The following is a 121896-nucleotide window of genomic DNA, read 5'->3' as shown; positions in this document are numbered from 1 at the left end:
CGGAATGAACCCAGAATTTATAGATGACCATTCTGCCGTTCTTTGGAGGGGCCGGGCGCGGCCTTTTCAGAAGTGTTTCTACACTTAGCTTTTTCATGCACTACGGCTTAACATAAACAAGCATGCTAAGATTTTTTGAAAATAAGCATAATTCCGACTCAGTTTCGCATAACCTAAAAATATGAATACGGCCAGTCACCCCCCCCCCCTCAATGCATCCGCCTTCACGCACACCCCCCCCCCCCTTCCCTTGTCTTTCCCTTATTCGTCGTTACTGTCACTAATTTTTAGTACCATTTCGTTGTCTTTCTTTCTCCCCGGCTCCTCTCTTCTTTTTTTTTCCTCTTTTTTTTTAAACTCTCTCTCTTTTCTTCTCTTTTCTTTTATCTTCTCCTTTTTCCCTTTTTTTTCTTCTTCTTTTCTTCCGGCTCTTTTTTCCTTCTCAATTTTTTTTTGCGCCGCCAATAGGGGGGGCCGCGGCCGTTTCGGCCCACCCCTGGATCCGCCACTGCAGTGTAAGCATAAATGAACTCTGTGACAAATTCGTGATGAGATCGGAGACAAGGAGCAAGATTTTCGGACATTAGTATGACTTATAACATAGTTCACTAGTTGTTATGTTGTTTCCGTTCACCCTTTTTAAAATTCACGTCATTGTATCTTTATTTTTATTTTTTTCACTCATTTTATTTCCCGATATTTCCTTTAAAAATTCATTTTTGGAGAAAGATTAGTATGTCACAACTTATTTTTGTTTCATTGAAAAGCTGATTTAGGCCTTTGTCACTGGCGTATTTCATACAAGTGATTTATAAATGTTCGTGATATCACATGATTTTCAACAAAATTCGCGTTTCTCCATTTCTGTTGCAAACTGACACATTACCGAATAGCCAGGAAGAGCATATATTTTGTATAGTCACTAATGGACCTAAATAGTGACCGTTAACATGGTAGTATACAATTCCTTTCCAGAAGCTATTGCGAAATAAGCTGCTACCATCCACTCGGGCTGTACGTGCAAAGATTTGCGAACGAACGTTCCATACGTACATCATGTGGGGAAACTGAATTCAGACAAGGATTAATATACAGAACAGTACAACGAATCGTCTTCTTTCTCTAATAATTTTAGTGAAACGGCAAAGCTTCCGCGCTTCACGCGGGAGGGGGCAGCTGAATTCAGACTAGGATTAAGAGTTATAATCAAATGAAACGTCAAAGTACACGATACAACGAATCATCTTCTTTTTCTAATAATTTAATGAAACGTGAAAGCTTCCGCGCTACGTGCGGGATAGGCGAAAATGATTTCAGACGTGGATTTAGAGTAATAATCAAATAAAACGTCAAAGCTTCCGCGCGGGAGGGCGGGAGCGAATTGCACTCAGACATAGGACACGATACAACGAATCGTCTTCTTTCTCTAATAATTTAATGAAACGTCAAAGCTTCCGCGCTTAGCGCTGGATGGGCGAAAATGAATACAGACAAGGATTAAGAGTAATAATTTATTGAAACGTCAAAGCTTCCGCGCGGTAGGGCGGGAGCGAATTGCACTCAGACATAGGACACGATACAACGAATCGTCTTCTTTCTCTTATAATTTAATGAAACGTCAAAGCTTCCGCGCTTCGCACGGGAGTGGGGAAACTGAATTCACACAAGGATTAAGAGTCGAGAATGGTACATCGAATCGTCTTGTTTCTTGAATAATCTAATGAAACGTCAGAGCTTCCGCGCTACGCGCGGAGGAAGGGGAACTTGATTCAAACATTAAGGATTAAAAGTCGAGAATGGTACATGAAATCGTCTTCTTTTTTCAATAATCTGATAAAACGTCGGAGCTTCCGCGCTATACGTGGAGAAAGGGGAACTTGATTAAAACATTAAGGATTAAGGATGGTACATATCGAATCGCCTTCTTTCTTTAATAATCTAATGAACCGTCAGAGCTTCCGCGCTACGCGCGGAGGAAGGGGAACTTGATTCAAACAAGGATTACGAGTCGAGAATGGTCCAACGTATCGTCTTCTTTCTCTAATAAGCAAATGATAGGTCAAAGCTTGCGCGCTTCGCGGGGGAGGGCCCTCCCTGCATCCAACCCCATAGAGAGCGCGCTTCGCGCGCTCTGTAACTCTCCTGGCCTCGCCCTTGGGGAGGGGTGCAACCCGGCCACACGCTTCTACCTCTTGATTGCTTTGATCCATTGCCGAAAATATTTTGGCACCTATCATCCCCCCCCCCCCAACCACGGATACAAATCGACACCCTTGCCCCTATACATTTTTCTGTGTACAGTGCTTGTTACTTTTACCAAGATCGAGGGCCAAATTTCTTATTATTTTGATGATTCCAGAACCTTGCAGTGCACACCAATACTTGATGCTACATGATCAACTTTTCCTTGACCAAACTTGACCAAAACTCTACTTTATCTTTAAGGTTCATGTCAACATAGGATATATACTATTAAACTTTCAAATAGCATTAAAAATTAATTGCTGTCGGGTAACCCGACACATGCTCCGGTGACGATCACTCCAGTGACAAATGCTCCGCAAAAAGCGACAATTGCTCCGCGACATTTGCTCCGCCGACATGTTGCTCCGACTACATTTGCTCCGCCGACAATTGCTCCGCCGACATTTGGTGCAGGGCTTCATTTGAACCTACTGAACGATGTTAGGGTAGGAGCCCCTGGCAAGAATTTCAAATACGGGTGAGGTGGGCGGGGGCGTCGTCCCGGAGCCCCCAAATGGACAAGGTGAAATGACATCGATTTGTTGTTGTACAAATGCAATTTTTGGTACAAGGCTTCCTTAGGACTTACTGAAAAAATATTAGGATAGGAGGTTCCAGGGTGTTGTGGACGGGGGCATCGTTCCAGAGCCCCCAAATACGAAATAAGGTAAAATAACATTGATGTGTTGCTGTACAAATGCAATTTTTGGTAAAGGGCTTCCTTTGGACCTTCTTAACATTGTGAGGGTTGGGGCCCCCAACCAAATATTTATAAAGGTGCGATTTGGGGACGGGGACGTCGTCCCACAGCCCCCAAATAAGAAATAAAGTAAAATAACATTGGTTTGTTGTTGTAAAAATGCAATTTTCGGTATAGAGCTTCTTTAAGACCTTCTGAACGATGTGGGGGTAGGAGCCCCCGGCATAATATTCATATATGTGTGAATGGGGGTGGGGCGGCGTGCCAGAGCCCCCATGTTATATATATATATAATGTAAGATCACATTGGTTTGTGGTTATACAACCGACTGTTTTTTGTACAGGGCTCTCTTAGAATAGTTAGGAGCCCCTGAAAGGACATTCACATACGTGTGCAGGGAGCAAGGACATTGTACCGGAGCCCTCATCACGTTGATTTGTTTTACCTGAATACTTTGCATACTAAGGGGGTAGAATTTTGTGAATTGCCAGTAAATAGCCAAAATAACAACAGAACATGCTCATACAGTAAATTAAGGTAAGTGGGGTGTAGCCTTACAAACTGATCTACATGACAGTGCCACTGTATTTTTACATTTTAAACATTGTAATGTGATACTAAATCGTGAACTTTTCTATTTGACATGGATTCAAGAAAGAAGAAATGATGCATGCGGAAGGATTTGTTTATAAAATTATAAAAGCACTCCTCCTATTAAACACACTCTTTGCACCATTGAGTGTCCAACCAATCGAAGGCATGAACCCTCCCCCCCCCCCCCCCCACTCAGTGTTATTTAGGGTACGCATATGCGTGTTCCAACCGACCCCCCCCCCCTTTTCAGCAAAAGTCCGGTGTGTAAAGTCAATACGGTTCGACCTTTTTCTTTTGTATACAAGCCTTTTTCAGCACCCCCCCCCCCCTTTTTAAGCAAAAGTCCGGTGTGTTAAGTCAATACGGTTCGACCTTTTTCTTTTGTTACAAAAAGGACATTTTGGCAACACGCATGGGGTCCGTCCGTTCTCGGAGTGGGGGGGGGGGGGGGCCGGGACCCCTCCCCTGTAATTCAACAATTTGCAGCAGGAGGTTTTCATGTTCTCGGACCAGATCATGAAATATGAAGCCCTCATACTCATCTTCATCATAGCTCACAGAGAGAAAAACTTCCCACTATATGTGAAGGTCCTTTGCCTTGGACCATGTGAACTATTCCAGGTGGACGCCTGTCCACATTCGAGGTATGAAGTCTTTACCAGCCACTGTCAAGATGGAGTTTTATCAACGCTCACACTGGTTTTTTGTCCAAAACATCAAACCAACTTTCTTCAATCCCTTTTGACCAGACCTATGAGCAAGAGAACAAGATTGTGAAAGGTGCAGGTGGCACTTTTGGACTCCTGGAAAACCCTGCTGCTCTTAGACGATGGATGCTCTCTGGACCAGAAATGGCTAGAATGCTGAAAGAGTTTAAGGAAGAATACTTCACGGAAGATGATAAGGAGAATCCTAAGAACTTCCAGCACCATGAGCAAGCTAGGTCTCTAATTACAGAAGTCGTTCCAGAAACAAGTCAATGCCCTTTCTACAAGCATCAGGCAAACGGGTAATCCATTTTTGGATGAGGTTTAATGATCTGGTAACACTTGACAGTTGCAAGTGCACAGACAGAGCTGTTGCTACCACAGTCCACACTCTGGAGGAGACTAAAAGGAAACAGAACCAAGAGTTTTTCAAGACCGTGCTTGATAAGCGCACCCACCCAATCCACGATTCAATCAAGAGAAATTCACTGGCTCTCTTCAGAAATTCCCACTGCATGATAGTTCAGAAGAAAGAAAAGAAGATCAAAGTGCTTCATAACAGTGTAGCACTATTTGGCCAACTCTACATCGCTCTGCAGAGCCGTGAGAGTGACTTCGATGCATTCTTTGCACACAAGATATAGTCCTTCCCTCCTTCTCTCTCAGACTTCGGTACTGATCTTCAACTGCCAGGTACAAAGTCTAACCTGCTGCATTGCCTTGAGCAGCCTGACCAACCAGAGACACCATAGCTTACAGCACATTGCTGTAAAGTCTTCGATGGAGCTGTCATCGTCCACTGTCTGCCTGTTATCGGCATCAGCATCTTAATGGTTACGCCAACGAAGTCTCATTCTATAACTCGAGAAGCAACTGCAGACTACCAAGAGATAAGACCTTGTGTGGAACACTTACATTCCAGACAGTTAGAAAGAGTCTACCCGTGAAAAGAGAGGAACTGGCATCCATAGGAAAGTGTCTGGCTAGACCAAGCTTCCAGGGCTTTGGATGGATTTTCTCCGTGACCTAATCAATAAGAAAGAACTGTTTGCCTTTCTTACATCCAAAGTGAGAGAGTTTCGCTGGCCACATGGCAAAGAGGTGTTTGTCACATCAGGAGAAACTGTGTCATCTGTCGGATATCATCGGCATGGGAAACTGCAATCCCGAAGAAGCCGACACGAGGATTGTGGTTCATATTCTGCATCAGGCGCGGATCCAGGATTTCTTAGGGGAGGGGGCCCAACTTTTTTTTTTTTGCTCCCGAAAATTTGAAAATCGCGCCGGCCGAAAAGTCGCTCAGTGGGGGGGGGGGGGGGGGGGTAGTGAGCACATTTTTAAAAAATTTCAATTTGCACCCCCCCCCCCCCCTTGAGCGCCAGGGGGGGGGCCCAACCCCAAAAAAGGTAAAAATCACGTGATTTTACATGATTTTTTTCTCAAGGGGGGGGGGGCCCGGGCCCCCCGGGCCCCCCCCCCCCCCCCCTGGATCCGCCACTGTTCTGCATGCACTATTGAGTAGGGAGCAAAGACTGTCCTTGTGTGAACAGTAAACACTGATGTTGTAGTCTTCCGTGTCGGCAAATTCTATGATCTCCTCAAGACTCAACCATTAACTGACATAAGGGTGGCATAAGGTATGGGGAAGAAAAAAAAAGATACTTCTACATCAATACTATCTGTGGAAGTTTGGGAGAGCCAAAGTCACAAGCCCTTCCTGTGTTACACTCATATTCGGGTTGCGACACGATATCAGCATTTCATGGCAAGGGAAAGAAGTCAGTCTGGCAAGCTTGGAAAGTATACGATGATGCAAGTACAGAGACATTTGCTTATCTAGCCAAGCATCCCTTTTAGAAGATGACCGTGACTCTGAGCCTTCCAGGTTCTTGGAAGGTTGACCATTGTCTTATAAGACAAGTCGAGTCCATCAAACTCTATCAATGAGACAAGAAGAAGCCTCCAGTACGTCGCCCAGCCCCAAATCACACATATATGAATGCATTGTTGGGGGCTCCAACCCTAATGTAGTTCAGTAAGTCCTTAAAAGCCCTATACCAAATATGGCATGTGTACAACACCAAATCAATGTTATTTTACTATATATATCAGTTTGGGGCTCCGGGGTGACGCCCCCGCCCCCACACCCGTATATGAATTTCTTTTCAGTATCATTCAGTATTCAGGTAAAAATCAACGTGATTGTGCACTGCATATGATGAGGGGGCTCCAGAACAATGCCCCTGCCACTTCACACTTAAGTGAATGTTTTTTTTTTTCAGGGGCTCCTTCCTTCATATCGTTCAGTAGGTCCTATCCTAAGAGAGCCCTCAACCAAAAACAGACGGTCGTATAACCACAAACCAATGTGACCTTACATTATATATAACATGGGGACTCTGGCACGACGCCCTACCCCCTTGACACATATATGAATATTATGCCGGGGGCTTCTACCGTCACATCGTTCAGAAAGTCATAAGGAAGCCCCGTACCAAAAGTTACATTTTTACAACAACAAATCAATGTTATTGTACCTTAATTCTTATTTGAGGGCTCTAGGACGACGCCCCTGACCCCCAAACCGCACATTTATAATTATTTTGTAAGGGGCTCCTACCATAACATCGTTCAAAAGGTCCCAAGGCAGCCCTGTACCAACAGTATTGCGTTTGTAGAACAACAAATCAATGTTATTTTACCTTATTTCTTATTTGGGGACTCTGGGATGACGCCCCCGTCCACCACACCCTTACATGAAATGTGTGCAGGGGGCTTCTATCCAAATATTGTTCAGTAAGTCCTAAGGAAGCCCTGTACCAAAAATAGCACTTGTACAACAACAAATCAATGCTATTTCACCTTATCTATTATTTGGGGGCTCCAGGACCACGAAAGACATTGATAACAAGTTTGAATCACAAATAGAGCAAATATTGAAGAAAAATGAGATTAACAGAAGAGAAACAGAGACACGAATGTTTAATATCAAATCTAAATCTAAAAACGATCAAAATAAAAAGAGAAATGCCGAAAGATTTCTTTGTACAAGCATGCATAAATAATTCCCCCTTCACATACACGGATGGCATGCAATCGAAATCATCCGTAAACTAACTCGCTGATGATCCGTAAATAGTCACATCTCGCAACAACTCGCAGACACTTGTAAGGATCCGTGAAAGAAAAAGCAAATTTTTAGACGTGTCAAAAATCTTCTTACGACTGTCCACGGATATATTTTTCCGTAAATAACTCGTAATTAGCTCGTTACAATCAGTAAGTATCGTAAACAGCTCGCAACAACACGTAACCATCCGTTAACTGCTCGCAAAAATCCGGAAATGACTCGTAACCATTTTTTAACGATTGTTTACGGTTAGTTTACGATTTGTTTACGGATTATTTATGGATTATTATGAATGCTTACGTGTTGTTTACGATTTCATTCGAGGTCGTGTTACGACGGCTGTAAGGTTTGTTAGAAGCTATTACGAGCACTTCACGTGTAGTTACGAGTTTTGTTACGAATAGATACGTATACTTTACAAATTCTTACCCGTAAGAAAAAAAAGCTGTGTTTGTGAAGGGGGTATAAGGCGTCAACTTGCTGACATACTGTAGTATTGACAGAGCTGAATTTCAAAATGCCTCTAACTTATAAGAGAAGTAAACGAAATTCAAATAGAATAGCAAGCCAAGTAGGAGAAAATCTTGAATAAATCTACTGCTTTATTTTCAGTTGTTCATTTAATATTTCAGTCATAATTGCAAGAAAATCTAAGAACATCAACAACATAATAATAATAATAATAATTGATTCTTATTGTGCGCTTTAACATAATACTGATCAGAGCGCTGATACAAAAAAAAAGCAACAAAAAATGCATTTGGAACAATAACATAATAAGGCCTGTTGGTAAAAGGAATGTATTATCCTTTTTCTTCTGCCCTGGCATCCTGGGGAAATGAGGTAGAAAATTTGCTCTTAATTCCTATTTCATGTAATTGTGCTTAATACTTTTTACTTTGTACTAGTGATTGATAATTATAATATAATGATACTACTACTACTACTACTACTACTACTACTACTACTACTACTACTAATAACAATAATAATACTACTACTACTAATAATAATAATAATGATAATAATAATAATGATCATCATATAAAGAATCTGGAAATACACTTATTTCAAAAGTACTTTGTCTTAAGATATTGTTCTCTTTACTTGATTACCCTGCATTCATAATTGCATATTTACAAAATGGAAGTATAAAATATATATTATTTTGTGCATGCAGCCTGCCATACATAGAACACTTGATGTTTCCTTATTTCCTATCTCCCGGATTTAGATAATAGGGACTTTTAGATTCGCTCGAAGACAATAGGTCTATGCTACGATCGACGTCCTTTTAATGCACTGCCTTGAATGGACGTCACACGTTTCAGTTCACGCAAATCTAAAAGTCCCTAATGTTTCCGACACATACTCTGCATGCCTTAATTATTCCATTGTTGTGGTCTCTATTGGGTGCATGTGTAAGATGAGGGAATCTAAAGGAGCTCCCCCCCCCCCTGCCTCCCGAGAATTTCAGGATTCTACCCACATCTCATATAGGCCTATTTGCAGTGGGACGGTCTTTATGTATTTTCTTGTTGTATTATATATTTGTGATGAAGTTATTTTGCAAGTATAATATAGTGCCAGTTGTGTTTGCTTGCACGCTTCCACTTTCTCCCAAAATTGTAAAAATTAGAAAGACGATATGGCAGTAGAATTAAGTGGCTTTTGTCCCCATTTTGGAGAGAGAGTGAGAGAGAGAGAGAGAGAGAGAGAGAGGGGGATAGAGAGAGAGAGAGAGAGGGGAGAGAGAGAGAGAGAGAGAGAGAGAGAGAGGGGGGGGGGTAACATAAACGAACCCTAAACGCAAACCAAACCTTCAATAGCTACTTTATATCTGAAGGAAAAGGACTGTTATATTGCGATAACTGTTTTGTTTGTTTATATCATTTTTCTAATAATAAAAATACTTGCAATATCAATCTTCAAAAATGTTATGAAAAGAATATGTTCTTTTCTATTTTTATATTCGTATATTGTCTTAATGACTCTTTGAAAATACATGTATGCAATTTTAGGTTTTGATGTACATACATTTTATTCAACTTCCTTTTTTATTTCTTTAGAGTGCCATAATTGTTTTGTTTTTTATATCATTTTTCTAATAATAAAAATACTTGCAATATCAATCTTCAACAATGTTATGTAAATAATATGTTCTTTTCTATTTTTATATTCGTATATTGTCTTAATGACTCTTTGAAAATACATGTATGCAATTTATATTTTTTGATGTACATGCATTTTCTACAACTTCCTCTTTTACTTCTTTTCTTCATGTTTCTCTTCTCCGTTTTCCTGACTCCATGTTATATTATGTTTTCTTATATATGCTGCCCAAGCAATCTTATCATTTCAATGTTGACAAATCAATTGTAACTGTATTTCATGTTTGAAATATGCAATGAGTGTTTTAATTGTACTATGTTCAATTCATCCATTGGCTGCGACACATGTTTTTTTAATAAACCTTGAATTGAATTGAATTGAAGTGTGAGTGGCCAAACATAGCAGAGGTATAACGGCTGAGGTAAAATGTAGAGCTTGAATTGAAGTGTGAGTGGCCAAACATAGCAGAGGTAGAACGGCTGAGGTAAAATGTAGAGCTTGAATTGAAGTGTGAGTGGCCAAACATAGCAGAGGTATAATGGCTGAGGTAAAATGTAGAGCTTGAATTGAAGTGTGAGTGGCCAAACATAGCAGAGGTATAATGGCTGAGGTAAAATGTAGAGCTTTTTGCACACGAGGCGTTCTTCCACTACCGGCAAATGACGCCAGTTGATTGATCAGTATAGTATTCATTCCACGCTAGGCTTAGCAATGACCATAGTACATTATAATGACGACTGCACCCAGATTTGATTGTCACATCAGTATTCTGTATGCACTCGTTTGTCCCCGTAGAAACAAACCCAGGTCGAAAATCCCATAGAGACCAATAGAGACCATTAGAAAAATTCTATTGGTCTCTAATGGTTTCTGTTGGAGTCTATTGGTTTCTGTTGGACCCATAGAATTGAATCCAATAGAGACCATTCAAACCATCAGAAACCAATAGAAACCAATAGCACCCATAGAAACCAATAGAAATAGAAACCAATAGGACCAATAGAAACCAATAAGACCAATAGAAACCAATAAGACCAATAGAAACCAATAGAACCAATAGGACCAATAGGACCAATAGGGCCGATAGGACCAATAGAAAACCAATGAGACCAATAGAACCCAATGGGACCAATAGAAACAAATTGGTCCAATGGAAACCAATAGAAACCAACAGCTAAATCTATCTCATGCATATTCATGATTACTTTATACGAGTTCACAGAAAATTACATTAATTTTATCATAATTTGTATAAACAACTTATGACAATGTACATCAATTTTGTGATTTTTATTTTCTTTCGGCAACTAATGAACAATAAATTATTTGTTTAATAATGTTACAATTTCATTCACGTTTTAGCAATAGATATATTGATTATAATGATTACTAACCAAAAAACAATTCATGTATGTTTATTATATAGAATAGTACAAGCCTTCAGTTAAATTAAAAGATATTCTTAAACTCACTTCAAGTGATCTATGTGATGGAGTTAATGCAATTGAGATTAGAATATACTTTTTATATCTAATGGACCAACAGAAACCCATAGAAGACATGGGTGGATGCTGGTCCAATAGAAGCTTTCTGTTGGTCCATCAGCATTTCTTTCTGTGGGTTTGTGTTGGTCCTATAGATATTTTCTAATGGTTTCTGTGGGTCCATCATTTCACTTTCCCTATTGAAACCATTAGACACCAATAGCTCTAATGGTTTCTGATGGTCCAATAGGATCGGATCCTAATAGAATTTCGACCTGGGAAGATAAGCTAGTTACGTTATATACGCCCATAGTGGAACTGTAGTGTTTCTGTTTAGTTGTTACGTACGTATTCTGTATGCACTCATTTGTCCACGCAAAGACAGAGACATGTTTAGTTATAAGTCCATGGTATAAATGCCAGTTTTCCGTCGAAAGTCGAGGCGCTAGGCCATTGCACCCTGCTTCAAAACGTATGTGCCAAGAGATTACAACTCGGGTGTGTCACAAAGATCATAATTTGAACTTTTCTCTAAGTTGGACTTAACAGTCATGGAAAGCCATTAGTATCTTTGGAAATATTTTGTAAAAGTTTTAAAGCATAAGATTTTGATTCTAATCATTCATATTTCTATTATCAAGGAGATTTCATGTTCTTGATGTGGAATTTATGAAAAGTATAAAATACTTCAATTTTTGCTTTTGAATATATTTTTTAAAGGTTACAAATGGATCTCCATAATGTTTAAATCCAACTAAGAGTTAAGTTTGACTTAGGATCTATGTGAAACACCCCTGTACATGTTCTATGCACTCATCTGCAGGAATATCCTTCAATGAAATATCAACTGAAACCCCTCGTGCGTACCGCATCTCTAAAATGCCTCCTGTGTTTGCAAAAGTTTAAAGCCCCTCTAAAGTGTGGGAAGCCCAACAAATTTGATAGCAAAATTTCACTTAAATTGTATCATAACGTAAAAGAAGAGGTCATTTAAGACAAATTTCAGCAAGGATTGTCAACAAAATGTGTTTGAAGTTGAATATTGATGAAAGAATATAAAATTTAAGTTTTCTGCGTACAACAGAAAACCCAAATGATGTATTCTTTTATCAATATTTGTCTTCAAGCACATTTTTTTTTTTTTTTTTGGGGGGGGATCTTTGCAGAAGTGTGTCATAAATGACATCCTCTTTCACATCATAATACAATTTAAGTGACATTTTGCCATCATATTTTTGGCGAATGGGGGCTGCCAACACTTTAGAGAGGGTTTAGTTCGAAATCCTTCGAATATTACTTCAATTATTACAAATCTTTACTTCTTCTACAAAATTCATACTAAGAGTTTATCATCTGTTGTTCTTGTCTGAGGTTTTCATAGAGCGCTGTGGGTTTGGCATTATCATCGGCCTTTTTGTTCCCAAGACGTTTAACGTTCTTAAAGAGGATGCAACGATCTTTGCAGAAGGCTCTCTGATACACCGGAACCAGCACGAGGAACAGGGCCGCCGTGAAGAACACTCCGATGATGACGTAAAGGGCGGTGTTGTACGAGCCCGTTTTGTCAACGCTTTCACCTGTATTTTACAACGATCAGATTGAGAGGTAATATGAATAAGTGAAATCATCTATGAGAAAAAGTGAAGATTGACATTCAAAGAGTATGGGGGGGGGGGGGGGGAAGGGGGGGGGGGGGGTAGTGACCACTAATTTTTTTTAAAAAATTTTGGTCCTCGAAAATTTAAAAATTTGCACCCCCCCCCCTTTAGAGCGCCAGGGTAAAAACGGTAAAAATCACGTGTTTTTACATGATTTTTTTTCCCAAGGGGGGGGGGGCAAGGGCCACCCCCTCCCCTGGATCCGTCACTGGTACAAAGTAGGCCTACGTCACATTTAAATGTGTCACTATTCGGGAGTAACTCAAGCTTGCTCTGTACTCATTTCAAAGTTTTATAGCACAGACGGACTAAACTCAATATTCAAAACACTTTCCGCCTTCCCTTCGCTTTTACAGATCTCTTTCCTATCTTAGAGTTTGCAGTATAATGTTAGTCACTTATAGATATGACGCAAGCTGTCTTGAATTGTCATGAACTTCTTTTCTCTTCATCTTAATTCTTAATTAATAGAAGGTTGTATCTTACCACAGACGGCCGCCAAAATCCCCCCAACGCCACAAGCAAACATAACATAAGACCAGAGGAGAGAGCTGAATGATGCAGCGTAGAGCTGGTTTGCCATCGTGTGAGCTAGTGAGTCCAAGGGCGCCATCACAAAACACCCCTCAACTGTGGATGGAGAGAGGAAGGGGGTAAGGGAGGGAAGGGTGAAGCGAGGGAGAGGAGAGAGGGAAGGGAAGGGAAGAGAGGAAAAGAGGGGAAAAGAGGAAGAGAAGGGGCGGGTATGACAGGGGGAGAATGGAGGGGAGAAGGGAGGGAGGAGAGAGGGAGGGCCAGAAGGAGAAGGGGAAGAAGAAGAAGAAGAAGAGAGAGAGAGAGAGGGAGAGAGACAGAGAGAGAGAGGGAGAGAGGGAGAGAGAGAGAGAGAGACAGCGGAAAGGAAACAGAGTTAAAGAGAGACGAGTAGTGAGGTAATTAATATAAGATTATTATTATTATTATTTTTTATTTTTTTTTGCAAGATGACTTTTAATAAATACTCAATCATCATTGTCGGGGGAAAGAGGGAAAGAAGAGGGAAAGGCAGAAAGAGATAGAGAGAAAGGGAGAGAGGGAGAGAGAGAGAGAGAGAGAGAGAGAGAGAGAGAGAGAGAAAGAGAGAGAGAATCAGGAAAAAGACGTACAGTCACATAAAACCAAACAGAGACTTTTAATTGATGTTGCGGGGATAGAGAACACTATACACGTACAGAAGAACCAAACATGAATTTTCAGAAGTAACAATGATGTGATGTAAGTGCAAAGATGAAATAGCAGGACAAATTACAATGAAGAGGACAACAAAACGAAGTCCCCCGGCCTGTGTTATCAACAAAGATCTTCCAACATCGTCATCAAAACATTCTTCCTCCTTCTCCTCCTCATCATCATCATCAATTTCATCCTTATTTACCCGCAGCAATCGCGTACATGGCCGCCTCCGTTTTGCCGAAAAAGCTTGCGTACATTATTCCGGCACCAATACAATTCGCTGCTACCATGTAGAATATCTTGGGCACCGGTATCCTATCGGCAACGACACCGATGATGAGCTTTCCCACGATCTCGGCCAGACCCATGGTCGACATCATCAAACTCGCCGTCCGCTTGGAGAAACCCGCCAACACTATGAAATTGGCCTGTATTACAGTGTTAAGAAGGAGAAATAAACCAGAATTTCATGAAGGGAAAATAATAATGTTATCATTATTCCTCAAAACAGGATGAAGAAGTACTCGAAAGATTATTCATAAATAAATTATAATTTTGTTGTTCATTATTATTGCTATTATCACATATTAGAATCATCAACATCATCATCATTATCATTATCATCATCATCATCGTCACATTTGAATACACCAAACAATGTCTCCTTAGATTTAATATATAAAGTTATAGTTACAGAAAAAAAAAAAAAAGTAATTTGGATCAAATTGTATGTACTGCATAAGTATAAACGTGTCCTTACTGCCCCTCCCCTACCCGACCCCTTCTTTCCCACTTGACGCCCATGATCACGATGAGACCTGTGACTTCACCAAAGATACCGTCACCAGACCGACTACAGACCGACGACAGGTTGAATAAATACACTTCCCCAAAGGACCAATGATCGGCCAGTTTGGAGGCGGTCTGAATCGGTTTTGCGTTGTTCCTGAGATTATTTTCACCGCCAACCCGACTCACATACGATTCCAAACCCACCCATTCTTGGCCATTCAGTGCGACGAATTTGTTGTTGTTCATTGGCTGACTGATTGATTTTCATTTATTGTCCATTTACAGCACCAAAAATAGTCCTGTATGGAATTTTGATATGTGCGGTCACATGAAATCATACAGGGAAAAGAGGGGCCGCCATAAGCACAGCTTGAACTGACGTCATCATCATAATCTTGTATTTAAAAAAAAAGCAATGCAAAATGGAGAGCGGTCGGTCCGATGTCGGTCTCATGGGTGTGACTAGAAAATATATATTAGTCCAACCTCCAAACCGACTTCAAACCGACCGCTTCGATGAAACATAATTTTTCGTTCGGTCTGTTTTCGGTCTCGTTTCGTCTCGTCGAGATGGCGGGGTATGAATGAGCTAGATATTGGACTAACCGTACTGAAGTAGAGGAAAGACAGGCACATACTACCAAGCAAGATTCCAATCCCGAGCAGGAAGACATCCGGGTAACTCAAGAGCCTCAGCCAGTCCCCACACTGCACCCTAGTCCTAGCAACACCACCTTCTTCTCCTGCAGCTCCTTGTTCTAACTCCATCAACGACAAACGCTCTTTCCCATCTCCATCTAGCGGAATGTACTTCACCTCGGATGCATTCCTATCCGTCGCCTTAGCAAAAGGAGGATGCGATTCATCCCTGGTGCCACTGTCCTCCAGGAGACATCGTCGGTTGGCATTATCGTCCTTCGGCGGTGTCTTCTTCTCATCACAGACACCATTAAGTGACTTCCCATCCAAGTTAGATGATCTTGGTTGTACCTTATCGTCGTCATCGTCATCATCGTGTGATATCCACGGTGATGAGGGTGGGATGAATACCATAGTGCATGGAAGAGCTATGGTGAGAAACATGGCGCATACGATACGCAGGGCACTCCTCCATCCCCACCGTGACATCATGGCGTACATTAACGGATTGAAAACGAGTATACCTACACCGGGTACGAACAAAATAAAGAATAATATTTTAACGCCATCATGATCATGGCAATGAAAGAATTATTCACATGATGATTCTGGCAATGAAAGGATTATTCACAAATAGAAAGGTGACATTCGCGCTTAGGTTGTGACTAGTAAACTGTTATGTATGGTCTGTCCGATTGTAGGGAGCAGAAACATGAACAATAAGCAAGGCCATGGAAAACAGAATAACATCGATCTTTTGAAATGTGGATTTACAGAAGAATGATGAAAATATCCTGGAAACGAATGAAAACCAACAAAGATATTGTACATGGCATGGTGTAAACAAATTGCACTAGTAGGATTAGTTAAGGAGAGAAAAGTCAAATACTTTGGTCATGTCAAAAGGCGCTAAAGCCTCTTAGAGGATGAGTTGGAGGGAAGAGTGGAAGGAAGTAGACCGAGAGGGAGACCCAGAATCAACTGGGAAGAGAACGTCAAGAACTGGAGTGGACTAAAACTTGAAGAGTGCTCCAGAATGGCAGAAGAAAGAGTGAAATGGAGGGATGTTGCAATCAACCTCCGAACCGGGAGAAGATGCTCAGATAGATTAGATAGACATGATCATGAATGAAGTGATTCCTCTGATAGCCAAACGTGAATCTTTATAACTAAATCATTCATTTATATTCGATGCACATTCCAAAGATTTTTAACTGTTCCTCGTTTGTTCCCACAACTCTGTTATTACCACAACATATTATATTGCCTCTGGAGCCTGCAAGCAACAAGCCTTAGTCATTATTTTACAAGTATCTACAAGCAACCCAAAGTGACGGAAAATATTTTGAAATGCCTATGTATTATTCTTATCATTGTCATTTCTTGTGACCAAAACTGACAATGTGTAACGTGAAATGTGAAATAGAAAATAGTATGAACTTGGTATATCAACTTAAAGGGACTTGGTAACATTGTTCAGAATGAGAGATAGTGGTGCTAAGGTAGTGACTTCAATGCTAGATATGCAATTAAAGATAATCTGAAAATTTGAGTGAAAACGGACCATAATGATACAAATTGGGAAAAAATGATCCCATCGATTCCTTAATTCTCCCAACTATATTATTACAATTTAATTACATTTTAGGTGAACGTAAATCGTCACAAAGCAATAAATTGACTTTACATACCATTCCAGACATTTAAGTGTTGACAGATTTTTAATAGCCTGTCTTGTGTCTTTTTTTTCATGGAAAAACGGTAGGGAAAATTCAAAAATGGTTGGGAGAATTTACTGTTAATCACAGTTAGAGGGTGTTGCATAGTGACGCCTTCAAAGAAAACCATAGATATTTGTGGTTTGAGATTTTTGTTTAAAGGATTTTTTGCATGTCAGAGGGTTAGTACAGTAAAAGGAATATAATAAGTAACATTTTAGACAAAAATTAAGCAACTTTTTCATCAGCCTTCAACAATGTTACTGAGTCACTTTAACTAGTACAATAAAGACAAATAAACCTCAGAAGTGAATTTGACCTCTGTAGAAAGGCAAGAACAATTCGAGAAAGTTCCGGGAATTTCGAACCTTAAAAAAATTCACGTGTCTTTCGAATTACGTATATTTTCGTCTGTTGAAAGCTAGAAGGGCATTGATGCCCGTTGCACACGAGGTGTCCTTACGACTGCGTTATAAGGGACTTTTAGATTTGCCCTTCGACATAGAGGACTGCTACGTGTGACGTCCTTTTAAGGCACTATGACTTCCTTTTAAGGACGTCACACGTAACAGTACCCTATGTCGACGTGCAAATCTAAACGTCCCTATTATAACTGCGCTAATCGGCCATGTGAAGGCAATTAAAGCGCCTACGTCAGTAATTGAAAGAAGTATTTGCACTGTCCGTTGTGCTTTCACTACCTGTACGACATCACTCATACATGGCGAGCCTAACGCCGCACTGGTCATTGACGCAAACCTCCGTCAGGCAAATAACGCTTCGTGTGCAACATATATGTTTGTAATAAAACAATGTGTTAACGCCTTTTTGGTTCTCAGCAGATCCGCTATTTACCTGTATTGACGCCCGCCGTTGAAATCCCGAAGGCTAATGTGGTATGTTTTATAGGGAAGTACGCCATGATGCCCAGAAAGGTTCCAGAGGATACCAGACTGTTACCCACGGCGAAGAGAAGGCTGTAGGAGCCGAAGAGGGGTAATATACCGGGCATGAAGGAGCTGATGAGGACCGAGGCGGAACAAATGAACACGCCCAAGATGACGGCTGGTCGGAAACCGATGCGACCGACGATGGGCGTGGCAATGATGCAGAATATCCAGGTGCAACCATAGGCCACCGTTCCTACGTATCCTAGAACATGTGAAAATAATGATAACAATAATATTCCATTCTTGTATAGCGCATATTACATTATGAAATACCATCTCTATGAGCTTCCAAGAGACTTTGGAGACTATTACCTTGGATTTAGCTCAGTGCATTCAAGAAATGAATCCTACAAGGTAGTCTAACTACTTATACGGTGGACTTCCGTTTGGTCTACAACACGTTCATCTACTACCCAATTGGTCTATAGTTCATTTAGTATAATAATCAGTTGGTCTAATTCCCAGTTTCCATAAGTTCTGATAACCAAATGGATTGTAGACTTATTGGAGATTAGACCAAATTGAAATTATACCAATACTAATACCAATACCAATACTATTCATTCAGATCATTCAGATTAATTTTATTGGTCCATTTGGAAATTCAGTTGTTGGCAATACATAAAGCACATGAACAAATGATAAGTGGACGACGCGATCATGATCATGAGACCATGTGGATAGTAGACGGCTGGTTGTAGACCATATGGGAATAGAGCACTACTTACTATACCTGAGTCGAGTATGACAAATGGAGATTAATGTATTGACAAAGGACTTTACTGCTGCGACAGGGATCGAACCTGGCATCTTGTGGTTCAAAGTCCGAAGGTTTATCCACTAGACCATAACCCCTCTTGGTGACGCCGGGTGGTTGATCTCCGTGCACTATATACAATGTGCACAATAGACGTAGTATCCACACACGTAAATGTAAATATAAGTGTGCTGCATCGTGTGCATGCATCTCTGTGTGTGTGTATATGACTTTTGTGTGAGTGAGTGAGTAGTCACATCCAATTTTATAGATTCCATAATGTAATTTTTAATACACATTAAGATTTTTTTGTTCTCAAACCGAAATTATGAATTGTATATATTGTTTCATCGAGTGGTTCACGTTTTACAAGCCTTCTTTTTGGTGGATCACTCTTTTCCATTGCATGTTTTACATTATATTTCTTGACATTAATTCTACAAAGCTTGCATTTTTTTATCCTGTAAGATTGGTTGTAAGATTTTATTGACTCTATCGACCCCCTCTCGGGGTATGAGAGTACAAACATATTTACAACATAGTATCAATATAACAATAGTATAACAATTATAAACATGTGATAATTTGAACAATAATAAACATGTGGTAATATGAACAATAATAAACATGTGATAATTTGAACAATAATAAACATGTGGTAATATGAATAATGATAAACATGCGATAATATGAACAAATAAACATATTTACAAATCAAGGCGAACTGGGCAATTCACCCTCCTACCGCTACGAGTGTGCCTAACAACAATTGCTTATTTGTGAGCTATCATTTACAGTATTACCATCTACCCTTGAATCTTTTGAAAAATATGACATAATGATTCTAACAAATTTGGCTAATTTCTTTAGCTGGCAAGCGTGAGCTGTATTAAAAACCTTATCCATGTGCAACGCACTTGGTCTTAAGCTACTACCACACAAGTTATTTGGTATATACATTTTTCTTTCATTTTGAAAGAATGGACATACAAAAATATAATGAAATTCATCACCAATATCTGTTGGTGTACAGAGTGGGCATTGCGAATCATCTACTACATTTGCATCAAATCTACCTTTATTAACTGGTAATCTATGTGTTCTGTATCTAAATTTACTTAAAGTTATTGCTTCCTTCTGACATAATATCTGCAGGTATTTTTCATAAACCAACTCATTCTTAAACATCCTATAGTTCGTGCAAATACGATTTGACCAGGTAGCTGCGCTCCATTCCTGAATAGACATGTCAGAATGCCTGGTTTTCATAGTATTCATAATCCAGGCAGCACTATATCCTTCTCCTTGAGCTCGCCAGACGTTCCCAAGTCCTGCATATAGTCAAAACTGTCTGCAAGAAACTCGACCCATTGTGACTTTATATTAACTAAACTTTGTCCTTCACTTTGCAACTGCAACAGAAACTTAAAAAGAATTAATGAATACTTTGATTGCTTCCCTTTAACTAATCTAACCCAATATCCAATCATCCTACACTTAATTTTATCGAGTATTTTACCACGTCCAGTTTCACCATAAACCATGCAGTCAGGTGTGCACTTATTTACAAACAATATCGTTCTTAAAAATTTTCTTTGTTTTTTTCTTTGTTGTACTGCATTTTCACTATTTTGTATTATTACTATTATCCTTTATAGTGTACTGTGCTGAAAACAAATCTCATTTGCACGTTAAAAAAAATGTAATTTTTCGTATTTTGATTTTGATGGAAATAAATGATACTGAACGAAACTGAACACTAACCCTGAGCCTGCCTACCATAACTATCCACTGGGGTATGAAACACAAGGTACGGGTTCGAATCCCTGTCACAGCGCTAATGATTATTTGGGAAGACATTAATCAACATTTGATACTTTCTACCCAGGTTAATTAAATGGACACCCCCCCCCCGGAAAATTGCCCCCAAGGAAAGCCAAGGACAACCACCCCGAGGATAAATATCCCCCTCCCCATGCAACATTACACCCATGTTCACTATAAAGGGGAAGTCCACCCTGATAATGAGTTGGTCTTAATAAAAGCATAAGTTTTTTCGGGGTAATTGTCCCAGGGTGTGATTTTCAGGGGGGGGGGGGGGGGTAATTTTCCGGGGTGAAATGTTCCTGCTAAAATCATTTGAACTTTCTACAATTCCAAATCTTCACTCCAGACGCTGGTCAAATTTAGGGGAAAAAATCATCCACAAAAAACACATTTTCGGCTCAACGTTTATATTTTACATTCTACATAACTCAATGAAATGTATATATATCAACTTGAAGGCTTTTTAAATATCCTTCATTTGACACTTAACCAATGGTGATTATCTTTAAAACCCGATTTAAACACACCAAACACATCTTCAATACACTAATACACGTACTACATGTATTTGCATATACAGTGAATACACATTTGGGCAAATCTTTCATTTTTGAGGAAATTAAGTAATGAAATTGGGTCGCTGTAACCTTTTCACTGAAAAAAGATATAATCATCTCCTTCGCATAAGATATTGTCCTTTCACATGGGCGAATTCCTGGCATGTTACGAAAGGAGACGCCTTTCCGATTTTGATGTATGGAAAATAATATTTTTTGATAAAATTCAATTAAAAAAAAAAATCAAAGAAGTCATGTTCTTTACTCAAAATTTCGATGTTAAAGATAAACTTGAGTTCTGTTAAAAAAAGAAAATGAATTCTCACAGAATCAAACGAAACTTACACTGAATGTTCAAGGTTACAAATAAATGTCATTTTCCAAACAATTTTGGTAGAAAATGACGTGTATATCGGCTGAGTAATGAGCATAGAAAGAAAAGGAAATCAAGGCAAGTTACCTCGACACCATTTGTGTAGTTCAGGCGCGTACGCAGGATTTTTTCAAGGAAAGGGAGGGGGGGGGGGGTATAAAATTTGAAAATCACGCCTAAAATTTCGCAACGACTCAGCCAGCCGCTGAATAAGCGGGGGGGGGGGGGGTAATGGGACATATTTTGTTTTTGTCCCAAAATTTGAAAATTGGTCCGATCAGTATTTCGTTTCCTTGGGGGGGGGGGGGGGAAGTAGGGTCGGCTTTTTTTGGGTCACCCATACTCGCCTGCCCATATACATATTTCTGTGTACAGTGTTTGCTACTTTACCAAGACCGGGCCAAATTTATTATGATTTTGATGACTCCAGAATCTTGCAGTACACACCAATACTTACATGCTACATGATCAACTTTTTCTGCTCCATTCCATACCTTTTCTTTCACAATGCAATCGCATGACCAGAACTCAACTTTATCATTAACTAATCTCAATTCTGTTGAAAGTGGTATCAAAATGTAGATCATTGTTTTTGTTCATATGACACCAAACTCACGGTTCAAGGTCTCCTTAAAATATTTTTTGCAAAACCCTCTTTTACGTCAAAAGAGCCTCTGTTTTCGACGCCCCCTCTGATTAATTTAAAAACACCTCCGAAATATCGTGTCGTATGATACAAATAAGGTGTGTTTGGTATTTGTGGTAGTGGCAGGCAAACGGTAAACCCCTCTTTTCTGACTCTGGGCCTCCGCTTATATAAATAATTGTTTTGGTTGAGAGAACTACCAATTTAATTAGTTGATTTCGGACGGGGATCGCGCCAGACGAGTTTCATTGTATTCTAATGTGTAGTTACTGGCCTTTAAAAAAAATACATACGTTTGGAACCTGACATTTAAGGGGGTATCTGATTTGGTTGAAGGATTTTATTGAATAGTGTCCATTCTCGCAGTCCAAAGACTGAACTGCAATGGTTACAACAGTTTACATAATAAGTATGATAACAGCACTGAGCGGCGAATGCTTACGAACGTAGCGAATTTGGGGTTTCGCCAGGGTTCATAAAAGATTTGTAAAAGGTTGCAAGAAAGTTTGCAAACAGTTTTCTTGTCGCAAAGGAATTTGAACATTCAAAAGGCGAACCCTGATTTTTGCCAACTTTCGTCAGAAAAGTTGGCGAATCCAAATTCGCAACGTTCGCCGCTAAAAAACCAAGCTTGTGGGCTGATGGTATCCCGGGATGTCGCCGTTGTAAAAGATTCAGTATTCACATGGTTTGTCTGTATCTGTATGATCTGTTTCTCGCTTGTAGTTTTATACTGAAATAGGCCATCTGGTATATATGAGTGAACAAACGCAAACATCACGTTTACGTTGATATTTCTTGAGTTGCCCTAATGTCATTTCAACAGGCACAATCAATATTTATCTTAAAGTGAATATAAAAGAATATTCTGCACCAACTGTACAAGCCATAGAAGATACAATTCAGATGTAGTGCAAATATTTGATCTGATACTCTTATTGTGGCAATTTCTATGCTTTGACATAGCTTCTCAATAGTGTCAATGTTTAATTTTTAGAATGAATGAATACATGATAGTCTCCGCCAACAGGAAACCTCATAGACGATTTTTTAATATTTTTTTTTAGATGTTTCACCACAAATATTCGAGCTAATAGTAATACTCTTAAGCAGATATTGATATAGATAGCTGTATGGATCTACTATGCCACACCCCTTTCAAGAATGTGTTACTTGTAAATTCAATACTGAACGGTTGGAGAAGAGAAATAACGGATTAGAATGGGAAGTGGGAAAAGGTAAACAGGTAGAAGAGAGAAAAGGGGAAGAAAAAAAAGAGAGGAACAATTCGTGTAATAGGTTTGAGAAAATCCCCCCTAGAGCGCCGTAATGGCAGCTCAGCTAAAGCCGGGGTAATAATCTCCAAGTTTGGAAGCGCTTAGTGATTGTAATAAGCGCTACATAAAAACTGAGTATTATTAATATTATTTTTATAAAATTAATATTAAACAGGATAGGCTCCAAGATTGTGGAATTTCACCATTTACACCAGTGTATTGTCTTCTCTATCTCCCTGTCTCTCTCTTTCTCTCTCTCTCTTTCCATCTCTCTCTCTCTCTCTATCTCTCACTCTCTCTCTCCTTCTCGAGCTCTTTCTCTCTCTTTCTCTGCGTCTTTCTCTCTGTCTCTCTACCTCTCTCAGCCAATCTACCTCTTCATGTTTTCCACAGACCAATACTCCTGTTTACCTATTTTGTTTAACTTAAAACAAAATATCTTACTATCCAACCCCATAAGTGCAATACGTGAACGTTAACTTGATTCTGATTATTCTTCCTATTGAGTCCGATTGGTGCAAGTTAACAGGGGCAGTTTGTCTCTTTTCGTTGATATTCTTTGATTTTGTAGCACAACATAATCATCAAATTTATGTTGTTTATTGCTTTAATATTGTCATGTCATCAATGCCCTGTTTTTTTCCCCTTTTGATTTTATATCATTGAAATGGCATCCAAAGATATACTAGATTAATTCTGATAGTGAAGTTGTGCTTGCGTGATCGGAAGCCATCCAACATTAAAAAGAAAGGTGAGTTAAAGGTACTATGTCCCATTAGCAGGCCAAAAAATGAAACGGTTAAATTCCAACGGCATTTGAAAAATAATTGGTTGTATCATTTCCTTTTCTAGATGCTTCCCCCTATTTTGCTCTTATTTTGGGTTTTGTTGTGTGTGTGTTATTTTAATTGGGGGCATGTGCTCCCCCCTCCCCCTCCGTAGCAGCTACACTACCCCCCCCCCCCCCCAATAAAGAATTTGAAAGAAGTTCCTCACAAAGTTCAGATTCTGCATGGGAAGTATAATGTAATACATGGGGTACAATGTACTTCGCCATAATTAAAATGTTGCTTGCAGTACTGATTTGCAGGTATGGTATGTAATCCCGCAGGATTTTTGTGCCAAAGTTGATTTTTGTTGTTGTTGCTGTTTTGGCTTCAAAAGGGTCCCAATTGGCCAAAAATGATGGGGTTCAATTTTTCAGACCCCTCCTTCATTTCATGTGGGTCCCTATTGGGCGCCAAATGGCTTATATAACGCGCAATAGGGAAATTTGATATGTTGAATGGTAGATATGGTCACATTCCTCAAGCTTGACGCGAAATTGCCCTAAATATTGTGGAACACATGCTAATACAAGCATATTTGACACTTTTTACGAAACATATTATCTTTCGTTCATGCTTTTACCGATTGAATTTATGATACAGGTACATATAGTTTGAGTGGTAGTTGTCCCGTACGTCATAAACTATAAAAACATATATCTGCCGATTGTATTTAGTGAATAGCCTTACTAGAGCTTTTATCACACCATACATGAAATGAAAAATCAAACACATTTGTTTTCAATATAATTATGTACAGATCTCTACAATACTTTGTGCCATACAGGACTGCAAATTAAAACTTACAATTTGAACTTGCCCTTTAGTATATCGCAGTGGTCTAACATGACTTGTATTGGCACGACGTCGGTTTTAACTTACCCGTGGTCGTGACATCGCTGTCGAACTCCTCCATGAGCTCCACCATGAGAAGGCCGAATGAATAGAGGAAACCGTGGACGACGATGAAAATGAGCGCGGCTGAGACCGTCACCACCCAACCCCAGTTTCGCTTGATCCTACCCAAGATTCCAGTCATGGTCGTCGATGTCGAGACTGGATGTTGACAAGGAGGTCGGCAGCCTGCCGCGATCTTGTCTGATCTCCAATTCCTATTTCGATAGAGTATAATTATTGAGCTCGTATGATTAAGGAGTACTACAATAATGTAGGATTTAAGTTTCAGTCGTTGATAATCCACATTGAAGTCGCATTCCTCGCTGTCGTGAGGTGATGATGATGAGGACGATGGTAGCCTACCGTGATCCTGTCCGATCGCAGACTCCTATCTATATAGAGTATTTCCTACGGATCAGTGTATCATAATAACAAAGAGCACGTACACAACTCAAAGATACAACTAGGACTACCGAAGCGGGTGACAAAAACAAGTCCAACCATTTTTTTCTCTAGTTGAGAGCGCACTTCAAACACAACTGATACAGCACACAAATAGCGTTATACAATTCCTTTACAAAAAATTATAATAATACAGATATTTATAACGCGCAATATATCCACCCAGAGGGTGCTCATTCAACGAACCTCTCCCCGGGCCTCTCCCACAGCACAAAGGGTCGCCTTCTCTATAAAAATGCAAGCATAAAACCAACCAGCCATCTAACGAATAAGCCAAGAACCAACCAACCTACCTAACAAAAGAATAAAGAAAAGAAAAGAAAAGAAAAGAAAAGGAAAGGAAAGGAAAGAGAAGAGAAGAGAAAAGAAGAGAAGAGAAGAGAAAACATGAAAATACAAAAGCGAAGTCAAGAAAAAAGAAGAAAAGAAAAGAAGAGAAAAAAAAAGAAAAGAAGAAAAATTAAAGAAAATCAAAGAAAATCAAAGTAAAGAATAAAAAACAAAACAAAACAAAACAAATCAAAACAAAACAAAGGAAAAGAAAAAAATTGTCCAGAGTGTCGCGGAAATGCGCCTTGAGCGGGCGCCCTTTAAAACCTAGAAATTTCTGAAATTGAGGTTTGGGAGAGGATTGAGACCGCACCTATAACAGCCAAAGACACTTTCGCCGATATATAATAATTGTATTTCCTGCGGTACAACGTATAGCAGGAAAATGTTGTATATGCGGATCCGTTTAATGATTACGTAATGGGAGTGGCGAGACGCCGCGATCCCGCGAAGCGGGATGGTTTGAATAACTTAGGCAGGTGTAAGTATTGAGAAGGAAAGGAATGTTCAGAAAGGCATAATAAGAGAGGGAAATGGGCGTGGTAGCCATTCTAGCTTTGTCAGACACTAGATACACGACACAAATTTCAAGTGGAAATTTTAATACAGAACAATAGTTTGGTGTTTGTTTTTGTAGGAGGTTTAGAGATTCAAATAGATTATTTTTATTGGGACGATTTGCCATTAGGTTTTTCCAGAGCATTTGCCTTATTTAGTTTATCTCTGGTTTTTTCAACCTAGGGAATTGGTCCGGGCGTGGGGGAAAAAAGGCAAAGCCCCATGCAGGTTAGGGATCAAAATTAATATTTTGCAATGTTCTATACAATGTCAGTATATATTTAGGTGTGAACGTTGACGATTGAGATTGAAATTATGCAATGTTAACAATATTTACACTTGATATTTTCAAAATCAAGAATGAGCTTAAAAAATTGAAATTATTTTGATGTTCAAAATGATATAATAACAAAGATTGTTCATGATTGTTCAAAAAGATACAATTCGAATAAAAGCTGGCTTGGTCGGTCTGGCAGGCTTTTCCATAAAGATTGTTATTGATGTAATCTGTGAGTCATTAACTGAGTAATGAAGGATGAGAATATACTTTGAAATATATAGAAAGTAACCTATTTCCAAAAAATTAAACTTATACAAGTTTAAATCAATTTAAAAATAAATCAAATCAAAATGGAAATCCATTTTCTATATCGTCCAAAATATATCAAAAGGAAAATTTAAGTTGAGCAGGAATTTAACTGAGCAGAAAAATAAAAACCAGAGAAACAATTTTGTAAAAGTTTGAATTCAATCATTAGAAAAGTCATGATAAACTGTTGAATTGATCATAAAGCGAAATTCTCTATAATAATTGTAAATGATCTTTGATTTCATTGATTACTTATTAATGTTCAGTCCTTTTTTTTCTTCTTCTAAATGATAAATTAAACATAGGAATGGTTGATATGGAGAATGAAGGGCTAACATTCTAAAACAAAAATTGACACACTCTTACTGATACTCATATCGATGATACTATATACTGGGGTAAAACATAAATTACAATAAAAACTAAAAAGGTTTTACAAAATTGATTTCTGATATTTATACATCATATTTATACATTTGAAACTTCTTTCTACAGTGCAAAAATTATTGCTGTAAAAAAAGCCTGTAATGTGTATATACGATCGATAAATAAAGGCCAATATTTCTACCAATTATTTTCAATGATGTATGATTAGCTTAATTTTTGTAAAGAATAAAAAGGAATTTAAAGACAGCTGTATGTTTTACTTATATTGGAAAATAAGTAAGTAATCGAATCCATTCATGTTGAAAAGTCCTAGAGTAATATGGTAAAGGCGCTATCAAATTTCTTCATATGAGTTTTGTATAAATTTCTTTTAGTGTGAGCAGGCTCGAAGCATAGGAGTCCTCCTAAATAGTTAATGGCAGCTAATCAAAAATTGTTCATCAACTTGTCGGCATTTTCACTTGGTTTGTTCCTTCCATGATTAATTTGGACAGGTACAAACCATCGCCTCGCACTCTTATGCCACCACCACAACCGCCATAACACCACCACCTACAACAGTAACGACACAATCCAACATCACCACCCTCTAAAATGCCGCCACCACCACCATCATCACCAGATTACCACCGCTGCAACCACGATTACATTCACCACAACCCTCCGTCACCACCCTCCGACACCACCACCACCACCACCACCACCACCACCACCACCACCATCATCTACGACAGGTTATCCTCCACCGACCTCCCACGCTCGCATGCACGAATACCACACTCAGTGGCGGATCCAGGATTTTCTTATAATAATAATAATAATAGCTCACATTTATAATGCGCCTAATACTACGTTTCTAGGCGCGGAACATATTATTACCCCGGTCATCGGATCCAGGCTTACCCGCACACAAGGTATGCACATTCTCCACTCTCTGGGGAGCATTCCAGCCAGTCGCCATTTTACAAGCGCCACTTGCTAATCAAACCACATTAGCTTTCGCATCCTACCGGGTACCCATTTTAACACCTGGGTGGAGAGTGGCAAATGTAGATCAATGTCTTGCCAAAGGACATTAGTGCCGCGGCGGGACTTGAACCGCGGACCTTGTGATCCACAGTCCGGTGACATATCCACTCGACCACGACCCCTCTTATCGGGGGGGGGGGGCACAACATCGCATGGGTGAAATATAATGAAAAACGATGGAGCGAGGCGACAGCGGCGAGGGAGGGGAGCGACCAAGCGGCGGTGGGTCTGGGAGGGGGTCAGAACTCCCTCATTGAGTAGGAAGCATTTGCAATTTTAGAACCACATTAGGAGCATTTTCAGGCACTTCCTGGAGTAAAATGACGTAACATTGCTTTTTCCTATACCCCCTCCATGAGTAGGGATCTTTTGCAATTTGAGAACCACATTTGGCGCATTAATGTCCACCGGCACTTCCTGGAAAAAAACGAGGCCTTCTGATTGGTTAGAAGTTAGAGAAAAGTAAATTGTTACGACGCTTCGTTGCTGCACAATGCACAAATACGGTGGTCTGGTACTTCACCAATAATACTTGCAAAAATTATCTCGAGTGTATAAACTGTGTTGTTATCAGGCGAGTCGCTAGACCTTTTTCAGTGAAAGGGGGGGGGGGGGGTGTAGAGGCCACCGATTAACGACAAAACTAGCCACAACGTACTTCCCGACAAATATATTAATGCCAATGTCCCAATGTCTACAAATTTAACCATATAAACCCGGGGCTAGGAACTAAGTTATTTTTCAGTACCCCCCCCCCCCCTTACGCGCGAAGCGTGGAAGCTTTGACACTTCATTAAATTATTAGAGAAAGAAGACCAGTACCGTTCCCGACTCATAATTCTTGTTACGCCCCTCCCGCGCAAAGCGCAGAAGCTACGACGTTTCATTTAATTATCAGAGAAAGAAGACGATTTGTTGTAATGTTTTCGACTCTTCACCCCTGTCTGATTTCCCCCATTTATATCCTCCGTCTTTCTCCCTTTCTTCCTTTTCCCGCATTTTCTCTCCTCTCTCCTCCCTCTTTTCTTCTTCTTTCTCTATTCTCTTTTCTTTCTTTTCCCCTCCTTTTTTTTTACCGGGGGGCACGTGCCCCCTGAACCCCCCTGGATTCGTTACTGACACTACCAACCTCCTCTACCACCACCACCACCACCACCACCACCACCACCACCACCACCACCACCACCACCACCAAAACCATCATCTCCACCACCACCCTTCACAGCATTTACGAGCTCTTGCAACGCAGTACAATATATCCGCATATAGTTATTGCGCTTTACAAATGAATATTAGTAGTAGTAGTAGTAGTATTTACCCCATAACACACCACCACCACTACCCTCCAAGACCACCACCACCACCATCCACCACCATCACCACCACCATCCAGCAACACCACCAACATCCATCACCACCACCATCACCCGGCCACCCGAGACCATCACAACCGCTCCTCCGTCGAAATGTTTGTTTACGTTATTATTACCCGCGATTCCCCATGTGTACACACACAGCGCAGCGAGTGACTCATACACCCCCGTTGTTTGAATATGGCGGTCTTTTTGTATTTGCAAAGTGACGATTTCTCTAAAACTGACTTATGTCGGCGATTTGTGAGTATATTTCCATCTTATTTTGTATGATGCTTGTATCATATTTGCAAAAATACGGAAAGGAACTTAGCGAGTGTGATAAATTTTGTAAATCATAGCCCCAACTCATATAGATCGATTTTTAGGTTGGGTCATCATTCGCTCCACTGCTTTGCATTATCATTCATGACATACCGTACGTACGTGTGCATGTGGAGCAGCGAGATGTTTCTACGGTATGGCCACACACGGCAATGGGCCAGGTCGGGCGCGGGCTGGGGGAGCGAGTGATACAGTGAAGAAGTAGTGTGTGGAAATTATTCAAATTTGAGGAAGTTTATATGTTAAAAATGATGTAGTACATGTCTTCTCAGTTTAGAACTTTCCAATGCCTTGGCAAATGAAATTGTAGTAGGCCTACCGGTAGGTATAGAACTGGATCTCCGGAATCTAGAATTTACATACATGTAGACTAGTCACGTCGAACTTTAACTTAAATTTAGCGCATGCACAGATCGTTCATCCAATCTCGGCCTCATTTTAGTTGGCTCCTAGCCTAGCCGACATAGGCCCTTCAAATTGGCTATCGCTGGTCTATTCACTCAATGCTATAAGATATTTGTGCGAGGAGCAAGCTTGTGATTTTCCGTGTTTTTTTATACCAAAATTATGCTATTTCAGTCAAATCCTTTTGGGGGTTAAACCCCCCCCCCCCCCCTCAAATTTGTTTGATTAATTGTTAAAAAATAAAAAATAAAATTTTGTGCTAAAGATGGCGAAAAACTAAGGGTTCTTCCTGCCCCACCCACCCCCTGAGACGTTGCAAAAATTTTCCTCAAAAACTGGACCCCCCCCAAAAAAAGGGTGCTCTTACCCCCCTCTTAGCTGTATAAACCACTAGGAACCATATCCTACAACTCATTAAATTCAACTTCAACATTTCGTGAAACAATTAGTCAGTGGTTTTCACCAACAATTCTATTGTCACCGACTATTTTCCAGGCTTCTGATTGGTCAAATTTAGTGAGCGCTGACAGTTGACGGCCAGCAACACATCTACATCTACATTTTGAATATTTTTGTAATTGCAGATTGAGTGAGCTTAGCTCTATTCAACATGGCGACCGGATCATACAATCCATCATCCTCAACTCATCACAACAAAGGAGAAACAAGGCAGAGGGTAGCTGCTACAACATTCTCAGCAACAACAACAACAATGACAACTCATCAACAACAACAGGCAGCCACCCTCCAGCCAAGCTACAGCACCCATGACCAGCAAGACTATATGAACCCTAACAAGAGAGGGAGGCAGCAGCAGGACAGCAAGAAGTATGGTTACTTCAGCCGTAATGAGTCGGTGAGGCGGAGTGGCAAGAGGCTAGCTTCCAAACGAAGAGAGATAGAGGATAGTGAGGCTGCTAAATTGACAGGTGGGTATCTCTCAAACCTGTATATAAAGACCACTTAAAGACCATCAATACTACTGGGCCAGAAGGGATTAGACCACACAGCGAGGTCACTGACGGGTGCATGGCTATCTCATTAACTCAGCTCTCAACTAACATAAGAAAAAGAGGATCATGGGGGACCAACAGGCACCGATTGGGGAAGTTTTCTATATAGAGGGAGCAAGTAGCTACAAGTAGGACAGTGGGGCTTTAATGGAGATAAAAAGTAAAGTATTGAAGTAGGCAGGTGGTCTTTACAGACAGGTTCATGGAATGCAGGATTCATCAGAAATACTGATCGGGGGAAACAAAATTGTGTTATAATAATCATGAAGTCTTGTAGCTGTTCTATACAGGTGATAGCTAAAGCAGGTTGAGCTGTCATTTATGAGATGATGGTTAAAATTATCAGAGTAGAGGAAGCCGCTGTGTGTGTAGAGTAGAACAAATTGAAATGCTGCAATATTTGTAATACCGGTACTGTAATACCAGACAATTTTGTGAGACAGAATATTAGTGATTTTTATATTTGTTATGATGGATATTCTCACAGCAATAAACGTTCATGTATCTAGACCATGTACATAAATATTTTTTAAATAAATTTTACAGCAGGTTACTACATGTAGGTGCATCAACCAGAGATAGGAGAGGTTGAGAGGTTTCTACACAAGACTTAACTTCCATAGTATAGTGATTATTTCCTGATAGTAATCACAAAATAGCAATGAATAAATTTATTTTAATTCCATTGTGGAATATGAAATGATAAAGAATATGGATTTGCTTACCTTGGATTTCATTCTTTTTTATCTGCAGGAATATTGAAGATCTTGATCAAGACGAAAGCGAGCTGTGTCTCAATTCGAGGTAAGATTTGGGCTGTAATGCGAGCCACTCCTGACCGAGTGCTGCAGTGGATTATACATCCTGATCAGAATGATATGATCCTATGTAAAACGATAAGAGAAAGTTCTTGATTCAGGAGTACAGTGAAACCTGTATATAAAGACCGCTCAAGGTAAACAAGAAAAGTGGTCTTTATTAGCTGGTGGCCTTTATGTACAGGTTATTTTAATTCAGGTTTCAATTGGAACTCTGCTTAATTAAGGGAGACAAGAAAGTCTTAATACACAGGCAGACGGTTTTTCTATACAGGTGGTCACTAAAGCAGGTTTGACTGTATAATGAAGTGATACAGTCAAAACTTAAACATAAAGGCCGCTGGTGGGGGGGGGGGGGAGGGCAAAATAGGGCAGTGTGTAGAAATATGATACAGTTCGAACCTGTGTATAAAAGACCTTTCAGGGGGGGGGGGGGGTGGTGGGGGGTCACTGAAACAGGTTAGACTCGATTGTTTACTTATACACCATTAAAGTTGTATAGAATATCACAGATTTTTTGAGAAGATTTCTCATAATCTACGAGAATTATGGTTCGCATCTTCAGAGTGAACCAATCACATCAAATAGGTACTTTTCTATTTTTTATATTCTAAGAAAAATCATCCCAAGATGTTTAAAACGAGTTAGTTATAATTATTTTTCAGTTCTTTTCTTGAAATTCCAATGCTCATATACTGTCGAACCTGCTTTAGCGACCCCCTGTATAGAAAGACCACATTTTTTGTTTCCCCTTGAAAATGGTGCATTATTAGAACATGTCCTAAAGGAACCTGTACATAAAGACCACCTGCCTATAAAGACCACTTTTCTTGTCTCTCTCGAGTGGTCTTTATAGACAGGTTCCACTGTAAGGTATCCTGTATGATCTTGCAATAAATCTAGATTAATGTGATACTATGGACAGAGAATGTGTCATGATATGCCAAAATCTTAAGCCTTGTTCCTTCACTTTTTTTTTTTATTTCAATCATAGTTTGCGCAGCCAAGGAGCTGAAAATGCCATGCAGGACTCAGCAGTGCACATTGTATGCCAGGGTGAGTATGCAATTTTCTTTGCAGAAGAAAAAAATTATTCAGGAAACCGATTTTGACAGCCCTGAAAGTTCAACCAATGACCCATTCCAGATACTCACCCCCTCCCACCCCCTAGACAACAAAGATAAAAGAATGAAAGTGCAAAGTAAGAAAGAAAGAAAGAAAAAAAGGAAAACATAATCCACCCTCTCCATTGCTATTTATGCTCTTCCCTTGTGGCTGTCGGTACAAGAAAATAGAATGAAATAGAATAGAGAAATAGGAAAAAAATTATAACGTTAATGAAGATGAAAGATATTAGCATGGAATGACGTTCCCCATTCCTGCATTTATATGTAAAGTTATTCTTTGATCTATTACTTTAACCAGTGAACTTCAGAAAAACACCAAATCATATGAAAAATTTATACTGATCACAACTTTCAAAAGTTCACATCTTATTACTTGCCTACATTTAAACTTTTCCTTATTTGTATGTATGCTTCCACCAGCTATTTTCTTTAGGAAGGTTCATTTCCCTTGTAACATTTTATCCTGACTTTCGTATTTGAATGTTCTTCAATACCATAATAAGATTCAGGTATACATCCTTTAAGTGAATCAGTAAAGTTCACATTTTTAGACTGGCACATGGCCATGTTTGGACAAAAATGTTCTAATTTTGGCCTCCTTCTCTGCATGGTTCAACTCTAAAAGAGGGTGATGTAGTTCAGGGACATTTCTATAGCCTCTTAAGAGAAGAGAGTACAATGATCGAAATGTCATTTCATTGGATATTAAAGGGATTGGGTATCTTTGTCTCAGATTCTGAAACAAAATCCTGGATTTAGCTCATGCTGCAATGATAATTATAAACCTTTAGGTCAGTCAGGAACCCCATGACTTTTACAAGCCAATCGCCTGTCTGATTATCAAGATATTTATGATTGGAAATCGAAATTTATTATAACACTACAATCTATTGGGAAAAATAAGTACCCCGGTATGGTTAAATCGGTCACTCAAAGATTTGTTCTTTTTTGAGGCACTTCATGATGAACATTTTGAAACGCAACTTTTTTAGGGCTTCAATGTTACAACATATCACAGACACCGATAACAGGTAGGGCCATGCATCTGAGATTTAACATTGTTAAACGATGCCTTTAAAGCATTGTGTTTTTTATCTGCATGTACAGTATGTAACTCAATGATCTTACTGTGTGGTGTTGAGATACCATAACTAAGGGTTGAACATTTCAATTAAAATTCTGCTAGATAAAACAAATACCATAAGGTTTATAGTGTGAGATGACATAGTGTGTTAACATGGGGATGCCTTATCTGCAGATTATTTTTATGAAAAACAGATGGTAATGATTTTATGTATGTTGGGGCTAAGTTAAGGTTAGTTTCAGGGTTTTGTAGTACCAGGTTAGCAGTACTGTAAGTCCCATTTTTACCAACTAGACCATTTAAACTCCTGAGCTTGCTTTCACTTTATGCGCCATGCAGTTTAACCAAATTGGCAATCACAATGTCATTTTGAAACCAAATTCCCAGCTCCCCCCGATTCTATCCAGGGCACTCCTCAAAGTAACCTTGCCAAAGAACGAGAGTGATCTGACCAAGATTTTAATTGCAGACTACGCAATATTAGACCACAATGTTGTAGTAGTATTGTTTTGCTTTATTTGATTGTTCCTGTGAGGATATTATGGGCTTGATGTCAAATGAGAAATCGTTTTCCGTCAAGAGTCGTTACTCATTGCCCAATAGAAAAGTATTGACAGGGGGGATTATTAATGCTGTATTTTGGGGTATACCCTATGTTGCCAAGCTTTGGAACAGGAGCATGAAATTTGTCTGGCAGTCAGTATATATATAGGCTCCCACTCTCTTTAGTCTCCTTAATATGTGATGTAAGAAACCAGCTAAAAGAAAGCAAGAAAGTAAAATAATAATACTGATAAGAAGAATAAGGAGAAGGAGAAGGAAAAGGAGAAAGCCTGAATATGAAAACAGAAACAGTCAATTTTGAAGCTATGGGATGTAGGCAACAGATAGAATCCCCTTTTAAGAAGGATGTGATTTGCACTCTTTAAATATTAATTTCTAAAAAGAAGAAGACTTTATTGGTGATGTGAGTAAAAGGTGTGATTTATGATTTTAGCTAGAGAATGTTTGCTGTAAATTATTATCTTTCATACAAAAAGAGGAATCTAATTAGTCTAGATATGAGACTATCATGAATCCTGCAAGTCATAGAGTGACCAACTCTTGAGAATAAATTCTAAAATGTCACTGATTTTGACGGGTTTATGATGAGTCCAAAGCGGATATTCACGTTCATCAGCAATTTGTTCCCACAATTTTCCCTTTTCCCCACACGACGATGGAGCTATCTTAAGATTTTTATTGGCAGAGCAGAATATTTTGATGAAACTAAGATGCGCCGAGTGCAGAAAAGAACTTCCTGTTAAAAGTAGAATAGGGATTTAGCTAAGATTTTTGATAGTCTCCAAGTCCAAGACAATACATCAATAGGCTTTGTTTAGGTTTCTGTTGTATTGATTCAATTAGCTCATCCCTTGGGTGTTACTTCGTATCAATGCAAAGTTTCAATGGAAAAAAAAGGTTTCATGATACAGTGGCCTAGTGGAACTGCATTTTGAGTGTAACTTTTTGAGTGAAACTGTTTTTCCATCGAGACTCTCCTCAAGTTTCCTCAGTAATTTCCTTTAGTCTATTTCCATTTTAGTGGTTTATCTATGTTCGCAAGAAACTATTGTATTCTTTGCCTTTGTATGTTTTTATGAAAGTGTTGAATAAATTCAATGCAAATAAATTCAAAATCCAAAAGTTTGCTTGAACTTGAAGGCAAAACAAAAAGAGGCTATTTTTTGCCTGCAAAAGGTGAACAAAGTAACAAAAATTTTAAAAAAAGGTTGCAGTCACTTGGATAAAAAAACGATATACAGAGTATGGAACCTCATGTTTTGAAGGGTCGGTCGACACGTTTTTGGGATGACAAGTTAAACTTTCTTATCTATTATTGTCATTGCTCATAACTCGGCTTCTACATATTTTTTTACCACACTCATTGTGCAGATACCCAGTTCTTTAACCTAAAATTTTATGAAAATTTTGTGTGGATGTAATGTGAATTTTTTTTCTTTTTCATTACTAAAGTCAAGACTACCATCTAAGATAAAGTTTATCTTTATCCGTAACCATTTCAGAAGACTTTCTTCACAGATATATTTTGTTGAAAGATTATTCTTGTCCTTCATGTTTCTTGAAGGCCTCAATTGTAAGGAGTGGTGTTTTAGGAGTGAGAATCCTTTGAGGAAATCAAAGTTGTCTTTGGATGCAGAAAAGAGAGGCTCTGTGGTTAAAAGGAGAGGGACTTCAGTAAACCATCTCAAGCCTAAATTTAGCATGCATTGTTCTTCGTCGATCGTCTCTCAACTTTGTGATCCCACGAGTGGAAACATTTTGATCAAGAAGGGATTTGGCAATGAGAATGTTTTGAGAGATAAAGATTCTACCTGATAGCTTGGGGCACCTTGTAAAGAAGGGAAGGAGTCCTGGTTTTTACATGTACATTGTTATATTCAAAATAATGTCACTTTGCTCTTTGTCAAAATTTGTCTTTCATTTCTCTTTTCCCTTTTGCTTGAACACCAAGATTTTAGATGTATTTGACAATTGGGAACTTTTGGAGAAAATAAATAGTGTGGGTGCTAAGTGATAACTTGGGGTACCTTGTACACAAGAAAAGGGGTCCTATTTTCCACATCATCGTATTCAAAATGATATCACTTTGTTCTTCACTAAATATTTGTGTTTCAGTTTTTCTACTTGGAAGTTTTTGGTAGAGAATGGTTTTGCAGAATCAGATTTTTATTCAAAAATAGAAAATAATGGTTTTAGGTGCTAACTGATAACTAGGGGTACATGTGCAAAAAGGGAAGGAGACCATATATTTCACATTTTTTTAATATCCATAATGATGTTACTTTGTTCTTCTTCAAATGTCTGTCTTTCAATGTTCTTTTCCCTTAAGTTGTATAAATACATGGATTTGGCAAATCAGATTGTTTTAAGAAATAGAGATTGTGCTAACTGATAGCTTGGGGCACCTTGTGAAAAGTGAGGGGCCTTTTTTTTACCTGCACATAATTGCATTCAGCATGGTGTTCATCATTTGCATTGTCAATTCTTAGAACTATATTGGGTGGTTTTGGCAATACTGCACCTGTTAATAATCTTTATTTGCACCGTACATGGCTTCTTTGATTTCTTCAATAGTTGATAAATCAAATTTTAAGCTAGCATATAGATTTTTAGATCAAATGAGTGTAGTGGTGGTTATTTTACCTGACTGCTCAGAGAGCATTAATGCTTGTTAGTAAGCAACCAGGGGATTGAGGGCTTTAGGTCCTCTCCGAGGGACCTGGTAATGAGGATTAATGCCTTACCAAAGGGTACTAGCGCATTGACTTGGTTTAGAACCCAGGTCGCCGGATTATGAGACCATTGCTCTACCAACTGAGCTATCGTGCCTCCTGGAATGCCCTGGAAATCTCCTATCGCTATCAATCCCATCAATAGCTGTCTTAATTTATTCTCCCTTTTCTTCCCTCCATATTTTATTTTTATTTCAAGATTTCTCTGGTCACCCAAGGCAAGGAGATCCTGAGGGAGTTCACATCCATCCAACATGACACCAGAGAACCCAAGTTTGACAAAACGTTTTATATGTAAGTATCTTGATGTGAACAGAACTTTTCCCTGCATGTCGATATATATACATTTTAAAGAGATTTCCAGGAGTTCCAAAAAATATTTAAAGCCTATCTGCACTAGTTTGGCCAGGAGGGATTAGACCTCCCTGCGTGGTCACTGACAGGTGGTTATCTCATCAAATCTGCTCTCAATTTAACATAAGAAGAAAAATGGGATCCTGGGGGATCAACAGGTACCGCTTAATATAGAGGGCACACGTAGCTACAAGTAGCGCAGTCCCACTTTAAAGAACCTCTCAACTTGAAGCTAAAAAAGCCCAGTGCCTACATTAAGTTTTTCTCTCATTTGCCTTTGATGTCCCATTGTTGGATGCCCTTGTTAGATGATTATGTGATTAGGGGTACATACAGTTTAAGGTACATATACAATGTACATTAAAGAAAAGGTACATTACATAAGTATATTAAGCTTAAATTTGAAATTAACCAAGAAGCATATATGCACCAGTAGTTAAAATCTGATTACAAGACTGGGTTACACACACTCTGATTTTAGTATTGTCTGAATGGATTGGAAGATAAAATATAACTTCCTGCCAATGCTTGATATAATAGGAATCAAGTATATTTATTCGATAAATTGTTATCTTCATAATTTATGTTTGTAGATTGACTTCTAAAAGTAATTTATATTAAAATGATTGAAGCAATTGAAGAGTATTGATCATTGTTTCTCTCTTTGCTGTCATCGCAGTCCATTAGAACTGGTTCAACTTTCAAGCAGACTCGTCATTCATCTCAATAGACAGACAGGAAAAAGGTAAAAGATCTTCATCTTGTTTTTCTTTCTACACACCCTGTCTCTCTTTCTCCGTATTTGTTTTTCTCTCTCTCTCTTTCTCTCTCTTTTTTCTTTCTCTCTCTCTCTGTCTTTTTTTTTCTCTCTCTCTCTGTCTTTTTTTCTCTCTCTCTGTCTTTTTTTCTTCTCTCTCTCTCTCTTTGACCGTTTTTTTTGTTCTTTGTATCTATCTTTCTGTCTTTTTTCTTTTCTCTCTCTCTCTCTGTCTTTTTTCCCCCTCTCTCTCTTTCTGTCTTGTTTCCTCTCTTCCTCTCTCCCTCCCTCTCTCTCCCTCTCTCTCTCCCTCTTCTCTCTCTCTCTATCTCTCTCTCTCCCTCTCTCTCTCCCCCTCTCTCTCTCTCTCTCTCCCTCCCTTTCTCTTTCCCTCCCTCTCTCCCTCCCTCTCTCCCTCCCTCCCTGTCCTTCCCTCTCTCTCTCGCTCCCTCTCTCCCTTTTTCCCTTTGTCTTTTCTCTCTCTCCCTCTTTCTCTGGTTTCTATTTGATAATCCACACAGTTAACACCCTTCTGGCTCTCAACAGATGAATGTGTTGTATTCTCAGGCAATATAGACACAGGACATATAACACAGACCTGCCAACCAGTACGATTTAGTCGTATTTAGTACGATTTTTAGAAGCAAATATGACAGTACGATTTTCCTTAATAAAATACGATTTTCAAAAAAAAAACAACCTTTTTTAATTAAAAAAAAAAAAAAATTAATGTTTTGTGTGTGCGTCCGCCATTTTCAATGGCAAAATGTCCATTCTGTCCTGTAAAGTATCCTACAAGCATCTCACATCGGCAATTTGGGGATGTTTATTGGTTCATCGAACACACCAGTCGTGATGAAATAATGGATATTCAACCAATGATCAATAAAAGAAATTCTTCCTGTAGGTAGAAACTGTAAGAGGCATTGATCCGCGTAACAATCCCTGTTTATTTTCAAGAATACAACTTTTGTCGGTGAAATACAACTTTTGACACTAAAGAAGACAGTTTTTGAACTCCAGAGGTTGGCAGGTCTGATAACACTGCATTAATCCTACAAAAATAAAATTGGTTTCTGTTCAGGGCCAGAGGGGCATTCACTCCTACTCTAATCCACAGAGTTAATGCTCTCTGGCTCTCAGAACAGATGACACATTTCATTCTCTCACATTATAGACATGTAACACTGCATTTATCCTACCAAAAACCTTGGGTTTCATGTTACCGTACGTCACATCCCATAAGCCCCTTCCCCCGTCCGGCACCCTGGAAGTCAGGGGCAGCCATTCTGCGGGTCATGTGACTTTCAGAACTCCGTCGACGCCAGCACCATGAACCTCAGACGTGACTCATTCTAAGTGCCTCGGCTCGGGAAAGCTCCATATCGAGGCATTTATTTATCAGGACTTTCCCATAAACCTGAACTGAATTCAGTTTGATAATCGTTAGCAAGCCACGGGGCGTGTTACGATGACATTTACGTGTGACAGGAAGAAGGGGTGAATTTTAATCGGTCATTGGGATTCGAAATAAATATTAAAGGAAAACAAGGCAAAAGTGCATCTGAGCAAATTAGCAATTCAAAGTTGTAGGCCTACCTTACTGAAGGAATGTATACTCATAGTTGGCTTAATTAGACTCAAGATTCTTTGGGTTTTTCTGTAAAAACATGATAAGACCCCAATGGTTCTACTTCTTCTTCATATCATTATTTGGCATCACCTGTGCCTGGGAGGCGAAATATGAACTGAACCACCCTAACCATTGGGTCTCTCGTCCCGGTTTGGTTTGATTTGCGGTGTGCAGGTGGACACTGGGGTTTCTCTGTACTCTTATACAAATAATGCAGTGGGCTCTTAACTAGCAAAGGTGGTGACTCTCCTCTACACAGGGCCTCCATTTAACGTCCTATTCAAGGGACAGTGTTTTCCACCGTAACCTAGCCTGCTTATATCAACCAGGGGAGCGGCATGTTAACACACAATGCAGGTCATGCATCCACGATTTTGGTTCGACAGGCAGACGCTTTACCAACTGTGCTATTAAACTCTCCTTTAAAGGCTTTTCCTTGACTCTTGTAAACTTCTGGGTCATTTGTACTTAAATAAGCCAGGTTATTGATCTTTATCTGTAAAGGGGTTGTGAGTCAGGCAATACAAACCAGTACTGCAAGCAAGATTTTAATTATGGCCAAGTACATTGTACCCCATGTATTACATTATACTGAACTTTGCGAGGAACTACTTTTAAATTCTTTATTTGGAGGTATTAGTGTAGCTGTGGGGGGGGGGGGGGCTTCAAGGAGCACATGCCCCCAATTAAAATGAGAGAGACACACACAAAAGTAGGGGAAAGCAACCAGAAAAGGAGATGATACAAGCAATTTTCACATCCCCCTCTACTCAATAGCCATATTTTCATCCATTTCATTAATTTCATCAACCTTGTAAATGTAATTCTAGTGCCCCCTCCCCCATGACATGAGTGCCCCATTCTCGATGGCTGGAACCCTGCTACCCCTCTGGTTGTGGGTGACCATCGTCATCAAATTTTATTATAAATTCAAAGTTCCTGATTCTCTTACATAATTAATTATAAGAGGCCAAAGTTATAAATAAATTAGAGGTATTTTGTAAAAAAAAAAGCGTTACAAATGTTGGTGGTCAGCTCAGCTTTAGTTTCAACCCATTCATGAGTGGGTCACGACATCAAGTTTTGGTTTCAAGAAGGGGCTTGATTTTTGTTCTTCTCTTGTATTATTGCAGGTTCGATGATGTAATTGGCTGCATGTCTTTTGGGATGAAGAACATGATATCTTCTTCAAAGGTAAGAAGATTACATAGTATTACCATAATAATTCACAAAAAAGAAGAAGAAAATAGCATGGTATTGTTAGTTCTTGTTCTCATTACAATGTAGAGACATGGATTCATTTCATTATCATTCATTTAAAAGTACTGTAGAACTAGTAATTTCATTAATGTTCATCACATCTGTATTTCATGGGGACTATTGTATTAATTAATCCATTAATTAATCCATTAATTAATCCATTATTCAATTACAAAGAACTTGCCTTCATGGTTTCAAAGAAGTCCCAATTTGGCTACATTCAGGAATCTGACCACAGCACTGTAATATGAGAATTGATAGAAATATTATCAAATCCCCAATCCTCAAAGGCAGGCTAATCAATTTGTTCTGCCTGTTGAAATGCATGCATAGATCTACAGTGTACATAGTCATTTGCAACCATTAACAACAGAAAATCAAACTCTGTAATATGCCAAATTCGGATTCCAAGTATATAGGTAAGTGTGCATGTCACAGTCTTAGAAATATATGTTTATATGCACAATATAGTATGCCTTTTTGAAAATAATAAAAAGTGTGCTATACTAGCTTGTGAATGCACACATTTATATAATAAATTGTGATTATCTATGCAAAAACACTTTCATATTTTCTAAAATAATGATTGTATAGTTTGTTTTGTATCGCACACATCAATATTGTTTTATTATATTTCTAAATGCACTTTAGAAGTACCCAGTGTATCTGTTATTTGTTTGATGATGATTGTTTTACCTGACTGCTAAGAAAGCATTTATATGCTTGTAAGTAAACAACCAGGGGACTAACGGCTTTAAATCCTCTCAAACAGACTTGGCAAAGAGAATTAATCAGAGTTTCTTATTAACTATTTGTTTATGTGACATAAAACTACCTTTATAATACCCCATTCACAGTGGTTTTGAAATTTGTAGCGGCGTTGTAGCGGAGCGGCGACACCGCCATAACACCGCTACAAATGCATTCACAGTAGAAAAGTTATCCCGCTGCAGCAGCGGGATAAATATCATGTACCCATTCACGCTGCAGCGGGTGATTTTTATTACCTCCGTAACAAACACGTGTATGCATGGCTCATGACCCGCGAGTGACCCCGATATGAGTTGCTTTTTGTATCCTCGATCATATTACTTTTTAAGAAACTAGCATTTTTATTGCTTCCAGTCAGAATATTTTAATTTTTTGAAGTGTGAAATATTTTTATTTGGATAATTATAATATCTACATAATAATAAAATCAATTTGAATCCACTGGTTACTTTATTTCTATTTCACTTTATGTTCCCCATTGCTGGAGAAAAGAGGTCAGTGATAGGTAAGTAAACAAATCACACGTGTTTGTCGCGGTGTTATAGCGGAGAGCCTTCACACTGAGTAAACACCGCGACAGCAGCGGGACTGTCCCGCTGCTGTAGCTAGGCGAACCTAGCGATAGTTTGTCGCGGCGTTATCGCGAGGCGGTGTTATGCCGCGATAGTTTATAACGGGTCCGAGCCTTCACACTGAAGACAACACCGCGACAGCAGCGGGACAGTCCCGCTGCTGTCGCGGTGTTTGAGGCCACTGTGAATGGGGTATAGGATTTATCACTTACTGCATCATCGGGCTGTTATATGAACAGTATGTCAGCGTTGAGAATGTTTTTTAATTTTTAAAAATCAGTGTGATAATTTAATTGGCACCCACCCACTCAGTTTTGATTTACGCCCACCACAGGCGTTAGAATTTTGTTTTGATTTCTCTCTTTGACCGGCCTTGAATGTTTATATATAACATTTTCACACTCCACACAAGATATATTACTTTAAAAGTGTTCTTAAATATCATTTCCCTTGGCTTATCCTGGGACATTAATTAAGCTGTTAATCACCTAGCTCTCGTGATATAATTAGCATCATGCACTCTATGCTATCAAGTTCATTTATTCAACTTCTCACTTCGAATATATGTCAAATGTATAATATATATAAATTCCCCCACTCGATGTGTGACGCATGCAGATTGTGTTGTGATGCCAGAGCATGTCCAATTCCTGGAGTTCCATATTGACATATTTCCTAAAATTAATGATATTCATATTGTAATAAAATAAAATATAAATCGTTCTGTTGCTGCTGCTGCTCTGTTCTGCTGCTCCGTGCTGCTGCTTAGAATTGTGAGTTTTTTTCCATTTTTAGTCAATTAAAATCCAGAAATTCTACAAATTCTTGTTTAATCGATAACAAAATTGTACATTATGTCTACAAGCTCATGTTTGGATCCAGCACAGTATCACTCCTTTTAGGAGTAATATGATCTCATTCAGAATTGAGTGATAGTTCCTTTGATTAGTCTTCTTAATCCTAATCACTCATCACTGCACCGACAGCAGTTAATTTACCTGACTATCCTAGAGTTCCTCTAGTCAATGTCACTTTTGCATCTTCAATGGTAATTTTCTCTTCACGAGAGTTAAGTTTTTAGCCACGCTATAGATTTCTCACAGGGATTTGAGATATTCTGTTGTTTCTATTCCATAGCTTTTTCCAGAGCTATTTTCAGATTTTCATAGCTGTTATTGGTTGTACGACTCATGCTCCTATGATGATTATTCCGCAATAAATTTCCTACACTAACCAAATTCCTAACTTCAGCACTCGACCCAACACTATACCTAACCTTACACCCTAACCCTGACCCTAACCTTGACCCTAAGTCTAAACCTAAACCTAAGAATAACCTACGATAACGTGGGGGATGCGCTGGTTGAGCATACCCCTCGATCACATGGTTTGCAGGCATAAACGAGAATGAATTATTTATCTGATGATGGCCAATTAGGCAGCGCACTAGAGTAGATGGCACTGTCGCACAAGTACAGAAATGTGAATGCCCCTTTTGTGGCGAGTTGGCACTGAAATTAGTGCTGTAGTCAAACGTTTAACCGTCCGGTATCCGACCGCCCGTGTCACTATCCGTTTTCTATTGGACGATTTCGTTTTCACATGTTTTAATTTTAATTTTTAATTTTTTTGATTTATGCCTCTCCACCTGGCACTATGCCTGGCAATGTCTCCCAGCTCAGTAATCCGTGTGTTGACTCACCACTCAGAAACTAGAACAATACTCCAATTTGTCTGTCATCTTGGTTTGAAAGTAATCTTGCTAATAGATCTCAATATGTAGTTTATAATAATAATTCCTCCAATTTTTCTTCTATTACTCACGGCGTACCACAAGGTTCTATCCTAGGTCCTCTACTGCTTTTAATTTACATTAATGATCTTACACATTCTTCTAAAGACGATATTGTTTCTATTATTTGTGACAAGTTTACAAGCACAAATCAGCGCCTTCACCTCGCAGTTAAATGAAAGTCCTTCCCGCGTGGGTTTTTTAACTGCCGACAGTCTGCCGAAAAAAAGAAGAAAAAAAATTAAATCGTTTAACAGAAAACCGTCCTGTTTTGACTGGCGGTTAAACGGAATTGGAGATATCTGTGATGTTACAGCACTAGCTGAAATGCCCACAGCATGGATATGGCAAAGGGGAAGAATATCTTCTTTTTATATGTTACGTGGTCCAGCCCTAACCATCCTATATGAGTCTAAAAACTCTAAAAATACTAAGTGCATTACAGACAATATAAGAACACCTTTGATGCTCTTGACTATAGTTACTTTCATTTTACCAGCTGACGATCTACAATTGTTTTGGCAACAAGCTAGCCGCCCAGATTCCTAACACGCACCTGCCGCTGGCGCAAGTAGCCTCGTTGGCTAACTACAAGCAGGCTAGCTTCCCACTATAGATTGTATGTGTGCTGCTGAGAGAGTGGTGGTCTGTTCGTGTGTGCTATATTACTTCAGGGTTCACAACTGGGGTTCCTATTTGCCGAATTGCCTTGGCTCCAGCCAGAGCATTGCCCCCTGTACCCCCTGCACAGTGTTCCTTTTTCTCATGCCTTCTCTTCCCTTCTCAATACATGACCTATCCATGGTTGCGTTTATGGTCCAATTTTTTTGCCTAGAATCCGCATTTTCAAACGTCTTTCAGGCAAATTTTTAAGGCGATAAACGCAAAGCCTTTTTCAAACGTCTTTAGATATGGGCATATAGTAACGCCGAAAAATGTGCGTTTTGAATGTGCCATACATCCAGAATCACGTTTCTGAGACGTGATAAACGCAAAGCTGTTTTGAACCCCACATACAAATCTGACCTTCCCATGCGAATGCGGGTCAAACGGTGCAAAGCAGCTGCGCAGAGACAAGGCCTTTATTTTGAATCGTGAAGAGACGATAATCGCGACATCCCGAAGATCATGTTTGTATAATGGGGTTCGATAGTGGGGTACGATAGTGGGGTTCGATATGTACATATCTGTGGCAAGACACGATAAACGCACCCCATGTCGATCCAGTTCTCTTTACCACCTCCACTTCCACCATAGTTTCTCCCAGACCCAACCTTTCCATGAGCTCACTTGCGTTCTATCTGTCGGACAGTTTCACGCCACACATCTTACGTTCCATGGCCCCTCCTTTTCTCCTCAAGATACCTTCTTCTACTGTCTTCACATTCATTTGATCAAATATAAATAGTACGAGACGTACAGCTGTATATAAAATTCCTTACCATTGGGCAACAATTCAAACGCTTGGCCTCACTATCATAACCAAGACATTGTTATTCACAAAATTTCCGCTGAAGTTAGCATTTTCAATGCCATTGTCCAGTGTTCACTCAAGTGCCCTGTATTCAGATGGCGTGGATGCGTGTGTGTGTGTGTGTGTTTTTTTGTTGTGTACAGCCACCTGCAATTGTAATATTCATGTTGTTGTTAATGTCAAGCTGCTGCGTATCAATAAATATGACTGGTAGGTCTTTGTGGTGATGGGGGGTGGGGGTTCAGGGAGGTGCTGTCATTTTGCATTACACAGTCCTGTCTGATGGATGCATTGCAGTTTAAAATTCACCTCAAGTGACCTTTGGCCTGGAAGGCCTATAGTCTGTGAACCAGGATACTTGTATGATGGTTAAATGTAATAGCTGCTATATCATTTGACCAATGGAAGTAAAGTTTTATGGCTGGAATGCTCCACAGGGAGTGGAGATTGTGCACACATTGTGTGCGGGCAAGCACTGAATCCAATGACCGGGGTAATAGTATATCTGTTAAGCGCTTAGAGACGTCTGAGATGTATTAAGCGCTATATAAAAGCCGAATATCATTATTATTATAGTTTCAAACCCTTTGTAATACATGAATATTGGAGGGTGTGAGCGCCCTATAATTTTACACTATTATTATTATTATTATTATTATTAATACGTGTTGTAACTGACATATCTATGCTTGGTTGCCTGGAGACCCATGCTTAACAACAACAACACATCACTTGTCACTGGACAAAGTCTCATTAACAAAACATGATAACTTTATGTTTTCTAAGTGTAAAACACCACACCTAGCACAATTTCTCTCGAGTAACAAAATATAGGAAGTTTAATGTTGATTTTTGTGGTACACAATGTATCTGTTATTGCTATTTATCTTCTGATTGAGTTAATTCACACAAGTTATGATTATCTCATTAATTACACTATTTATAAATTCATTTGATATATATTATTATTACTATATATTACTCCCTTTTCCCAGAAGGCCCAAAGCGCTTACAGTGAATGAAAATTGAAATTACATAAATGCATATAATAAGAAAAAATGTCTTACAACTACAAACTGCAAAAAAGATGTGTATATAAAGCTCTGTTTTTTGTTCAATTTATCATTCGTAAAGTTTGGAATTCCAAGGGAAAGATGGAAAAATACCTCATTTTCATCCAGAAAAGGTAAATGAGAGACTCACTTGAGATTTGGTCCATCAAACCAGCTTACGATGATACATGAGGACAGAACATTTCCTTTTGAGAAATGAGTATTGGTTCCTGTGTTAATCGTTCTTCATTAGCAGCTTTAACCATTACCTCATATGTCTAATTTTGGTAAGTCTGAATTAGATAGTGCAGAGACACAAGGAATGATGAAAGGAAGAGTTAGAGAAGGATGTAGAAAGAGAGAGAGGGAGAGAAAGAAAGAAAGGGGAGGGAGGGGGAGGGAGGGAGGGAGGGAGGGAGAGAGAGAGAGAGAGAGAGAAAGAGGGGGTAGGGGGGGGGGGGGTGTGAAGGAAATGAAAAGGGAGAGAGGACAGGATTATATCATGATTATTGTGAGATAGAATGGGGGAGAGAGAGAAGAAAGGAATGTAAGGAAGAGAAAAATGAGAGATATAAAAAGGAGGACGTGGAAGGAGAGAAGGAAGAAAAATAAAATTGTGGAATCAATATGAGGGGATTTGAGAGAAAGATAGATTGAGAGATAGGGAAGAAAGTGAGAAAGAGACGGGGAGAGAAAAGAGAAAAGTCATGAGAGAAAAAGAAAGAGAGAAAGGAGAAGAGAGAAAGGAAGGAAAAGAGGAGAAAAGAGGACGAAGGAGAGGAAGAGTGGAAATTTAAAGGGCAATGCAGCGAGTGTGGAGAAGGAAGAGGGGGTGAAGGAAGAATAAAATACGGACAAAGGAAAGAAGGGATAAACAGAATGAGAGAGAAAAAAGGGGAGAGGGGAAGGAAGGGGGGGGGGAGAGATATATAAAGACAGGAGAGGGGGGGGGGGGATATAAAACAAGAAAAGTTGAAACAAAGAAGATTATTTACAATTCAACTTAATGTGAACTAGATAAACATGAACTTGAAATATATAGGAAGTGGATATATGATCAGGTAAAGGAGAAGGGAAGAAATTGAGTGAGATTTTAATCCACTAAATTCTGAGCCTGATATAACTCTGGAATAAACTAAATGTTAAAGCATGCTAAATGTGAACCATTTTGTCCTCAATGGGTTAATTTGTTCAAGTTTCACTTCATCGAAATGGAATGAACTGATGATATGCCTAATCATGTTAAAGTAAGTGCCCTCCATAATCCAGGGGAATTAGGACTTCCAATTGTTTTAAATTGGTTCTAAAGGCCATTAAAATTAGGTGATTAGTGGTAAGGCACCAATTAAAAGTAGAACGGATTTCCCAACTCTCCCCAGTAAATCTAAGGATGGTTGCCAACAAAATGATTTCCATTAGGTCAAAGAAAATCGGTCAAAGGAAAGGATTGTCCTCTGTGCAGATTCATTTATCTCACCTTGTCCCCCTTTCCTTCTCTTTCTACATTTCTTATCTCTTTTACTTCTTTTTATTCAATACCCCTTTTCCCTGTTCTGTTTTCAATCTGACGACTCTCCCTCTCTTCATTTCGTCATTCTTTCTTCTCCTTGTTCATGTCCTTCTCACCCCCTTCCTGTCCCATCTCTCCCCCTTTTTCTTCTTCTTTCTTCTTCTTTTTAAGGTAGGATCTATTTCTGCTGATGAAAATGGATTGAATAAAACCTGATGATTACACTCTTTATCAATGAAGACAGAGATGTGCAAGATATATATATATATATCCACCCTTTCCCTTTCCAGATTGTGCATAGATTTTAAGGAAGTAAATACTAGTTTGAATCTTGCAATGATCATTTGTTTATATAGCTACAGTGTACAGTTGGCCTATGCACCACACACTTACATGGCCACACATTGCTTCCTGTACTTTGTACAGTATATTAAGATAACCACATCTCAACACAATTTTGTACCAAATAGTTCCTTAATTTTCAAATTTCATTTAGATTTAATTCAAATAGCAGGGTTCCACACTTTATACTCCTTGTGAGGGAAGTCTAGAATGAACTTTTGGAAGTCTGTATGCAAGAGCTCTGTGTACAAAATATGAAAATTTGGGTCCTGAGACTCTTGACTTTTGTTTTGGGGACCTGCGTGCCTGTTGTGTTGAGACCTGGAAATGGGGCCTGTCTTGAGGTCAATGCCCCCCCCCCCCCCAATTTTTTAAAATTTTTTAAACCAGGTACTTGAAAGTGAGTTATAAAATAATGCTCCTCACACAAATATCCTCTTACCAGTACCCAACCTTCTCTTTAAGCTTGGTTTTCTTTCACCTTTTCTCTCCTCTTCGGATATCTAATAAGGCCTAATACGCTTACATGTGATTAAATTTCCTCCGCTCATATTCTACTTGACTTTCTTGGACTGGAGGGATCATTAGAATTGGAAATGAAAGATATGTTCCTTGGTATTTGTCTTGCCAAGATTGCTGAAAATAGAGCTGACTTAATATCCTCCAGGAACCTTGAGGCTTCCAAGTTGGTGTTGGCATGAAAATGAAAAAGATTGAAATACCAAACTTCCCCTTGTACACGTAGACGTTTTAACAAGAATGCCATATGAAATTTCTTGAAGTCAATTCAGCAGCACTAATGTGATGTATAATTTGGGGAAAGGTAATTGAAATTATTTCTATGAAAACAAATAATTGTTCAGGTTTTGATTTTCTGCAAGTGAACAATTTTGTGGAAATTAAAAGAATTTTCATGCAAGCAATTTAAAAAAAATGTTTTATTAAAAAAAAAAAAAAAACTTCTGTGGCTTCACAAGTTAACCCAATTTTTACCTCTGAATACTCCATGCCTTATATTGCAATATTGTTTTCATGATTTGTCTTCAAGCTTGTAGACCTCTCTGCATGGGTTTCTCACCTAGTATGAAGTTCACATTATAATATGTACAGGAGGTGCAGTGCCTAGGTTCCTTGAGTGTGTCCTAACCAAGTTTTATTCTTGTGATATGACATTTGCTCTGTGCTTTGTTTTATCAAAGATTTGGGGGTAGGGGTGCTACTTTGGTTTAGGCTAAGTTGGGTTTTAGTAAGTTATTCTTTTCTTTCATTCATTATTGTTTTAAACCAGGGTAGCCTTGTCAGTAGTTCAAATACAGTTAAATCTGCCTTAACAGCTACCTCTTTAAAAAGGCCACCTGTTTATTATGGTCACATACAGTTACCAGCTAATATATGTCTTTCCTGATCAAAGTATAACCTTGAGTTATCCATCGATTTTTTAATGAAACATGATGTTAAAATCATTAAAACCCAGGATGTGTTGAATCAGGGGGGAAATAACTTTGTATGGACACACTCATAGACAAGTAGAAACCTTATCCCTCTTTATCTTAATGGGAAGGGAAGTATTGTCTCCCCAGTCTCTGCATATATATAGATGTCATAGACCTTACATTTGTCCAATTGATAATCAGTTTCTAAATTTGAGGGATAAAAGTTGGTATGGACACACTCATAGACTCGTAGAAACCTGACCTGCAGGGACTTACTGGAAGGGAAGTATCGTCTCCCCCGTCCCTGCATTCTGCAAATGCCACCGGACTTAGGAATCATCAGGAAGAACGGACCTGGAATCTTCCATGTCAACTGATGAATATTAAAAAAATCATTATATATATATACGTTGGGATCCTTGCTCGCTGTTTAGTTTTTGCCGCATCAAATAGGCAACATCATGATGACATATAAATTAGTTAACTTGCTTTATCTCGTCAGCTTGGAGCCAGAAGGGCATTAACCCATATGTTTTATCACAGAGTTGCTTCCCTCGATGCCCCTCTGAATAGAAGTTACAGAGGTGTGCTGTGAAATCAATTAACCACACGAAAAATGAAGGACTTATTGGAACGCTATGTTTGTAAGGGAAAGCCCCTCTTTTCTTGCAGTGCCATGAAAATACATGATGTAGATCTTGAAGTATTTGTTATATTCATGGTCATATGATAGTTGCTGTGGGCAGGATCACTTGAAGTGTTCAATCCAAGGGGACTTAAAGGTTGTAATGAAATATATAAGCAGGACCCTGTTTTTATACATATTCTCGCTGTGAATTGAAGTGTGGCTGAAGCCAGATCACTTTAGTTTCCAGGACACTTGTGGTTTTTATGCTGCAATAATCTTTGAGGCTGTCAGCTTTGCAGAGGAGTAAAAAAAATGCTCATTCAGACGACCCCAAAATGTCTGAGTACTTCGTTTTTTGTTTTCTAAATGCTCTATACAAGAAACTGTAGGCCTATATGAATGTGTCATTAATTAGTGCTGTAGTCAAACGTTTAACCGTCCGGTATCCGACCGGCCATGGCACTACCGGTATCCGTTTTCAATTGGACGGTTTTGTTTTCCTGTTTTTTTTTAAATTTTTAAATTTTTAAATTTTTTTAAATATTTTTTTTTTTAAAGTTTCGATTTATGCCCCTCCACCTGGCACTATGCCTGGCAATGTCTCCCAGCTCAGTAATCGGTGTGTTGACTCACCACTCGGAAACTAGAACAACACTCCAATTTGTTTGAAAGTAATCTTTGTAATAGATCTCAATATGTAGTTTATAATAATGATTCCTCCAATTTTTCTTCTTTTACACATGGCTTACCACAAGGTTCTATCCTAGGTTCTCTACTGTTTTTAATTTACATTAATGTTAATACACATTCTTCTAAAAACGACATTGTTACTATTATTTGTGACAAGTTCACAAGCACAAATCAGGGCCTTCAACTGCACCTTGCAGTTAAATGAAAGTCCTTCCGCATTGGTTTTTTCATACGGACCTGGCTTGCCGACAGAGTCGGCCTAAAAAAAAAAAAAAAAAAAGAATTGGAGATATCCGTGATGTTACAACACTATCATTAAATAAAACTGAGGTTTGAGCAATATTCCATACTGTGTACATAAACTCAGAGACATTGCCCATGTTAACATCTTGAATGTAATTGGTTTTACCGGGTAGGGCATTGGGGCGTGTTATCAGAGCATGGTGATTTGACTGTTCACTTCGACCAGTCAAATATTACATGCTAAACATATTATCTGACCCCCCCCCCACACTGTTTTTTTACGGTTGATAATTTCACTACGCAGTGATTTTTTTATGTTTAATATTTTTGTTGGTATTGTTAATAAAAGCATTGTATAATGTTCCTCTTGTGTGAAAGGGGGATTTAAGATTAGAGAAACGTTCATTGAAACGAGGGTGACGTGGTTATGTCATTGTGGTCAATATCTTTCTGAGAACATCATGAAAACCACCTTAACATGAAAGTACAAAAGTGCCCTTTAAAATACGCACGTGTAGACTTAATTTTGGACATTATGAATACAAATGTGGAATTGACATTTTGTGAAGGCCTTTTTAAGTGTGATATGCGGTAAGAAAGATATATTAAAAATGCTTTCAGGAAATTCTGGCAAAGATGGATTGTTGAGACATATACTGGTATGTGATATCAAGAAAAGATATTAATACAATGAAAGAAATATATTGTAATCGTTAGTGAGACAAAGTTAGAGAAAAGATAGATAGATAAATAAAGAGCAAGAGAGAGAGAGAGAGAGAGAGAGAGAGAGAGAGGGGGGGGGGAGCAGAGAGAGTATGCCGGATCTCGCGGGAGGGGGAGGGGGTGAGAGAGTAATTAGATATTTCAAAGTCATTGTCTTGTCTTCTAAATAAAGCATTGCTGCATATTTTATAACAAAACTCTTATGTCAGTTGATCCAGAATAGTTTTGACCACGTTTCGATTTAGGATTGATCTAATGTCCACACATACATGTATCACAGGTTCCTTGAAGTCGCAAGCATCATGAAAGTATGCAACCTGTATCCCCCTTTCTTGGTCTTGTATGCCCCTTTAATCGCCTTCTCTGTCTGTCTCTCTCTGTGTCTGTCTGTCTGAGTCTTTCCGTATTATCATCTTCAGAACTTAGTGCTTCCCCCAAAGCTGAGGTATGACTAACCCCTTCCCTGGTAGCGATCACGTGACAGGAACTTGGGCGTTGCCATGGCAGCAACGATGACTGTATGTTCCCGGCTCGAGCTAGAGTTGGTCCCCATTTCAAAGTTTTCTTCTCTCCGCTGTCTAATCTGTCGGTGATCCTCATTTGACGCGAGGAAAAGAGAACGAGCAAGTTGGTTAGCGAGAGAGATAGGAAAAGAGAAAAGGAGAGAGAGAGAGCGAGGGAGCGAGCGAGAGCGGGTTATTGCTCTTTTTCACTTGTCTCATGTTCTGGGGGGATATGGACGCACATGACTTAGCAATGCAACGATGATGTCGAAAGATGGATTTTTGTATTTACGGTGCGAGCTCTCTTCGAGGGGCCCGCCGTTGCGTGGTGGATCGATGTCAAATAGTTTGAAGTGTGTATTTTCTCTGCTTTGGGCTTAGAAAGTGGATGAGATATTTCCCTTCCTGTCTCTGTGCCATTTGTCATACATTGGAAACCTATTACTCAGGATTTTATCAAATTTATCAGGGTAAGTGAAAATTCATTTTCTGTAAAACTGTTAATTAATGAATTTGAAAAATTCATTTGTAGATTCCACTTTTTATTGAAATTGTTTGAGGAGATAGATTAATGAAAATTTATCAGGATTTAAAAAAAAATATTGGTAAAAGGTGATTTATAGAACGAGAAATATTTATCCATGTATCATGGTGTAGGTGTAATGGGCTTGGGGGGGGGGGGGCAGTGGGGGTAGTATCTCCCTCATTGCAAAAAAGATCAGATTGGAAGAGTGTTGTTTTACAGGTTAGCATAAAACCTGTTTCTACCACTGTCCTTGTCAAAAATGTTTCTGAAAATATGAAATCGTCACATCATTCTCATTTTGTAGGATGTCATTTAGGGCAGTTTGCTGGTTTGCCCCCCTCCCCCATCCCCTAATAATAATCCTTTCTATACCACTGATTTTGAACATAGCCTTCTGATGGATGGATCTTCTTAGCTACTCTAGTCACATATCTTTTCTTCATGTGAGCCTCTCATGTTCAGCCTCATCGTCAGAATATATATTAAGTATTCTATTTGTATCATAGTGTGAAGAACCACCAAGACATAAACCACATATAGTTACTGTGGTAGCAACTAAATTATTCATCCCTTGCCAAGTTTTGTAATCTTTTAAGTGTGTGAAAAAATTAGTTGCCCCGATCTATGTTTCTTGAGAATATGACATATTAAAGGTTACATCTAAAAATATTGAATAAAGGCCCTCATTCAACCATTCTACCTTTCATTGTTGAGTTATAAACAATGAAATGTACAAGGAGTATGAATAATTTAGAGGAATAGTTCCAAAAGGGTGCCATAAACTAATAACCCCCATAAAATCTTGTTTTTCATCATATTTCCAATTTTGTAAAGAAAAATGTAGAGCTGGATTTTCAAAAGACTAAAAACTACCTGAATAAAAAAAATAATCTGGATTTATATAGCGCATAATATGAAATACCATCTCTTAGCGCTATACATATATTATTACCCTGGTCATCGCCTCAACAGATTCATTCGTGCACAAAATGCACCATCTTCACTCCCTGGGGAGTATTTCTACCTTACAGTCACCCTGAGGGCATACATGTATGGCAATTACTAACACAAAAGCTTTTGTCTTTGGGTATGGAATGGCAAATGTAGATTAATGCCTTACCAAGGAACATTATAGTGCATTTCAAGTCCAGTGCTTAATCACTCAACTATACCACCTCTACATTTAATGACATAATGGTGTTGTTTGACAGTAATCAGAAACTGAATTTGATCCAAATATACCCAGATTCATGAACATGAGATATTCCTTATGTTCATTAGATATCTGATTCTCTTGTTGCAGTGGGGTTGATTTCTTTTAAAAGAAAGTTACAGTTTTGATCATGATGAAAAAGGAATTCTCACACAACGAAATAAAAAATTCATTGACCGTTGAAGAATACAAATACATGATACCTGCCAGATGCTGTTAGTAAATATGTAAACTTGCTGAATATTGAGCAAAGTAAAATAAGTAAAATCAAGCTAGAAGTCTTGACCTACATGCATAATGGCATATTTTACTCACTAAAAGATGTTGCAATATTGCTCTCATTTTGACATTGTTCTGAACAATATGAAACATGCGCTATATACTTTCTATGCAGAATCCTACTGTAGACATCGTAAGGATTACGCACATATAACATTATCACGGTAGACCCGTTGAAAACGGACGGGCGGTTTCGGGTGGTTTAGTTGCTAGAGGGTTAATAAGAAAAGCCCAGGACTTGACCTGATTAATAGTACATGCAGGGCAGGCAACATAAAAATATACAAACTGTCCTTGTTTTCACGAAGTGACGGTAGTGAGGAAAATCGTAACGCAAAGTGAATGCAATTTTTTTTCACTACCATCACTTCGTGAAAACAGCGACGAAACCATTACAAAATTATTTTTGAAAAAAATCCACATAGTAATTATACAGATTATTGACAGAGCAAATGTCGGAACACTGTCAAATCACCGTCCATAACATATTTTCATTCATGCGGCGTCCGTCCAGTATGACACTAGTCAGCTGTGATTTAAAATGACATTATACCAATTTCCTGGGTCTGATAAGTGATGGAGCCATGGAAATTACAAGGATAAAACAACCAGCTCATGGTGTAGACTCTTTTTTTTATTAAGACTCATTTCAGTTCTGGTAATAGAATTTCATTTCAAGAGCTTCTATTGTTCATCAATAAGAAATGAGCAAATTTAACCCCCTCTAAAAAAATTACATTTGAAATTTGACAAGAAATACAAAACCAGGGAAAACAAAGGAAGTTCTGCTTATGGTCATGCAGGAACTACTTTTCTGTTCACTTTTCATTCGCTTATAATGTAAGGGAAGGAAGAAAAGGTGATGGCACTGTTTATAGTTATGAAAATCTCTGTTGTGGACAGAATCTTTGACAAGCAAGCAAGCATCAACAACAAAAAAGCAAGAAAAGAAATATCCTTTTCCTTTTTTATTTGTGACTTTTTTCAAGAAAGGGTCATCACAGTCTGTCACATTACATACCCTCCCCCAAAAACATAATGTGGGGGTTTACTTAAAACTGTCACCCCTTAACTTTGGACCGATACTTACAAAACCATCAGACACCTGTTGAATCACACTTAGTACAACCAACCACTGGCATTGTACTGCTTAAAGGCATCGTTTAACTGTTGTTAAATCTGAGGAGCGTGGCCCTACGTGTTATCAGTGTCTGTGACATGGTGTAATGTTGAACCCCTTAAAAATTGTGTTTCAAAATGATCATGAAGTGCCTCAAAAAAGTAAAAATCTTTGAGTGACTGGTTTTCCCTTACTCCTTTTCCCCAAAAGACTGTAGTGTTATAAAAAACGTTAGGAAAACGAAAAATGAAATTTTGATTTCCAATCATAAATATCTTGATAATCAGACAGGCGATCGGCTTGTAAAAGACATGGAATTCCTGACTGCATGACCTAAAGGTTTATCATTATGATTGCAGCATGAGTTAAATCCAGGATTTTGTTATAGAATCTGAGGCAATGTTACTGAGTCACTTTAATTAACAGTTAATTACAGTTAATTAAAGTTTAGGAGCCTAGCCAGATCTAGCAATAGCCTTAATTTAGAGTTCCTTTCAAATGTTGATGCTAAATTCTTTGGATGTCATGGAGTGGGCATCCGGCATCATATTGGAACAGTATAAGAGCATATATGTTTCATTCTTATATGCTTTTCACAACCAAGGCCTGTTTCATGAAGCTTGATATCAACATTAAACTAGTGCTAAATTCCAGTACTGATAGATTACCATATCATTCATTCATTTTATTGCAACTTGTTATTGTCGTATTGCTTACAATTTTTACGAAACGGGGCCCCAGAGCTTGTATCTTTAAGCTGTGAAAATGCTCAATAATGTATGCCTGTCTGCTCAAACTCCATTTGAATGCCAAGTCATGTTTTTAACCTTTTATATTTTTTCTTGTCAGCGAAGGAAAGGAAGAAGGGGGTAGATTTAGAGGATTGTGGTATTGCAGCGAGGCTTATAAAATGGTCTTCTAGAGATATTGAAGTGTAGCCAGCTTTCACATCCTTTTCTTAATTTCCAATCATTTTTTTCTATATTACATATCATATGTTTGGAGCCAAAAGAGAGTTAACTGTGTAAAATGATATGAGTTAACAAACAACAAAACAACCTTCTGACTGCAGATGGACCATCTATAGCATTATAGATGTTTTTTTTTATGGGGGGGGGGGGGGGGGGATTATAACTGGTATATCCATCAAAAAAGTTGCACATATTTACCAGTTCAATAAATGGTGAAGCATGGAAAACAAATATATAATAGTATGTTAGATCAGTTCAGATGTCTTATTCAATAATATTTTCTGAACCTAAAATACATGAAAAAAGTTTGTTTCTCGTTTATTTCATTTTGTGTCTTCATGTAACTACTTAAAACACAATGGCAACTACTTGAGAAAAAAAAACTCTTTCAATACCCTGTTGTATGTCCCATAGAAGTTATGCTCGGATTATGTAATACCTCATTGTCATGCTAGCACATTTCAATAGGTGATGCAAAAGGTTTTTGAAATTACTTTGGTTTAAATTTTTGAAAAGTAGATTTTCTAATAAACCTTGAATTGAGTGAAATTGAATTGAAGGAAATTAATCAAGTGGAATATATAGGTCTGCATGCCTCTTGATTCGCTTGATTGCTTTGACACTCTGTCATTCTGGCTCATATTGGAGGAGGTGGCTGTAAAGTTGTCACATTAAAACAACCTCGATCTCACTCAATGAGATTAATGACTAGTGAATGATGTTAGATTGGGCCTGTTTTCATCAAACCGAAGTTGCAAAGTAACCTGATTTTTCCCGAAGCTCAAAATTGCGTCTTCCCCAGACCGATACACTCATAACAAACTAGATGAAGATTGGCCCAAATTAACCTGCTATTTCCTAAATAGCGGGCTATTTTGGAAACAAGACCAATATTTCTTGGGATATTTTCTCTACCAAATAACCTGCTAATTGCAGATGCGAGCTGATGAAGACGCAAATTAGCTGGCTAACTTGAGATTGGGCTAGTCAAAAATAGCAGGGATATCTTGCAACTTCGGTCTGATGAGTACAGGCCTAGTGTGAGTAATATGGTTCAGTCTCAGAGACTTACCGCTATCCTTGATAGTGTTCATAAATGTGCCATATAACTGAAAATCCAACCGGAATTTAGAGATATAGAAGATATATACTCCACATATATGTCAGATGCTCAGTGATGGTAATATCGGTACTTCAATCCAGGGGGGTGTTTCATAAAGATCCTAAGTTGGACTTAACATTTATGGAAAACTGTTAGCATCTATGAAAATATTTTGTAAAAGTTTTTTTTTAAGGCATAAAATGTTGATTCAAATCATTCATATTTTTGATTATCAAGGAGATTTCATGTTCTGGATGGGGATTTATAAAAAGTCTAAAATACTTTTTGAATATATTTCATTATAAGGCTACAAATGGCTCCCCATATTTTTAAGTCCAGCTTAGAGTTAAGTTCAACTTAGGATTTTTGTGAAACACCCCCCCCCCCAGCTCTTTTAAACAAGAAATAGCATTATGAACAGCTATCGAAATGAAGAACTGGGGAATTCTATGTCAACAATATATATACATGAATGCAAAGCTAGCTAGGACATAACTGTATGAAAGAGAAGGTCAAGTTCTGGGAAAGGTGAAAAATAAGTTCAAGTTTGTGAGCTTTTTCATTCTTTTTACATTAGTGTGGAAGATCGAGTATCATAGAAAGATGTCGCCTGAAATGGATGGCTCTTCAAATGCCCTAGTATTCGATGCATGACTAGTAACATCCAAAGGTTGTGGGCCACACTTTGATGCAACATGTTTGTGTAGTCCCATATACACATTTCTGTATACAGTGCATGTGACTGTTGGCGAGACTGGGCCAGTTTCTTTTCATTTTCATGAATCCAAGACCTCACAGTATACACCAATCATGTATGTGCTACATGATCAACCTTTTTCAATCGCCTTACTCGGGCCCCGTCTTATAAAGAGTTGCGATTGATCCAAATCAACCGCAAGTCCTCCAATCAATTGCAAATAAGTTGTGATTTTTATGGATTCTGTATAAGACGAGGCCCAGACCTCAACTTTATGTGCAGTGCAGACCTTGCCAAAAGGGAATCAACCCGTCATATGAAGTTGACCTAAATAAAGGGAAAGTTAATTATTTAGTTAAATATACTGACAAAAAAGAGAGAAAGTTATGAATTTAATGTCCAGATTATAATGGGATCTCCCATTTTAGCAGTGCTGTACAACAAATATCATCAACAGTTGTTTAACTTGCTCGTTCGTATGGACATGACAAACCCATTTCTACAAATTTGGTTAACAGTGTGTATTGTAGGTTATGGATATTAATACAGCAGGATTTTTTCCCCACTCAGCTATCGAATAGACAGGGATGAGGTTGATCTCCCTAATCTCTTGAAAAGCCACCTCAAACTTTTATTTATTGGTCTTAATGCATCAAATCTCTAAACAAAGTACATCAAATTAAAAGTAATTCTTGCGAATGAAATTATGATGAACTGATAATTCCTGTTTCCACTAACGATGTTGCCTTTCTAGTGTAAAACAAGTGCAGTTTTAAAGGAACCAATGGCATAAAAATATAAATTGTGTAAAGCTAATATTCATGAAGTAGACCTGAAAAGGTTTACCTGGCATTCTGTTGGTGGATGATATAGAGTTTAAAGAAAAAAGAGGGTAAATAATAATAATATTGATAATAATAATGGCTTCTTACATAGCGCACATGTTTGCCACGTCATGACGCTCCTGGCGCTGCCCGATTATTACTCAGGCTTTAGCAAAGTGGCCATTACAGCGCTCTAGCATTTCAAGGAATTAATTCCTGCCAGGTACCCATTTACATCACCTGGGTTGAGTGTGGCAAATGTAGATCAATGTCTTGCCAAAGGACATTAGTGCCACGGCGGGACTCGAACCGCGGACTCTGTGATTGACAATCGGGTGACGTTTCCATTCGACAACGACACCTCTACATATAATCCTCATAAAAGATAATTTCTTCTGTGGATAGCTTGTGGTTTTGCCTCAGCAGGATATTTGGCAGGAGTTTAATAAAGCCAATAGTATTTACTTTTCACCCTTTTGGCACCCCTCGCCCCAAATATCACATCCCTCTCCCTATGGAACTGTCAGGGTTGAAATGAATTAACGATAATGGGAGACACTTTCTGGAGACTATCTCAATCATCATCGTAGTTTCAATTTTTGCTGGCTTTCAGCTATATAGCTATTGATTGGAGGCATTTCTGGGGATCTATAGTGCTTTATAAAGGTCACTTGTCTGCTGGAGTCTCTTTGGTTGTATAACACCCTTTCAGAATAGCAGAAGTATAAATGATTTTGTGCAAACCACAAAAGTATACAAAATGTAATTAATGTTGACTTGTTTGCATGGTCTGAATGTTGTAAGATGTCTAAGGCGGAATGGAGCTTTGAGCATCATTTCAAAAGGAAACTTAATTAAGAGTTTGGTCAGTTTTTCAGAGCTTTGTGTATCATTTCAGAAGAAAAGTTGATAAAGAATTCAGTCAGACATGATAACCATATATTTGGACACCGATTATTTTCAGCATGTGCTAAATATGACTGGCTATCTGTAATTTGGAACACTGAAGCAAGGTGTAAACTGATCCCAATATCAGATATACCATAACAAAACTTTTTATGAAAAGTATCTAGAAAAGTTGTGCATGTCAATCCCAGCTTGAGCAAGGAGGGGACACAATCTGCGAAGAAGCCAGCCGGTGAATAAGAGGGGGGGGGGGGGGGGGGGTGTGAGTACTAAGTTAAAAAAAAATAAAAAAATGGGTGGTCCCCCTTCTTTTCTGACAAAACATGGAGGGACATTTGATATGATGTCCCCCCTAGGAACAATCGGGGGGGGGGGGGGAGGGGCGTGTCTCCCCTGCCCCACCTAATTGACGCTCTTGGAGTTAGGATAATATGATGATGCTTCTTATGATATTCTTATATTCCTATTTTAAATCTATGTCATCTCTTCTATATATATATATATATATATATATATTTTCTTTAGACATAGTTTGTTTGAAAGGGCTGTAAAGGTCATTAGTCTGGGGAATTTGCTGTGGTTTTTGAGGAGGGGAAATGGAATGATGTCATTTTATGAGATTCCCTGGTGAAATATTTTTTATGCATCATTTTTTTTCAGGAGATGATGGATAAAGACAATGGAGTATCATCCAGTCATTCAAACTTGAATGGCAAAGATATCCTAAAGGTCACTTTGGGTTCAGGTATTGATTGAAATGAAACAATTGTCATAGAAACAAAAGAAATATACGCGATGAGTTTTGAAAAGGGGAAATGTCATTTGTATTTCTGAACATCCCTTAGGAATCTTGTCGACATATCAAGTATTACCAAACAGGATGTGCAAAGACAACCATATATCATTATCCTGGCCATCAAATTGGAAAAGTAGAAAATAAAGGGATTTTATCTTGCAATGAATTTGATTTGAATGCTTATGTCAACAAGTATTGCCCCTCTCTGTTAAAGTGAGCTTTAAGAGAATTAATTTAAAAAAAAACTTTCCAGTATGGTGAAAGTTAAAATTCTATGGATTTTTTTTTTTTGCGAATTAGAGGACAATTTTTACTCTTTTGGTGCATTTCATGGCACCTTTCTTAATTTAAAACAAGTTATTTACATTTTGCTGTTCCAAACTATCATGTGATAAAATGTAATTTTGTTAACAAATTTTAGATAATGACTTTAAGATAGTTACTCTCTTAGTTAGTAAGAAAGAAGATAAAATTTAAGCCACATGCACACGTATAGGAAGAGGAAAAATTAATAAAAATTTTAAAGAACGGAACAATGGCAAACTGTCTGTATTTAGAAATATTCTTTCCTGTTGACTTCCTTACAGTCATAGTCTATTGTTTGACTGGGGATTGTAGACAGCAGGTGAGTCACAAATTGGTATCTGCTTTTAGTTTGCTGTGGCAGTGCCATGACTCTAAAAATACACAGGACTTTAGAGCAGAGTAATGGTGTCTTAGTCGAGTGTTTCAAGCGCTTGACTTGAAATGCAAAGGTCTTGGGTTCGATCCTCGACACAACACCAATGTCCTTTGGCAAGGCATTGATCTAGATTTGCCTCTCCAAACCCAGGAGAAAAAATGGGGACCTGATAGAATGATGAAAGCATTTGTGTTAGTAATTGCCATATGGCCTAATGGTGATCATATAGTAGGAATACTCCCCAGGGAGTGGAGACGGTGCACATTGTGCATGAATGAATCTGTTGACCAGGGTAATTATTAGAGAAATTTAGGTCTAGATTATTCACTCAAGAGCTCTTTTGAATTTGCTATTGTAGTAATTTTCAGAATAGTAGTACAAATTTCAAAATATGAACTCACTCAATATTACTTTTGAGATTTTTGTTGTTGTTGATACTGACTTATAGTATTGACTGTCTGCTTGGAAGGTGCGATTCTTAATGGTTGCACTTTAATTTTCTTTAAATTTTGCTCATTTGAATCTAGTTCTCATGCATTGATGAAAAAAAAATCAAAATATGAACCGACTCAATCTTATTTTTCAGAACAGTTGATGTAAAATTTGCCAACTTTTCAAAAGATGTTTCATAAAGGAATCTTATTCCCTGATGCCATGCATGATTGAAGACAATTGCATTAGATTAACAAATTAAACGATGTAAGATTTTGTAAAGAATATAAGAATAATAAAACAAAGAATTAACTAGTCTGGAAAGGAAATGCGCTTACAACATTGTTTTGATTGGGAGGAAGGAAGGTATATCATACCTGAGAAGAAAAATAAGGAAAAAAAGAAGACTTTTTGCTGAATGCATACCACAATCAATGTCATCGGATTTGCCATATTACTTTCTTCACCCGTGCCCTCAAACTTGCAAATCTGGTGAGATACGAGACAGCTTTTTGAAGTTCAGGGGGACAAATCAATAAAACTAAGCTTTTTTGTCAATATCTTTTGACAGATTTATGTATGAGTATTCTTGTAAGGGACATTTTGGAAATCGATATTTCTCATACATTACACTGTTGGTGGAATGCGCACATCATGCTTCCTCTGCAGAAGTATGAAGTATATGTATGCCATACCCCAAGATCAATTACGAGTTGATACAATTTTTGACCTACTTTTGGATTACTTCTGACGTGTGAGCATAATGCATACCGGTAACTAGGATTTTTTATAATTGAGAGGGGGGGGGGGGGGGTAGCATTTACATTTATGTTTAGGGGCACTTCAAAGTTTGAAGCTTTCTTTATCTTTACACATAATATAACATAATCAAATGAATATGCAATGTATACACATTTAATAACATTATATTAACCAAAGATATGAAAAGTGATTATACAATTGTTCAAATAAATCATTTAAGATACATATTTACATAGTGGAGGAGTCTGTTAAAAAAGCATGGCTTGTATTTTATAGAACCCTTGAAAATAAAACAAGTTACAAGTGCTCTGTCATATAATTAGAAAATACACGTTCGGGGGGGGGGGGGGGGGGGTGGGGGGGGGGGGGTGAGATCCACATCCAAGACACCATTGTTGCCTCCTGGCCACACTAATATGCGATAGTGCATATTTTTTATAATATCACATTATTCCACATTAAAGTATATATTATTGATTTCATAGATTTACAAACTCAGCATCTTATCGGGTGCCTGCATGAGGGTCATTGGAGCAATGTTTTTTCAATAACCGTAACAACTATCTTAAGGGCAGCCAATGAATTCACTCTTGTTGTGTGAATTCCATACTTCTGGGCCTACTTTCAACAATCTTTTAACTATTTTTGGAACATTTGAGTGTCATAGAGGAAGACAAATTAAATTATAGAAGGAATTTAATTAACTTGATATGAGGCAAGAAGCTCGTTATCATTTAAACACAAAGGAAATTTTTTTGTCGTTATGACTTGCAAAGCTATTTAATGAAACATTATGTCTCAATTGTATATAATAGGGATCCAATAACCTAAATATTTATAAACTCTGTGGTAATATATTAACCTGTACAACTGAACTGTATTCATGTGTGTTAATTGCCACTTTTAGAAAAGAAGAATTTTGATTTTGATATTCAGATCAGTTGCCATGTTCCTTACCAAGACACATATTTTGACAATATCAAGCAACCAATCATCATCACGTTGCGTTCGTGAAAGTGACTCTGATATTTTTTCTTATATTGGATCTTATCCAAGATAGATAAAAACGAGTTAAATAAGGATGTCTATAGTGATAACATATGTAGAATACGATCATCATGACATTAAAAATATAGTTGATGAGTAGAAATCTTTTATCAAGTAGGAAATGATTGAATTAATCCAGATTGTGAATGATGTTGGCTAAAATTTCAATTTATTTTGCGTCATCAAATGATTCCACACAGGAAAGCATTAATTTTACATTAAATGATGATTTATTCCCCTCAGGACCCATGTTTGGAAAGTCTTGCCAGGTCTAGTTTGCAGATGAATGTTGCAATTCATTTCTAAAGTGCTTTAGAAATGTTTTATCCTATCTTGGCTTTAGAACTACAATCGGGGCATAGTGCATTTCTAGGAATTAATTCAAGGTATTTCACCCAGGTTGAAAGAGGCAACTTTAGATGAAATGCCTTTTAGTTTTGAGGAAGACGTTTTTATTGGCTCTGAATGTACATATACATAAAGCGATTTTTTGTTTTGTTGTATTTCATGTTTTATTGATCCTTTTCATTTCAAATCAAACATCACATAGTATAATTATAAATTATGATGGATCGTATGATGAAATATAAGTGACAAGAAATGTACACACATGTCTAACATACATAAAAACAACAACAATTAAAGGACTTGTTGTCCATTGTTGGTATTAAGAGGTTACAAAAGCTTACAAGAGACAACCGGATATGACAATGTTTATCAGAAAAGAAAAATAATACAAATAGCGGGCACCTTGCCAAATGAAAGAAAAAATATAAAGCGCATCCTCTCATTCCTACTGACCCTTAATAATATTATAAATGCTTGCCCACTTGGCAGCGTGGATGACTAATTTGTTTTTCCTTTGTGCAATGTAATTTACGACGGATTTGAACGTCAAGATTACAAAAGTGACTAAGAGTAGGATTCGTAACACCGCACCGACACCTGAAAATATATTATTCACCTACAGTGATGTTTTCTAGTAGAACTATCTCAGGCCTATTCAATTCATTTCATTTATTTATTGTCTATATGCCAGTACAAGCGCGCAAAGTAAAAAAATAATAATGTAAATTCACCTACTTCTAAAACCCTTGCAAGGCTATGTACTTAACTTGAACCATGGAGCACAGATAAATCTTTAAAAATAGCTACATTCCTGGTAGGAAACTTCCTATCGTTCATACATGTTGATTCCTATCTCCTTGCGGTTTCATATCTACAGGTTTCCCTCTGTCTACTAGGGGTCATTAATCTATCATTCATACTTATCCAAATCACCCTGAAAAAAAAACATAACACCGAACATTCCCTCCTCCCTGTTTCCTCTTCCCCGTCCATCCATCTAATTGGGCGTTTCCCCCTACGGGAAGGGAGGGGGAAACAATCCACTATCACCTGGTGTTATGTTGGTCCAACCCTCCCGTTGGCTAGGCGATTCTTATCGCCGTGCCCACTGCGTAGCTGGCCCCTGGGAATGTCCAGCTATCCAGACCTAAACTTCCTGACTGGGGACAGATCGTCCATATATATAGCGTAGCCGGGGTGTGCCGTAAACTAAAAACACAGTGCTCTCCATATCCCTGACCTATTGAACGCATGATTGTGAAGTCAAAGGGACGAGTTGACTTGTTATTCATTTGATTTTTAAAAATGGGTACGCATTTGTGTCCCTGACCCGTTAACGTTAATGGTTGTGCATTAGAAGAGATGAGTTAAGTTGTTATTCATCACTTTTGTATAAGTTGGGTAAAAAATTGACATTTGTCTTTGCTGAAAAGTCTAACAAACATTATGAGTACCGGTATGTGAATCACTTTTTTAACTCCCCACAAATTTTTAGGAAAACAAAAGATAGAACAAGCACCAACAAAATAAAGAATTCAAAGAAATAATTATACCATCAGATCTGCCATTGAGACCACCTGTTTGATGAACCAACTCTCCATAACTTAACCTATGGACTACTGAATCCTGTCACTCCTCTAGGCTTTAATGCAGGAAATGCCCAGTTCCTGTAGATCGTGGATTGAAGACTACTTGAACAATAATTTTCAAATTTTCAATTAAATTTGTGATAGTTTCCTATTAACCATTAAGATGACTTGTTTTAGAATTTGAGAAAGTTTCATGCATTGAAATTGTACGGTATTCATTCTAATGACCAACAACAAGTGATGAAATTTTGAAATTTTGTATACAGAAGGTAGAGACCAACGACTTTCTTTAACCCCTACACTGCCACCAAGTTTTCACTATGTACCTTAAATTTCCAATCATTTGGACCTTTTTAATTATTCATCTTGATACAAACATTATTCCATGATATCTAACTTCACAAGAAGAAAGCACAATGGCTCAGTGGTAAGTGCAGTGGTCTCCATACCTGGAGGTCCTGGGTTCAAAACCAAATCAATGTGCTGGTGCCCTTTGGTGAGGTATTACTCCTCATTATGGAGTCCATCAGAGAGGACAGAAAGCTGTCAGATACCAACCAACCAACAATACATGAGCCTGTTTTTATTTTCAAGAAGGAAGACAAGCTTCCCTTTTTCCAAATATGGTAGACCTTGTAAAAACAAAGGCAATTTAAAATCGCTTAAAGCCACACTGTCCTACTTGTAGCTACTTGCTTCCTCTATATAGAGAAAACAATGCCTAATCGGTGACCATTGGTCCCCCATGATCCTCTTTTTCATATGTTAATTGAGAGCTGAGTTGATGAGATAACCACCTGTTCAGTGACCTTGCAGGGTGGTCTAATCCCTCCTATGAACTAGTACAGATAAGCTTTAAGACATTTAAAGGTTAATTTCATAATTTTTTTGAATTGTGATTTCAGGTCATCAGTGGATGGTACCATCTTCTGAGAGAGGACGTAGGAAGAACTAAGCATCTGAAAGTTAACTCGACGACGAGTGAGAAAGAGGAGCACCAAACAAACAGTTGGGCCAGATCAAAGGTCAACACCCGAAAGAGGAAGAGAGAAGATGACCCCCTAGAAGAGGGGAAAGCAGGATTGATCGAAGGAGGAGGGGCAAAAGGTGGAAAAAAGGAGAAACAGAGAGGGTGGCTAAGGTCGGACGGACTGCAGGAAGAGAAGCGGAAGAGAAGCGAAGGGCACGAAAACCTTGATCAGCTGCGACACAAAGAGCTAGTCAGGATCCACGGGGATCGAGAGATCGTTGAGAGTCTCGTCGATGGGTACCAGGTCCTGGACTTTGCCAGAGAGGCGCCGACTCAGGGTGCTGATTCAAAAAGGTTGAGACCTGGGAGTGAACGGTTGCAAGAGGGAGGATTGGACAACCGTCGAGGTACAGGGACCTGGGGTGGCGGAGAGAAAAGGTTTGGATCCGAGGGAGGACCAACAGCGAAAGGACAGAGCTCCAGTGACTCAGAAGCAGGCTGCATGGATCGACCAGACTCACTTCTTTCTTGGATAAGTCTTCACTATGTAAGAGCTTGTTCCCATGTTGACATATTGTCTCTTGTGTACCAGAGGGGCTTTAAGCCTTAATTTACTTTTATAAATCTTCTGTGAATCAAACAAAAATTGCTCTGAATGTTTAAGACGGCAAATAAGTGATGCCTGTGAGATATTTTTGGTAGAAAATGAACAACTCGAGTAAGGAGTAAAGAAGGTATGGAAATCAAGCTAATCATCTTGACCATATGCACATCAGAATGCCTATCATAATCGCTGATATGAGTTGGGCTTTGCAATGAATGTGACTTTTATGAAATTTTCTTCAGGTTGCACATACTTTTCTTCAGTAAACAACCCATTATTTCATAATATACAATGAAGAATCACTTCAAGCAAGTTTTTGTCTATTTTGAGACACTAGACAATACCCATTTTTAGTATTCTTCTGTACCAATATAATGTTTGAACTATTTTTGTTTTGTTTAGGTTGTGCTGAGCAAGGATAAGAATGGGAAGTATGGCTTCACGCTTCTGGATACGCTTCCGGTCCAGGTCGGGAGTGTTGAAAAGGGTAACTTTTACATTTGTTTTACTAGTACATTCAAATCTGTTTATAGCGACCGCCCAAGGAAAAAAAAAAAATGGTCTTTGAAGACTGGTGGTCTTTGTAGATAGGTGGTCTTTGTAGACCGGTTCCTTTCTGACATGTTTCAATGAGAATCCACTTTCAAGGGAAGCAAAAAACGTGGTCTTTGTGGACAGGTGGTCACTAAAGCAGGTTTGACTGTATCATTGCAATGTTTAATATAAAATTTATCAATGGGGGTTTGAATAGCTTGTCTCAATTGGGACTACCTAGAAATCTGGTTTCTGTGCGTTCTTTATTTGTTCATATAGCTGACCCCTTTTCCCATATAGCGATTGATTAAGTATAAAGCGAAAGAAATCGTTGGCATTTCGTACCCATTCCGATAGGTCTTCAGTGGTAAATTTTAACTCATCTACTGCAAAACTTTGGGCTCTACTCAGGGATGCCAGTTTTCAGGCAATAGCATGAATTCAGGCCCTGGTAAGTTATTTTCAGACCATAGTTTAGGCTTTTTTGTGTACAAAATTGCTCATTCTAGGTAATTTTCAGGCCCTCTTATCAATTCTAACTGGCATCCCTGTCTACTAATCTCTTTACTTGCTGATTATATATTCTTATAATCGCTTTAGGTATTTTGTGGAGTATTTCTTTCAAGTACTAAGAATATCGCTTTCAAGTGCTGTCATATTAGGATCAATTAGTACCATTTTATGGATGAGACCCCATCTGTGTACAGTAGCTGTATATTGGTCTGCTTACTTCATCAGTTTGAGTTCATTGATTACAGTGTGAGAGTTAACATAATACCCTAGTCATCTACGAGAATGTGGGCCGTACAGTGTATGCCGGAACAGAGGTGACAAGAGAATACCATTCTTCGTTGTGTATCCTGATGAACAGCACACATTCGTATCTGACATATGTTTGACATATATGAGTCATCTTCTGACATTCTTGACAATTTATGAAATGTCGGGATTTGCATGGGTGAATTTGTCAGAGAATCTGTCATTTGATTCCTGGCACAACATGTAATTGTAAACCAATAGGGTATTTTGGTGCGAGTGAGGTTATTCGTTTGACGGGTCGGATCGTGAGAGGCTTAGGATTAAGAGATAGATAGGTGTCAGGTCTAGTCATGCTACTTATCAACAGGTGTGTAAGGAGAGGGAGCGAGAGTGATAGAGAGAGAGAGAGAGAGAGAGAGAGAGAGAGAGAGGGGGAGGGAGAGAGAGAGAGAGAGGGGGGGAGGGAGAGAGAGAGAGAGAGGGATCGAGAGTGAAAGAGAGAGAGAGAGGGAGGGAGGGAGGGAGGGAGGGAGGGAGGGAGAGGGAGGATCGAGAGTGAAATAGAGAGAGAAAGAATGAGAGATAGGAAGAAAAGAGAGAGAAAGAGGGTGGGTGTTGGGAGGGGGGGGGGGGGAAATAGAGAGAATGAAGGAGATATAGACAGAAAGAGGGTAAGAGAAAGCAAGAGAGGGGAATCTGAAGATATATATTTACAGAGAGAGAAAAGGGAGGGGGAGTGAGTGAGGATAAGGGCAGAGAGAAAGAGGGTAAAAATATGAAGGATAGAGGAAGGAGTGGAGAGAGAGAAGAAAAAGAAGAATGGAGGGGAGGGGTTAGAGATACAAGTTGGTGAATAGTCTGGTAGGAGAGAGAGAGAGAAGAAAGGGGGAGGATGGAGGGGGAGCAAGAGAGATAGAGGGAGAGGAAGGAGAGAGAAGGTAAACATAAAGGTTAGTGGATGCATGGTCTAGGAGAGAGATAAAATGGGAATGGATACGGAAAGTAAGATAAACAGTGGGAGAAGTCTATTTACATTGCACAGATATGTGGTGAGAGAGATATACAGACCAATAAACATTCTTATTTATTCCCTAGGAAAGATGATAACAAATATAGATGAGGAGAGAGAGAGAGAGAGAGAGAGAGAGAGAGAGAGAGAGAGAGAGAGAGAGAGAGAGAGAGAGAGTATTGTAAGAGAAGGTTAGAACTTAGAAGAAGTAGGAGCAGGAAGAGGAGGAGAGGGAATGGAAGGGAGGGGAGATACATGTAAGATGCTCATAGTGGATGGTGGAGAAGAAGAGGGAGAAGGAGAGAGAGATAGAGATAGATAGAGAAAGAGAGAGGTAGACATTTAAACAGCTTAAAGGTATTACAAAGTTTTGGGAAATTTTGAAAAATGGGTGGATAGTGATTCTTTACAATTTTGATATATTAGGATGCCCCTGTGGATGCATTAAAAACGTCAGAAATTTTAGCCTCTAAAACATTTCTGCTTTCGAGAAAAATTGAATATAAAGATTTACTGGTGCTCCCGGTAAATTTGGATAAATTTCAAATAGCTCCTACGGCCGTACAATGGTAGCTGCGACCATGAAAATCTCAGAGTATGTAGCTGTGGTATATAATTTCCGAACGAGAATAGCTAATCGGTCGAATTTAGTCAATATACATTGTTTTATAGCTTAATTAATATCTTGACCTTGAGAGGGAGCTATTCAATATAAAGTGTTTATTATTTACAATTTCATAACTTTAGAATCGGTTTCGACCGCGACAACGATCACTGAATATTGTAGGATCGTATATGCTTCCAATATGTTCATTTGAACCAAATTCATGACCCAATACCAAAACTTTGTATTACCTTTAAGGTGAAAGAAATTCTTTAAAGATAAAAGAGATAACCTAGAAAGTGGATGTTGATAGCAATGGAGGAGGAAAAACAGGACGATATGGATGTCGTAGATTACAAATTTTACATCTGCCAAACGATGCCAGGTTTACTGAGTGATGGACAGCTGGGTGTCAGCCCTAGCTGCTGCAACGAGTTGCATATCTGGGAAATTGGTGGCAATTTGAGATAATAGTTGAAAACCATAGCACATCATTGAATTGTAAATTGGGTATTAATGGATACTGCAATCTCTTCTTCTTAACAATACTTTGTGTTTAGCCATTTTGGAAAGAAAATAGGGGTTGAGGAAGGCGGAATATAAATAGTTCATATTGAAAATGACACATTATTGCATATGAATTAATGAACAAGGGACGTTAATTAAAATAATTGAATGAGATCTACAAGGTTTAATGAAATACACTTGTACATTGTTTTCTAGTGGAGAGACATATAGGAGAAGGTCAAAACATTTATACTTTTTAAATTTCAGTAGCCAACCCATACTTCGCTGTTTTACTGTGTGACAAACCTATGCATTTGCAGAAGTTGTTTTTCTGATTGCTATTTATAGGGGCTTTTATTCAAATTTAGGGGGCAATTTCCCTTTAAGCCAATAATGATGGCTACAGTGACCAGTGCCCTCAAGTCGTAAATGTTGAGAAGGGAAGTCTGTGTCAAGATAGATGAAAATAATTTCAGTACCTGCTACCTCTCTCTTCCTATGAGATTCCTGTGTTCCATATCAAGAGGTTCAAAAATAGACCACGGACCTGCAGTTTTACGACGCCCTAGTGCAACTATAGTATTAACCCTTGCGGTGCCATCATGTATAAACACTTGTGTATTAAAGAATTGGTTTCAGTCATAGTGCCTTTATACAATTTTCTTCTTGATACTAAAGTTATTTATCTTAACTTTGTTATCAGAGTTTACAGTTCTACTCATTTTTGGGGAAAAAAATGGTACATTTATCTTTGCCCAAGTTTCAGAAGTTTTCATTTAGTTTATCATATCAAAATAACTACTTTGCATCAACTGCACAAATTTTGTCTTGAAGAGTATAGCTCTTGAAGATAATTATTTCTATAACATTTCATTTCCAAACATGTAAGTAAAGGTAAGAAAGAGTAGCATGGTCAATATTTAGTCCAAAGTAATTTCTTCTGACTTTTAATTTTCGAAAATATACTTCATAGCTTTGAGAAAATATGCATGCCTCTCAATAGAGGAGGGCCTGGTTCTGTTCTGATTTCAAAATAATAGAGTCTGTCTATTTTGACAGCTTATCGCAATCTTTTTGTTTTAATTCATCTTGTGACCATGGAGCCCAGCAGAATCAACAGGCCTTTGAAAGCAGTTTATTTCACTTTTATAACATCAGTACCAAACGTGTAATTGGAGGTATCATAGGGAGAAATGTGGTTTGAGTAGACCAGTTTACTAAAGATATTGAAATTTATGGATGCTTCTCTCCTGGGGACCTAGTGACCGAGTTATCGCATTAATTTATCATTTATGAATGAACTACAATTCTTGGTATCCTGTCTTCATCAACTGTTTGTTGCTATGTTGGGCAAGCCTCAGACAAGCTTTCAAGATGTCAAGAACAACCTTTGTTTCAATAGTATGCTTAAAATTTGAATATGTTAGTAGACCAGTCCCCTGAGCCTAAGAGAAGATTTTCTTCATAGTCATAATTTAGAAAATTTTAAGTAAATTTGAGATACATGCATATAAAGGGCTCATCCTAGCAAGGCCTAGTCTTGATGTACAGTCTCTTTACTTCAAGCTTATTGTAATCTGTGTAATAAACCAATGTTTATCTTTGATGCAGGGAGCCAAGCAGAGACTTCAGGCCTGCTGAAGGGAGACTACTTTCTTGAGATTGGAGGTTACAATGTGGCTGGTATCAACAGCAGGGGGATCAAAAATGTTCTCAAGTAAGTCAAAGTTCGAACTTAGTCCTACAATGCATTAATTATGTTTTTAATGACCAGGGGGGTGTGACACAAAGATCCTAAGTTGAACTTATCTCCAAGTTAGACTTAACATTTATGGAAAGCCATTAGCATCTATGAAAACATTTTGTAAAAGTTATTTTAAAAGGCATTAAATGTTGATTCAAATCAATCATATTTTCTATTATCAAAGAGAGTTCATGTTCTTGATGTGGAATTTATAAAAAGTCCAAAATACTTGAATTTTCGCTTTTAAATATATATTTTTTTAAGGCTACGAATGGCTCTCCATAATATTTAGGTCCAACTTAGAGATAAGTTCAACTTAAGATCTTTGTGAAACACCCCCCAGGCCTGATAATTACCCTGATTTTTTCCCAAATTTGTATTTCTTCCCATTTTTGTTGTTGTTGTTTAACCCATTTTTTTTCCCTCCCTATTTTCCCCCTATTTTCCTGATTTTTCCCTATCTTTTCCCAATTTTCTCTTTCAAAAGGGGGAAATTTTTTAAGATTCCATTTTTTTCTTCCCCAAATCCTTTTTTTTTTTTTTACTCCTTGGAATTTTTTTTAGTGCTCACTATCACCCCTGTTATAACCTGTTGGATACAATGTGATTTGGGTATAAGCATTTTTTTTTACAGAGTCCTGCCTGAGTTTTGTTGGGGCTTATTAATCAACTGACCACAGGAAGCAATTCAATGGAAAATAATACAGTTTTTAGTGACATATTGGAAACAAAACCATTTTTAAAGATAAAACCATACACAACAATAAACATACTTAACTGTGCTAGAATCGAGAGCAATGTATGATGTGAGAGAGAATGTCATTTCCTTGCATACTCATTCCTAATGGGTTTGAGCAGCAATGTATGTTTGGTATATAATTGATGTACATGTGTAAGCTTACATATTTTCTAAGCCATCATTATTTCTTTGGCCTTTTTTATTTATTTTTTACTCATCTTAATAATCCAGCTGCTGGATATTGTGCAACACTGTCATTATTTTTATAAATGTAATGCTTCCTGGGAGAAATTTCAATAGTTTGAACATATTTGTGGCTTACACCCAGTAAATAAGATCGATTGATCGATCTGTAATTGAAAAACAAGTCAGAAAAAATCTTGGAACCAGCGGGATTTGAACCTGCCATCTACTGCTTGCCGGGCAGCGACTCTACCAAATTTCTCCCAGGAAGCATTACATTTATAAAAGTTATTGTCCTATGGCGGACTAATGAATATTAATAAGTCAGAATGAATCAGGAGAGCTTGGGTATTTGTTTCTAGTTCATCGTGACTGTGCCATGGACCAGTGATGGCCTGGTGGTAGAGTCGCTGCCCGGCAAGCAGTAGATGGCAGGTTCAAATCCCGCTGGTTCCAAGATTTTTTCTGACTTGTTTTTCAATTACAGATCGATCAATCGATCTTATTTACTGGGTGTAAGCCACAAATATGTTCAAACTACTGTCATTATTCTTCATCTATATACTTTCACTTTATGTAACTGCAGGCAAACAAATAACGAGATTGAAGCCTTAGTGCAGCGTCATTCAGACCCGTCCACCAGACCATGCATCCCACCGCGCCCTTCAAAGCCGAGACGCAAGCTCCGAGATGGGGAGAAGGAGGAGGATATCAAACGCAACCTGCGAAACAGGAGAGTCAAGAGTGTCAAGGCATCTGCAGCCAAAGCGCAGGCCATGATGGAGAAGAGAGGGGTTGTGCTTTCAGTGCCGGCTGGATCCTCCATGACTGCACCGTCCATTGGTCTTGTCCAGAAGCGATTGAAGCGGGAACTCATCGCGACGGTCGCTAGGAGACGAGACCGGATGGTGGTGCTGAGCGAGGAGGATCAGCTCTTGATGGAGGCTGTGTTTCTTGCGGATGAAAAGAAGGAGGAGGGATCTCTAGGAGAGAGGAATGGACCTGAGGGCAGGTGGTCAAGCAGTACAGAGGCCGTTACCACAGAGAGCAGAGATGATGATGTCTTCATGCAACCAGAGAGTGCTTCGTCATCCTCGTCCTCTAGAGAATCTATGGTCAGCTCGATGCGAGATTCCTTCAGTGAGTCGCTGAGAGATTCCGCAAGGATCTCTATCAGGGATTCTATTCCTGAGGGAGCTGGCATCGTCATACCAAGTGTGCAACGAGACTCACCTCGAGAATCCCTGAGGATATCCTCATTGAGAAATTCATTCCAGGAAGCAACCAGGGATGCCTTGAAGAACCCTCCCCAGGATAGTCCTAGAGGATCTGCAAGGAACTCTCTGCAGGATGTGACGAGCATTCCATCCAGAAGCAATTCTGAAGCAAGTAAAGAGTCTGATGATTCCTCTAAAAAGTCAACCACTGTCTATGAGAATGCTTGGATCATGCTGCCAAGGAAGAGCCCCAAGGAAGAAAGCACCATCTATGAAAAAGCCAACTGCTACTGTTCAACCTGTCCTCCCGTTCCTCCAAGATCACCTATCAGGAAACTGTCTGATGATTTCACTCAACAGATCATTGTTCAGCCTAAGCTGCCCAAGAGATGGAGTCCTGATGGTGAGGCTACACTGACTGACAATGTACAAGATGGTGGAAAGATGCCCCAGAGTGAACGCACACTGGCCAAGTCCAGTATGTCCCTGAATGAACTTGATGGAAGCATGAACAGTTCCATGAAATCTTCTGTGTCAGAAAGGCAGCTGTCCAAACCACCAGCCGTTGCAAAGCGTAAAGGGAGTCTACCCCAACTACGGATATCCGGTTCCTATGAGAAGCACCTTTCAGCATCTTCCGTGGCAATTGGGGAGCTGGACAGCCCACTGAAATCATCACAGTCCGATAGAAACCTGGCTAAACCTCCCGTAGTTGCACCTCGCAAAACTAGTTTGCCCCAGCTGATGAAAGCAAGCTCGCATGACAATCACTTTAGCTCATCGACTATGACCATCGGGGAACTTGATGAGACTGTTACAAGGAAGGACTTGAAGGCCTCATGGTCTGAAAAGCAACTTGCAAGATCTCCTCCAAAAACAGTTCGTAAAAGCAGTTTACCCCAGCTGTTCAAGTCAAGCTCTTATGAAGGGCAGCTTCAATCATCTACTATGTCCATTGGGGAACTTGATGAGACTGTTACAAGGAAGGACTTGAAGGCCACATGGTCTGAAAGGCAACTTGCAAGATCTCCTCCAAAAACAGTTCGTAAAAGCAGTTTACCCCAGCTGTTCAAGTCAAGCTCTTACGAAGGGCAGCTTCAATCATCTACTATGTCCATTGGGGAACTTGATGAGACTGTTACAAGGAAGGACTTGAAGGCCACATGGTCTGAAAGGCAACTTGCAAGATCTCCTCCAAAAACAGTTCGTAAAAGCAGTTTACCCCAGCTGTTCAAGTCAAGCTCTTACCATGGGCAGCTTGAATCATCGACTATGTCCATTGGGGAACTAGATGAGACTGTTACAAGGAAGGACTTGAAGGCCCCATGGTCTGAAAGGCAACTTGCAAGATCTCCTCCAAAAACAGTTCGTAAAAGCAGTTTACCCCAGCTGTTCAAGTCAAGCTCTTACGATGGGCAGCTTGAATCATCTACTATGTCCATTGGGGAACTTGATGAGACTGTTACAAGGAAGGACTTGAAGGCCTCATGGTCTGAAAGGCAACTTGCAAGATCTCCTCCAAAAACAGTACGTAAAAACAGTTCACCCCAGCTGTTCAAGTCAAGCTCTTACGATGGGCAGCTTGCATCATCTACTATTTCCAATGGGGAACTGGGTGGGCAGAGTCCTGTTAAGCCAAAGCCACGTATCGCAGAGCGGCAACTGGCCAAAGTGGCACCATTCAAACGAGAGACATTCAGGAGCAAGTCTGAAGATGTCCTTGATGGCAACACCTTCCGTGAGCCTCGTGCTGCATCTGACGACCTCTACGCTAATCAGCACATCATGAAGAAAGGGAAGAGCCAGTCCTTTGCTGCGATGTCACGCTCACTCCGCCGCGACAAGGCCAAGGCGAAACCTCCTGTGCCCCCGAGACATTATGTCAATGAAAGGATGGGAGGTCGTCCTGGGGAGAATTCTAATGGAATGAGTACTCGTAGCATCCCTGATGATTACCGTGGCGATGAGGATGAAGAGGATGGAAGCACCAGGATGAGATGCTCCTTTGCCCAGTTTGGAAGGATGGAGGAGGTGCTTTTTACCAAAGGAATAGAGGTAGTGTTTCATTTCATTTTTACTGTTCTTTATTGGGACCTTACATTAGTTTGTCGTTCATATTTCCATACACTTTTTATACAAACTTAAGCTCTTTTTCATATCCTTCTTTGTCCAGCCCACTGTACACAGTACAATCAGGCTGCAATTCTGTAATTTGACTTTGGAAGAACTTGCAATAGAATTAATAAATTTAATTATCACTGAAAAAGTTCCTAATTAATCAACTGGAGTGAAAAAGAGATAAAATCAGAATAATCCTCTTTATTTATTAACATTAGACCATCCTGGTATCGGTCATATAACATTTTCTCATTTTCTCACAACTAGTTGTTATGTTCTCATTTGTCTTTTCCATATAGCCCTTTCCACTTGGTCCACCTGATCGAGACCTAGTCCATGCAGGGAGACTATTCTATTTCAACAGACGCAAAAAATTCAGAGAGGTAAGTCATCCATACTCTAACTCTCACATCTTAGACTACTCATAGAAATGAAAGTTCACAAGTGCATCATGCTGGTATTAATGAAGGTTTAAAATCTGCAAAACAAGTCAGATGAAATTCACGGGAATTTCTAAATGCTTTTTGGTCGTGATAAAAAACCAGTATGTTTTTACCCTGTCAAGAATGCATTCAGCAGGATTAACATTCACTTCTAGCGCTTAGAAACTTTGGTGGTAAGCTAGTTGGGTTAAGAGGGTGAGGGTAGGTAGGGGGGGGGGGGAGGGGTGCAAGTCAGGACAACCTGTGACAAGGGGATTCTTTTTTACTCATATTCTCATACCATTACTTTTTTTTTATGGAGGGGGAGGTCAAATTTTTGTTTGTAAAAGGGGCGGGGGGACTCTTTTTTTCTACTCAGAACATACTTAATATATGCCATTTGCTGCTGGTATGTAGTCCTCTGGCCCATGGCAATAGTTAAGCTTTATCTTTTATAACACAGACTTATTCCTTTTTACTGTCAGGTCCTGGTCCTTCTCTTCAATGATGCTATCGTGATTGCTCGCTCCCAGCATCAAGATGGCCGCCTACGCGTGATCTTCCCTCATCTCCTTATCCTGAACATCAGTCTGCTCAACTTTAATTGTGAAAATGGTGGGTATCAAAAGGATTTTAAATGAGATTTTTAGCCATAAATAAATAATTGGGATAGTAAATATTATTATTTGGCTTTCACTGTAGAAGAACGATAAAGAGAATATTGCTTTCAGTCCTAGCTTATGTACCTTGGTACTTATGTCCTTTAGCAAGACACTAATCTACATTTGTCACTCTAGTTCAAGTTCAAGTTAGTTTGTTTACACTTATCATTAGAAATACAGCATACAATAGTCACATTTACAAATACAGAATAAACATACATAAATATCATACATCCAAACAAAAAACATAACACAATGAGAGTGAAGGGATGAGCTAAAAAGGAGTACTGGTATATTCCTTATGCAAGAGTCCATCCCTCGTATATAATATTAATAATATTCAAATTAAATGAGAGTGCAGCAAAGTTTCTTCTACATGTGAATATCTCCAACTTGGCAATTTGGATCTTGAAAAAGGCTTCTCAATTTAAAAATTAGGAATGTGAGAACAAATTGCTTGAAACCAATTTCTTTGGCCTCATGGTTATCCCTCGCACTAACAGGAGGCTTTCCTTTTCAGACCAATTTTCATGGTTTGACCGAAAAGTTAGTGATGACCACTAAAAGATCACTCTATTGAGTCTGTCTTCATTCTGTAACTATAGCTTCAGACTTTAATACTAAATAGATCTCACCAAGAGAGGGCTCTATCACTCTTTGCAGGTGCTATACTGTATTAATCAACTTGGGCAATCATGTCATGCTGCAGTGCTCTGTTCTTGTCCTTTTTCAATTAAATTCACCTCATTTTTTTTTTATCTCAAACTGTAGCATTCTGCTTCTTCCCCCTTTTGTATTTTCTTCTGTTTTAGCAATCACACAAAGTATATTTATCATTATACACTTCTTTACACTTCTTTGTCATGTATAATTCTGCTGTTTATTGTTCAACCTATGGACAAAGAATGGCTGTTGTATGACAGATCAATCGTTAAATTCAAATTTGATATTTTCTTCTTCCTGCCAATTTTCCATTGACTGCCAGATTGATAAATCCTCCTTTTAGCAACAAAAAAAAAAAGTCAAATACAGTAACATCCTTGCCTTTTTCAAATGATTTTTACATTGTCTGATTCCAGTTGACAGAATGAATGCTCAGTACATGAAACTTTTCAAAATTTCAAAGTTTTCAGGTTATTGCACTTTGCTTTGATCTTCCCTTTTTTCTTATTCCCCTCAATACATCCCATCATTGAAAGATTGATCAAGTATCTGTATCTTGTTGAAAGTTTTTGTAAAACGGTCAGCATCCTTCATGAAAAGAAGAGATTAAAGAAAAATGAATTACTTAATCTGAATGCAGGGAAAGTCATGTTTTGTTTTCCTCAAAATATAGTTTTATTATTAGAAATCAATATCACCTTTAATCTTGGTAAGGTCATTAGAACTTGATATTTCCTTCAACCCTGGTAATTCTGCGGAGTAAATCACCCATGTTTTTTTTTTCAAGTTAAGTGCATTGCACTTGTCAAAAGAAGGAACATCTGCCTTGTTTGGTGATGAAAACTCCTTCATTTTTCCTCTATGACGTGTAGACGCTTTGAATAATATATTCGGGTCACATTTTCAATCATTACAAACGGAATCCATGTGACTAATTATTAATATTCCACTTCCAAGAATATTAATAATCAAGTGCGTTATGAAAATTTATATGAAATTTTCCTATCGTACAGAGTAATAACAAGCCTGCCTCAGGATTAAGGGCTAGTCACACATGACATGAGCTTTAACGATAATGATAACGACACTTCGGTCTATGTACGTGTAGAAAATATGTAAAATGTGGAAGATGGGTACTGAGGACCCTAATCTCTTAATACAATGAGCACCATACATAAATAACAGATTTATTGTCATTGTTATCGTCATATACATGTATAACCAGTCCTTGAGTTTAGGAAACTGTCTTTTTGAGTAATAAAATATGTTAACCCATTGGATAGGACTTTAGATTGAAAATTCCCGATGCTATACAGCAGGACTCGACACTAACAGGGATAGGGTGTACAGAGGCCCTCCAAACTTCACTCTAGATTTCCACATTTTCAAGATATCACAATGGGCCCATCGCTCCTGATTCTCAAAAATTCTGAGTCTTGACTGCCAATTGAAAATTAAGAGTGGATCCCTGGGCCCTGTCTTACAAAGAGTTGATCCAGATCAATCGCAAGTCCTCCAATCAATCGCAAGTTTGCAGTCTCCTATCTCTCATGTTGTGATTGATATCAACTCTTTGTAAGACGGGGCCCTGCATATTGGATTTACAATCCATCTGGTTGGATGTATTGCTGGCAAACGAACCTGAATTCCTATTTATCAATTGTTCTCTTCTCCTACCATTAACAGCTCGTGAGTTTCACATCACACCCGTGCTGTCCTCTGGTGGTCATGATGCAGCCTGCCATAAGGGTGCCATGGTGTTCCGAGCTCCTTCGGTCAAGCTGAAGAGGTCGTGGCAGAGGGTCTTGACCCAACAGGCAATGGCAGTGAAGTACACCAGCCTTGGAAAGGTAGGATGGTGGTGATGAGGATGATAGTGGCGGTGGTGGTGGTGGTGGTGGTGGTGATGATGGTGGTGGTGATGGTGGTGGTGATGATGGTGATGGTTGTGATGGTGGTGATGATGGTGGTGATAGTGCTGGTGGTGATGATGATAGTGGTGATGGTGTTAATAGTGATGGTAGTGTTAGTAGTAGTGGTGGGGACGATGATGGTGGTGGTGGTGGTGTTAATAGTGGTGGTAGTGTTAGTAGTGGTGGTGGTGACGATGGTGGTAATGGTGGTGGTGGTGGTGATGATGACAATAGTGATGAGGAAGATGACTGGGATGATAATGATGATGATGATGGCAATGAGGATGTTAATGATAGGAGGAGGGTTACATTGGTAGTTGTGGTGGAAATTTCCATTTTGATGGTAAAAAAGATGATGCAGATGTGGTTATCTAGCTTTTTAAAGGTTACAGCTGGAGGGATTTCTCCTGATTGGCCAATTTTTGTGTTGTTGGATTGTACCTCACAAGTCCTTTTTGGTTATTTCCTACAACTCTCAACTTGGTTCTACGTTTTGAATCATAACTTGAGTGCAACTTGCCGCTTCTAACTGTATTGTAATGCAAAATTCATGCAATTCACTATACAGTGTATATTATTCAATGGTATCTTAAGTGTAAAAAATACAACCCATGACTTGATTGTAATATACAATACTTCCCTTAATTGTATGTACCTTACAAATCAAAATTGATTTTAACTTACATTTCATAACTCAACTACAATTTGAACTCCTAAATTGATAGTAACAAGCTCAAAACTATTTCTGCAATGGAGGTGTAAATTTAAGATGCCTAAGAAAACTACAGTATAAGCATCTGCATGAGGTTGGGTGAACTAGACATTGTTTTATAAATACAAGTGCTGAAAATCAGTTTCTTAGAAACCAACTTGCCATATACATACCACTTACCAGTAACCACAAAAACAGGCAAGTGCATGTACTACGTGCATTATTTAACAAATCTTGCACCTGGCGTGATATTCAATTTTTCTTCATTTGAGATGGTATCACTTTCCTCATGACCTGTTTCTTCAGTAGTTCACAACTTTCATTCCAAGCTCAGTGACCGCAGTCTCCATTACATTAAAACCCTTACGATCTATTACATCAGTGATGTAAGGGTGATGTAGAAAGAAGTCAAACATAACCTGTTTTTTTTGCAATAAAAAATGCATGCTTTCCAAGTGTGAATGTCGGGCAATTTCAGCTGTCTTGCGCTCTGCTTGGTCTTGCGAGATACTTAAATGTTACAGTGTCAGTGGCCTCTTAAATAATCCATATATCAATTTATATCATCAGTGCCATATGGTTTCCCCACAAGGTGATTTTCCCTGAAAATTAATCATGTGGTATGTCATAAACAATGTCAATGCTCTGGGAATCCTTTTTATCCAGACTTGTTCCGCATCTCTCCACCACTTTCCTGCAGTAGTCGACTCGATACCCATGGGTAATTTGCCAAAATCAATCTAGACTCTGTCGAGACTTGTTCTCTATGCATCATTCTTGACATGTTGTAGGTGGACTGCACTGAGTGGGTTCACTTTTTTTTCAAAGAGCCCTGTTCATACTCGATTCTGAAGTAGGTTGGGTCTAGACTCGATGCTGACCTGTAACAATGTTTGAGTACAAGAATGTGATGTACAAAAATATAGGTACAAATGACCAAAGAGAGAGATAGAGAGAGAGAGAGAGAGGGAGAGGAGAGAGAGAGAGAGAGAGAGAGAGAGAGAGAGAGGGAGACAGAGAGAGAGAGAGAGAGACGGAGAGAGACAGACAGAGAGAGAGACAGAGAGAAAGACAGAGAGAGAGACACACCCACAGAGAGAGAGAGAGAGAGAAAGGAAGGATGTATGAGGGGTTTTCCCTCTTTTCCTTGTGTAGGAAGTTTTCCTTCTCGTATTCCCCTCCTCTTTTTTCCCCTTAATGTATCTCTCTTTATTTTACTGTTCAATAGGGAATGCACCATATGCCCCCCCCCCCCACCACCCTGCACTATTCCCCTTGTGCTGGGTGTCCAAAACAGTTTATCTTTCTCCACTCATGTCAATAACTGCCCCAGTATTGCTATTGATTGTAACGGCTTGCCCAACCTTATGAATTGTGAATCTGATCATTGTTATTTATAAAGTCAAACCATTCCAATTAGGTTATTGGAACAGTACATGACCACAATAGGAAGATATGTTTAACCCCTTCCATGCCACTGATTTTTACAAACTATTGCTGTGAAAGGAACACAATGAAAACAAGAAAAAGTCTTTTTGCAAGCTCCGCAATGACTGCCCATATATATCTGACACCACAGTCATGATTGTAGCCAGTAATATAGTGACCACTGTAGACAAAAAGCCTTTGTATGGCGTTTGCCATTTATGGAGGTTTAAACAAATTCTATTCATGTAGGAAACCTTAAGCCTTTTGTGTATCACCATTCAATTCAAATAATTTATTTCCAAATTCCAACATCAATTAGAACAATGTGTTAAAAAAAGTCAATGGGCAATAAAAACATTACACAACTATGACATTTCAATCAAATGTTTAAGAAGATAAAAAACAAGACAATTGTAGTATTCAATGAGAAACAAGGTGAAGAAAGGGGAAAAGTTGATCGTAATGCATTAATACCAAAAAGAAGTCAATGAAAACTCTGAATGAAAAAAAAAGTATCAGTGTTTGTTTCATTTGTCTCATGCAGAAATACCGTGTCCATGGCAGTGCTCAAGCACTTGATTGTTTTCTTGCGTTTGTGATATCAGCCTTCCCCTTGTAAACCATTTGACCACTCTTCCCCTTCAGAGCAGAAAGAGATTTATCAATCTGTAAGATAAGACGGTGCTTGTGAACTCGTTTGAAGGATGGTTTATTTTTCAGACTTACGGCGGCACCGGGATTGTTGATACTTTTTGATTAATCGTCAGGATTTCTGTTTACCTGTTTATACATCTTCTTGCAATGGTCTGATATGCCGATTACCGGGTGGGTGGGTTTAGACTCCCTGTCCAGACTCTTTGATGATGTGCAGGGCATCCATGGATAATCCAGGATAAGATATTGTAGATTGAGAGAGGGGGTGGAGGGAGGGAGAGAAAGGGAGAGAGGAAGAGAATGAGGGAGGGAGAGGGTAGAGAGAGAGAGAGAGAGAGTGAGAAATTGAAAGAGAAACATGGAGAGAGATAGAGCAAGGGGTAAAGAGAGAGAGAGAGAGAGAGAGAGAGAAAGAAAGAGAGAGAGAGAGAAAGAAACAGAGAGAGAGAAAGAAAGAGAGAGAGACAGGGAAAGAGAGAAGGAGAAAGGGGGTGTGTGTGTGAGAGAGAGAGAGAAAGAGAGAGAGAGAGAGGAGGAAAAGGGGGGGGGGGGTGTGAGAGAGAGAGAGAGAGAGAGAGAGACTGCAGAAACATGTGGTTCCTGAGCTCCTCATGATTAAGAAAAGATGGGGGTTAAAAACAGGATTTGGTATTATGGACAACAACAAAAAAATCACCAACCCTGTGATTTTGATCACTCCATTATAAAAGTGAGAAAAGTGGGCAATTGTGATGTCACAGCATTGCCAATTTGATGATCATATACAGCCTTATTCAAATTTAATTTTAAAAATGACAGGATTTGATAAAAAATGTAAGATAGCAGAGTAGTGATCAGAGGAAGATTAAGGAAATCAATTATGAGAACTCAGTAGTCAGTAGGTTAAGCAATGTAATTTGTACCGCGTTTTTGATACAGGAAGATAAAAATAATGAATACATTACCCATCGAATCTGAACAATTACGTTTGCGTACGTCAGTGAACACAAACAACACGTGTGCCACAATACCGGGAGGGCGTGTACGCACACGTCCAAATCCCTTTAGTTTTGGGGCTATTGTTTGGATTGTCAATATAATTGACACCTCTCGTGGCTCTGACGCCAAATGTTAATCTATGCTAGCAAAATATTTCATTTCCTTTCCCCTGGAAAAAGCTGAAAACATCCCCGGAACATGCAATTAACATGTTGCCGGGAACCACCACCGGCGAATCTTCGTGGAATGAGGGCTGATGTGAAGCACATCCTAATCGATGGTGTCTATTTAGACGATCAAAGCTTGTGTTAGCGAGTGGAGAGTTGATGAGGCTTTTACACATTAAAGGTGGTAATGCATTGTGTGATTTTGATGAAATGCATGGTGATTACCTCAAACACGCATATTTATGAATACATGGGACAGCATGATCTGTTACAGAATGGAAAGTTGGAATCTTACAAAATCCACCAATAAAAAAGACATATTTGATAGAAAATGTAAGCAGAGGAAGATTGAAAAAACAAGTTTGTATTCTTGAACAATAGAAAAAGTAACCCCATATGAGCCTGAGTACGTTTGCCTGTTAGGTGATTGATGAGGATTTATTTCATTCATTCATTTCTATTGCACCAAGTTTATATTGGGTTTTAATTGCATGTACTTTGAGATTCTGCGACTGATTTTGTACTGGTCCAATCAGCAATTTCCAATTACAATGATTTACCTGGCTTATGGGTTGGTTGTACTGGTCTGGGGATATTGGGCAAATGGGTTAATTAGGGGCTCTTTTTTGTTGTCTTTTTGCTTTTAATGTTTTAAGGACTTCAATTATAATCATTTCTACTTTTCTAGAAGATATATGAACCTTTACCCTGCACATGCACACTTCTGTAGGTGCAATTTAAACAACTTCAAAGTCGCCTTCATGCATGCGTTTCTTCATCCTTTTCATGAGCTCATTTTATTAGTCTCATATTTGACCTACATACATTGTACATGGGTTATGGAATAATATCTCTACCACTTTTTTCAAGCTATATTTACCCCAAAATTCAATTAGAAACCCATGTGACTTTGACTAACGATGTCACTGGTGACCCAATTCTTCTTGATTACATCGTCTCAGGAAAAGTTCACTTCCTAATACATGACATCAGGGAATTCTTGAAATCTTTCATTTTCGGTATTAAACTCATTTCTAGCTTCTCCCTATTACACACAATAGCATTGATGCATTGAGAACTACTCTTCAGGGCATTGCATGTTAATGTCCTTTAATGTGCATGCTTCAACTACATCTATCAGTTGAGTAGCCATTAATTAATTTCAGCTTTTCCCGCCAACCCCCACCCTTTTAAATTGGCTGTGACCTTTGATGAACTTTACCATCAGCCGTGCCCGCCGCCAGACCGACTGTCCAAATTCATCAAAACACAATAAATTCCGGAGACAAATTTGCCCCCGCCGACTTTGTGTTTAGCCGTGGTGCTAATACCGGCGTGATTATAGCCAAAGATGCGAGAGAGGCAATATTAATAATGTCAACTCTGGTCGTGCCGGAGTGGTGATGAGCTCCATGGAGAGCGATGATGCAAGCTCGGGGTTTGACCTTTGCCAGCTAGCTCCAAAGTGCTGCTCTTGCATTGTTAAAAAGCAATTTTCGTGATGAAGATCGGATCTTCGGCATGATCGCGGAGAGAGAAAGAAAGACGGTTGGGAGGAGGTGGTACGTGTGTGAGTGTCGTAAAAACAAAAGGATGGATGCCCAGGCATGAAGCGAAGAATCTATTGAAGCACTTGTAAATGTTTGTATCCATTTGTTGATCAGGCGTATGTGTTGAAATATTGATATGACACTGTTTGAGGGGATTGGTGAATGGGTCAATGGAAATGGTGGATTCATGGTGGTCAGTGAATTCTATGTATCAATTGTAGAGTGAGAGAGAGAGAGAGTGGGGGGGGGGGGGGAGGGGGTAAGGGGAGAATGAAAAGTAGAATGATTGAAAAAGATAGAAAAGGGATAAAGAACGAGAGAGAGAGTGAGAGAGAGAGAGAGAGAGAGAGAGAGAGAGATAGTGAGTGGGGAGAGAAAAAATAGAGGGAGAAAGAAAAGTAGACTGATATACTGTAGAAGAGGAGTGAACAAACCAGTGAAGAAATGAGAACTTGTCAAAGACAGAACAATATCTAATTTTGAAATCTATTACCTGATTTTTACCTCATTTTATCATTTTCTTGTAAGTTGTATTGATCAGTATTCATTCTTCAATTCCTTACTTTACCACATGGCATTTTTCAAGTGCTCTTTACCAGGTGAACTTTCCTTTCATTGGTAATTCAATTTGTCAAACAAGTATTCTTATTGAATATCATCCTTGAAATCATGCAACTTGAAGTCAAGAAAGAAATATTGATAATGTTTATGTAGACAAAAATAATTGAATACCTTACATTGTGTGTGAGACAGAAGTAGTCAACACAATACAGTGGTCCATGAACATTGAATTTCTCTGCAAGACACTTGAAAAACCGCCCCTCGCTTGAATATGATGACCTTTTCCACGTCCTAAAAGGAAAATAGCACTTCTATTTTTCTTGGACGGTAATAACGAGATTACAGGAATATTGCAATTAATCTAATGCGTTGGCTAGCCTTTCTGCTCTGAAAGCAATTTGTTGATTTTGCCCATAAGGTAATAGATGATCAAAAGCAGCGAACTGACAGAGGAGAGAAAAACTTGATATCATCTGCGTATGTTTTTCCATATCAAAATGAGAACCATGAAATGCAATCTGGTGTATGACAATGAAATTCAGATTTGTACTTTGAGATTATGATATTCATTTTCATATCATCTTCTGAAATGTTATATTTCGAAAATGATAATTATAATCATATCTTCCAATTTTTCTTTTTAAAAGTTGTAATATTTATACCTACTGAAATTATATTTTTGAAATGTTCAATAAGTCCATATTTTTAAGGTTAAGTCTTGTTGGAAGGGTGTATCAAATCTATTAGAATGGGCTTTCCATTATGCTATTTCTTATTCATATTTCTGATAGAAAGGGGGAAAAAATCCACCCCATGAACCTTGAGCTTTTTTTGCACTATACGCATAGAATAACAATCAACATTACCCTAATCCTTCATTCCATTTACAACGAGGGGAGAGTTTAAGCTTACATGAATGATAAGAAATCAGAGAGACTAAGAAGATCTTTTGATAGTAGATGGTGTATTCTAGAAGATATTGCTGAGGGCGATGGAAAGTTATCTTGGAATTATCATCTCTCTGCTTTTTGCTATCAATGGCTGAGAATCCTACGATGCACTCTGATGTTAGTCTGCAAAAGTAGACAGCATTGTGATATATCCAAGTAACGATCTGAATTTGCCTGTGTTTGGAGCCAGAAGGGCGCTAAGTCTGTGTTAAGGATACATAAATAGTCTTGGAGTTATCATCACTCTGCTCTTTGCTATCGATGACGAGGATGCACTTTGGTAGTAGTCTGCAAAAGGAGACATTGTTTTGGTATCTTCAAGCAGTTATTTGACATTGGTCTGCAAAACATTACACTAGACTAGTAGACATAAATTGGTCAGACATGGAATTGCCTCATGTATGTAGGGCAGTATTATGACCACTAACTATTTTTACAGTGTATTGGGCTATAATTAGCCACACTTTTTCTAGAGAGTGGTTTCACTTAATTTCATGTTATATATTTCGGTTGTCTTGCTGTCTACATCGCTTTAGTTTGATTTCGCTTCCTTCCTTCCTTCCCCCTCTTTAAAGTTTCTTAGCCTACTCACTCTTATTTTCAGTCACCTCTTTTACTCCCACCCCTCCCCCTCCTCTGCCCACCCCTGCCCACCCCTGCCCCCTCCTCCTCCTCCCCCTCTTCCTCCCCCTCCTCCCCCCTCCTCCTACCCTCCCTCTCCACCCCTCCTCCCCCTTCCTACGCCCATGACTACTGTCCTCCTCCTTCATCCGTTCTCTTTCAATCCCATAGACATGCTTCAGACACAGAGATGCAAGCTAGGCCGGCGCTTCACTCTGTGCAAATTAAAACTGCCACAAGGAGGTTGGTGTATTTATTTTAAGCCCTCCTGTAGGCCTGAGACGGGTAATAAAAGACTTACTACGAAGGAGAAGAAGAAGAAGAAGAAGAGGGATATATTCCATATAAACATAGACTTGTTACCTCGAGGATAGTAAGACGAAGCAGAAGTAGAAAACGGACAAGACGACTAAGCATGGCTTATGTAATGAGGGATCGTGTATCACAATTAAGAGGCTAAATAGCCCGACTACCGCTCTGCTCGTAGACTCGGTAATGAAATCTCCACTACAGTCTTCCCCTCTTAGACCCCGTTCTCACTCACTTTGAAAGTGGTCTTAGTTAGACCGCTCCAGACCGCTCCAGAGGAACGGGTCTTGAGGAACGGTTTGCGAGCGTTCACACTCCGAGCAGTCTTTATGTCTCAAACCGCTCCACGAGTCAAAGTGGTCTTGTTGCTATGGCAGCTCAGGTAGGCGGGTCAATTTTTTCGCGCGCGGAATCCAAACCCTATGTCACCTGATGTCCCGTTCGCGACGCGTCCCGTATACATGTATATGTGTAGTGCCTGCCCGATCGCTCATCGCGCGGAACGTCACTTCCGTTCAAAGTACGCTTTCCGTTCACATTGCACGTTAGAGCGCTCTGGAGTGCTCTTAATAAGACCCGCTCCTCAAGACCACCTCGGAAGGTGGACTTCTGGAGCGGTCCAGAAGTCCGCTTCCTGGACCACTTTAAGCGTTCTCACTCACCTAAGAACCGCTCCTGAGGAGCGGGTCTTAGTTAGAGCGCTCCAGAGCGCTCCAACGAAGTGAGTGAGAACGGGGTCTTATTGGATGCGCATATCATCTGTCTGAGCCACTGCTAACTCGGCATTCAGGGATATTTACCAAATCTTACATGTAATTATGTGGCTCTGAGAATAGGACCTGTTCAGAAATAAAATCTGTAGCAGCAGGAAATTAAATGCTGGTACGGACGCACCCTAGATGATAATAATGATAACTAAACTTTTTTGTGTAGGGCACAACAATAGGCATAATTGCATGTCTCTATGCGCTTTGCAGAACAGAATACAGAAGGAGTGGAAATGGCACACTGGGTTCATAATGGTGAGATCTTACAAAGTGCTACATAGATATGTTTTCAAATTTCTTCTGAACTTTTCATATGTTTCTATATTTTTAAGGTTTACTGGCAAGTTATTCCTTTAATCAGTGGCTGCATATGAAAATGAACTTTAATGATCTGTAAGAAGAATTTCATGCAGAAGGAAGAAAGTTACACCTGACCCAAGGTTTCAAAATTAGGGGAATAATTGATTGTATGGATGCACCCTAGGTGATGTGAAAGAAATAGACAAGAGAAACATGCACCTTGCACCAAGATTTGAATCTAAGAAATTAAAGCTGGTATAGATACACTCTCTCACCAGAAAGGAGAAGTAGACATTGGAGAGATGCACTCTGCCTAATGTTATGATATTAGAGAAATAAAAGCTGGTATGGGCCCATCCTCAGTCAGAGATGAGATGCACTTTGCCCTAAAGTTATGTAATCAGGTGCATGAAAGTTGTGCAAAACACACCCTAATTCAGTTTTGCATTTTTGCTCAAAGTTCTGAAATCTAAATAAAAAAAAAAGAAACTGGTATCTAGACGACCTTAATTACCAGTAAGAGTAAGACAGAGGCTAGACGTACTTTGCCTAGGGTTATGAAGTGATATTGGAAAAGAATAGAGTATTAAGAAAAAATGTCACTATTATGATAGGGAAAAGGGAAAACCCCTATTTCGATTGGAATTGGAGCTGTGTGAGGTTGAAATTTGATAAAAAAAATTATATGCCTTTTATTCCCTCAACTTCCTTGTTATGTTGTGCTGAATATTGTTCTGCCTGAAATATTTTTTGGTTGATGTTATTTGATTACAATGCTTCTATTTTGTAACCATGTTCCTTTCGTCCTTGTTTTCTAGCAGTATTTTTTTTTTTATTAAGTTGAATTTGTGACATCAACCTTAAATATTATGATTCAGGCATTGATATTGTGCTATCACTTGTTTTAAATGTTTATGTTCTATGTTTTAGATTGGAAATATGAGTAGTGCTTTGAATGTCTTCTTTCTTTTTTTTTTTTTTCTTTTTTTTTGGGGGGGGGGGGGGTACTGTTGTTTTTTTGTATTAAAGAAAATCTCTTATCTCTGTTATAGAAATAGATACCATAATAATCAAAAGTTCAGCTTTTAAAGGATTCTATACCAGTGTATCTGCCCATAATAATCTTGTTTCGTCCAACCATTTTAGTTGACTCTACATATCTTGTCAACTTTTGTCATTGTCTTTTCATTTTGTTGTTTACCCTTATCAATATCTGTAATGTGATATATCATAATGTAAAGTAAATTGATCAATATTGATGATTTGCTATTGTGTTGTATAAGAATTGATTGTTTGTTAATCCATTGACTGCTGAATTCATTCATTCCCATAGACTTAATACAGTAGCCACCTGGTTCCCACTGTCAACAGGTTAATAAATTTGGATTATTAAAGTAAAGAACCTGGTCACTGTACCGCAAATCTATGCAATTGATAGAAGGATTGCTTTTTGCGATTGATTGCACATAGTGCACAATGTAATCATTTGCAAATATCAGTCGCACAATCAATTATAAAACTTTGTAGAAGAAGAGAAAACATTGAGCTGAGGGAGGGAAGAAGGTTATATACCATTGGAATGTGAAGAAAAGAGGGAAGGAAAAACGGCATAAGTCACGGAGAATCTGTTACATGTCCCCAATCGTGCCTCCTGCCTTTCTCTTTATGAATGTAACATTGTATCGATACACTACTCTTGTTTTTCTTGTCGATGCCCTTAAGCGTCATCTAACATTTAGCTGGCATTTTACTCATATTGATTTTCTTTTGGCATTGCGTGGATAATTGAATAACTGCAAACACAGAAGGCCCCTACAGTGCGTGTACATAGTAGTCCTTGTCGGCGGAAATTGGTTCTACTTCCCTTTGTGCCGTTTCAGATCTGTTTATTTTTCGACTTCCAGTCGTGTCTTGCTGCCTTTTGTCGTGTGGCCGTTAGATGACTGCTGGCAAGGACAAGGTTCCTGTGCAAGATGAAATTAGCCTTTGGTACAAAGTGTTTTCACATCTACTGTAGATGAGCGTGAGCTGTGCTAGTATTCAAAGATACAGTGAAACCTGTCTATAAAGACCATCCAAGGGAGACAAGAAAAGTGGTCTTTGATGTAAAGTGTTTCCACATCTACTCTGGATGGCATTTTTAAAGATACAGTCAAACCACTCAAGGGAAACAGACAACGTGGCCACTGTACACAGGTGGTCTTTCTTGACAGGTTCTATGTCACACATTCTGTTCTCATGGGAACCAATATACATGACCACTATAGACAGGTGGCCTGTGTAGAGAGGTGGTCACTAAGACAGGTTTGACTGTACTTGATAAAGAGACTAGAATTTTTTTCATTACACATTGCTCCTTCAAGAAATGCTTATATGATGGTCCATTCCGATTAATGCTGAGAGCAGGGGGGCCTTTCACAAAGCATTTTTTCAATGGCAAATAACAAAAATCAGTGACAAATCTGCTGATAACCAATCAGAAGCAAGGATTTCAGTAGCTTATAACAAAAACTGTAATTTGTTACTGATGAAAAGTTTTGTGAAACGCCCCCCCATTAATGTTAAGCTGAGGGCGATGGCTCAGTGCTGGAGCAGTGGTCTAGTAACCAGGAGGTCCTGGGTTCAAAACCAAGTTGATGCGCTATTGTCCTTTGGTAAGGCATTAATAATCCTCATTACCAAGTTCTTCAGAGAGGACTTAAAGCTGTCAGTCCCCTAGTTGCTTACTTACATGCATACACATGCTTTCTTAGCAGCAGCCAGGTAAAACAATCAAACAAACAAACAAATATATAAGATATATTAAGTTCATGGTACCGTTAATGTTATAAAAGAAATTAGCAGATTTTGTAGATACCTGAATACTATTTTATTAGCGAAATCAATCAATCACTCCATTACCTAATTGTTTTTTCTACCAATTGCGTCTTGCTACCTTTTTACCTGTGCCTGGCTGAAAGGGCCATTGCATGGATGTTCCTGTGCAAGATGAAATCAGTCCTTGGTATGAAGTGTGTCCACATCTTCTCTAGATGAACTCATGCTGATGTATTATGTGACAAACTGATAAGTTGAATTATTAAATGATCTCATAGACTTTGGATAATTCAGCCTAAGCCAAAAATATCCAAATACATTATCTTTTGAAGTGTTTAATCATTACAATGAGATGTCACAATGTATGTAATAAGGTATCAACATTGCCAATGAGTTGATTGCTTGACTATATTTATGATTATTTTTTATGTTTAATTACACATAACCCAGTTAAGAATTATGTATCTGGAGGTCAATTGATTTCACTGTTTAGAGCATTATTCTGAAGCTTCCTAAATATTGAAGATACATTATATGGTAACATAAACTTCTACTTGACCCCATAAACATGATAACATCAAATCAAATAGAAATAAAAAATGTTTTCTCTCGTTAGAATAGGCATTAAAATTCCATCTTTTTACACAATGCATGAGTGATACAGTGGTGCAAGCAGTTCAAAAATAAAAAACGTATTTATATCTAGGGAAAATATGTAAAGGAGAGAAACCGCTCGGCACAGAAAAGGTAGAGGTCGCACACCTATACAAATATGAAAAATAAAGCTTGCAAGATAATGATCATCAGATTACAATTATGTAACTTTATATGAAGGATAAAATCGAATTGTTCTCAGTGGTTGTTCTTTGCAGGAAAATGAACACCCATGACATTTATTTTGCCATATGACTTACACAGGTTATAGCCCTAAATGTGTTTTGTATCTATTAGGTGTTTAGTGCTTTAAGCTGATCAGATAGGCAATGCTCGATATTAATAGTAACAAACGTGACCTTCACATTTCAATTCTTGGCCCCAAAATATTGAAATTTAAAACATGGGCCTCAAGGTTTAACACAATCCAGAGAGATTTCAATCTAGACCCCTGTGGAAAACAGAAAGTGTGTCCCTAGAAATAGCCATCATAATCATATGATCCAAAGATGTAAACTTTATAAATGTAACATTGTCTTTAAAGGAGAGTAAAATATCTTTGTTGAACTACTGAGAAGGCTGAATTCTGGGAAGAGGTGAAAAATAATTTGTGAGCATAATCATTGTTACTATGCAACTGTGGAAGAACATTAGATAAGAAATATTCCCTGAAAAGCATGGCTCTTCAAATGTTTTCATATTCTAAATATGGCATGTAACAACATAAAAACTGGGGCAGATTTTTATACCACATGTTCGTGTAACCCCATATACATCCTTCTGTGTACAGTGCTTGTAACTTTATCAAGACTGGGCCAAATTTCTTATAATTTTGATGATTCCAGAACCTTGCAGAACAAACCAATGCTTATATGCTACATGATCAGCTTTTTCTGATAGATTCCACACCGTTTCTTTCACAATGCAATCGCATGATCAGAACTCAACTTTAATCTTTAAAGGTAACCATCAGCCAAATGTGGACAATCACAAATGTATCACATACAGCAGCAAGTTGGCATCACTATCTATGCTCTATGTATTGATTGATTGCTTCTAGTGTTAATGAAGCACACCTTCTTCTGTCTTCCTCCCATTAAATATTGATTGGTAGGTAGATTATTACTGTCACTACAAGGTTATTACTCATGTACCATGAAAGAGTTGCATCCACACCCCGTGAATCTTCAAGATCGGTCAACTCTATGATGGAGTTGTTTCTTCATTACATGCTTATAACTCACGTGTAACTATAGTAATGTTTACACCCACTGAGCTATGTAGATGGTTGTAGATTTCATTATGTTGGTTACATGTAGCTCATGTTTAACTAGAGGTATGTTCACACACAGTTGAACTTCAAGAAAGCTTAGTTCTCTGCTGGAGCTGTTCCTTCAGTAGGGTTCACACGTGCTTAATCTTCAGGGAAGTTTGATTCTGTACTGAAGTTGTTGCTGTTGCTACAAGGACATAACTCACATGCCACTAGAGCAATGTTCTCACCTTCCAAATCTTCAAGATGTCTCTATTTTATGCTGGAATTGTTGTTTAAGCAGGGTTTACACCAGCTCAACCCTCAAGAAAGTTTCATTTCATAAGATGAAAGTACTGTAGTTGTTACTCTCAATACAAGGTTAATCTGTAATGTTTCATAGCAGGGAGTACGCCCACGAACCTTCAATTTTGGCTTCATTCTTTTCTGGTCTTGTATCTTTCATTATAAGCTGGTAACTCATTTGCAATGAGAGTACTGTCCACACCTTCTTAACCTTCAAAGGTTTGATGCTAAACAAGAATAGTTACTATCACTATCTTGTGTACAACTATAGATCAGTTTTATTCACAATTTCACACAAGGTGGATCTTCCATACGGCTTGATTCATAATGGAAGTATGATTTCCACTACCCTAATTTCAAATCATGATATATTCATTAGATTGAAGTAGGTAAATGGAAGTAGTAACATAAGTCATTGAAGGTAGTTATTAGAAAAATAGCCTTAAAGTACATTTCTTCAACTGTTGGTGTGTGGTTTGCTAATATTCAAATGAAAGTGGTGACAAAACTCATTACAAGGCAGTAATTAGTTATTCAGCAATACACAATATTATTTCAGTAGCTGTGAATAAGAGTCTGCCGAGAGTCATAAGCACATTTCTATGTTTATGTGCATGACTTAATGACCTTTTGACTTTCAGCAGATGACTGAATATTTGTTTTGTATGTTTGTTTGTTGTCAGGTTTTTTCTTCATCTCATGGATGCCACCTCTAAGCTATTTCAAGTGTAGATAGGATGACATTTCAGATATACTCATGTTTCTAATTAGATAACAGTTAAGGGTACTCCTGGAAAGGGCATCAGGAGAAAACAGATATTTGTATTAACAGCAAGATATTCATTTTCATATAATAAGAATGTGCTCTGTATGTATACAAGGACAATGGCATAGTTATCTATGATTGATTTTCATGACAAGGAAGTGTATGATGCAGATAGCACGAGTGCTAATCAGGCCTTGTTAATACACATCTTGATATCTCCGGCCTCATAGATGCTCTCTAGGGTATATCTACACGGAATGAGAGGCAAGATTAAAAGAGGCCAAGCGGGAGGCAATACTGGCTATGTTGTAATGATGACATTTCAAACAAGGAGATCAATTTAAGGTTTTTTCACACCCCTTTTGGAGATTCAAAATAATAATAATAACAGTGGGTTTTTGTATAATTCATATCTGTCATACTTGACACTCCTGGAGTTCTGCAATTATTACCCTGGCTTTAGCGTGGCTGCCATTTACGGCGCTCTAGCATTTCAAGGAATGAATTCCTGCCAGGTACCCATTTACATTACCTGGGTCGAGTGTGGCAAATGTAGATTAATGTCTTGTCAAAGGAAATTAGTGAGCGTGTGGAGAAAAATGAGAATCATGTATCGTTGAATGGGCTGAATCCTTTGCGAGTGTAATCAAGTTTTGGTAGCTAAACCAGTTCATGAAATATGTTTGGTTGGTTAGTTTGTTTTACCTGACTGCTTAGAGAGCATGTGTATGATTGTAAGTAAGCAACCAAGAGACTGACGGCTTTAGGTTCTCTCCAGGGGACTTGGTAATGAGGATTAATGCCTTACCAAAGGGCACTAGTGCATCGACTTAGATTTGAACCCGGGACCTTCTCGGTTACGACTACTACAGTTCCATCACCCCTCCATACATGTACAACAGTACAGGATTTAAGGGCTGGTCACAAAAGTCACAAATGGCTGTCAATGATAAAGATAATAAAATTTGGTTTGAGTTGAAGAAGTTTTGCTTTTATTTGATGTCTTCTCACCCTTTTCTGTTTAAAATAAGCCTGCAGCACTTATTCAATTCATACCTGTTCTACAATGACAGATTGTGTAGTTGTAGTTGACTGTATCAATGATATGTGATGTTTCTCTTTTCATGACAGAGCATGTGCATTATTCATTAAGTCTTTTTTCCTTACTTCCAATAATCTTAAGGGGATTGGGATGAATTGCGCAGATACATCATAAAGCCACAATATTTTCACTTCACATGAATAATTTTAGGACATGATGTATCATTTCCCAGTCAGAATATGACCATATTCCATGCAGTAAACCTCTGTTGCTTTCTTTGCAATTAATTTTTTTTTAAAGATGGTAGTAATTCTGACTTTTATTACATATCCCAGGCCTTGCACAAAGTTCGTTGACCCGAGAATGTAGAAAGTATGTTTTCTAATAACATTTGGTATGAAACATTGATTAACAGTTGGGACTCGAAATTCACTCAGAATAGGTACTTTTGTGAATTCACGAGAGAGTGATATGTTTTTATTTAACCGAAACAGAATATTTCAGATGAAATCTTAGAACTATGATTGTGGAGGTAAAAATATAATAAAGAAATAAATATCTACATAATAACATCTTTAAATACTAGTACTCTTAGTCTATGAGATAGTGTCCGCTCAGAGCCAGAGAGCCGTACAAATCTATAATACACTTTGAAAGAAACTTTCTCTAAGCATGCAACCTTCAGCTATTTCTTGTCATATTTTAAATATGAGGGCATTTGAAGAGCTTCCTTTTTAGAGGACGTTTAAACCAAGCATTTTTCATCTTTTTCTAGATCTCACCATTCTCTTTAACCAACCAGTCCAGATGTATTATAAAGTTCATCTTCATGATGTCTTTCTCTTGCCTTGCATGTCTCCTTAATAAAGATGAAATTGAGACGTGAGCCCCATTTCCTTTCCATCCATTATGCTAGAGTGGAATTCACATCATGTTTGAGCAAACGAGGGAATGATCGTCAATTTTGTTTACTGAGAGACCAGATACTTTAACATGCATGAGACTTTCGTGAATTTCGCAAGACGTTGTGATCCCCAAGAGTTTCATTCCGCAAAGTAATTCAATCACATTTACCACAGCATAAAATGTTAGCAATTTGTAAGAACGTCCTTGCCATAAGCAATGACTGTCTTAATCATTCTAAACAGTTTCATGTTGTGACAGTTATAGGTTTTAGCACACTCGCTTCATTGGTGACATTTGAGTACTGAGTGTCTATTATGAAGTACTACTCATTATTTTCTCTCATGCTTATGAATGGGAAACATTTAAATCAACAGTCACAAGTGGAGGAAAATACATATACAATTTAGTTCAATGCAGTGCAGTTTATCCATATGGTTTCACCAAAAAACATTGTTTTAGATACTTTTAATGTATTGTACCTATTAAGCACATGTTGTGAAAGTCCTGACATAAGCCACACAAGTAGAACACAGTTGTATCATAATTATTTCCTTTTAAATCTGTTTTATCAAAGAAGAAACAGCCATTGTGAGAGTAGAGTAGAAATATTAGCAAGTTCAAAAGGGATACCTTAACCATCTTCTAAATTAAGACAGATCTGTATCCCCCCTTGATGCATTGATCCCCTCCAGATAATTAATGGATTAGTCTATTCATGCAGTTCCTAAGTATACACCAGACTTGACTGCCAGGTCGCTCCATCGGCTTACGGGGGTAGGCAAAAGTGATGCGAGGGGAAAGGGTTATTGATGTCACCCTATTAAAGTCTCACTCGGCCAATTGAAGCTCTGCATATTTTTTCATAGCTCCCAGCAAACCAACTCTGCGACAAACATAAGAAAAGTCACCTCTCCTTGACAATGGCTATATTTCTGCCTCTCTCTCCCTCTCTCTCTCTCCCTCTCTCTCTCTCTCCCTCTCTCTCTGTCTCTCTCTCTCTGTCTCTCTCTCTCTCTCTCCATCTGCAGTCCGTGAAGATAAGAGACGGTTAGAGTGAGAGAAAGTGAGCAGTAGGAGCTAGATTAGTGCAACCAGCCACTCTTGTTTCGCTCCATTCCCCGTTATTGCACCAGCGTGGGGAAGTTATCAATAGCGCAGTGCCCTTTTAATGTCGCGAGTTCACGTTTTTTTCGGGCAAGCGATACCCGGTTGTCGTAAAAAAAAGTCAATCGGTTATAAGCCCAACTCTGGTGCAGCCTGCGCCAACCAGGTGTATATGACTGAGAGTTTTGAGGGAGGAGCCAGTTGCGTTATCGTGACGATCTGTACCTTGGTGCGTGACTGTTTAAAGGGAGTACAACCAATTTCTCCATACCGATGTCAAGGAGCATTCTCTCTGTGGTCATATCTGTACCACTAATTGTAGGTGCGTAAGAGATGAATTTTACCTATGTACCTGATTGAAGAGGTTGAGTTTTTTCTCCATTCTGTTTCTTCTAGTGGGTTCAACTTCATTTGAATATTTGTGTGATTGCAAGTCTTCGGAAGGAAAATACCTGCAATTTTATGATCCAGCAGCATTGGCGTACACTTAAAGCGGTTTTCTTTGGATTTGCTTTTATTTGTTGGATTTATTGTCTGGTGAATGCAGAGCTATTTTATGATGACCTTGTTGCGTTTTTACCTTTTCTTGGAATGTAAGCAATGGAATTAGCCGAAATTTCTATATCTAGGATACTTTGGTGAATTTGGAGCAGTGCCAACAATGTTCTCGTTTAGATGGAGTCCATTTTGGATGTGAGAGTTCCTCAAACTATTTCATTTTTATATCAAAACCCTTTATTGAGCTTATCAAATTGAAATTTCTTTGTGCCTGCATATATTTTTTTCTTCAAATTTCTATAGGATCTATTCTGGTGATTTTTGAAAACTTCTTATGCCCGGTGGCCTTAACAAGTTCACAAAAACTTGATAAATGGTCTGGATCTTCTGGCTCCGAGCAGACAGAATGGACTGTTGTCTGCTACGTGTGTATAATTCAAATGGAAGCAATTAGTGCTCTTAAAACTCTTCAGAGAAAGATTTTGTTTTAATGGAATCTACCTCCAACCTCTCCTCTTCAGGAATTTTCAAAAAAGAATCTTCTTCTCAATCTCTTAGGAAATGTTAAAAATGTAAAAATCTGAAATTTGATTCCATTCTCTAAATGTTGCAGGAATGTTGAGTATCATCTGAGCTTGGCAATTATTGATTTTCTGTATCAACTAGTCAAGAATAGTCAAGTATCTGTGGGACAGAGCTAAGCATGTTTGTTGTTGTTGTTTTTTTTTCTCATTTTTTTGGTGTGAATAGAGAAGACTCTTCTACACTCTTGAATGGTTATTGGAACTCTTTCAAAAATAATGGGCAGAAAAAGAGGGGGGGGGGGGGTGGGAGAGTTTAAATCAGGGAAGGAGGAGGAATATGGATAATTGGAGAGAAAGAGGAGAGGAAAGTGTGATAAGGCAAACCTAAATGGAGAAATGTAAAACCTTCCAATCGACAGTATCAGTAATATATTTAGAAAGAGATGCAGAGATACAGAGAGAGAGAGAGAGAGAGACATTTGGATAGAAACAGAAAAAAGGAAGAAAGACAAAGAGAGAGAGAGAGATGCAGAGAGAGAGAGAGAGAAAGAGAGAGAGAGAGAGAGACATTTCGATAGAAACAGAAAAAAGGAAGAAAGACAAAGAGAGAGAGAGGGAGGGAGAGAGAGAGAGAGAGAGAGAGAGATAGAGAGAGAGAGAGAGAGAGAGAGAGTAGCAGCAAGACATTACCTCAGTGTGTCTAAGAACCTCGCTCTCATCATGTGTTGATATTTAATTAACCCTAAAATGCAACCTGCCCAGATGCTAAATGCTGGTATTGTCTTGAGAAAATAATGTTCTCGATCATGGTGTGTACATGGCTTCGTGCCAGGTGATGCCTCAGAGGAGGAACCCCATTCTAGATTCTCCATCAATGACATTTAAAGCAAAGGTTGAGTTCTGGGAAGAGGTGAAAAATAATTTGTGAGCGTTATCATTGTATAATGCAAGAACATCAGATAAAAAATGTTCCCTGAAAAGCATGGCTCTTCAAATGCCTTAATATTCTAAATATGGCATGTAAAATCATAAAAAATAGGACAGATTTTTATGCCACATTTCTGTGTAGTCCCATGTGCTTGTACCTTTACCAAGACTGGGCCAAATTTCTTATCATTTTGATGATTCCAGAATCTTGCAGTACACACCAATACTTATATGCTAGATGATCAATTTCTTCTGATCGATTCCACAACGTTTCTTTCACAATGCAATCGCATGACCAGAACTCAACTTTATCTTTAAGTGGGTATGTTCTCACTATTGTGCCATTTCAGAAAAGTTTAAGATAAGTTCTTCAGGTTTGTGAGCATAAGTTTAAAAAAACGTGTCTGACTGCAATACTCCTCAGGGTGTGGAGAATGTGCATACATTGTGTGCAGGCATGTCTGAATATGATGACTGGGGGACTGATATATATCTTTTAAGTGCTTAGATACATCATATGTATTAGAACTACATTGCTTATAATCGATTGATGGTGGGACTAGGGAGAGCTTGAAAATATTTGAAAGTTTGTATTTTCCGCATCAAAATTATTTCCAAAACTGAAATTCAAATCCATATCCAATTTCCAATGCAGACACAAGTCAAGGCATTTCACTGTTAATATTAAACTTCAGGGTACTTAAATACCTGGTTGCCACTTTTTTCTGGGATTAACCGTAAGAAATGCTTTCCGGAGCGGAGCTATCTATTCCATGAGCAGGCACTGTTTATTTGAGCGATCTAAACAACTGACTCTTATTGTAAACAATAAAAAGGAAGCCATTAATATCAGTCTCTTTTGGAGGAAATTGGATGCCATCGAATGCCATCTTTCGGGCATCTATCGCCCCAAAGATAGGAGATGGAGAAAAGGGATTAAAGGTTAAATGCTTGTCTTAAAGGGAAAGTCCACATTATGGTGGTTGTTTATTATTAGGCTGAAAATTATTGAGATGAAGGAGATGTGTACAGGGGGTGTATGTCACATGGTCCTGCGACATTAATTTCCTACATTAAGCGAACTTCCGACTTCACTCCTGTTCCCAACACTTGACCTGAACCTAACCCTACCTTAAAACCCAGGTGTAATCCTAATCCTAAAGTTTTGAAGTTTTTATGAAATAAAGCCCTGAGCAACCATTTACAGTTTGAAATCCAATTGATAAACTCTTATGATTTTTATATATTCAAGTAAATCATTGAAAACAATATGAATTTTTGCAACACATGTTTGTCAGGACTATATCCATTGGTTAAGTTCAGCGATATGTTACGGCTTTCTGAAACTTTATTAGTTATTCTCTTTTGTTCCTTTCAGTCTTTCTACATCAAGATAACCCCCTTGGCATTTCATGCAATCTTGGAAGGTCTATTCTAGGATTATGAAGCACTTCTTAGGGCACATTTGACTACTTTATCACCATTGAAATTAGCTAAATGCTTTTTTGGTTAACAGGAACTTCATCCATCATTCTGCTTTAATATTTGATGTATATTTCATCCATCTTTGCCATAAAATTCTGTGTCTCTGCTCTCCCCTTTCCTTCTTGTCTTGTTCTTCTCCCCTTCCTCTTTGTGCTCTATTTAGTTTCTAATTTTCGTCTCTTTCTTATGCTCTAATTACTTATTTTTAGAGTGTACTTCTTGATCCTGACAACCCCCTTATCTCTCTATCTCCCCCCTCTACATTTTCCCTCTTTTTCTCTTCATCTCCTTCCTCCCTCTCTCACTCTCTATCTCTCTTTGTCCTCTCTTTTTCTTCATCCCTCCTGCTCTCCATCTACCACTCTTCTTTCTTTCTTTTCTTCTCTTTCTCCCTTGCAGTTTTATATCTCACCAATCCCTCTTCCCCTCCTCCTTTCTGTTTATGTCTTCACCTTCACATTCTCACTGTCTTCATCTGTTTGACTGTGTGTCTTTGTGTCTCCATCCCCTCTCTGTCTCTATCTCCATCTTTCCCTCTATCCATCTCCAACTCTTCTCTCTTTCTTTTCTTCTCTTTCTCCCCTGCAGTTCAATGTCTCATCACTCCCTCTTTCCTCCTTTCTCTTTAAATGTCTTCAACCCCACATTCTCTCAGTTTTCATCTGTTTGACTGTGTGTCTTTGTGTCTCCATCCCTCTCTGTCTCTATCTCCATCTTTCCCTCTCTCCATCTTCAACTCTTCTCTCTTTCTTTTCTTCTCTTTAAATCCCTCTTTATCCCTTGCTGTCCAATGCCTCATCACTTCATCTTTCCTCCCTTCTCTTTAAATGTCTTCACCCCCACATTCGCTCTGTCTCTGTCTGTCTGTCTGTATGTCTGTCTGTCTTTGTCTGCCTGTATTTCTGTTTCTCTGTCCGTTTGTCTCCTCCCTGCCCTTCCTCCCCTCTCTCTCCCTTCTATACCAATGCTTATTTTCACATATCGCCACATTATCCATCAACTTGGATTTAAGGGAATTAACGATTTAAGAGAAGGACAGTATCTCAATTTTAATGAATAATTGCAGATCAACACCAACTTGCCAGCCACAATAAACATTTTATAGATGATAGATTGCTAATGGATTTAGGATTGCAGGCAAGGTCTGGGGTTAGTTTTATATCATGAAAATACCACATCAATGTTAGTCAATTTTAGTATCGTTTAACCAGGGTGTATAAATGAATATTACCAGAAAATCACATCAAGTATACACCGTATAGCTTATGCAAGGTTGCCTGTTTTTAATCATAACTGCCGTTTGAAATGTTCAGCTTTTAGAAGGGAAAACTATTCTCTAAAGTAATGGATGGGCTTTTAAACATATTAAAGCATTGATTTTTTCATTGTGAAAAATGCTAATGTGTTTGCGACATTGGCTTGGTATTTCTTTGAAATTCAGACTTCTTGGAATTCATTTTGGTAGTGTATATGCCAGTAAAAATATAATCCCCTTCGTTCACTTGGAATATGGACATTAATTGTCTGCTTATATAAGAAGCAAAAGTAATTTATACTGCAGTATAGATAAGTTTTTTATCATTTAAACTTGATTTTTTTTCTTCATATGAAAGATATTGATTAAAAAAATGACCCATTTTTCAAGGACAGCTATGTAGACTAGAAGATGGGTTAAAGTTTGCAACATGATTAGTTGAACTACACTGTCTGCACAACAAAATTATTAGAATTACATCATAAATTAGTTCATTAGCGAGCAGCTGTAGAATTAAACGTTTCTAATCGTTTTGTTGTGACTTGCCACAGGGTCTGAACACCTCCATGCACGAAGAGTGGCGGAGTTCTGCGCAAACTTTTGTCATTTGTCCGAAAACAGCTGCGCAATTTGCAAATCAATGCATGCCTCATTGAACCCCCCAGACATGCATGGCTATTGACTTGCATTCTCTACAGGTCTGTCCACACAGCCAGGCCTTGCTCATGTTCTATTGCATATGCAGATTGGTGTACAACCTCTCTTGAACGTTTTTTAAAAGTAGGAATTTGTTCTGTCCCTATACTCCTGATGAAGAATACTAGATGTTTAAAAAAATGACAAGCCCATTGAGTTATTCTAGTCTACTCTCACAGGTGGTGTTAACGTGCCCCTCCCTTGTTTCATAGATGAAGGCTACATGTTACAGGGGGAAACACTCTGTCCCTCAGATAGGACATTAAATGAAGGCCCCGTGTAGAGGAGAGCCACCACCCTTGCATGTTAAGAACCCACTGCATTATTTGTATGAGAGTAGGGGGAAACCCTGGTGTAGTGGTCCACCAGCACCCCTCCCGCCAATCAGTTATACCGGGCGAAGAGCCCAGAGGGTTATAGTGAATCAGTTTAGCTCCTCACGTCACAAGCACAGGTGACACCAAATATTTAATAATAATAATGACGATAATAATTATTACAAAAAGAAGAAGAAGAAGAAGGATATTAAGTCTTTGGAAATTTGTTTTCAACCTGTATTTCAATTACTATAAAAATCATAATTGATCATGGGAATCGAAATATCACAAGCCATTTCAGAACTATTTTTGAAAATAGTAAATGCATTCTGTCCGTTAGTAAAGGAAATTTCAAAATTTTAAATCCCACTTTTAAAAAAAAATCACTTGAATACAGTAGCAATGTGAATGTTCCCTTTAGAAGGCGTACATTCTGCACAGTATATTACACATTCACAATGTGCATCCTTTTCGATTGTGAGGCAGTTACACAAGCCATCGTTGCCATGTAGGGTGAAGTAGAGACTCACATGCTAAAAAGAAAGTAGAAGTTTTTTGTAGAAAGATTAATAAATGTTGTGAGCCATAGGTGTACATGAAACAGAAGTGTTTAAGAGACAAATATCCAATCGAAACCAATTAAAAAAGATGTGGACCATGATCACACATATGCATGTTGGAAGCGGAACTTTTAAAGAGAGAACTGACTGAGATGAGTAACTCAGTTGTCCATGTGCATGTGGGAAACAATAGTTTGGAAGAGAAAGGCCATAATATATTTCAGAAGAAACAGTTCTAAAGAAATGATAATCATGTGCACATTAGAAGCAGGAATTTGAGCAAAGCCTTTTCTTCCCGAAATATATACTTCTAATTTGGATGAATTTAGTTTAGCCTGATGGAAAGCTATTTTGTTCTTTTATAATAATAATAATAATAATAATAATAACTTTTATTTACCCAGGGTAGCCACTTCAGTTATGAAACTGTTCTTCCAGCGGGCCCTGCATAACATAATATGTTATTACTACCCTTCTCCAATCTAATATGCTGAGCGCCTAGCTAGAAGGCAAAAGGTCCCATTGTTATAAGTCTTTGGTATGACTCGGCCGGGGTTCGAACCCACGACCTCCGTTTATGAGGCGGGCGCTCTAACGACTGAGCCACCATGCCCGGTTTTAACAATGTATTTTGAAGATTTGGTTATTAAACGCTTATAGGGTTGGCAATGACAACAGTATGTAACTTTTTTTATACTACTCCTACGAGTGATGATATGTATGAATTTTTACGTCATTCATTTTGAAAAAATTCTTTTAGAAAGGAGAGACATATTGAAGAAATATCTCATGAAATCTTCAGGGCCTCTTACTTCTAAAGCCAAGGTTTTATCAACGGATGTTTTTAGATGATCTAGGATATATTATGACAAAGATATATACTCATTCCAGGAATTGATGCTCTAGAAGAAAATAAAAGACAAGATTTTGAGATTTCCATGATTGCCCAAAGGCACTACTATGACCGTCCGGTTTCCTTTGCTGTAGTCTGATGTACAAACCCAATTGATAGATTTCAAGCAATTTTCATCCATTTAGTAAGAGTGCAAACTGAAAACACAGGGCATGTAAGTGCTAAAAATATGAAATGACATTTAAAAAAATAAATGTTATCTTTGAATAAGCCATGTGATCTTAGCTTCAATTTGCACACTTTTAAAAGAGGTTGTTTGTCAGCATTATGCTGTACATAACAAAGTTATTTTTATATTTTCTCAAGTTGGACACAATATCTATTCATTGATTAAATAAAGCTCACACTGTCCTTTAATTTCTATCCTACTGATTGGGTTAAAATTTTCATGAAATTTGTTATATTTTGTAGGGTTTCATATCAATAAAGAATTAGTATTAGCAAAATGATAGCTAGGATAAAACTTATAAGAATTTGGTTATTTAAAGGGAAATCTACTTAAATACCAGTTCTTCAAGTCAATATGAAAATCAAATGGCAAACACTTCTAGCTTGACTAGTGAGCTATTTACAAATCGTCGGCGTCATTATAAACAGACAAATCCGTCATATATATATCTGTACTTTTTTTTTGGTTAAAAATTTTGACGACAAAATCTACTGTATGAGTTTGGATATATAGACTATATCTGCAACAGATAGAGGTCATGAGAATAAGGTTTGACACCGCAATTTTGTAGTCCAACGAATAGTTTTACATCTGCTAAAGACAAACATTTAGACGGTCTAAAAACCCTAAATTTCTAAATTGGAGTCTTCTCTCTCTCCTGACTGTTTTTGACTTAATTTGGAAAGTGATTGTTGTAAGTAAACTGGATACTTATTTATATTTAAGTGTCATATTATTAGAAAATGAGGATGAGGAGTGCACAGGAGATGAAAATGACAGGAAAGAGGGAGAGCAGGAATAAGGAATCATGACGTGATATGTAGACAATTAATGTAAAAATAAAGTTAAAAGAAATATTAGAAATTACATAGAAGCAAAGAGTGCCTAAGGGAGGAATAGCTTTAAATGAACAGTACACTAAATAACAAGGAAAAGAAACAGAGAAAAGATGCTTTCAAAAGTTTAAATGTTCAATTCTCAGTGATGTATTTCTTTCTTCCTTAATCAATTCAATAAGCAGTTTGTTTCAGAGTTAATTAAGATTATGTTAGAAATGTGGAGTAGTATCTCTATAAGTTGATTGAACCTTGTTCCAATTAGTCTTCTGCATCATATTCTCTTCAAGCAAGAAAATGCATCTTTTTTCCCTCCACAATTTAAAGCAAAGAAATTGGAAACTGACCCAGGCCATACGGATGTATATTTATTCATGGACAACAACCAAGAAATCGGGCAAGGTCAGAAAGGCCAGATTCAAATGGTCATTGACACTATAAGAGGGCTGTTCACACGTGACGGAGTAAGAAAGACCACTGCATTTCTTAAAGGCAAAACGAATGCCAAGTGGGCGGGATAACAAAATTTAAAAAAGGAACTTCAAGCAACAAAGGTCCCATTGGTGCTCACTTACCTGCGTAGGTAGGCATAAGATTCAGAAACATGAAGCGCAAGGATTCCATGACGATTATTAACCCTGATGGTTGACCGAGACATGTATGTGAAAGAGGTTTAACGCTCTCTCTCTCTCTGTGGTCAGGGATATTCTGACCATCTTGTCATGGCTGCATGCTTGAATGAGCGAGATGACAAGCATCTCTGACGCCTGTTGTAGCTGGAAAAAAGCCATCTTCTGGCATTTAGTTCAGTCCTTGACTTTGATTTCTGTAATTTTTTTTTCTAGTTTTTGAGTCTTTTGACCCTATTTTAAAGGGAGAGGAGTAGACTTCAAGCAGGGATCGACACTAACTGGATTCTAGTTCACTTTCTCTGTTTGGAGGCACAAGGGTGCTAACTCTGTGTTTTAGTATATGAGGTAATGCCCTTGTGGCTCCGAATGGACTTTAAGGGCTTCTAGATTTTAAGTGGATCCCCCTATAGTTTTGAAATCAAAACATTGGGGTCATGTATAAAGACCTTAACATTTTCATTACAGATCCCCAGTGAAAACATTGTTACAGTGTTACTGAGTTGCCCTGCATAAGGAGAGATTCATGATTAGAATACTGCACAAGTTTGTTCCCATACAACACTTTTGTATGATTACTTGATTCTAGTCTGTGCTGTAATATCTCATTCTTAGCTTCCTCTGATTTCTTAAAATTAAATCAAAATGTGGAAAAGAGTCATCATAAAACAAAATTATTAGGGTAAATGTGTCTTTCCACTAATTCTTTCATGCATGACCTTATCTTGCCATTATTTAGTCCCACACCTTCTTGCTCTGGAAGTATAGTGATCAAAATTCCAGCATTCCTGACTCTTAATTGAGACAACTTTCAAAGTCCTTGGTTATAATCAAGTAAAAAATGAAATACGTGTTGATCCAAAACAAGAATTGGAAATAGGCCGAGGTGAGTGATTTCACATCTGCCCTAGATAGCTTGGACAGATGAACGGTCAAGTCTGGATGGACACATGCATGGTCAAGATATATAAGAAGGACACATGCATGGTCACCAAGCAGCTGCCTGGCTTGCTGGTCACTGTGACTATTAAGGTCATTGACCACTGGTCACCTATGTTTAGGGTCATTCAGATGAGGTTGCTTGAAACTTGTTCAGGTGAAAAATTGCACTGCAATCAATTATCCTACACCAACTGAATCCTTAAATTCAGCTATGGACCAAACACTAGACCTAACCCTAGTCTTCATCCTGAACCTAAAGTAAAACCTGATTGCACCTATAATTAGCCTTTAGCATTGATGAGATAAAGCCCAGAAAAATGTTTGCCAGAGCATATGTTAGCGCATTTGCATTGAGTCTGGTTAGTATTGTCTAGGGGTTGTCCCCCTTACCCCCCCCCCCCCAAAAAAAAAGAGATAAATACACAGGAATAACAAGTTATGTAGCTTTTAATTAGCTCTAGAAATCTCTATAAGAGCTCAAGAAAATTGAAATTGAATTCTGGAAAAGAAGAGAATCAACTAAAACTACAAAAAACATTGAACAGATTGGTGCGGATTTGCTCCGGTGGTCATGTGAAGTCCAATGCCATTGTTAAGTATAGTTAGTCTGTCATTGAATATGTCTAGAGACTAGTATGGTTCTATGGAGACAGATCAAATTAAATGCTTGTTAAAGTTCCGTGCAGGGGTATGTAATTCATACTAAGGAAAGGGACAGAGGAGAGAAATTAGAATAGAAAGTCAGAGTGAAAGAAGAAAAGTGAAGATAGAGAGATAGAGAGTGAAAGGGTGAGATTAAGAAAAAATGAAAACTTGAGCACAGAGGCAAAAAACTCAGAGACAGGATATTGGGAAGGGAAAAAAAAAACAAGACAAGAAAGGAAAGAAAAGGGATAGAGGGAATGAGAAATAAGGGAAGAGAGAGGCAAAAAAATGAGGCAAACAGAGGAGAGAAGGAAAGAGGAAATTAGAGGAGAGATAGTAAAATGAGAGAGAACTGATAGAGATTGAAGATTAAGGAAGAAAATTCAAGAAAAGAGACTGTGAGATGGGGGGGGGGGGGGGGGGGGGGGGGGGGGGGCAAGAGATAAAAAACAAAGAAAGAAAGAAGAGACAGGAAAAGGGTAAAACTCCCTGTTTGCAATAAAGGAGTGGAGCTGAGCTCTCCCTTTAAGAAATTTGATAATTCAGATGATCTTTCAGCGATGGCAATGCACATGTGAACTGTATGCGTGGGGGTCAGAGACATACATAGCCTCGTTTATATGTGCTGCATTATCCATCTCAAAAACCTTCACAGCAAAGTATAAAGGTTTTGATGTTATGAGCATCTAGAATGTCACAGAATATCCAAAAGGGCCTTCGTGCAGTGCAGTGCAGTTTTTTTGTTTTCTACATAGACATAAATTTCTTCACCCTTGAAAATGCAGGCACCATGAGGAGAAAAGAAAGGGATAAAGGCTGATGACTTTCTTGTTATTCAGTGCTGCACACTTTGAGGCAGTTTTCCAAGTCAGAAGTAAATGAAGATGATAAAGAGGATGAATTATGGTAAATTTTCATTTTATACACTTCAAAGGGTTTTATCTTGCCAAATTATTTTTCAGAGCTGTTCACAGCAGCATATGTAAACAGGAATCAGACAATTCTGCAGTCAATCGGTTAAATAGATTTCAATTTCATTTGAAGGCAGGATTCTGCACATGTGAACAGATCTTTGAAAGCCGGGCCGCGTGATGAGATGATAAAGGGGAGAAGAGGGTAAAGACTGGTGACTGTCTGCCGACATTACGCCAATTAGTCCTGCTCGGTGGATACGGGGTGTTTAAATCGTTTGCATGGTTACTCAAACAGATGGCTTTCAGCGAAGAGGGATCTATTCCTGGTGGTTGGGAGTGATACATCATGGGTAGCAGGAGAGAGAGAGAGAGAGAGAGAGAGAAGGAGATAGAGATAAGAGATAGGAAGTGAATATACTACTAGGTAAAGTGTTTATAGGAGGCAGAAATTATTACTGAGACTCTGCAACAGAGAGAGAGAAAGAGATAGAAAGAAAGTTTCACATTTTCCTTCTTTTAAGGAATAAAATAAGAATTTTTATTGAATAATATACGTGCATGACAGGAGAACCGTAAAAAGAAGTGCTGTATCGGGTGGAAAACAGAAAAAAGGGATAGCAAGTGAGAGAAAGAGAACAAGAGAAGAGAAGAGAGAAAAGTAGAAAAAGAGGTGAGAGAAAGAGAGAGAGAGAGAGAGAGAGAGAGGAGGAAAATAAGGTAGATTTATGGGAGAGAAAGAGAGAAGAGGAAAAGAGAAATGGCAAAAAAAAACGAGAAACAGAGGAAGAAAGAGAAAGTGAGAGAGAGAGAAATGATTACCTAGTATGAAGTGAGGGAGAAACCAGCACCATCGATACTGATGGAAGAGAGAGCGGAGTATTAGGATGTAACACGTAATGGATGAATCCACTTATATTGATATTGACAAGGAGTGGAGGATAACGATACTGGTGAGCGTCAGGCGAGAGAGAGAGAGCCCGCAACATAATTAGTCTCACTGAGTACTCCTCCCTTGTTAAGTTATGACGTGAAAGGGGAAATATATTCATGATCCACGTGTGTCGTCTGATTCGTTGTTAGTTGAGCGAGCCTGGTCGATCGTCAGACGGGATATCTTGTTTGCTCTCTCCCCCAATTTTATCCCGCTCAACGACCGGGAGGCTGCACTTCCCGGCTCCACAAAGCTCCGGTTCAGTCAGGGGCAGGTGAAGTCATTTAACGCTTTCGATAATCACGACTTTGTTCTTTATCATCTGCGCGGGAGAATAATTTGACGGGCTGGGAGACGAGACTGGAATGGCAGATCCTGGAGTGATTTACTGACGACTCGGAAGACACACGAGAAGACTGAAGAGAGGTTTCACGCCACCCTCATCCATGGTAGTTACAATCCGGGGGTGTTCTAATCATTAGTGGCCTTTAACATTCTTAATTTGGCCGTCCGTCGCTGATGCAGAGCCTCCCCTCTGAATGCTTGGTTATGTGTACATGGTGCAATTTTGAACCAACAATAATCGTCTGGATCAATGTTTGCAAAGCGTAGAAAGCAATTTCTCTCATTTGTGCGGCTCTGGCTATACTGTGTTAGGATAGATCCACAGTGCAACTTTAGAATTGTCTTCCAAGGGTGTGAAATCTTCGTCATTGTCATAAAACTATATTACCTATACTTGTGGTTTATATGCCTTTTTTCCTTGTAAAAGTCACATGGGGATGCAGTAATCAAAGTTATCCTTTGGCTGGCAAGAAGGACCCATTCTGACTTTTTGTTATTTGTTAATTGATGAAACCTTTTTTTGGAAATCAAGGGGTGTGATCGTTGCATTGTGTGCAGGTTTTCTTTCAAACATCCATAACTTTTTCATCTGATGTTGGTAGCTTCTTTGCTTGAAAGAAATATGTTCTGTCCTTGCTTTGCACCTTGTTCATCACTGAGGAAACAAGAAGATATCTGCATTAATCTTTTACAAGTTTAAAAACATCTTATGTCTTTGTTCTTTTTTTTTTCTTGATTTGATTGCTCATTGCCAAGAGGAGCTTCTACCCGAATATGTGATGTTGGACAAAATGTTGTGGAACCTCATTTAAAATCTAGCTCTGTTTGTAGGACCACCTGTCTTGATGATTGCTACCCGAAGTCATATCTTAACTCATGGACTACCAAGTTCTCTCATTCCTATGGGGCTTTAATGTAGGATTCTCCCGCTTCCTAAAGCCAAGTGGTTAATGAAGTGAATGTTCAGATATTCTGTAGAGTGTTCTTCATCGCTGCTAATGAACTTCTTCGGATTAAACCTTGCAGCAGCTTGAACTGCCATTTCAACAAGGTGTTCCTTCACTCCATGCGCAATTTTCATCGTTTTTGAAATCTCTGATATCTGTTGTAAGATGAAGTAGCAGTAGCTGGATATGATTTGATTTGATTTGATTTTATTTATTCATCATCAATAACATCAGTGATTAAACATTTGAATACATCGTGAATGGTACATGTTCATAAATGAATATTATAGATCATATTAAAGAAAAACCTAACAAAGTATTGATATGCTAGACATATGTCTTTTCTCATAGAATATAGAAGGTGATGAAAAGGAGCCAAATAATAGCACATGTGCTAGTCGAGTCTGGTCAGAGTATATATTGAGCATCTTGATATGAAAGAGGTGAAATGGCTTGTCTGATTTGTTTATTTCGAGACAGATGACTCCGATTAGTCCATATGACGTTTTAGAAACATTATCTTCCTTGTACTTGAGGAATTCTTATTGTCTGTTTATTTGTTTTGACATCAAAATTTCCAGTGTGTGTCTCGGCATTACAGAGACAGCAAAGAGATTAAGAAGTCAGCCATTTGCACGTTGTTCAGTTGAACAGAGTGTGTTGCGTGATCAACAGAACTTTATGACCTACTGGTATCCCCGGAGATGATTACTCTTTCGATCACGTCAGCTGGGCATTGACTTTACAACCATGAGCAAGGAAATTGTGGTTTTCTCAAGAATATTAAGACTTTTGATTTACCCCATGTCATTTCTTTAGCCGTTAGAAACGATACATTGTATGATATCTCTGTAGCCTTACAGTTTCTATTTGGATTTTTGTTGTGTAAACGTCATATAGTAATATACTCCTTTGTTAAAATGAGGATTGGGCATTGTTTTGTGAATGACTTCTTCAAAGAATGAGGTTAGACTCTATTGTACTAAACCAGGAATGACGATTGTCCTCAACGGCATAGCTCTCTCTCAAATTAAGCCCTTCTCACGACTCTTTTGATTTCAATTGTCTGAAATAAACCCAAGTAAAGGTTATTAGTCTGTCTGTAAAGTATGGCTTCTTCATGATATTTTTTCCAGAATACGTCACAAAGAAGAAGAAGCTTTTTGAACAGCTTGAAGTGCTAAACATAGAAGACCTAGATTTGTGAGCACAGTTAGTAACATGACATTTTCCTGTATATATTCACTCCATGTCTGTCCCCACAAGTTTGTGAGAAGACTTATATTGGCAGATTCATCAATTTGTGCTGCTAGTTGTACAAAAATCTTTGTTTCTTTGGATTAAGACAGCTATCTCTTCTTCTGTTTCAGGAAAGTACTGTGCAGGAAACTTTAGCGATATATACAGCGGTTTCTCATTTCTGAACTCGATGATTCTCCTGATTACATGCCGGAATGCTTTCAATGTTCAAATCAATATATGTTGACTTTGAGCTTCGTCAACTGATGTTATCCTTGTGACATAACTTTGTAGATTTTTTCCAACAAAAGGCTGAGTGACCAATGAAGTCTTTGCTCTTGTACATGCAGCTGATTCCAGCCTTGTGATATTCCATCATGACGGATGGTACAGGTAACTCAAGCAATAGGAAACTTCTTGGGGGGATGGTTCCTGAAAGGGATACCCCAAAAGTACAAACATGTGACGTTTTGAATGAGAAGAGGAACGACTGTGGGAGTACTACTGAAAATCATGATGCATGCGTAAACTATCGTGGTTTCCACGTGGAGAGCAGTGCAATGGGGCCTGTAACAGAAGTACAAGACAACTTATTTAAGACTCTGAACTGTGCATCCTGTGGTCTTGGTGTCGGAAGCCTCTGCCACTCTACCTGTTGCAGTCTGGAGGCCTTCGCTCAAAAACTTGTGGAGAGGATAGTGATCAAAGCAATAAGGGATTATCGTGGAGAATGTGGGGATGACAGTGATATGGCTTTTATGGACGGACAACTAAAAGAGAACATTACCATAGGCTCAGAGTCTGATGGTTCAAGAGGTTTAAAGATGGAGGCTGATGATGGACAAAGCAATACTCCTTCAGGTCATCAAACGGCAAGTTTTGAACTAGTTCAATTAGGACACCCACAAACTCTTGATGACATTGATAGGACTATAGATCACCAGCAAGGGCATTCTGGAAACGCTGTAAAGAGCAATGATCAGTCACTGGATAATAATGAGAATTGTTGTAAAGTAGACGTAGACAAGTCACAGGACGTAGTACCAGATGCTTCTGGTGAAGTACCACAAGGACCAAAGCAGGACAGTGCTGACATTGTAATGACAGACCATACAGAATCCCAAAGTACATCCAAGAAATTACCAGATAAAACAATGTGTGTGATAATAGACCATAACGTGGGAGAGACGGATACAGATACCGTCAAGGGGCCACCTCAGTCTCAAGAGAAATCATCTAGTCCTACAAATGCTTCAGATGTTCTTAATCAAGGCAGAGACCTTGCCCCACAAGAGAAGGGTGGTAGTATAAGTAGTAGTACATCCTTGGGTGGAACTGACAGTGACTCCCAACCAGAAATGATTCATGCAATATGGGTTCCTGAGGCTAAAGTAGAATACATCAATGTCACTTCGGATGGCATCTCGGCTTGTCAGGATGAACATTCCTCCACCTCCGATAAAGGAATGCATACGGAATGTCCCGTTCAGGTGGCACAGGACAAACAAATCAACAAAGAACATGGAGCTTGTAAGACATCTGGTGACTCTGACATTGCGCATCCCCCCGTCCCATTGGTCAAACCTGAGGATTTATTTGACAAGGATTTAAGTGTGGATATACCTGATGTTGAAGAAAGAGAATGTGGTGAGAGTGATAATGTGCTTGGAGATATCAGTGGAATATTACATAAAGGACCCCCTCCAGAATCAGAGGACGATGCTACCATGTCAAAGGTCAACTCAACGGTAAGACCTTAAGCATGTTGTTTTTTGTATCTGTTCAGTGTATTTTTTGATTACTCCTCTATTAGGAGGTTTGATGGCTAACATGTGTCATATATAGAATGAAGACCATTTTGGCTGTCATGTTGTTTTCTGTATCTGTTCAGTGTATTTCTGATTACTCGTCTATTGAGAGCTTTGATGGCTAACTTGTGTCTGAATGAACACCATTTTGTCTTTCAGCAAATGAACATTTTAATCTTGATATGATTTAAAACAATTGTAGCCACAATCACAGTTACAGCGGATGAGACCCACAACTCTCTAGACTGGCAGCCCATGAGACCGACAGCTAACAACAATGCTGGTCTTGCGGGCCTTCCAGTCACTTATCAGAGGGTTCACTAGACTGATGGCCCACGAGACCAACATCCAACGAGACTGCCAACTCTCTCTCTTCCCTTGAATATTTCTTTGTCAGTCTTGTAGACTCTTGTGGGCTGTCAGTGTCATGGGCTGTCTACTGGGGCGATCCCAATATGCGTAAGTGGTGGCGTTGATGTGTGTATATACAGTGCCATCCACCCAGTGGTGTGTCCAGCTTTGGTCAAAGTAGGCATGTGCGAAGCTGATATTAGGAGTAATAATCGCACTTCAAGTACACTCATTCCATGATCAAACATTCATTCAACATTCATTTTACAATTTTCAGCAGATGTGTGCTGTATTCTTCATGCAACCCTGCATGTTTGATAGATGAATACATTTGATGAATCTCATCATGCTGTACACATACCAAAAAGACATTTACTATTTCTCAATTATTGTCAAACCCCCAAAGGTATGTCTCATTGAGGCCATTTGTTTCCGTTTTTTTGTATCGTGTTAAGGGTGTCAAAAACACGAAATTTCCGGACAAAGGATGTCAAATTTGTTGGTGATTGGGTGTCCTAAACAAAAAAAATACCTGTGCACATTTTGACATGTTATTTGGAGTGAAAGTTCCCTTTTATATCCATTTTATATCTCTTTTAATCTTGAAGAACCCTGATAACTACATCAATAATACCTCCATATCTACTCTAGATCTTAATTTGTCACATATTTTCACCCATTAAGGCTGCAGCAACGCCTGTCTATTACCATATTCATATCAGGAAATATGCTAATCAGCTTACATGACCTTTCAGGTGTTAAGAAAGAAATTGCAAAACGTATCTTTGATATGCGTTCTACATTCATATCTCCCTTAGATCGAATTAGGTTGAATTATCTTGTATTAGATCCATATTTTATTTGTTGTGGTTGCATCAACAATGTCTGTCTATTACTTTATTAAACCACTGACTGTGCGAATCGGTTGAAATGGCAAGATAGATGGCACCGATACATATACAGTCAAACCTGTCTCAGTGGCCACCTCTCTACAAAAGCCACCTGCCTACAGTGGTCACTCGTTGTGTTTCCCTTGGATGCCCTTAATAGACAGGTTTAACTGTACTTCTTTCAGACTTTCTTCTCAAGATTAAATCAGACGGATTTGTCTCATATTTCTATTATGGTTCTGCCAACAACCCATGTCTATTAAGATAGCTGCACCAAGAACTGTACTCGTGACACATACATGGTTGAAAGTTTCCAGACATTGATACATGTGCTACATTCATACCTTCCCAAGATCTTAAAACGGTTAATTTGTCTTGGAGCATAGATCGTTGTGGTTGCATTGTAAACACCTGGCTACTACCCTATCCCTACCAGGCAATGTGTTAGTCTGCTATCATGGCCCTTTAAAGGTTCTAACATTACACTGATATCCAACTTGGGAATCTAGAAGGATGCTAACTCTGTGGTTAAGTATAGGAGATAGCGCACATTTTTTTTCTTTTTTTTCATATATTTATTTAAACACGGTAACTCTCTCAGCCTATAAATGGCTGTTTTTCAGAAAGTCTGTGTTAACTGGCTCTCAACAGACAATTGTATCTTACGATTGTAGCTTCAGGAACTTTAATCAGGTAGATTTCCTCTTAATCTGTCTTGTTGTAACACTAGTGAATGCTTGCATGATTTGCTGATTGCTCAAAAAAGGTTAAAATTCACAAGATACACGTCATTGAAAAATATACTACGTTCATATCTTACCAAGATCCAAGCAGAAATATTCTGGCTGACCAGGGTTCAGCCTTGTGGAAAAGATATACAGTGTGTCCCAATAAAAACAAAATCAAGAATTATCTATGTTTTATCATTACTTTATCACAATTATAATAAATAAATAACACATATTTGTAAAGCTTAGATCATTCTCTTTCATTTGATGGATCTCATATGATACATATTTCACACAAATTTTCTTCAATTTTTTTTCAATCACTCATGCATGAAATGTGCATCACATGAGTGGCATTAAATGAATGAGGAGGATCTGTCATTTATTAATTGTAATTGTGATAAAGTTGTGATAAAACATGGATAATTCTTGGTTTTGTTTATTCTGGGATGCACTGTTTATATATAGGTGGTGAGGGAATTATCTCTTTAAATCTTCAGAAGTGCTATGAAAACCTGAAGCATAGAAATTGCAATGAAATGAGCTCAGATGAAGTGAAACAGAGCTCTGGTAAAATGGTGAAATACAGACATTTCTACGTAGAAACTGCATTAAAAACAGGTAAACTTTATTTTGCTTGTTTGTTTCTTAACAAATGCACAAACTGCTCATGGATTTGACAAAAAAGGTATTTTTTGTCACTGATTTAGTTCAAAGACACAGCACCAAATGTTCAGACCAACTTGCCTAGAAGGATAAAGATATGGTGGGGGGGGGGGGAGGGGAATGTTTTGAGGCGATGAATGTATATCAAGTTGTCGTTCATGTAACTTATTTTCCTCCATTCCGGCACTTTTAAATGTGATTTGCATTGAATGAGTGACCTGATTTCAGAACAAATAAATATGCTTTGCAAAACAGAGACTAGAGGTGCTTTTGAGAAAGAAAACAAAGAAAACAAAAGAACAACAAGATGAAAGAAAAACATGTTTATGTTGTTTGCACTGCCTTGTCTTCAAGGCTTAACCCTGGTGCATAACTACACGATCCTCCAGCGATCAGACTTCCGTTGAAAGGGCGATTGTATATGGCAGTCTAAACAACAACTATCATCCTGACAAAGGTTCTAAATAATGATAAGAATATTGACAACCAGAACTGTAGTGCTGATAAGTCTTCTAGTTAGACTAAAAGTCGAATCGGCTTCAAATCGAAGACAGTGTGGACGGATGTCGATATACGATTCTGAGCCTGTTTAGCTTTTCCCTTTCCAAGGGAGCATGAAATTTCTTGAAATTTTGACTTTATTAATCATATTCATGACTATTCAGATCGGGAGTAGAAAAGTATTAACTACATGAACAATTAAACAAGTTAATGTCCTTCCTGCTCTCAGCAGACGGTACCATCTATAGAACATCTATGAACTTCACGTTAACTCTGTGTCTAACTCTGCGTCTAACTCTGTGTCTAACTCTGTGTCTAACTCTGTGTCTAACAGAATACTTTAAGAATATGAGTTGATGCCCTTCTGCCTCTACAGATGATATATTTACAAATACAAGAATGAGGTTAGAAATAGAAATATGAAGGAATAAAACAACAATATACGATAAATACTTATATTTTGAAATGTGGTCAGAGAGTGGTGATTACATGATGTTCTTTTCAATGAATTGCCAATATATGGTTTCTCCTGCTCTATTAATATAGGTTTTGTACGAGCAGCATGATTTTAAATCACAGATGTTTACCGAAGTCATGAAGGACATGGGAAATGAGAAGTGACAAACAACATTTGCAATATATTTCTATATATTAAAGCAGGGCTCAACTCTAACATGGACTCAGTGCAAACTGGCCTATACATTTTATCTCTCATACTGTCGATATGAAGTCCTGGACCCAGTTTGCAAAAATTTAGTTTGAAGCTTTGGTTAAATAGGGAGATGCTCAATACATGTATAGCGGTCATGATTTCATTTCATGGTTATAGTGTATCTCTGTCTCTAGGCCAATCAAGTATTTAATTAGGGATGTGATTCTAGAACGCAGATGTTGACAGAGACAATAAGCACATTATAAGGACATGAGAAATGTAGATATGTATCGATGTATGTTATAGTCCATGTATAACTTCATTTATACCCAAGTCACACCAGCAAGGCCAACAACAGAGTGACTGCAAACCAAAATAAAAATCATATTACCGCGAGTGGAAAAGAATTAGTCGGTCTGGAATTGGTCTGAAGTAGGGTTGGCGGTGTGACAGAGGCATTAGAGAGTTAATGTTCAAGCTTCAAAATTTGCAGCTGGTATTTTGAATTGAACATACTGGCAGGGAAGCCAAAGTATTAAGAGATATATAGTTCTTTAATGATTTTCCCTTGCAAGTCCTAATTGAGGTGAAGAAGGTTTTGTCAAGGTTAGAACATTGTTCGTTTGGAGCCATAAGTGCCTTAAAGATGCGGTTGAGTTCTGGTCATGCGATTGCATTGTGAAAGAAACGGTGTGGAATCGATCAGAAAATGTTGATCATCTAGCATATAAGAATTTGTGTGTATTGCAAGGTTCTGGAATCATCAAAATGATAAGAAATTTGGCCAAGTCTTGGTAAAGTTACAAACACTGTACACAGAAAGATGTATATGGGACTACACAAACTCGTGGTGTAAAAATCCTACCCTGGAGTTTTACAATGTTACATGACATATTTAGAATATGAAGGCATTTGAAGAGCCATGCTTTTCAGGGAATATGTCTTATCTGATGTTCTTCCACACTTGCATAATAAGAATGATAACGCTCACAAATTATTTTTCACCTCTTCCCAGAACTCAACCTTCTCTTTGATCCATATTTTTGAACACAGAATTAACGCCCTTCTGGCTCTCAGCCGACAATATAAAACTTATATATACTTTGAAATCACTTTATTCCGGTAATCTATCCATCATGGAATAACTCCCTTTGGAAAATATACATTGAGGGTTAGCATGCATTGCTAAAGTATTTTTTAAATGAAATAATATTCTTCATAGAATCATATGCTGAGAGCAGGAAGGGCATCAACTCATATAGCATACTGTACACAGCATTAATGCCTTTCTGGCTCTTAGCATGCAACGCTTTGTCTGTTTGGAGGCAGAACGCTCTTAAAGGTAAAGACCCGTTCTGGTCATGCGATTGCATTGTGAAAGAAACGTTGTGGAATCGATCAGAAAAGGCTGATCACCTAGCATCTAGCATCTGCGAGGTTCTGAAATCATCAAAATGAGAAGAAATCTGGCCCATTCTTCGTAAAGTTACAAGCACTATACACAGAAAGATTTGTATGGGACTACCCTATATCTCTCACAGACCATGAGAGAAACAAATTTACCAAATATATGAATTAGTAGGCGGTTTCCCGGCAAATTTTTTATCATCATGTATTAGTCAAAACATATTCTTTCACATGATTGGTAATGAGAGCTTCAATTTCATTTTTTGAAATTGGGGTGTTTCCAATACTGGTCTTTACCTTTAACTGATGTACTTCAGTACAGACCTTCCGACCCTCAGCAGTCGATATTTCTTTGAATGAAAATAATCCCAAGGCAGTCATTGTTTCCCTATTTCATCTTACCCTATTCAGAATTTTAAAAAAAATCTCTTTATAAGGAGACAGTTTAAAAATCAATCTACTCTGTGATGCAATAACCGCAGGCATTAAAATTCAACCGTGGATATAAATTTTCATTGTTCAGGGTTCTCAGAAAAGTTACTTTAAGAAAAGCTGATCAATCCTGGGGCTTTTCCGCTGTAGGAGAACGTCACCGTCAACATCCCCAATTGGCAACATCTCCGCAGCACAATTGCCTCCCCTCAACATTTTGTAAATCCCCTTCTAATTCATTCCCTTGCACAACATCACGACACGAATCG

General features: G+C 38.5%; 2 protein-coding genes across 3 annotated transcripts; one reads left to right on the top strand and one right to left on the bottom strand.

Annotated features, from left to right (window-relative positions):
* Window positions 1–12219: 12219 nt before the first annotated feature.
* LOC593504 (monocarboxylate transporter 14) lies at window positions 12220–32400 on the bottom strand. 2 transcript variants are annotated; one of them, XM_030997349.1, is made up of 7 exons: window positions 32298–32400; window positions 25088–25317; window positions 17847–18143; window positions 15241–15797; window positions 14045–14270; window positions 13117–13260; window positions 12220–12549 (listed from the first exon to the last, which is right to left on the bottom strand). In XM_030997349.1, exons 2-7 carry the CDS (start codon window positions 25242–25244, stop codon window positions 12311–12313), a joined length of 1620 nt encoding a protein of 539 aa, XP_030853209.1. In that variant the 5' UTR covers window positions 25245–25317; window positions 32298–32400; the 3' UTR covers window positions 12220–12310. The 2 variants fall into 2 exon arrangements, with proteins under 2 accessions (XP_030853209.1, XP_011679836.2); XM_011681534.2 differs by lacking the exon at window positions 32298–32400 and adding an exon at window positions 25751–25859.
* On the top strand, window positions 29958–81576 carry LOC105446983. Its single transcript, XM_030997348.1, has 14 exons — window positions 29958–30073; window positions 31144–31488; window positions 32326–32376; window positions 33385–33446; window positions 38097–38191; window positions 38931–38996; window positions 41775–41835; window positions 67834–68445; window positions 68905–68989; window positions 73527–73632; window positions 75168–77853; window positions 78216–78299; window positions 78824–78953; window positions 81350–81576. The coding sequence occupies exons 2-14, from the start codon at window positions 31170–31172 to the stop codon at window positions 81526–81528; spliced, it is 4536 nt and encodes a 1511-aa protein (XP_030853208.1). The 5' UTR covers window positions 29958–30073; window positions 31144–31169; the 3' UTR covers window positions 81529–81576.
* Window positions 81577–121896: the final 40320 nt, after the last annotated feature.

Source organism: Strongylocentrotus purpuratus, unplaced genomic scaffold (genome assembly GCF_000002235.5).
Source record: "Strongylocentrotus purpuratus isolate Spur 01 unplaced genomic scaffold, Spur_5.0 spur5_scaffold_4, whole genome shotgun sequence".
In the NCBI taxonomy this organism is placed as follows: Eukaryota; Metazoa; Echinodermata; class Echinoidea; order Camarodonta; family Strongylocentrotidae; genus Strongylocentrotus; species Strongylocentrotus purpuratus.
Note: the sequence above shows the minus strand (reverse complement) of the source record. Positions and strands in the feature narration are given on the sequence as shown.

Coding starts and splice junctions, on each gene's coding strand:
- LOC105446983 (XM_030997348.1), top strand. CDS start 31,170: ATGGCGACCGGATCATACAATCCATCATCCTCAACTCATCACAACAAA. Junction 33,447..38,096: donor AGTGCACATTGTATGCCAGG/GTGAGTATGCAA, acceptor TTTTATTTCAAG/ATTTCTCTGGTCACCCAAGG. Junction 78,954..81,349: donor CAACTTTAATTGTGAAAATG/GTGGGTATCAAA, acceptor TACCATTAACAG/CTCGTGAGTTTCACATCACA.
- LOC593504 (XM_030997349.1), bottom strand. CDS start 25,244: ATGACTGGAATCTTGGGTAGGATCAAGCGAAACTGGGGTTGGGTGGTG. Junction 18,144..25,087: donor CAGCGATGTCACGACCACGG/GTAAGTTAAAAC, acceptor CACATGTTCTAG/GATACGTAGGAACGGTGGCC. Junction 13,261..14,044: donor CATGTACGCGATTGCTGCGG/GTAAATAAGGAT, acceptor CTCCATCCACAG/TTGAGGGGTGTTTTGTGATG.